The 116,719-nt window shown below is 42.7% G+C and overlaps 4 protein-coding genes across 9 annotated transcripts; 2 read left to right on the forward strand and 2 right to left on the reverse strand.

The window, feature by feature from the left end:
• Positions 1-2,249: 2,249 nt before the first annotated feature.
• C28H1orf131 (chromosome 28 C1orf131 homolog) lies at positions 2,250-35,056 on the reverse strand (the record flags this gene model as incomplete). The annotated part of the gene is made up of 7 exons (XM_002698783.6): positions 2,250-3,262; positions 4,460-4,512; positions 5,096-5,182; positions 5,313-5,408; positions 14,867-14,932; positions 29,960-30,303; positions 34,846-35,056. Coding segments are annotated over 7 exons (996 nt in total), but the record flags the coding sequence as incomplete, so codon positions are not given.
• Positions 35,057-35,058: 2 nt separating this feature from the next.
• Positions 35,059-75,730, forward strand: GNPAT (glyceronephosphate O-acyltransferase). Of its 3 annotated transcripts, none has more exon segments than NM_001103286.1 (16): positions 35,059-35,292; positions 46,813-46,995; positions 54,665-54,841; positions 57,010-57,139; positions 60,695-60,822; positions 61,135-61,210; positions 61,478-61,629; positions 61,748-61,878; positions 63,283-63,506; positions 66,724-66,966; positions 68,765-68,844; positions 69,718-69,858; positions 70,126-70,225; positions 70,309-70,402; positions 71,011-71,072; positions 75,435-75,728. In NM_001103286.1, coding segments are annotated over 16 exon segments (2,043 nt in total). In that variant the 5' UTR covers positions 35,059-35,214; the 3' UTR covers positions 75,479-75,728.
• Positions 75,731-92,812: 17,082 nt separating this feature from the next.
• EXOC8 (exocyst complex component 8) lies at positions 92,813-95,277 on the reverse strand. Its single transcript, NM_001098112.2, is given in 1 exon segment — positions 92,813-95,277. A coding segment is annotated over 1 exon segment (2,178 nt). The 5' UTR covers positions 95,135-95,277; the 3' UTR covers positions 92,813-92,956.
• Positions 95,278-95,367: 90 nt separating this feature from the next.
• Positions 95,368-107,042, forward strand: SPRTN (SprT-like N-terminal domain). Of its 4 annotated transcripts, none has more exons than XM_015460935.3 (6): positions 95,368-95,401; positions 95,555-95,949; positions 97,178-97,277; positions 101,281-101,409; positions 104,706-104,973; positions 106,125-107,042. In XM_015460935.3, the coding sequence occupies exons 2-6, from the start codon at positions 95,729-95,731 to the stop codon at positions 106,868-106,870; spliced, it is 1,464 nt and encodes a 487-aa protein (XP_015316421.1). In that variant the 5' UTR covers positions 95,368-95,401; positions 95,555-95,728; the 3' UTR covers positions 106,871-107,042. The 4 variants fall into 4 exon arrangements, with proteins under 4 accessions (XP_015316421.1, XP_059738541.1, XP_015316420.1 ...); NM_001098082.1 differs by having other exon boundaries at positions 95,386-95,484; positions 106,125-107,041; XM_059882558.1 differs by having other exon boundaries at positions 95,368-96,491.
• Positions 107,043-116,719: the final 9,677 nt, after the last annotated feature.

The following is a 116,719-nucleotide window of genomic DNA, read 5'->3' on the forward strand; positions in this document are numbered from 1 at the left end:
CATAGTTGAGATAAATTCATGAATGAAAAGTGGATCATGGGCTGCAAGTGGAAGCTAACTAAGATTTGGGGAAAATGTCCTAATTGACCTGGGAGGATGAAGGAGACTGACCAGCCCCTTCACCCACAGACTGAGCCTGGTGTCTGACTGAAAACTGTCTTTTCTCAAATTGTGCTTCCCAAGAACAGCTGTCTCCCATGCCCCCACAGCTGGCGACCTGGTGTCAGCCTTCTGTCACCTGCCGGACCACCGAGTGGTTTAGCCAGGTTTCAGGGCCAGTTGCGGACTCTGAGAGCAGAGGGCAGGACATCCCTTAGAGGGAACTCTTGGCATCAACACAAAGAGAAGGAAGCAGAATCTGGCCAAGGGAGACCCAGCAAAGGCCTCGGCCATTCAGCTCAGTTACCCAGAGCTGGGACGTCAGTCATCACTGCCTGGGACATTACAGGGGGCGGGCATCCCTGAGAAGAGCTCACTGCTGAAGCAGGTACCTCAGCGCTCTTGGCAGAGGGTCTGCAGGGACACGGCAGGGCCCACCAGTCCACGCCCTGTGCCACACACAGGTTTCCCCTCAAGTTTAGGGAGAGGCTCCTCCAGAGTCGTGGAGAGGGAAGCTGAGACGAGCCAGGCTGGCTGGTCCTGGAGCTGCACAGACCCTCACCGTTTGCCTGGACTCCGTCAACCCCCACCCCCACCCCAGCATCCCTGCTCCAGACTCCCATCCCCTGGGGGGCGGGGGCACGGAAGACCTGAGCTTCAGGTTGCCAAGGCCCTTCTCAGCCCAGGGTTCCCGCGCTTGTCGACTTACCACCAACACTGGGGACGTGGAGCACTGGAGACATCTGGGTAACCACCTGGGAACAGACTCCTTCCTGCCTGCCCCCTGGGTGACTGTAGCCCTGCCTCCACTTGCCGGTCAGGGTCAGTTACCTCTGCAAGCTGGTGCCCACTGTTGCCCGGGCAAGAGCCTTGGTTCAGTGAAACACAGCTGCGCTCTCTACTTCCTTCTTTGAACACAAGGCCAAGCGCTGTGGGGACGGGAATCAAGAATTCCCTAAGCAGGTGCCTGGGATTAAGGGCAGATGGTAGTGTTGTATGGCACCAGGACCGATCCACCCAGGTGTATCCATGATCAGGGAGATGCCCTGCGAAGGGGAGGGGCGCTGAGTATGCAAGACACAGCAAGGAAGCACTTAAGCCCCCCCCCGAGCGTGGGCTCCTCCCGTGGCAGCACTGCTCTCCACAGTCACTTCTCTCTGCTGCCAGCCTTGCTGGAGGAAGCCTCATGAACGGGGAATAAACAGCATGGTCTTACACGCGACCATCAGTGCTGGTCATGCAGGCTTGCTTGTCACCCTTACACCTGACTATTTCCAGAGCGCCCAGTGGTTACATGGCTCCTCTGTATTTACTCCATAAATTAAAAGGTGAAACAAGAAACAAGGAAAGCAATTTACACTAGGAGCTTGCATGCTTTTCCAGAATTGACTAGCCTGGGACTCTGGTCGAGAGTTGGGCCAAGTGCTCAGTTATCTGAGCCACAAAGGCTCATGGGAGGTGGGGTGAGGTGGGACTGCTGGGTTTCCTGGCTCCCTGTCAATAAGACAAGGAGTTAAACTGACCGGGTACCCACTCCAGTAGGTCATTTCCAGCTCCTCAGATTTTTCCTAGGGCTTTGTCACGTTTGGTGAACTTCCCTGGTAGCTCAGTCAGTAAAGCGTCCGCCTGCAATGAGGGAGACCCGGGTTCGATCCCTGGGTCGGGAAGATCCCCTGGAGAAGGAAATGGCAACCCAGTCCAGCACTCTTGCCTGGAAAATCCCATGGACGGAGGAGCCTGGTGGGCTACAGTCCATGGGGTCGCAAAGAGTCGGACACAACTGTTTCACACCTTCTTAAAAAAAAAAAGAAAAAAAAAACACTTAAAAACTGCCAAGGACTTCACTGGTGGTCCTAGTGGTAAGGAATCCACCTGCCAATGGTTCCATCCCTGGTCCGGGAAGACCCCACAGGCAGTAGAACAACTAAAGCTGCACTCCGTAACTGCTGAACCCATGCACCTAGAGCCCGTGCTCTGCGACAAGAAGCCAGCACAACCAGAAACCCTTGTGCCACAACCAGAGCAGCCCACATGCAACGATGCAGGGACAAAAGACTCAGCTCAGCCCAAAACGAGCTAATTAAAATAAGTCTGCCAAAATATAGACCCTAATGAATACTGCCTTTCAAAATAAACCAGGAAAAAAAAAAAAAACTTCCAGTGTTTTAATTTAATAAAACATTTCCAATTTTGCTTCAATTGAAAATATATTTTGAACAATGTAAATGCCTTCCAAGTCAACTTATGAGTCACTTAAGAGAGTCAACCAGTGGTGAAAAGTACCCCTCTGTTTTCCCCAAAACTTTATTATTTATTAGGTTTAGATCTGAATTTTTGGACAGTGGGGGGAAAAAAAACAGCCAAAAATGAAGACCTTTTTTTTAAGTGTCACAAGCTTTAGGAAGTTCCAATACTTTCAATAAGGGCAATACTATTTAAAAATATGTGTATGGCTGCCCCAAGGGATGACTTTGAAGGAGATAACATTTAACTTACTGGTTGTGTTTTTTAACAGTCATGTTCATTTTTATCAAAAAGTTGTGTTTTATTTATACAGCTTCTTATAAAGTAGATTTTATACACCTTAGGTAGGCTGAAAATGTGAATTGCTTTTCCCACAAAACAACTGACAAATTATCACATTCTTAATTCTTTCATGATTAAACATTTTTAGAAAATTATAAACCAATTTTAAGCTAATTATTAGCACCTACAAATCTGTAAAATTATGAAATATCTACAAGTAAACGCACAAGGCACCAGTGAAAGTGAAACTTGAGTGAACCTCGCTGGAGAATATTAAACATTCTTCTCAATAATTCGACTTCAGATTCATGTTGCAGTTGGCCCAATGTGGTTATCATAAAAAAACAGATACTTTAGTAGCTAGAAATTAATTATTTCTTTTCCTTAAGATAAAAAAGTCTGTGAAATACAAAATAAATAAGAATAATCTGGAAGTCTTGTAGGGTCCAGTTTCGGTCCATTTGGCACTTTCCCATTTCTCTATTTTATAAAATAACGTCATTTAGCCACTCTGGAAGAATTTATTTTCTTGATATCAACTTGGCTCAGAATCAATGTCCCATTTTTGAATTTTCCAACCTGTCCAATCCGTCCACTTGACAAAATACTTGGAGCAGACTTCTTCTTTTTTGATTTCCTACATTTAAAGTGAGAGAAAATTACTGTAATCAAGCTTTAAACAAATGATTCCAGCACCACAACCAGGCCACCTGGGTCTGTTCCTGTGAACTCTCAGCTCTTCCCAGGCACGGCCCCCGACCCAATGTAGTACCACCTCCTTCTTGCGGTCCCTGAACTGCCTCCTGCCTCAGGGCCTTTCCACTGGTTTCTTCTACCCTGAATAATCTGCTACCGGGTCTTTCCAGTTCGTCCTCTTTATTCAGTTCTCAAGACTCAGATGTGGCTTCCTTAGAACAACACACCAGCCCACCCTCAGTGACATTCCCTCATACTGTGCTAAACTTCAACCTCCTCACAAAGACTGCCAGCTTCCCTGGTGGCTCAGATGGTAAAGAATCTGCTTGCAACTGGGTTCGATCCCTGGTTGGGAAGATCCCCTGGAAGAGGGCATGGCAACCCATTCCAGTATTCTTGCCTGGAGAATCCCATGGACAGAAGAGTCTGGTGGACTACAGTCCGTGGGGTCTGCAAAGAATCGACACAGCTGAGAGACTAACACTTTCACGAAGCCTGCCCAGACTTGACAAGCCCTATGTATCTGTTTATAGGTTTTAATGTGTCTCCCGCCCTAAAATGTAAGCTCCTCCAGGGCAGGGACCCTCCATGTGCTCATGGCTGTACCCCTCACATCTATGTGCCCAGCACACAGAAGACAGACCACACAGCCAGAAACAACTGATCAGCTTCCAGCTGTAGACAAAAGTAGATTTTGAAACAGTAATTTCAGAAGAGAGAAAGAGGTACTTGAATGAAAGCTAGGAAATAAGCAGAATGGCAGAAAATCAAGGTTCTACTACTCAAACCCCAGTGCTCTCCCTTGTGTGGCTGTGGACAGGCAGGCAGCACAGACCCCGGCCAGCCATGCTGACCCAGCAGTACCTCTCTTAGGAGCGAACAGAGGTCTTCCCAGCTTTTCCATCAGTCACTGCACATGTCTGGTGCTTGAAAACAGGTTCCTTATTCAATTCTGAGGGAGTCACCTCATCTTGGACAATTCACTAAATCCTGTATTCCGCCCTCAAGGGCCTGATTTAGGATAAAAGTGCAGCGCTGCACCAGGCTAGAAACACCACATCCATTCAAGGTATCACCTTCAGAACTAACCAAAAGGTTTATCCAAATCATTCCACCCCAGTGCCTAATTATCACTTACCTGTCTTCCTGCCCTTTCCTCTTCTTTTTCTTGAAAATATCTGTGTCCTTGGCCTGATTTCAGAATCAAAGAAAAAATATGTATCCATAATGGATAATGGAGATTCAAAAAAAGGCAAGAGATTTGTCACCAAAAGCCACAGAGATACCATTTATTTTTAATATTTTTTCAGGTAGGCACATTAAACGTAACTGACTCAAAGTTTTATCCTAAAACCCTTTCAAGACTGTGAAAGGCCATTCAGAGAAAATGAACAGCAGAAAGGTCAAACCTTCCATTTTAAGCAAAAGGGAGGGAACATAACATCCACATACCCTTGTGGTTTGTCATAAGTCCGTGTGTTCTATACAACACAAAAGGCAAAAGAAACAACTTGATATAGCGCAAGGATCAAAGCAGCTCATAGTACCTGAACAGGAGTCGGCCATTTCAAAGCAAACCTTTCATGTAAATGAGTCAGATTACGTGGCTGGTATCACAAAATGCAGCTGACTCAAAGAAGTAGACAGAACAGTTATTTAACCCTAGGCTTGTTGTTGCCTAGACTGCTTTCCAAGCAGAGGGGTCCAGCATTGCGCTGCGGCAGACTGACACCATCTTTCCATTCTAGTTTAATAAAGAGGCTATGACACCTACCATTCTCTTTTCTTCTTCCTTTGCTGCCTTCTTTTCTTTGATGTGCTCCTGCAAAACCTTGTAATTCACATAACTATTTTTGGGAGGCTGAAACGAGAAAGTACACTTATCATTTTTTATCTTGCAAACACTTCCCAGCATCCCCCATCCTGCCTTGGTCAGGTGTTCCCCTCTGCCGTAACCCGGATGGGGGTGGAAGGCAGAGGCAGCCACTCACCCGAGCACCCAGCATAATGGCACGTTCCTGTTCCAGGACTCTCTCCTTTCCTTTTCCATAGCCTGTGATCCCAAACCGGTGCACTTCCAAGCGAGCCTGCAGACACAAAGCACAGTCAGACTCAAGTGCCTTCCAAAGACTCCACAAAGGGAACACAGCCGGAGAGGTACTGCCCATCAGACAGACGCGCTACACCCCCAGTGCTATTATGTGTGACCTGCAGTGGCTGGCTACACCGCGTAAGAGTTCTGTCATGGTGGCAGGTAAGCAGCTTTGGGGAGCTCTCATGAAGGTTCATGAATTCCCCACACCATTCTCCCACATTTAACGCACACAGCTGAAGCTGAGATTTCTCTGCATACAAATCAGTGATAAAATGAGGATGACCCACAGAGCTCTGTGGTGCTTTGAAGTGAAGTGAAGTGAAGTCGCTCAGTCGTGCCCAACTCTCTGTGACCCCATGGACAGTAGCCTGCACCAAGCTCCTCCGTCCATAGGATTTTCTAGGCAAGAGTACTGGAGTGGGTTGCTGTTTCCTTCTCCAGGGAATCTTCCCGACCCAGGGATCGAACCCAGGTCTCCCACATTTTAGACAGATGCTTTACCGTCTGAGCCACCAGGGAAGTCCTTGTGGTGTTTTAGATGTGCCCTAAAACAAGCTGTTACCCACAAAGGCAACAAAGCACCTCCCCAGACATATCTACTCACACCAAGAAACCCTTTATCACAGCAGCTTCAAACACAGGTCCATTTTCTTTAAAAACATTGTTGGAACTTCCCTGGTGCAGTGGTTAAAAAATCTGCCTTGCAATGCAGGGGATATGGGTCTGATCCCTAGTCAGGGAACTAAAATCCCACAGGCCAAGGAGCTATGAGCCTGAGCACGCCGTAGCCTGTGCACCACAACCAAAGATCCCACACAACACAATTAAGATTCAGTGCAGCCAAATAAATAAATACATTAAAAAAAACAACTTAAAAAAAATACATTATATATAAAAAACATATTGTAAAACAGAAAAAGACACCAATATCCACTCATGGCAGCTGAACTTCCTATCTTTTTTCTCACACATTTTTTTTTTTTAATTGGAGGCCAATTACTTTACAATATTGTAGTGGTTTTTGCCATACATTCACATGAATCAGCCATGGTTGTACATGTGTTCCCAATTCTGAACCTACCCCCCCCCACCCCATCCTATCCCTCAGGGTCATCCCAGTGCACAAGCCCTGTCTCATGCATTGAACCTGGACTGGTGATCTGTTTCAAATATGATAATATACATGTTTCAATGCTATTCTCTCAAATCATCCCACCCTCGTCTTCTCCCACAGAGTCCAAAAGTCTGTTCTTTATATCTGTGTCTCTTTTGCTGTCTCGCATATAGGGTCATCATTATCATCTATCTAAATTCCATATGTATGTGTTAATATACGGTATTGGTGTTTCTCTTTCTGGCTTACTTCACTCTGTACAATAGGCTCCAGTTTCATCCACCTCATTAGAACTGATTCAAATGTATTCTTTTTAATGGCTGAGTAATATTCCATCGTGTATAGGTACCACAGCTTTCTTATCCATTCATCTGCTGATGAACATCTAGGTTGCTTCCATGTCCTGGCTATTGTAAACAGTGCTGTGATGAACATTGGGGTACACATGTCTCTTTCGATTCTGGTTTCCTTGGTGTGTATGCCCAGCAGTGGGATTGCTGGGTCATATGGCAGTTCTATTTCCAGTTTTTTAAGGAATCTCCACACTGTTCTCCATAGTGGCTGTACTAGTTTGCATTCCCACCAACAGTGTAAGAGGCTTCCCTTTTCTCCACATCCTCTCCAGCATTTATTGTTTGTAGACTTTTGGATCACAGCCATTCTGACTGGCGTGAGATGGTACCTCATTGTGGTTTTGATTTGCATTTCTCTGATCATGAGTGATGTTGAGCATCTTTTCATGTGTTTGTTAGCTATCTGTATGTCTTCTTTGGCGAAATGTCTGTTTAGTTCTTTGGCGCATTTTTTGATTGGGTCATTTATTTTTCTGGTATTGAGCTGCATGAGCTGCTTGTTTATTTTTGAGATTAATTCATTGTCAGTTGCTTCATTTGCTATTATTTTCTCCCATTCTGAAGGCTGTCTTTTCACCTTGCTTATAGTTTCCTTCATTGTGCAACCTTTTAAGTATAATTAGGTCCCATTTGTTTATTTTTTTTATTTCCATACTCTGGGAGGTGGATCATAGAGGATCCTGCTGTGATTTACATCAGAGGGCATTTTGCCTATGTTTTCCTCTAGGAGTTTTATAGCTTCTGGTCTTACGTTTAGATCTTTAATCTATTTTGAGTTTATTTCTGTGTATGGTGTTAGAAAGTGTTCTAGTTTCATTCTTTTACAAGTCGTTGACCAGTTTTCCCAGCACCACTTGTTAAAGAGATTGTCTTTTCTCAATTGTGTATTCTTTCCTTCTTTGTCAAAGATAAGGTGTCCATAGGTGCATAGATTTATCTCTGGGCTTTCTATTTTGTTCCATTGATCTGTTTCTGTCTTTGTGCCAGTACCATACTGTCTTGATGACTGTGGCTTTGTAGTATAGCCTGAAGTCAGGCAGGTTGATTCTTCCAGTTCCATTCTTCTTTCTCAAGATTGCTTTGGCTATTCGAGGTTTTTTGTATTTCCATACAAATTGTGAAATTATTTGTTCTAGTTCTCTCTGAGAAATACCATGGGTAGCTTGATAGGAACTATACTGAATCTATAGATTGCTATGGGTAGTATACTCATTTTCACTATATTGATTCTTCCGATCCACAAACATGGTATATTTCTCCATCTATTTGTGTCCTCTTTGATTTCTTTCATCAGTGTTTTATAGTTTTCTATATATAGGTCTTCTGTTTCTTTAGGTAGATTTATTCCTAAGTATTTGATTCTTCTCTTTGCAATGGTGAATGAAATTGTTTCCTTAATTTCTCTGTTTTCTCATTGTTAGTAATATAGGAATGCAAGGGATTTCTGTGTGTTAATTTTATATCTTGCAACTTTACTATATTAGTTGATTAGCTCTAGTAATTTTCTGGTGGAGTCTTTAGGGTTTTCTATGTAGAGGATCACATCATCTGCAAACAGTGAGAGTTTTACTTCTTCTTTTCCAATCTGGATTCCTTTTCTTTCTTTTTCTTCTCTGATTGCTGTGGCTAAAACTTCCAAAACTATGTTGAATAGCAGCAGTGAGAGTGGGCACCCTTGTCTTGTTACTGACTTTAGGGGAAATGCTTTCAACTTTTCACCATTGAGGATAATGTTTGCTGTGGATTTATCAAATATGGCTTTTATTATGTTGAAGTATGTTCCTTCTATGCCTGCATTCTGGAGGGTTTTTATCATAAATGGATGTTGAATTTTGTCAAAGGCTTTCTCTCCCATCTATTGAGATAATCATATGGTTTTTATCTTTCAATTTGTTAATGTGGTGTATCACATTGATTAATTTGTGAATACTGAAGAATCCTTGCATCCCTGGGATAAGGCCCACTTGGTCATGATGTATGATCTTTTTAATATGTTGTTGGATTCTGTTTCCTAGAATTTTATTAAGGATTTTCGTATCTATGTTCATCAGTGACACTGGCCTGTAGTTTTCTCTTTTTTTGTGGCATCTTTGTCAGGTTTTGGTATTAGGGTGATGGTGGCCTCATAGAATGAGTTTGGAAGTTTACCTTCCTCTGCAATTTTCTGGAAGAGTTTGAGTAGGATAGGTGTTATCTCGTCTCTAAATTTTTGGTAGCATTCAGCTGTGAAGCCATCTGGACCTGGGCTTTTGTTTGCTGGAAGATTTCTGATTACAGTTTCAATTTCTGTGCTTGTAATGGGTCTGTTAAGATTTTCTATTTCTTCCTGGTTCAGTTTTGGAAAGCTGTACTTTTCTAAGAATTTGTCCATTTCTTCCACGTTGTCCATTTTATTGGCATATAATTGCTGATAGTAGTCTCTTATGATCCTTTGTATTTCTGTGTTGTCTGTTGTGATCTCTCCATTTTCATTTCTAATGTTATTGATTTTTCTCCCTTTGTTTCTTGATGAGTCTGGCTAATGGTCTGTCAATTTTATTTATCCTCTCAAAGAACAAGCGTTTGGCTTTGTTGCTTTTTGCTATGGTCTCTGTTGTTTCTTTTGCATTTATTTCTGCCCTAATTTTTAAGATTTCTTTCCTTCTACTAACCCTGGGGTTCTTCATTTCTTCCTTTTCTAGTTGCTTTAGGTGTAGAGTTAGGTTATTTTTTTTTTACTTTTTTCTTGTTTCTTGAGGTATGCCTGTATTGCTATGAACCTTCCCCTTAGCACTGCTTTTACAGTGTCCCACAGGTTTTGGGTTGTTGTGTTTTCATTTTCATTCGTTTCTATGCATATTTTGATTTCTTTTTTGATTTCTTCTGTGATTTGTTGGTTATTCAGAAGCGTGTTGTTCAGCCTCCATGTGTTGGAATTTTTAATAGTTTTTCTCCTGTAATTGAGATCTAATCTTACTGCATTGTGATCAGAAAAGATGCTTGGAATGATTTCATTTTTTTTAAATTTACCAAGGCTAGATTTATGGCCCAGGATGTGATCTATCATGGAGAAGGTGAAATTCATTGTTTTGGGTGAAAAGTCCTATAGATATCAGTTAGGTCTAACTCTATTGTATCATTTAAAGTTTGTATTTCCTTGCTAATTTTCTGTTTAGTTGATCTATCCATAGGTGTCAGTCAGTTCAGTTCAGTTCAGTTCAGTTGCTGAGTTGTGTCTGACTCTTTGCGACCCCATGAATCGCAGGACGCCAGGCCTCCCTGTCCGTCACCAACTCCTGGAGTTCACCCAGACTCACATCCATCGAGTCAGTGATGCCATCCAGCCATCTCATCCTCTGTCGTCCCCTTCTCCTCCTGCCCCCAATCCCTCCCAGCATCAGAGTCTTTTCCAATGAGTTAACTCTTTGCATGAGGTGGTCAAAGTACTGGAGGGTATTAAAGTCTCCCACTATTATTGTGTTACTGTTAATTTCCCCTTTCATACTTCTTAGCATTTCCCTTACATATTATTGTGCTCCTATGTTGGGTGCATATATGTTTATAACTGTTATATCTTCTTCTTGGATTGATCCTTTGATCATTATGTAGTGTCCTTCTTTGTCTCTTTTCACGGCCTATATTTCAAAGTCTATTTTATCTGATATGAGTATTGCTACTCCTGCTTTCTTTTGGTCTCCAAATTTGCATGAAATATCTTTTTCCAGCCCTTCACTTTTAGTCTGTACATGTCCCTTGTTTCGAGGTGGGTCTCTTGTAGACAACATATATAGGGGTCTTGCTTTTGTATCCATTCAGCCAGTCTTTGTCTTTTGGTTGGGGCATTCAACCCATTTACATTTAAGGTAATTATTGATAAATATGATCCCATTGCCATTTACTTTGTTGTTTGGGGTTTGAATTTATAAACCTTTTCTGTATTTCCTGTCTAGAGAAGATCTTTTGGCATTTGTTGAAGAGCTAATTTGGTGGTGCTGAATTCTCTCAGCTTTTGCTTGTCTGTAAAGCTTTTGATTTCTCCTTCATATGTGAATGAGATCCTTGCTAGGTACAGTAATCTGGGCTGTAGGTTTTTCTCTTTCATCATTTTAAGTACGTCCTGCCATTCCCTCCTGGCTTGAGGAGTTTCTATTGAATGACCAGCTGTTGTTATCCTTATAGGGATCCCCTTGTGAGTTATTTGTTGTTTTTCCCTTGCTGCTTTTAATATTTGTTGTGTTTGATCCTCGTTAATTTGATTAATATGTGTCTTGGGGTGTTTCGCCTTGGGTTTATCCTGTTTGGAACTCTCTGGGTTTCTTGAACTTGGGTGGCTATTTCCTTTCCCATTTTAGGGAAGTTTTTGACTATTATCTCCTCACGTATTTTCTCATGGCCTTTCTTTTTGTCTTCTTCTGGAACTCCTATGATTCAAATGTTGGGGCATTTAACATTGTCCAGAGGTCTCTGAGGTTGTCCTCATTTAATTCTTTTTTCTTTTTTCCTCTCTTTGTTTATTTCCACCATTCTATCTTCCACCTCACTTATCCTATCTTCTGCCTCAGTTATTCTACTGTTGGTTCCCTCCAGAGAGCTTTTGATCTGTTATTGCATTATTCATTATTGATTTGACTCTTTTTTATTTCTTCTAGGTCCTTGTTAAATGTTTCTTGCATCTTCTCAATCCTTGTCTCCAGACTATTTATCTGTAACTCCATTTTGTTTTCAAGATTTTGGATCATTTTTACTATCATTATTCTGAATTTTTTTTTCAGGTAGGCTCCCTATCTCTTCCTCCTCTTTTGTTTGGCTTGATGGGCTTTTATCATGTTCCTTTACCTGCTGAGTATTTCTCTGCCTTTTCATCTTGTTTAGGTTGCTGTGTTTGGGGTGGCCTTTCCGTATGCTTAAGTTTGTGGCTCCTCTTTATTGTGGAGGATCCTCCCTGTGGGTGGGGTTGGATGAGTCGCTTGTCAAGGTTTCCTGGTTAGGGAAGCTTGCATTGGTGTTCTGGTGGGTGGAGCTGGATCTCTTCTCTCTGGAGTGCAATGATGTAGTGAGTTTTGAGATGTCTATGGGTTTGGTGTGACTTTTGGCCACCTCTATTTTTGTGCTCAGGTTTATGTTCCTGGGTTGTTGGAGAATTAGCTTGGTAAGTCTTGTTCTGAAACTTGTTGGCTCTTGGGTGGAGCTTGGTTTCAGTGTAGGTATCAAGGCTTTTGGATGAGCTCTTGTCGATTAACGTTCCCTGGAGTCAGGAGTTTTCTGATGTTCTCAAGTTTTGTATTTAAGCCTCCTGCCTCTGGCTTTCAGTCTTATTCTTACAGTAGCCTCAAGACTTCTCCATCTATACAGTACTAATGATCAAAAATCTAGATTAATGGTGAAAAGATTCTCCACAGCGAGGGACACCCAGAGAGGTTCACAGAGTTACATGGAGAAGAGAAGAGGGAGGAGGGAGATAGAGGCGACCAGGAAGAGAAGAGGGGGAGTCAAAAGGAGAGAGACCAATCTAGCCTGTGATCAGTTCCCTAAGTGTTCTCCACAGCCTGGGACACCCAAAGAGATTCACAAGAGTTAAGCAGAGAAGAGAAGTGGGAGGGAGGAGATAGAGGTGACCTGGGGGAGAAAAAGGAGTCAAAAGGGGAGAGAGCACTCAAGCCACTAATCACACTCCTAAGTAAAAACGGGTACTGAAGATTGGATTCTTTAAAGTACAGAATTGATAACAAATACCAAAGAAGCAAAGATTAAAAATCTAGAGTAGAGGTTAGACTCTCAAAAATATATTAAAAAAACAAAACAAAGTCACAAAGGTTATAAAAAAATATATGAAATTTGCTTTAAAAATAGGGTCTTTTTTTGGCAAAGTAAGAGTAGGTTTTAAAAATGAAAATTAAACGAGTAATAAAGAACTTAAAATTTAAAAAAAAATTGTAAGTGATAATAGAAAAATATATATAGGAATTTCTCTGGAGCTGTTGAGGGCAATGTGGGGTCAGTTCTGTTCCAGCATATACTTCTTCTCAAGGTCTACAGGCCCCTTCCAATGTAGCCAATGCTGCTGCTGCTGCTGCTGCTAAGTTGCTTCAGTTGTGTCCAACTCTGTGCGACCCCATAGATGGCAGCCCACAAGGTTCCCCCATCCCTGGGATTCTCCAGGCAAGAACACTGGAGCGGGTTCCCATTTCCTTCTCCAATGCATGAAAGTGAAAACTGAAAGTGAAGTCGATCAGTCGTGTCGGACTCTTCGCGACCCCATGGACTGCAGCCTACCAGGCTCCTCCGTCCATGGGATTTTCCAGGCAAGAGTTACTGGAGTGGGGCGCCATCACCTTCTCCTGTAGCCAATGCTAACAGGGTTTTAATCTGTTGCACCTGTCACTTCCAAAGCGGTTCCCTCTTCTTCGTTTATTTTGGCTTCCTCTGTTTGCAAGTCTCTTCAGTATCTAACTTCCGCCTTGACACAAGGGGGCAAAGGTGGTCATTTATTTAGGCTCACTTGTTCAGTTGTGCTGCGGGGAGGGAGGAACACTGCAAACAAATATCACTGGCATATGTGGGGAGTGCTTGCAGTGTCTGGGCCACACTGGGTTTGCCCCTGCTCACGGCGTGTGTGCTTTCCTGGTCTACACTGCTCAGGCTCCAGGTTGTTCTGCTGGAGAACCATCTAAGGCAGGCCCTGGGATGTGTGCACTTCCCAGGTATAAGCCGATCAGGTTCATGTTCTCAGGTACTCCGCAAGGGCACAGACTTGGTTGGGCCTGCGTTTTGTGCCCTTCCAAGGTCCTAGGAGCTCAGGCGACAAGGTGCTTGGTGAGCGCATTCTCCCCAGGTAGGGGTGCATCTTATCACCTCCCTGGTCCCAGCCACTCAGGAGTGCCGTCTCAGGTGTGCCGTGTGTCTCCTCTGGGGAGCTAATCTCTGTCTGAGACCCTCCTGGTGGATGTCAACCATCTAGGATCCCAGGAAGACTTGGTTAGCAACTGGGAGCCTCCTTGCAGTTTGGTAGAGGATGCCGTCTCTTGGGGCTGAGTTTGCCCCTTTCTGGCTCTGGCTGTCGCCTGCCTGCCTTCCTGCCTCCTGCAGGGGATGGGCCAGTCCGCAGCCGGCTAGCTCTCCTCTGGTATTCATTCAGTCCTTTGTTCTGTGAGTGGGTCTGGCAGTGCCTTAGGTTAGAGCTTTTCGCAGGAAAGTTCTCTCTCTCTTTCCTCTTTTTTATTTTCCTCTTTCTCTCTCTGGCTATCCCACAGTTTGGGCTGCTGTCTTACATCAGCTCCCTCAGACTGCCCTCAGGGCATTCAGGCCCGGACCTTACCCTAAGCAATGCAGCCCGTGCCTCCCTGTTAGCCCCCGCTTGCTGGTGGCAGACAGGAGCGTCTGGGCTACCTCTCCACTGGGAATTGCAGTTAGGCGTGTAATCTGTGAGTTTTATTTATTTTTTCCTCCTGGTTATGTTGTCCTCTGAGATTCCAAAACTCCCCACAGACCTGCAGGTGAGAGGGTTTACTGGTGTTTGGAAACATCTTCTCTTACAACTCCCACCCTGGGACAGGTCTCCACCCCTAACTCTTTTGTCTCTTTTTATCTTTTATATTTTGTCCTACCTCCTTTCGAAGACAATGGGCTGCCTTTCTGGGTGCCTGGTGTCCTCCGCCAGCATTCAGAAGTTGTTTTGCAGTATTTGCTCAGCGTTCAAATGATCTTTCAATGAATTTGTGGGGGAGAAAGTGGTCTCCCCGTCCTATTCCTCTGCCATCTTAGGACCGCCCCCCTTCTCACACATTTTTAAAACCAAGTTACAACCACAGAACACAAACATCCCTGTTTTTCCTGCCACTATATCATGGACACTATAATCATAAAACCAGCGTGTTTTAAACAACTACACAATGTTCAACCCAGTAAATGCAGTGTGCCCTACGTCACCGTTCCCTAACCATTGGACAACATAGAAACATGCATTTTTGGTATTAAAAGCTTAAAAAATAATTTCAAAACACCTACCTTTTCTAAGTTAAATTCTTGTATATCCACATCTTTATCAAGATGGTTTTGGTCTTTAGTTTTGGTCTGAAAAGAAAAAAATAATTATTAAGGTCATCTGTTCTTTACAGTATCCATCCTCCAAGAGAGTAGTCATGTTTTTAAAAGCTGTGAATCTGGCCCAGATGCCTAGATAACAAACAATAACATATGCTTGTGGCACAAAAGCCTAATTAACAGCGAATGGAAGAAAAATGGAGAACATAAATTTAAGGTTTCAAAGTTTAAGAAAGGATTGATGAGAAACTAAGAAAAAAGAGACATGAGTAAGGGAGAGACCAATATCTGTATCTCATGCAGTGTATGTGGGAAGCTCTGCATAGTGAGGGGTTTAAAAAGGGATAACTGCCGAGCAGGAATTCTAGAGGGTAAAAAGTCATATTTAAATAATTCTCAGGACTCAGGACTTGGTGCTTTCATTGCTGTGGCCGGGGGTTCAATCTCTGGTTGAGGAAATAAGATCCCACAAGCCATGAGGGAAAGGGAGGAAGGGGGGTGGTGGGTTGGAAGGGAAGGAAAGGGAGGAAGGAAGGAAGGAAGGAAGGAAAAAAGGCATAAAGGAACAACTTTCTTTCAGGAACATCAGAAATCTAGAAATGATGGAGATGGGGATGCATAATTCCCAATAGAATATAATGATACTGCAAATGCCATCAAGATATGTGACTCTTTACATCAATATACCCCCTGGTTATGGTTACCAATCCATGGAATTAACCAGAAGTTTGAGACTTCAAGGAAACTCTCTTGTCAATCTGGCCAAGGACAGCGGTCACTATTCAACCCCAGGCCATCCTAGCCATGCAGCATCTTGAAAAGCAGTTCTGGCCTCTGGCTCCACAGGGCGGGGCCTGTGCAGAAGACAGCTGTCTTGTATGGACAGCAATGGACAGGGGAGTGGCTTGTTAAAACCCCTCTGCTGGTCACCTGCCTTAATGGAGTAGGCTCACTTTAGTTACTCTTCCCTTTTTCCTCTCTTTAACTGCACACCTTCCCAGCTTCTCGTAGCCCAGCTGTTCCACAGGCATGTAGTGTCAGCTCCTGCCCTGTGAGAGGTGGCTAAGGCTAGCTGGGATCACCAGCCCCAAACTGGGCCCTACTGGGCCTGCACAGGGCCCAAGGAAGGGCCTTTCGGGGTCAGGTGCAGAAAACTCAACCCTCAGATCAAGTTGAGCACCTCAATTTTGAACACACTGAAGCCTGTAACCCAGACACACCTGCACAGAACACGGATTACCTCACCTTTCCCCCTTCCTCCAATAACCTCTCGCCATGCCTAAGATCATCGTGCTTATCCCATCAAGACCCCAACCCCCTCACTTTTGAGAGGCAGACTGAGACTTGTCCTCCCATCTCCTCACTTGGCTGCCTGGTGAATAAATCGTACATCGCAGGATCTCAGTGTCTGGCTTGTTGCATGTTGGGCAAATGGACCTGGTTCGGTAACAGATCCTTCTTCGTAGTAAAAACAAACATCTGGGGAAAATTCTTGGCTAATTATTTCATGATGCTGAGTCTATTAGCATGACCCCACCACTACCTTAACTTTCGTTTCTATTTTTAGCTTTAAAACCACTTTAGCACATTAATCAGTGGTCTCCCCTGTTTTCTTTGCCCCTATCCTCACTGTGGTAGGAGGCCCTACTGTCTGCAAGCAACACTCAGTCCTCCTCTACCTCTAGGCTCACAGGAGAACTAGGCTTTGCTCCCTACCTGGAGTTAGGCATGCTGACTTGACTTGTTTTAGCCAAAGACATGAGAGCAGAAGGAACCATATCCCTTCCACAGAGAACCTTTAAGAGCCTTTATCGACTTACCTTCTTCAGCAAATGGTGGAGCCCCTCTCACCCTGGGTCCCTAGATTAGGATGGTGTGGACCACGGCGTTCTGCCCTGACAATCCTGATGAACACATGCTGCTACTGCTGCTGCTCAGTCACTTCAGTCGTGTCCAACTCTGTGCGACCCCACAGACAGCAGCCCACCAGGCTCCCCCGTCCCTGGGATTCTCCAAGCAAGAACACTGGAGTGGGTTGCCATTTCCTTCTCCAATGCATGAAAGTGAAAAAATAAAGTGAAGTCACTCAGTCGTGTCTGACTCCTAGTGACCCCATGAACTGCAGCCCACCAGGCCCCTCCGTCCATGGGATTTTCCAGGCAAGAGTACTGGAGTGGGTTGCCATTGCCTTCTCCAGATGAACACATGACGTGAGAATAAAATTAACTTCTGCCTTTAAACCACTGATGTGTAAGGGACTACTTGTTACAGAACCACCATCTCACCTATGCTCACTGATAAAGCTTCCCTGTCCCACACACAAGACAGAGAAACGTTTGGAGATTCTGAGAACTTGTATGTGAGGTTATGAAGAAGACAGCAAGCTATAAAAAGAAGCTGGGACTTCCCTGGCAGTGCAGTTGTTAAGACTTTGCCTTTCAATGCAGGGGCTGCAAGTATAATCCTTGTTCAGGGAACTAAGGAAACTAAGATCCCTTACCCTGGCCTCCAAAAACTCAAAACATAAAACAGAAGCAATATTGTAACAAATTCAATAAAAACTTTAAAACTGGTCCATGTTAAAAAAAAAAAAAAAAAAAGAGGAGGAGCAGTTTGGGAGGAATGCGTGGGGTGAGGGGGGAAGGCAAGCAGGTTACCAGGCTCAGTGATCTTTCTGATGGGCTGACCAAAAGTATTTTCTCCTGCACTGGTGAGATTTTTATCTATTAGTTACACTGTCCAATCTTTGTCCAATTAGAGAAGAGCTGGGTAAATAAACACTCTCTCTTTAATATGCCAGCATTTCTGGGAATATTGAGAATTTTCTTCACGTCTTCTTGAGTGTAAATTATTATTTCGGGGGGTGGGGGGCGGTCCCAAGATGGTGGAGGAATAGGACAGGGAGACCACTTTCTCCCCAACAAATTGATCAAAAGTTCATCTGAATGCTGAGCAACTTCCACAAAACAACTTCTGAATGCTGGCAGAGGACACCAGGCACCCAGAAAGGCAGCATCTCTTCGAAAGGAGGTAGAACAAAATATAAGAGAAAGAAAGAAAGACAAAAGAATTAGGGATGGAGACCTGTCCCTGGGGAGGAAGTTGTGAAGGAGGAGAAATTTCCAAACTGTAGGAAATCCTCTCACAGGTGGGTCTGTGGGGAGTTTTGGAAACTCAGAGGGCAACATAACTGGGAGAAAAAAAACCCCACAGAATATGCACCTAACTGCAACTGCCAGTGGGCAAGTAGCCCAGAGGCTCACATCCACCACCAGCGGCGGGGGCTGGACAGGGAGGTGCGGGCTACGTAATTGGTGCTTAGGGTAAGGACTGGGCTTGAATGGCCTGAGGACAATCTGAGGGAGCTAACGTGAGATAACTTCCCTGCAAAAGGCTATAACTTGCAGCCTGACAAAGGACACAACTCACACAACAAAGGATTGAGCAAATACCAAAGGAGAGCTGGCTGGCTTCGACCCGGCCCCTCCCCGCTGCCAGAGGCAGAGATGCAGGCGGGTGACAGCCAGAGCCGGAAGGCAAGGGGCTGCTCCATTCTCAGCCCCAGAGACCAGAATCTTCCACCAAACTGTGAGCAGGCTCCTAGTTGCTAACCACGTCTTCCTGGGATCCTGGATGGTTGACATCTGCCAGGAGGGTCGCAGCCTGAGATCTGCTCCCCAGAGGAGACACACAGCACACCCTGGAAACCAGTGGGTGGGACCGGGAAGGTGATTAAGATGCACGGCCCACCTGGGGCAGTGCGCTCGCCACGCACCCAGTTGCCTGAGCTGCTCGGACCTGGGAAGGGCACAAACACACATCCAACCGAGTGTGTGTTCCTGTGGAGTACCCGAGAACCTGAACCTGAGCAGCTCAGACCTGGGAAGTACATGAAACACAGGGCCCACTTTGGACAGTGCCCCTGCTGAGCAACCTGGAGCTGCAGCAGACCCACTGTGGTCCACACACTGCGAGCACTCCCCACACACGCCAGTGATATTTGTTTGCTGTGTTCCTCCCTCCCCACAACACAACTGAACAAGTGAGCCTAAATAAGTGACCACCTTCACCCCCTTGTGTCAGGGTGGAAATTAGATACTGAAGAGACTTCCAGAGGAAGCCAAAAGAAACAAAGAGGGAACCGCTCTGGAAGTGACACGTGCAACAAATGAAAACCCTGTAGTTAATTAACACTGACTATGCGTTGGAGGGGAGAAGGCAATGGCACCCCACTCCAGTACTCTTGCCTGGGAAATCCCATGGACGGAGGAGCCTGGTAGGCTGCAGTCCATGGGGCCGCTAAGAGTCAGACACGACTGAGCGACTTCACTTTCACTTTTCACTTTCATGCATTGGAGAAGGAAATGGCAACCCACTCCAGTGTTCTTGCCTGGAGAATCCCAGGGACGGGGGAGCCTGGTGGGCTGCCGTCTATGGGGTCACACAGAGTCAGGCACGACTGACATAGCAGCAGCAGCATGCATTGGAGGGGGCCTACAGACCTTAAGAACAAGTACAAGCTGGAACAAGGAACTATCTGAAATGGAACTGACCCCACACTGCCCACAACAGCTCCAGAGAAACTCACAGGTATACTTTTACTATTATCACTTTTTAATTTTTTTTTAAATTTAAGTCCTTTATTACAACTTTAATTTTCATTAGTATAACCTACTATTACCTTGCAAAAAAAGACCCTATTTTTAAAGCAAATTTCATATATATATTTTTATAATTTTTGTGATTGATTTTGTTTTGTATTTTTAATATTGTATTTTTGAGAGTCTAACCTCTACTCCAGATTTTTAATCTTTGCTTTTGGTATTTGTTATCAATTTTGTACCTAAATTTAAGAATCTAATGTTCAGTATTCACTTTCACTTAAGGGTGTGATTACTGGCTTGATTGCTCTCTCCCCTTTTGACTCCCCCTCTTCTCCTCCTGGTCACCTCTATCTCCCTCCTCCCTCTTCTCTTCTTCATGTAACTCTGTGAACCTCTCTGGGTGTCCCTCACTGTGAATTGTTTCACCATTAACCTAGATGTTTTATCATCTGTGCCATATGAATGGAGACATCTTGACGCTACTGTAAGAATAAGACTGAAAGCCAGAGGCAGGAGCTTATCTCCAAAACTTGAGAGCACCAGAGAACTGCTGATTCCAGGGAACATTAATAGACCAGAGCTCACCCAAAAGCCTCCATACCTACACTGAAACCAAGCTCCACCAAAGAGCAAACAAGTTTCAGAGCAAGACATTCCATGCAAATCTCCAGCAAAGCAGGAACACAGCCCTGAGCATTAAAAGATTGGTCAACCACCTGCAAAAGAATGAAACTAGAACACTTTCTAACACCATACACAGAAATAAACTCAAAATGGATTAAAGATCTAAATCTAAGACCTGAAACTATAAAACTCCTAGAGGAAAACACAGGCAAACACTCTCTGACATAAATCACAGCAAGATCCTCAATGACCCACCTCCCAGAGTAATGGAAATAAAAGCAAAAATAAACAAATGGGACCTAATTAAATTTAAAAGCTTTTGCACAATGAAGGAAACTATAAGCAAGGTGAAAAGACAGCCTTCAGAATGGGAGAAAATCACTGCAAATGAAGCAACTGACAAAGAATTAATCTCAAAAATATACAAGCAGCTCATGCAGCTCAATACCAGAAAAATAAATGACCCAATCAAAAAATGGGCCAAAGAACTAAACAGACATTTCTCCGAAGAAGACATACAGATGGCTAACAAACACATGAAAAGATGCTCAACATCACTCATGATCAGAGAAATGCAAATCAAAACCACAATGAGGTACCATCTCACGCCAGTCACAATGGCTGCCATCCAAAAGTCTACAAGCAATAAATGCTGGAGAGGGTGTGGAGAAAAGGGAACCCTCTTACACTGTTGGTAGGAATGCAAACTAGTACAGCCACTATGGAGAACAGTGTGGAGATTCCTTAAAACCTGGAAATAGAACTGCCAAATGACCCAGCAATCCCACTGCTGGGCATACACACTGAGGAAACCAGAATTGAAAGAGACACATGTACCCCAATGTTCATTGCAGCACTGTTTATAATAGCCAGGACACGGAAGGAACCTAGATGTCCATTGGCAGATGAGTGGATAAGAAAGTTGTGGTACATATACAGAAGGGAATATTACTCAGCTATTAAAAAAAGAACGCATTTGAATCAGTTCTAATGATGTGGATGAAACTGGAGCATATTATACAGAGTGAAGTAAGTCAGAAAGAGAAACGCCAATACTGTATATTAACGCAAATATATGGAATTTAGAAAGATGGTAACGACGACCCTATATGCGAGGCAGCAAAACAGACACAGATATAAAAAACAGACTTTGGGACTCTTGGGGAGAAGGCAAGGGTGCGATGATTTGAGAGAATAGCACTGAAACATGTATATTACCATACATGAAACAGATGACCAATCCACGTTGGATGCATGAAACAGGGCACTCAAAGCCGGTGCACTGGGACAACCCAGAGGGAGGCGGTGGGGAGGGAGGTGAGAACGGGTTCAGGATGGGGAACACGTGTACACCCACGGCTGATTCATGTCAATGTATGGCAAAAACCACAATATTGTAATCAGCCTCCAATTAAAATAAATTAATTCAAAAAATTATTATTTCAACTAGATTAGTTTCTTCCTAATACCTCTCTGACTGGATCCACTAAAGAGCAGGGGACTTGGTACAGCTGAAGGGTGATGCTCAAGGTAGCCCTGGAATACTGCAGGCTTCCCAGGTGGCTCAGCAGAAAGAGAATCATCCTGCAACACAGGAGACAGAGATGACTACGGTTTGATCCCTGGGTCAGGAAAATCCCCTAGAGGAGGGCATGGCAACCCAATCCAATATTCTTGCCTGGAGAATCCCATGAACAGAAGAGCTTGGCAGGCTATAGTCCACAAGGTTGCAAAGAGTCGGACATGACTGCAGCAACTGAGCATGCACACAGGCTAGCATACTAGAGACTATGAGGGCAGTAAGAAGCGGGGGCAATAACCGGACAGAATGTCTGTAGGGCTAATGACACTTCTGGCGCAGTGCACTCGTGTTCCTCAAGGGACAAACAGCCTAACTAACCTACACTCCTCTCACTAGTGTCGTAGTTAGGCAAACAGCTTTTAAGCCAGAAAGCCTAGGGTCAGAACTTGAGCACTTTTTTCATATCCACAACCCTTCATCTGGAATCCTAAGAAAACTCAGAAGGAAATATTGTGAATATACTGAATACTGTGTACATTTCCGTCCTTTATTTTGCCCATCTTTGCATGAAATGTTCCCTTTGTATCTCTAACTTTCTTGAAGAGATCTCTGTAATCTTTCACATTCAATGGTACACAATGGGATATTGTTTACTATTTCCAGTGGGATCTAAGACAGCAGCTCATAATTAAGCACAGTCACATTTCTGTAGCAACGCCTATAAATATTTATGTCAAATGGAACCAACAAAAGTAACTCTTAAGCCTCACATCAGTTCAGGTCAGTTTTGCTGCCAAATAAATCTGTACCAAACATACAAAAAAAAAAAAAACACCTAAACTTGTGCTTTCCAAAGCTCTAGGGTATTAGAGTTGTTTATATGGGATGGTGGGGTGACTGTTTATATGCAAGCAAATCATTAAATCTCTCTAGGCATCAATCCCCTCTGCAAAAGGAAAACAGGTCACATGAATTGTGAAGATTCAATGAAATACTGAACTAGTTAAGGAACATAAATAATCACTTTTAGTACACAGCAACCACTCAGGAAATGGGGCTTCCCTAGGGACTTAGATGGTAAAGAATCTCCTGCAATGTGGGAGACCTGGGTTCGATCCCTGGGTCATGAAGAGCCCCTGGAGAAGGGAATGACTACCCACTCCAGTATCTTGCCTGGAGAATCCCATGGACAGAGGAGCCTGGTGGGCTACAGTCATGGGACTGCAATGAGTTCGACATGACTGAGCAACAAATATACACAGTAAGCTTTCAGGAAATACTGGCAATCTTTACTCAGCAATGCATTACATGCTCAGAAGCAGTCTATGTGTACCACAGCCCATGCCATAGGATCCACGCGTTCCTTCTGATCTACGGTACACTGCTCTATTGTTTTTACTATGTCTTTCTTGTCTCTCTTCTACAGAGGCCACAGAGGAGGCTAAGGTTCATAAGATGGACCCGCGTTAAGGGTGGAGAAATAGGCTTATCAGATACAGCCCTGACAGCTGAATAATACTTGGATCATTTAAGCTACACCTGACTCTTTCTTAAGAGCATAGGAACTTTCTTCCTCACAGGCAGCCTTTCACTCATTAAAGAGTGGGCTCATCCACTCCACTCTCAAATCAGAAGTCTAGGCCACCCCATTTTGATCCTGGACCCTGCAGTAAACACCTCACCCAGTCCCCTCATGCCTCCGGCTACTGCTTTACCTATAATCCATTTACCATGCAGGGGACACAGCAATCTTTTAAAATATAAATCAGATCACTTCACGCCCCTGCTTAAATTCTTCCATGTGGTTCTCCATGCACTTTAAATCTGAAGGCCCCAAGCCTCTGGGGCCTGGTGTGTCTGGCCCCAGCCTGTTTCTCCACCAGCTCACACCTTCTCCCCACTGTCCTCCTCCTGCTAGTCTCCCAGCTCCTAGAACCTTACAGACCTCAATACAGCTCAGGACATCAGCAGAGCCATCTTCTGCCTACACTGCTCTCTTCTCTCCCATCCCTGGCACCCTTCAACACAGTGTCAGCCTAGAGTCACCTCCTCGGACACTTCCAACCACCTACTCCAATGGAGGTTCTGCCTGTTACTCTCAGGACCCTGCATCTTTCCTTCAGAGTATTTAAAACACTTTTAAAGTATATTATTAATTTATGCAGGGTTTGCCTGACTGCACTAACAAACAATATACTCCATGAAAGCCGAGGACTATTATCTTGTTTACTGTGGCATCTCCTGGGTCTGGCAAATAGTAGGTACCCAATTACTTACGGAATAAATGAATGAACAAATCAATGTAAAGGTGACCTCTGACCTACTATTTCTTATCAAATTACTTCTGTAATCAGAACTTTACAAATGGGACACGATCAGGAAGTTTACTTACAGGTCAGATATCTGGAATGGGTTAAATATACAAATGGTGGCTGCTGCTGCTGCTGCTGCTGCTAAGTTGCTTCAGTTGTGTCCAACTCTGTGCGACCCCATAGACGGCAGCCCACCAGGCTCCCCTGTCCCTGGGATTCTCCAGGCAAGAATACTGGAGTGGGTTGCCATTTCCTTCTCCAATGCATGAAAGTGAAAAGTGAAAGTGAAGTCGCTCAGTCGTGTCAGACTCTTCGAGACCCCATGGACTGCAGCCTACCAGGCTCCTCCACCCATGGGATTTTCCAGGCAAGAGTACTGGAGTGGGGTGCCATTGCCTTCTCTGACCAATGGTGGCCAAGTTCCCAGATGAGTCCATTAAAAGGGGTTCTGATCACCAACTCCAATGTAGGGAAGAAGGTTGCTTCACATGTGGGAGCCAGTGTACAATAAAGCGTGTACTGTAGATTAGAATACACACACAGAACACACGGCTGTGTGTTCACAGCTCAGTGCAATTCCGACACTACGTACCGGAGACAACACAGATTCCACAGGCAAAGGGCTCAGTCTGACAATACCATCCCCACTTCAGACCAGCTACAAGCCCAGATTGTTACATGTAGCACATCTGACCCACCACCTACAGACTGCAAGTTCTCCTGAGCCCCTTCTTGTGTTCAACTAATTTGCTCAAGTGGCTCATGGAACTCAAAAAACCCGTTTACTTCCTAGATCACCAGTTTATTCTAAAAGGTTGTAACTCGGGAACAGTCAGATGGAGGACATGCAGAGGGCAAGGCATGTGGGAAGCAGAGAGGACCCTGCACCCCCTCTCTGGGCCCCACTCTTGCAGAACCTCCACATGCTCACCAACCCAGAAGCTCTCCAAACCAAACCGCTCCTCTGTGGAGTTTCAAAGGTTTCCTCACACAGGCATAATTGAGTACATCTGCCCTTTCCAGCTGTGAAAAGAAGCGAAGCTGAAAGCAAAGGAGAAAGGAAAGATATAAGCATCTGAATGCAGAGTTCCAAAGAATAGCAAGGAGAGATAAGAAAGCCTTCCTCAGTGATCAATGAAAGAAATAGAGGAAAACAACAGAATGGGAAAGACTAAAGATCTCTTCAAGAAAATTAGAGATACCAAGGGAACATTTCATGCAAAGATGGGCTCAATAAAGGACAGAAATGGTATGGACCTAACAGAAGCAGAAGATATTAAGAAGAGGTGGCAAGAATACACAGAAGAACTGTACAAAAGAGAGCTTCACGACCCAGATAATCATGATGGTGTGATCACTTATCTAGAGCCAGACATCCCGGAATGTGAAGTCAAGTGGGCCTTAGAAAGCATCACTACGAACAAAGCTAGTGCAGGTGATGGAACTCCAGTTGAGCTCTTCCAAATCCTGAAAGATGATGCTGTGAAAGTACTGCACTCAATATGCCAGCAAATTTGGGAAACTCAGCAGTGGCCACAGGACTGGAAAAGGTCAGTTTTCATTCCAATCCCAAAGAAAGGCAATGCCAAAGAATGCTCAAACTACCACACAATTGCACTCATCTCACATGCTAGTAAAGTAATGTTCAAAATTCTCCAAGCCAGGCTTCAGCAATATGTGAACCATGAACTTTCAGATGTTCAAGTTGGTTTTAGAAAAGTCAGAGGAACCAGAGACCAAATTGCCAACATTTGCTGGATCATCAAAAAAGCAAGAGAGTTCCAGAAAAACATCTATTTCTGCTTTATTGACTATGCCAAAGCCTTTGACTGTGTGGATCACAATAAACTGTGGAAAATTCTGAAAGAGATGGGAATACCAGACCACCTGACCTGCCTCTTGAGAAATTTGTATGCAGGTTAGGAAGCAACAGTTAGAACTGGACATGGAACAACAGACTGGTTCCAAATAGGAAAAGGAGTACATCAAGGCTGTATATTGTCATCCTGCTTATTTAACTTATATGCAGAGTACATCATGAGAAATGCTGGGCTGGAAGAAGCATAAGCTGGAATCAAGACTGCCGGAAGAAGTATCAATCACCTCAGATATGCAGATGACACCATCCTTATGGCAGAAAGTGAAGAGGAACTAAAAAGCCTCTTGATGAAAGTGAAAGAGGAGAGTGAAAAAGTTGGCTTAAAGCTCAACATTCAGAAAACGAAGATCATGGCATCTGGTCCAAACACTTCATGGGAACAGTTCAGGAAACAGTGTCAGACTTGATTTTTTGGGGCTCCAAAATCACTGCAGATGGTGATTGCAGCCATGAAATTAAAAGATACTTACTTCTTGGAAGGAAAGTTATGACCAACCTAGATAGCATTTTAAAAACCAGAGACATTATTTTGCCAACAAAGGTCCGTTAGGTCAAGGCTATGGTTTTTCCAGTAGTCATGTATGGATGCGAGAGCTGGACTGTGAAGAAAGCTGAGCGCCGAAGAATTGATGCTTTTGAACTGTGGTGTTGGAGAAGACTTGAGAGTCCCTTGGACTGCAAGGAGATCCAACCAGTCTATCCTAAAGGAGATCAGTCCTGGGTGTTCATTGGAAGTACTGATGCTAAAGCTGAAACTCCAGTACTTTGGCCACCTCATGCAAAGAGTTGACTCAGTGAAAAGACCCTGATGCTGGGAGGGATTGGGGGCAGGAGGAGAAGGGGACGACAGAGGATGAGATGGCTGGATGGCATCACCGACTTGATGGACATGAGTTTGGGTAAACTCCGGGGGTTGGTGATGGACAGGGAACCTGGCGTGCTGTGATTCATGGGGTTGTAAAGAGTCAGACACGACTGAGCAACTGAACTGACTGACTGACTGCCCTCTCCAGAGGTCAGGAGATAGGACTGAACTATCCAGTCCTCTAATCACAAGGTTGGTTCTCCTGGCAACTAGTTCCCACTCAAGGATGCTTTCCAAGTCACTTCACTAACAGAAAAGACACCTTTATTTCTCTCATCTTTGAAGAAATTCTAAGAGTTTTAGGAGTTCCATGCTAGAAACAGGGGCTATGTTTAATGTAATATTTCTTATTATAAATCACCATATCACACCCAAGAATATCTGTTTCAATACACTGTGTAGTTGGATCATTTTTGATGGCACAACCTAAATTCTGGGGAAAGGGGGTCACTTACTTGCCAGTACCTCTTGTGTTCACAAGAGTACTTCAGACAACAGACGGCAACAGGAACTCACATGGAGAATCAAGTAGTGGGGGGGACCACATAAATGGAGAAATAAAAGGAAAACAGGAATAAAAAACAAACGGAATACTTCAAAGATGACCAGCTGTTCCTGTGACTGGTCAGTGGAAGCCACCATTATTTTATCATGTCTGTTTCCATGTCTGTTTGACTGTCTGATGGTGACTTGTAAGTTTTCAGAGAGCAGGAGCCACAACATGTACATTTTCCCATGTTCTGCAAACTCTTAGCATAGTATTATGTGTCCTAATTACTCCAAAGAACTGGCCTTTGCCTGGTGTGCCTTATACCCAGGATATGCCATAATGACTAGCACTATATTAATTTGCAGTTATTTATATATTGAATATCAACATTCTAAAGTCATTTTTATGGGCATATGTATTTTCATTGTGTTCACATACTGTCTCCTTAGCCAGACACATTTACATCTTCAGAAGATAAATTTTTAAAAGAAGAAAAGGGCAGAACACCAAGAAAAGCTAAAAAATTTCATCAAGATGAGGAAGTCCAAAATGTAAAACGAGGACTTCCCTGCTTGTTCAGTGGTTACGAATCCACCTGCCAATGCAGGGGACCCAGGTTCAGTCCCTGGTCCCGGAAGATCCCACACGTCGCAGGGCAACTAAGCCCGTGCACCACAACTACTGAAGCTCCCGTGCTCTGCAACAGGAGAATCCACGGCAACGAGAAGCCCACACACCGCAGCTGGAGAACAGCCCCACCCACCACTGTAGAGAAGAGCCCTCGCAGCAACTAAGACTCAGCACAGCCCAGAATAAACAAAGAAACGCAAAGGTCCACATCCAAAGGTAAAACGAGCTGAGGTTCCTGAGAAAAGCCAACTGCAGTGAAAAGGGGATTCTGCGGAGCAGAAAGAAAAAGGCCGCTGTACGTGTTCTATTATTAAGAGACAGGGAGATACAGACTCATTCAATGACAACTTTTTTTGTCCTAGAAAGGACAAAACAAAATTGTTTTGTTTTAAAATTAGAAAAAACATTTTGTTTTTTTTAAATTTTTAAATTTTGTTCTTAAATTAGAAAAAAAAAATTAGAAAAAACAAAATAAAACTCTATTCCAGAAGGATGAACAAGTCGATATAAGAGGAAACTAAAGACCGAGACATTCCAGGAAACGAGGGTATCTAGGTGCTTAGTGTCAGTTAAATTCCCCAAAGGCAGTACTGTATTTCACAGCACTGTTCTCCAACCTTCTTCATATCATGGCACACACAGAAAATACTAATATTTGTCTGGCCCACTGTAGTACCCTATGGTAAAGAATACCAGTCTTTGGAAGCTCCCTGGTTGGCCAGCTTGGGAGCTCTGGCTACAAGGGCCAAAAGAATCCATTTCTTATGTGCCTGTAAGAATTCCCATTGCCCCAGTACTTGGATACTATAAGAATTGGAAAGCTGACCTAGGATCAAAGGAGATATGGCTACATCCTAGCCTGTGTTCACACGTTCATCAAGAATATGCAAGCCTAGCTGTCTTTGCAGTGGATTGAATCATGGTCTTCAAACAGATATGACCATGCACTAATGCCAGGAATCTGTGAATGTGACCTTCTCTGGAAAAAGAACCTCTGTAGCGTTATCAAGTTAAGGATTTCATGATGAGATCCATCCCAGATTTAGGGTGGCCCTACATCCAATGATGTATTAAAAAGCAGAGACATCATTTTGCCTAACAAAGGTCTGTTTAGTCAAAGCTACGTTTTTTTCCAGCGGTCATGTATTGATGTGAGAGATGGACTGTAAAGAAGGCTGAGCACCGAAAAATTGATGCTTTCAAACTGTGGTGCTGGAGAAGACTCTGGAGAGTCCCTTGGACAGCAAAGAGATCAAACCAGTCAATCTTAAAGGAAATCAACCCTGAATATTCACTGGAAGGACTGACGCTGAAGCTGAAGCTCCAATACTTGGACCACCTGATGCGAAGAGCTGATTTTTCTTGGAAAAGACTCTAATGCTCAAAAAGACTGAAGGCAAAAGAAGGAGACAGCAGAGAATGAGATGTTTAGATAGCATCACCAACTCAATGGACATGACTCTGAGCCAACTCCAAGAGATAATGGATAACAGAGGAGCCTGTCATGCTGCAGTCCACTGCGTAAAGAGCTGAACACGACTTAGCGACTGAACAACAACACATCCAATGATGGGTGTCGTTCTAAAAGAAAGGCAAGAGATTTGGAACTCAGGCACCAGGAAGAAGGCCATGTACAGACAGAGTTCAGAGTTCTGTAACTGTCAGAAGATGGAAGAAGCGAGGAAGAACTCACCCTCTGAAGAAGGGAGTAGGGCCCAGCCAACACCATAATTTGGACTTTGGGCCTCCAGAACTGTGAGAGAATTAATTTCCCTACAAGAGCCCCAAGAAACTAAGATAATCCTCTTTTTCTTTTGCTGACAGACAAAAGTTTACAGGACATGCGGAAAGCAACAGAAATGTAAACATCTGGATTTCTGCAATGACCTTGACAAAAACTTGTGAAAAAGTTTGGATAAGCAACCACACCTCTCTCGTGGACTGAATTCTGGGCCAGAGGTACAAATGCAGCCTGAGACTGCTGCTCAGCAGAATCCCTCTGCTTCCCATCAGAATGGAAGTTCCTTGAGAGAAGGGCAGTTTTTGCCTGTTTTGTTCACTGCTACATCCCAGTGCCTAGAACTGTGGCAGGACAACATCAGGGTTTTCACCATATGAGCCAATTCATTACCTTTGTGTTCTCGTCTTGATCTGGCTTCTGTTTTCTTTTTTTACTTCGGCTGTGAAACTGTACCACTTCTACCAGCTCCCTGTCATTCCTTGGGGGAGAGCAGGCTGCTGCAGCTCCAGAGACTACAGGTCCTACAGGAGAACCTTTGGGGGTCACAGCAGGAGCGCCCTGCAGCTCTTCCTGGAGCTCCTGGAAGAAGCTGGCAGCATTCTTCCTCTGGCCTCTGACAAGAGATTCGGGTTGGGGAGCTGGCTCTGTTGCCAAGGATGCCAGGGTCCCCGTACCTCTCTTCTTCTCTCTCTTTTTTCTGACTCTTTTCTCTTCTGTTTCATCTTCTGTCTCTCCTGTTTGTTTGAACACAAAAAGGAAAAATAAATACTTTGTGCTTCAGCTGTCACCAATATCAAATCATATGAATGCACACGTCCATATGTCACAGTTTACAAACACCCAGAAATACACACAAAGAAGATATTTGTTTTTCTTCGGAGGGTCGTATTCAGTATCTGCACAATTCAGAGACTCCAAAGCACTTAGTCATCTTTTCCCAAGGTAATTACATTCATGTCTTTGACTCTTAGTACAATTACCTAGTCCTTACCTTGGTCCTGACTAAAAGTGTCATCATGACAACACCCCAGGAACTGGTAATCCTAGCTGGCTCACAGTCTGTACCAAAAATGTAAGTACATCCACCACTGCTTCTTTTTAACACTCTCTAGGGTTACAGGTGGGTACCACAGTCTTCCTATTTCCTTTCATGGTTATAAACTAAAATGAATCTAAGACAACTAGCTTAATTTGAAAGGCTTTGAAAGTGAAAAAGTGAAAGCCGCTCAGTTGCGTCCGACTCTTTGTGACACCATGGACTCCTCTGTCCGTGGAATTTTCAGGCAAGAACACTGGAGTGGGCAGTCATTTCCTTCTGTAGGGGATCTTCCTGACCCAGGGATCAAATCCGGGTCTCTTGCATTGCAGGCAGATTCTTTACCATCTGAGCCACCAGGGAAGCCCAAGATCAACCTAAGACAATTGGCTAAATTTGAATCCCTTTATTTGCAACTAATATACCTCCCCTTTATTTTAACTGTTTAAACTCTGACCAGTCACCTGAAGGTTCGGACAAGAACTCTAGGCCTCACTACTGACTGACAGTATGAATATCACAGGGCTCTCTAAATATTAGCTGAGTATTTATGCTTGTTTGTATTTTCTCAGATTCTTATTCAGTAAATGTGTATCAGACTTCTTTACCACTGGACCCGACCCCAGTAGTCAGTGGTAAAGAATGCACCTTGCAATGTAGGGGACACATACTTGATACCTGCTTCTGGAAGATTCCACATGCTGTGGGGCAACTAAGCCTGTGGGCCACAATGACTGAGCCCACGAACTGCGACTACTGACGCCTGTGCGTCTAGAGCCTGTGTTCTGCAACAAGAGAAGTCCCCACAAGGAGAAGCCAGAGCACCACCACTAGAGAAGAGCTCTTGCTCATGCTCACCGCAACTAGAGAAAAGCCCAGGTAGGTGCAGCATTGAAGACCCAGTGCAGCCAAAACTTAAATTTAAAATACAAACCTTTAATAAGAAAATATATGTATTTAGAGTCGATGAGAAAACCTTGGTCAAGATGTGGAGTAGAAGGATGTATGCTCATCTCCTCCTGCAAGAGTACCAAAATTGCAACTAGCTGTTGAACAATCATTGACAGGAAGATGCTGGAACTCACCAAAAAAAAAAGACACCCCATGTCCAAAGACAAAGAAGAAGCCATAGCCAGATGTAGGAGGGGTGCAAACACAATAAAACCAAAACCCATAGCCGGTGGGTGGGCGACCCACAGACTGCAGAACAATAAAACCAAAGAAGCTCTCACCCTGCCGTGAAGGTTCTGAACCCCACGTCAGGCTTCCCAGCCTGAGGATATAACACAAGAACTTGGAATCCCCAGGGAATCTGGCCTTGAGGGCCAGTGGGATTTGATTACAGGCCTTCCAAAGGACTGAAAGAAACAGAGACTCCAGTCTTTGGAGGTCACAAGCAAAATTTTGTACATACCAAGACCCAGAGGAGAGGAGCAATGACTTCAAAGGATACTGAACCTAAAGTACCTGCTAGTGTGGGAGGGCCTCCTCGGGAGGTGCGGGTTGGCAGGGGCTCACCACAGGGACAGGGGCACTGGAAAGTCTCCCTTAGAGTAAACCCTCCTGGAGTTTGCCATTAACCCTACAGTAGAGCCCTCAGACCCCAGGGCTGGGATGCCTCAGGCCAACTACCAAGGAGGCAGTGCAACCCCACCCATCAGCAGACAATTGGATCAAAGCTTTACTGAGCAAGGCCCTGCCCATCAGAGCCAGACCTAGTCCCTCCTATCAACAAAAGCTTGAGTAAGAGACAGTTGCTCAGTTGTGTTTGACTCTTTGCAACCCCATTTTGTCATAATAAAAATGACAAATAATATACAAGGGAACTGCCATCAGGCTATAAGCTGATTTCTCAACAGAAACTCTACAAGCCAGAAGGGAATGGCATGACATATTTAAAGTGATGAAAGAGAAGAACCTACAACCAAGAATACTCTATCCAGTAAGACTCTCCTTCAGATATGATGGAGAAATTAAAAGCTTTCCAGACAAGTAAAAGTTAAGAGAATTCAGCACTATGGAACCAGCTTTACAACAAATGCTAAATGAACTTTCGGCAGGAAACACAAGAAAAGGGAAAGACCTATACAATTAAGACAATGGTAATAATATAGGAGGATATTATTATATTATATACAGTAATAAAATAATATGATCATACATATAGGTCCTTCGATGTAAATGGATTAAATGCACCAACCAAAAGACACTGGGTGGGTGAAAAATGTGCATGTATGCACTTCCACTTATCACATCACTCTACTTGATCCCCCCTAAATTCTATGTAATTATTTTATATTGTTAATCATGTTCCCATTACGACTTGCAATTGTAATTATCTTTTACTTTTTGTCTGGCTATTGACTGTGAAAACTGATAAACATCTTTTACTCTGTAATTATGTAACTACTACTCACTTAACACTATTGTATCATGATTGGTCAACAGAAAAATAATAGAACTCTGTATCACCAAAACTAGGATCTAGTAGAAAAACCTGTAATCACTTTTAAAAATCCAGATGCATATCAGAATTATCTTGAATTTTTTTGAAAAATACAAATGCTCAGGTAGTTTTTTTCTTCAGAGCTCCAGATATGTTTCTAATGAGCACTCATGTTTAAAAACAATAAGACTATAGATGATCTTTTACTTTTCACCTAGTTTCACTTTTTCTATTTCATAGTCAGTGCTCCCGTTTCATTTAGTTTATGTTCTCCAATTTCTCCATTTCTTTCCTTCTAAAAAACTTTTGTATACATATGTATAATATATATATTTAAGAAAACTTGAGTTTTTGCCTAACTAAAAAAATTACATTTTGATTCCACTTGTTTGACTTAGTATAAACAGAATGCTAGATTTCTAATTAAAAAATAGATATGCACAAGCAACAAAGGTTTACTGTATAGCACATAGAACTATAGTCAATATCTTGTAATAACCTATGATGGAAAATAATTTCAAAAAATAATATGTGTATTTGTATAAATAACCTTGCTGTGCACCTGAAACATTGTAAGTCAACTATATTTCAATAAAATACACACATTAAATAAAGAGCCAACTAAACTTTGGCTTTAGGGATATAAAAACAAGTAGATACTGCCCATGTCTTCAGAGCTCCAAGTTCCAGCCTGTGTTAATACAAACTATATTTAGGATTCTGCAGATACAGTCTTCTCTAGGACTTCTCAAGGTCAGAGACTAAGTCTTCTCTGTCTTCCAACATTTCCAAAGGCCCAGAGATACTCTGTCCACAGTACAAGTCAATACAAGTGAGGGAGGTGGAGACAGACAGTGTGGGGCTTAGAACCCAATCTCTTCAAGTTACTAGCTGGGTGAACTTCCAAGTTTTTTAACTTCTAGTGCTTATTTCTACAATAATGCTATTTGTCTTGTAATAATAGTATCAATGACAATATCTATTTCATAGAATTGTTGTGATAATTAAATGAGTATATACATGTAAAGTATGGAGTATATGGTAAAACCGCAATGCTTTTTTAGCTATTATTTTTATTCCAAGCTATGTAATGAGCTTAGAATTTTGAGCAACTGGCTCCAAAATAAAACAGCAACATCACACTACAAATTGAAGAAATGTGTTTGACCTATACGGCACTAATGCCTAATGATTTCTGGTGCATGAAGGAGTGTCATCTTCCCTGGGGCAAATTCTTCAGAGTGTGTAGAATTGGCTCCTTGCTGAAGTGCCAGGAGTTTCCCAGCCTTTAATGGATAATTTTCCTTTTCCGCAATCAAGATGAAGGAAGGCGAGCATAAGTCAGCCAACTCAAGGCTGAAAGGTCGTGAAAAGCTTCATGTGAAACCGTTCTCTGAAGTCACTAAAAGACTGGGTCCCAAAGCGACAAGGTGCCACCAATGCCCGAGGGTCAGGCGGATCTGGGGGTGCGTGGGGGAAAGGGGCTTGCCAGAGGTCGGGAGTGAGAAAGGACGCTATTTCCAGAGCATGAGGTCCTGTGCACATCTCCTCGTTAAGTCTGAAAGCCTTAATGCTTTCGACAAGCAAGCCGGTTGGCCCCCACACTCAGGAACGAGTTGGGACATCTGATTCATAGAAAGACTCACAAACCCCGGTCGTAGGCGAGGGGAGGGTGCAGGACCCATTATCTGAACCAGGTTGTACGAGCCGAAGGGTGCTCCAGGAGCCTGAGGCCAGCCAGGTACGGGGTTCTCAAGTCGGCTCTCCACGTGGGCTCCGAGGCCCCGCACTCACCAAAGTCGTAGAGGTTCTGGAGCAAAGAGTCCAGAAGGGCCTGAGAACCGGGAGGCCCAGAGATCGCCAACCTGGGTCTCCTGAGCCATCGTGAGGCCAGCGGGCCGCAGCAAGACAGGGCAGATCTTGCGGACCTCCCGCCGCTCGGCGTCCGCTTCCGGTTTCCGACGGGCTGCGCGCGCCGCAAGTCCCTGCGCGGCTTCCGTCCTGGTTAAGATGGCGGCGCCCGGGGTCCTGTGGAGCGGCCGTAGAGGGTGCTGCCGCCCTAGGCGAGGTCGGGCCGCCCCGCGCGGAAGAACCGCCCACAGCAGCACCACCACCACTGCTTAGCAAAGAATCGCAGGCCACGCCCGGGACAACAGCCGCAGCATGGATCATTCCAGTTCATCCAACTCTTGTTTCTCCGTTGGCTCCACCAGTCCCGGGGCTGTCGTGCTTCTCTACTCGGTATGCGCCCAGGGGAGCGAGGCCGGGGCGGGGCTGCGAGAGGACCCGCTTCTCTTGGTCCCGGGTTCCTCCGGGCTGCGACCCGAGGTCCGAAGGAGTGGGTCCGAGATCCCCAGAGGAGAGACTAGGTGATTGATTTGGTTTCCAGGGCGACGGTGTATCTCGGTGTGTGTGAACGTCAGTATGCTTTTAGAAGTTTGTCTTGGTGATGGTTCCTGCCCGCTTGTTCCTTCCCTTTCACTCCACCGGGCATGGGGCCTTCAGGAAGCCTCTGACACAAAAACGAGGGAGTAGTTGGGAATCTCCCTCTCTAGCGAGGGCGTGTCGAACTACCTTTTGGTTGATTTCTCGAACCGGAGAATCCTGCGGGTCTGACCCAACCTGAGGTAGCCTGTGGTTCCCCATCCCGCTCTTTTGCAGGTGTGATATTCCTGGGAGAAAAAGTATTTGGCTTGTATGTGTGCATCGAGTTTCTAAGACTTCTAATCTAAGAAGATTTGGAGCTTCTGGAAATTTTTATTGTGTTTCTGTCTCTGTCCATCATTGTACTTTTCCCACAAGTGATTTTTAAAGACAGCTAATGGCACCCGACCTCCCTACAATTGGCCTTTTCACCGCCTAAACCCCTTCTCCTGATTTTAACTTTTTTGCCAACGGAATGTTGGTAACTCACTGTTTCATGAAGAAATTTTGAGGCAGAAATTTGTAGCTCTCAATATTGCACTACCCTGGGGCAATTGACTTTAAAAAAAATTAATTTTTATTTACCATAAGAAGAAATAAAAGTGCATATTTTAAAGTCATGTTATCTATGTTCTGGCTTAAATCTAAGGTTAATTTATGTAGGAACGTGGTAACAGGGAAAACGTGAAAGAGCAAAGTAAACAAGAAACTCAGTTTCAGAAAAGAATGTACATATGATAAAGAATCAACCTGCAATGCAGGTGACCCGGGTTGGATCCCTGGGTCTGGAAGATCCCCTAGGGACAGGATTGGCAACCCTCTGCAGTGTTCTTGCCTGGGAAATCACATGGACACAGGAGCCTGGCAGGCTAGTCTATGGGGTTGCACAGAATTGGACATGACTTAGTGACTGAACAACAACAACAACAAAACCCACCTCTACCTTCAAATTGGGAAATCAGTGGAACATGGGAAAACGTCTGTTCCCTTGCTGTGAAGAGCCTGGACTTATAATTGCTGCTAATTGTCCACTCTCCTAAGGTTTATCACTTGACCTCTCTCTTCATTGACCTCACTTCATAGTTCAGTGAAATATTTCAACCTTGGAATGTAGTGAAGAGGGTTACGGTGTAGCTCTGACTCCCTATAGGTAGCTTTTTCAGCCCTAAACTGGTTTATGAATTAACAGCAATTTTCCACATGTGTATTAAAGGAAGTAATTGAATTTTTATTTCCTCCGCTCACCAAAGGTAAGACTTTGGTCCACTTTTTCACGTGAAAAACTAAAGCAATTGCATGTACACTGTTACTACTTTTGAAGCTAGACAGCAACCCTCACTACTCTTAAGACTACAGTCTTTAGTTTCTTATTAACCTGAAGTTTTTCTTACTGGTTCAGACCGCCCTTATATATTTCGTTGCCAGGCTCTTAATTGTGCAACACGCTGATCTTAAGAGATGTTTTAGAAACCACTGATTGTAGCAGATGTTGCAGTAGTAGGTACCTACAGTGTTCTAGTCAGCATTGACAGGGTCCAAGATACGGAAGTTAAAGATCCACCTCTTGCCTTTAGGGACTTCACAGGAGATCATGAAAATAAATAATCATAATTAAGTGAGATAAGGGCTTCCCAGGTGGCGTTAGTAGTAAAGAACATGCCTACCAATGCAGGAGACATAGAGATGTGAGTTGAATCCCTGGGTTGGGAAGATACCCTGGAGGAGGGCATGGCAGCCCATTCCAATGTTCTTGCCTGCAGAACCCCATGGACTGGTGGGTTACAGTTCATCCATGGGGTCATGAAGAGTCAGACACAACTGAATCAACTTAGTACCTAGGCAAGTGAGATAAGCGCAGTGATTGAAGTATGCTGAGTATGCTGTGGGAGGATAAGGAGGAGCACCCAACCTGTCTGGGAACTTGGAGAAGGCTTCTAAGAAAATATGACACCTGAAATGAGATTTTAAAATATGAATGGTAGATGAGGAAGAGGAAGACTACCCTAGATGCCAGTGTAAGAAGACCACATCCTAGCATGTTTGGGGGAACCAAAATAGACAGGGTAGAATAAACGGAATATGAGAAGCACCGCGGGATCATGGAAAAAGCAAGAGTTCCAGAAAAACATCTATTTCTGCTTTATTGACTATGCCAAAACCTTTGACTGTGTGGATCACAATAAACTGTGGAAAATTCTGAAAGAGATGGGAATACCAGACCACCTGACCTGCCTCTTGAGAAATCTGTATGCAGGTCAGGAAGCAACAGTTAGAACTGGACATGGAACAACAGACTGGTTCCCAATAAGAAAAGGAGTACATCAAGGCTGTATATTGTCACCCTGTTTATTTAACTTATATGCAGAGTACATCATGAGAAATGCTGGACTGAAAGAAACACAAGCTGGAATCAAGATTGCCGGGAGAAATATCATTAACCTCAGATATGCAGATGACACCACCCTTATGGCAGAAAGTGAAGAGGAACTCAAAAGCCTCTTGATAACAGTGAAACAGGAGAGTGAAAAAGTTGGCTTAAAGCTCAACATTCAGAAAACGAAGATCATGGCATCCGGTCCCATCACTTCATGGGAAATAGATGGGGAAACAATGGAAACTGTGTCAGACTTTATTTTTGGGGGCTCCAAAATCACTGCAGATGGTGACTGCAGCCATGAAATTAAAAGACGCTTACTCCTTTGGAAGGAAAGTTATGACCAACCTAGATATCATATTCAAAAGCAGAGACATAACTTTGCCAACAAAGGTCCGTCTAGTCAAGGCTATGGTTTTTCCTGTGGTCATGTATGGATGTGAGAGTTGGACTGTGAAGAAGGCTGAGCACTGAAGAATTGATACTTTTGAACTGTGGTGTTGGAGAAGACTCTTGAGAGTCCCTTGGACTGCAAGGAGATCCAGCCAGTCCATTCTAAAGGAGATCAGCCCTGGGATTTCTTTGGAAGGAATGATGCTAAAGCTGAAACTCCAGTACTTTGGCCACCTCACGTGAAGAGTTGACTCATTGGAAAAGACCCTGATGCTGGGAGGGATTGGGGGCAGGAGGAGAAGGGGACAACAGAGGATGAGATGGCTGGATGGCATCACAGGCTTGATGGACGTGAGTCTGAGTGAACTCCGGGAGTTGGTGCTGGACAGGGAGGCCTGGCGTGCTGCGATTCATGGGGTTCTAAAGAGTCAGACATGACTGAGCGACTGAACTGAACTGAATTGAGAAGCACTGCTAAGCGATGGGCAGAGGATATTTCCTAAAGGAAGTTTATATGTTTAAATGTCCTTAAGGATAAATCTTAAACTTTATGAGGCAACCATTTTTTTATTTTTTTGGCTGCGCCATGTGGGACCTTGGTTTCCTGACTAGGGATTGAACCTGTTCCCCCTGTGCAGTTTTAACCCCCAGATCGCCAGGGAAGTCCCTACAGGGCATCATTTAAGGATGATCGGATTTGTATTTTTCAAAGTCCAAGAGAACTGCTGCTGCTGCTGCTGCTGCTGCTAAGTTGCATCAGTTGTGTCCGACTCTGTTCGACCCCATAGACAACAGCCCAACAGGCTCCTCTGTCCCTGGGATTCTCCAGGCAAGAATACTGGAGTGGGTTGCCATTTCCTTCTCCAATGCATGAAAGTGAAAAGTGAAAGTGAAGAAGACTACTAGGTTTCTCAAATGATTGTGTGGATGATCTCTTTTACTTAAGCAAAGACTGTAGAATTAGAATCTGGTTAGGGAAGGAATCTGATCTGGAAGCATGAAGATCAGTTAGGACTCTATTGCCACAGTTCAGGGAAGTGATTGATGAAAGCCTGAAGTCAGGCAGTGGCAGTGAGTCTGTGGAGAAGGGAGATGGGTGAGTTTGTCTGGTGCTCGGGATAGTTACATGTGGCGGCTAAGAGGCTGAAGCTGACTCCCGATTTCTGCGATAGGGCGCCTGGACAGATGATGCCACCTTTCACTGATAAGAAAGAGCAAGAGGAACAGGTTTAGTTGGGGTTATACAATAGTAATTTCAGTTTAGGATGTGGGGAGTTGGAGATGTAAGAGGCAACATTATGATTTTTAACTTGTGAATTATCTTGTTATGGACCTAATACATCACAAAGTATTGGGGAAACATCCAAATACAGTTAGAAATATGGTATTTCTAATGATATGATCTATAAATATATTTCATATGATATTTAAATATGATACCAGAGTGAAAGAGGATGATCTGGCCTTAATACATGGATATGACAGCCATCCGCAAGTAGGTTGTATCTGAAGCCATAGGTCTGCTTGGAATCTTCCAGTGATACCACAGATGAAAAGCAGACTGGGACTGGGTAATTACTGGGTGTACCCATAACCCAAGTTAGAACTTCCTATTAGAGTCTGAATGAAAAGTCTCGTCCTTTTACAGTGTCCTACAAGACTACACAGTCGGGCAACTGCTCTGTCTCTTATTTGACTCATCTTGCTCGCTGGTATTCAGCCACACTGGCCTTCTGTTTCTCAGAAGTAAGCATGCTCCCTCCTCAGAGTACTTAAAGTCCTCTCTGTACAACATGCTGTGTTTTCCCAGAACTTTGCATTGCTGGCCTTTTATTATTATTATTATTATTATTATTATTATTATTATTATTATTGAGATCCCAGCTCAAGCATCATCTCCTCAAAGAGACCTTACCCCCACCACACACTCAGTCTAAAGTAGCTCTCCAATCACTCTTGATTAGTTACTGTTTTATTTTCTTTATATTCTGTCTTCAGTGTTATGCTACAACAGTCTTATCCTGACTTTCAAAGCTCATTAACTTGTATGAAGTTTGCAACCCTATGGTTAAAACACTGCTATTATTAAAAATTAAAGATTATTATATAAATTTCCATTAAATAAATTCTGTTAAAAATAGTTAATACAACTCAGCACTTCCTCATTAGTTTACTAAATTTCACTGTTATGCTCTTGAAGTTATTTATGTCACACTGTAAGGTGGAAATCCTAAAGTACAGTGGCTCCTTCCATCTCCTCCTAACTCTGTGTTTAGTAAGGTTGTGTTGGTAGCTTGAGGCTTCCCCGGTGGCGCTAGTGGTAAAGGACCCGCCTGCCAATGCAGGAGAGGTAAGAGACAGAGGTTCGATTCCTGGGTCGGGAAGACCCCCTGGAGGAGGGCATGGCAACCCGCTCCAGTACTCTTGCCTGGAGAATCCCATGGACAGAGAATCCCATGACACATAAGTCCGTAGGGCCGCACAGAGTCAGATACGATGAAGCACCTTAGCACGCATACAGGCATTGGTAGCTTGAAACTTGCCACGGTGGGAGGGTATAGACCACAGACACTGGCACATGCTATAAAGCAAGGCTCTCCCGTAGATGCACCTTTACCAGCATGCTCCTGGTGGACTTCCTAGTGAACCTGTCTTGTTTCTTTGTTGTTTATCTCCTTAAGGGCAGGCACAGTCAGCCCCCTCAGGGCACATTTCCTGTCTGCCTTGTTCAGGCTGTATTCTTAGCCTGTAGAACAGTGCCGGGTATATTTGGGGCTCTCAGTCACTGTTGAGTGAATGGGCCCACCAGAGCAGTTGTAATGGAGATACAGGTAGAGGCTTGCTGTACAAAGTAAGATAGGGAAGACAGTAGCAGAAAAACACTTCACCTCAGTCTTCTGACTTGGACTCCTCATTGTATTTTGGTCCTGTGAGTATTTATTTTAGGATGGTAAATACTTGTCCAGCAAGACGTGGGGAAGGCCAGTTAAGGAGCAGTAACACTCAACCCTGGCTGCATGTTGGAAATATTTAAAGTACTTTCAAAAATACTTCTGATACACAGGTAGCACTCACAGACCAAAGTAATCAGGAATCTTTGGGAGGGCCTGGGTATCAGAATTTTTTTTAAGTCATGTCGTGTCGTGAAGTCTCTCAGTCGTGTCCGACTCTTTGCGACCCCATGGACTGTAGCCTACCAGGCTCCTCCCTCCATGGGATTCTCCAGGCAAGAGTACTGGAGTGGGTTGCCATTTCCTTTTTTAAGTTCCCTGAGTTAATTTTAATATGCAGCCTGTGTTAAAACCACTGTATTAGACATTGAGTTAGACCAGATTGGGAGAACTTTGAGCTTTAGACTAAATATTGGAGAGCTGTCATCAACAGGGCTCAAGAAGTGGCTTCATTTAGTAATTTGTTATCATTCTGCAAACAATGATTGGGTTCCTACTAGGGACACATGACAAGGAGCTTCCCTGGTGGCTCAGTGGTAAAGAACCTGCCTGCCAGTGCAGGAGACACAGGTTCGATCCCTGATCTGGGAAGATCGCACATGCCGTGGAACAGCTAAGCCAATGCTCCACAACTACTGGGCCTGTGCTTGAGAGCCTGGGAGCCACAACTACCAAATCCTGTGCACCCTGGAGCCCGTGCTCTACAACAGGAGAAGCCACATCTATGAGAAGCCTGGGCACTGCAACTAGAGAAAAGCCCTCACAGCAGTGAAGACCCAACACATCCAAAAAGAAAGAAAGAACAAATTTTTTTTAAAAGATACATGACAAGAAGTTCACATTCTTGTAGGGGAAACACCAAATACAAGTTTATTGAAGTTTTCTAGATGAAAATGTAATGAGGACTCCCTACAAACTCAAAGGAGAAGATGACCGTTTCAGTCCTAGGTTAAAGGAGAATCTAGAAATAGTACACAGAGGAGGTGTACAGAAACTATTGTTGAAGGCTGAGCACTGTCAAGGTGAACAGTGGGGGAGGGCCATCTGTAAGTGACCTGTCTCAACAACTGGTACCACCGTGCACCTGGTTACCAACAAAAGAAGCTGTGGCTCTCTGGGTCACACAGCTCATATCCCCGACATACACCACAATGCCAAGAATGTTAATAACAGGTGCCAAATGTTTGATAAGGAATGCTGCTCCTGGAGGTAACTTGAACAAAGCTGTAGGAGCCATGGGATGTCATAGCTTGTTTAGGTAACTAGGTCTTTATGTAGCCAGGTCAAGTGTTAAGAGGTGTGAGTTTGATCCTGCAGTTAACAGAACCATAGAAGGACCGTAGGTGAACATATCTTGGAAGTTTGCAGAGTACACATACCTGCTACTCTGCCTGGCGCATTCTTGTTCTGAGGACTCCCTTTCTCCCCACTCCCCCGTCCTCTCTCTCTGCACCCCCCAACCCTAAACACACCTCCCCAGCTCTTTCTGATCCTTTTCTCTTCCCACACTAAATGGGAAGTCTCTTAAGTCTCTTTTTGTCCCTGAAAATTATATCATTTATAATGGTAATTTGTGGCATTCTACCCAGTCTGAGCCTATATAACTTACACTGTTACTTTATTAATGAGAAATGTGAGATTTAAGGTTCTTCAGCAGGAGTCTGTGATATGTTACAATGACTGCAGTTTTACACCAGAATTCCAACAGTTACAATATTTTCCCCTCATATATTTTCTTTATATATGAACATAAAAATGCTCATGTTTGCATGTTTCACATGTTTTACATGCTACCCTTTCATACTTAAGCTCCCCATCAATGCTTTTTTGCTTCTGTTTATATTCTTGTTATGCCTAATGGTGGTCTCAGTTTAAAATTCTGGATTTTTTTTTTAATTACCTTCAGTTCAGTTCAGTTCAGTCACTCAGTCGTGTCCGACTCTTTGCGACCCCATGAATCGCAGCACACCAGGCCTCCCTGTCCATCACTAACTCCCGGAGTTCACTCAGACTCACGTCCATCGAGTCAGTGATGCCATCCAGCCATCTCATCCTCTGTCGTTCCCTTCTCCTCCTGCCCCAAATCCCTCCCAGCATCAGAGTCTTTTCCAATGAGTCAACTCTTCTCATGAGGTGGCCAAAGTACTGAAGTTTCAGCTTTAGCATCATTCCTTCCAAAGAAATCCCAGGGCTGATCTCCTTCAGAATGGACTGGTTGGATCTCCTTGCAGTCCAAGGGACTGTCAAGAATCTTCTCCGACACCACAGTTCAAAAGCATCAATTCTTCGGCGCTCAGCTTTCTTCACAGTCCAACTCTCACATCCATACATGACCACTGGAAAAACCATAGCCTTGACTAGACGGGCCTTTGTAATTCAGAATATATATATTCCAAACACAGCTAGATGTTGGAAATACAAAGATGCAAAATACTAAGATGCCCTCAAGGTACTTGCATTTTAGTAGGGAGGCAGATGTGCAAATGATCACATGTCATGTGATACATACCATAATAGTTGTATGTAGAAAGAAGTCCTAATGAGGAAGGCAGAGTGATTCCATCAGGGGATCTTGAGAGTTCACAGAAGAGTAATACCTGAGCAAGGATAGGAACAGAAGGGCATTCCAGGCCGATGGACACGTGCAGAGGCCCAGAGGCATGTCAGCAATGGACTGTGTTGGGGAAATCGAATCACTCACTGTTAAGTGGACCATGAGTGTGGTGAGAAGGAAAAGCCAGGTCTCAGAGGTTCTTGTATGACACCAGGAGTGGCTGAGGTCTTATTCTGAAGGAGATGGGGGGGGGGGGGGGGGGGGAGTCATATTTTAAACCAGAATTTGGCCAGAATTGTGTTTTAAAAAGGGCGTGGAGTGGGGCCTTCCCCATTGCTCCAGTGGCTGGGACTCAGTGTTCCCAACGCAGGCAGGCCTGGGTGCAATCCCTGGCCAGGAAACTGGATCCCACATGCTGCAACTAAGACCTGGCACGGCTAAATAGAAAATAAAAAAGGCATGTAGTGGCATGGAAGACTGATTCAAAGGGGCAAAACACAGGCAGGGAGACCAGTGAGGAAGCTGTTGTGATAAAGAGCATGGGCTATACATGAATGAGAAGACAGGATTGATTCTTAAAGGCCTTGTTAACAGGATGAAATGGATTGGATGTAAAGGGTGACGGAGGAGAGATCTAGAATGATCTAAACAGAGGAGTGAAGATGGCATGGAGGTTATTGATTGATATTTCATGAAAATGATCAGGTTGTAGGATTGTTCAGAGGAGAAGTGAATTCACTTTTGGAAAGGCCAAATTGAAGAAGAGAGAGGACAGTGCAGGGGATTCAGGAACAAATATTTGAAAGCAGTTGAGTAGGTGAGAGTGCTCAACGCTGTGTGGAGTGAGGAGAAGAGGGCTGGAGAGGTTAACACATATTAAAGGAAGTGGGAGGGAAAAAGACGTATTTGTAGTTTAGGGAGAAAATTTCCCCCAGGTTGAGAATCTCTGAATTAGAGAAATGAGATGAATTTTCTACTTGACAAGAATCGAGAATTAAAAACCAAAGTAGGAGCGTTTCGAATTGTTGTAGCTAAGGACAGGAGGGCATGCTTGAGAGTGGTGTCACACTGTGCGGAGGTTTAGGAGGAGGAAGACTGGAAAGAGGCCAGGTCTAGTCGTTAGATTGGAAAGAAATATTAGTGTTTGTTACACCTTTTATAGTAGCAAGGAATGAAAAATAGTGCAAACGTCCGGCATTTAAAGTTATATGGGAGAAACTTAAATTGACATGGAAGAGTGTTTTTAACATTAAGTTTTTAAAAATCAGGTGACAAAAATATGTGTGTGATTGAGGAAGAGACCAAGTCCACAGGCATAGAGACAAGCATTCGCTGAAATAGTATCTGGCTTATTGGGTGTCGATTTTAGTTTTCTTTGTGCTTTTTTGTATCCTGTGAATTTTTATAATGAACATGTATCACTTTGGTAATTAGAACAAAATATATTAAGAAATTAAGGAATATAAAGGTGATTATGCAGCCCCTAAAATATTTTAAAACAATATTTATTAATAATGTAAGGAAGTACTCAGAATACAGTTGATAAGGTAAACCATATTTGGTTTAAACCAAGATAAACCATATTTGGTATGGTCTGTGCTTTAAATTTAAAAATATGTACTTTTTTATCTATGAATGAAAAAAATAAGGAAACTAGTAGTAAAAGTTGAGAGTAGTTTGAGTAAAAGTTAAGAGTAGTGGGCGGTTTGTCTTTGCTTGTGTGTTTCTGTGTTTCCAAATTTTCCATAATTAACATGCTGAGTAGTGTAGGATAGTGGTTAGAAACAAGGTCTGTGCCTAGATAAGGCTCGAGCTTGAGTCCTGTCTCTGCCCTTGGAGAGCTGTGGAGCCCTGGCTAAGTGACTTCACTTCTCTGTGCCTCAGGCTCCCCGCTGTGGAACGGGGTAGTGCTGCTGACTCCCTTACAGGGTTGTTGTGAGGACTGCCCCTTCTTGGAGGTAAAGTTCTTAGAACACTGCCTGACACTTAAGAAGCAGTGATGCATGTTAGCTGTACTGACTGTTACTACTATTTTATCATCAGAAAAACAAACTTTTAAGAATTAACAATTTAGAAGTCATTTAACGATTTAGAAGCCTAATAACAAGCAGTTTCCGGGGTGGGTTGGCTAGAAGCTGATTTGCAGTGGTTGAAAGGAGATAAGAAACTAGTACAACAAAAGATGAACTGCCCCAGAGAGCTTATATGGGAGCACTTGTGTCTTGAGTTTGCGCCCTTGTACTCTTAATTTATTTGACACAATGGTAACTTTCTAATGTATGCTTTGATTTAATTTTTAAGACTAAGTGAAGGGACTTCCCCGGTAGTCCAGTGGCTAGGACTCTGCGCTCCCAATGCAGGGGGCCCAGGTTGGATCCCTGGTCAGGGAACTAGATTCCACATGCCACAACTGAGTTTGCATGCTGCAAGTAAAGCCTGGCACAGCCAAATTTTAAATGAAAAATTTTTTAAAACAACTAAAAGAGGCAGACAAAACAAGGGTGATGGATGAAACCTGTGAAATAGATCAGATTTGCTTTAGACCTTAGTGCCCCACTGTGACTGTACCTGTTAACTTTGGCATAGGGACACTGGCTGTATAAAGATAGCAATCAAAAATAAAATATTACAGTTTAATATCAATTCATTGATCCTAATAATAGCTACATTTTTTTTTTCTTACTATGTGAAAATCTAATCAGAACACCCTGTTCTTTTTTTTGCTTTTCTTTTTTAGGCAAAAATTTATTTAGACCCACTCATTTCATGTATGGAATTTTCTCAGATACATATGGTGGTGAGGGTGGTGGTGGTAACAGTTTAGTCACTAAATTGTTTCGAACTCTTTCAACTCCATGAACTGCAGCCAGGCTCCCCTGTCCATGGGATGTCCCAGGCAAGAATACTGGAGTGAGTTGCCATTTCCTTCTCCAGGGCATTCTGTTCTTACTCTATGTCAGAATAAAAATTTTGACAAAGATGAAACCTTACCAATGTAGTTCCTAACCTGTCTTAACTTATTTTACAGCATGTGCATGACTTTCTTTCCTTTGCCTTGTCTACAGAAAGAGCTCAAAAAGTGGGATGAGTTTGAAGATGTTTTAGAGGAGAGGAGGCATGTCAGTGACTTGAAGTTTGCAATGAAATGCTACACACCTCTTGTCTATAAGGGAATTACTCCTTGTAAGCCAAGTGATATTAAATGTAGTGTTCTCAATTCTGAAGAGATTCATTATGTCATTAAACAGGTAAGTGAGTCCATCTTCAGCCATAGCCAGATTCATTCATTGTGTACAAGTTTCTTTTTCTTCTTGATTCTGTGAATTTATTTTGCTATTTTTAATGTATCTTTTTGGATTTCACTATATTCAGCACATTCATCCAATATTTTTTTACCTATAATGCATGCTAGCCTCTTTGCTAGACATTGTGTCTAATAGTGAGCTAGTTGAGCAGAGTCCTTGACCTCCTGAGTGTTTAGTCTCATAGGAAATGATGACCGGTGTGCAGTCAGTTACAGTGAAATACATACACAAGACATGCCAGTGGGAGGCCAGTGTACAGGACGTTAATTAAGCGTGAGGGCAATTAATTTTGTGCAGGGAGTAAGAGAAGTTATTTTTTAAATGAAGCTCGAAAGATGTGTAGGGACTTGCCATGTGAAATGGATGAAGAAGAGTGTTCTAGCAGAACAAATAACTTCTTTCTTGCAGTTTTCAAACCTCGTGGCACATCAAAATTATTCAGGGAGCCTTGAAAAGTCCCTGTACCTACATCTCACATTTGGGTGAATGAAGTGAAGGGAAGGCAGAATCAAGGCTGATGGAGCCATTCATGAGTTAGGGGCTTAGAGGAGGGGTGAGAAGAGGGCTGGAGAGAGAGGCTGTGCTCCTGCTATGGACGCGTCACTTGAGCTGTCCAGGTCGATGTCCTAGCTGGCGCAATCGGAGCTTCACTGTGGCGGCCCTTCACGTGGTAGTGAGCTTCTACACCCTGATGTTCATGGAGAGATCCTGCTTCTTTGACATTTAAGTGGAGGTGAGTCAGGTTTATGGAAAATTCTTAATTTTTTTTTTTTTGGCTACACCACATGGCTTGCGAAATCTTAATTCTCTGACCAAGGTATTGAACCTGGGCCTATGGCAGTGAAACCACGGAGTCCTAACCACTGATCTGCCAGGGAATTCTTAGGAAAACTCTTTATTATCTTTATTTTTTGCTGTCTGTTTTCCTCTGATTTAGACTTAGGACCTATGCTGTTAATCGTATTGTTTTCATCTAGCGTGATCTGTCTTGGGGAAATTATTAATCTTCTCTCACTTCACGTAAGTGAAGTCAGGTTTCCTCATCTGTTAGAAGATAAAGACAGTTGTTCTCAATACTGACTGTTTGTGAGAATCACCTGGAGAACTTCTGCAGAAGTTAAACACAGTTTTCCACACGTATGTAAACTCTGTGAAGGCAAGAATTTTTTTGTCTCTTTCTCTTTTTTAAATTGCTATATGGTACCTAGCACATAGTGCACGTTCAATAAATACTTCTTGAGTTAATGGAAAAAAAATACTTTGATCCCATCCGTAGGGATTCTGGCCTAATTGGTCTAGGTTAGAACCCAGGCGTTCTTCTCTTTTCTTCGTCTCCTCCCTTTCTCCTAAATGGCACTTTTTAATTGCCCTATTCTCCTTGAACCTCCAAATCTATCTCCACATACTCGTGACAGATGACTTTTCTTCCTACTTCACAAAGAAAATTTAAGCCATTATGTGAGAACTCTTTGAACTTGGCTGTGATCAGGCTTCTAATTTACCTGCACCTAATATACATCATTTTCTTAAATGGAGCCCCTTCTGTTTGAGTTTAGTCCCTACCCTACTCCTTCACTCTGGATCCCTCCTCCTCCTCCTCCTCCTCCTCCTCCTCATCCTCAGGGACTTGGCTCTCTTGCCTGTCCAGTCAGATGTCTCAGCTTCTTCCTCTTTATCAGCTCTTTACCATCAGCGTTTAATATGCTCACTGCTCTTCCAGCTTAAATAGACCCCCTTTGACCACGTTCCTTTTCTCCTTAGTACCCCTCCCTTCCTTTCCCACTTCTCTCCCCTTTGAAGAAGTTGGCTGGTTTCTATGCCTCTTGCCCTACTTTCTCACCCTTCATGGAGTGGCTTCCAACCCCTTGTAGTAGTTCTTCCCAAGGCTGTGAATGACTTCCTTCCTTGTGACTAAAATCAACCTAGTTCAAATCCTGGCTAACTTTTGGCACATGCTTTCTCTTTCTTTCCATGACACCATACTCTTCCGCTTACCCACCGCATCTGTTTTATTATTCCTCAGTTGTCTTTACGGGCTTCTTTTTTTTTTAACCTATCTCTTTAAATACTGCTGTTCCTCAAGATTTTGTTTTCTCCCCTTCTTATTCTACTCACTCACTGGACAGTTTTATTTATTGCCAGAATTTTAAGTACCTTCCTTATACTAATGTCTCCATATTATAATATTCAGTTCAGTTCAGTTTAGTTGCTCAGTCGTGTCCGACTCTTTGCGACCCCATGGACTGCAGCATGCCAGGCTTCCCTGTCCATCACCAACTTCCGGAGCTTACTCAAACTCATGTCTGTTGCGTCAGTGATGCCATCCAGCCATATCATCCTCTGTCGTCCCCTTCTCCTCCTGCCTTCTATCTTTCCTAGCATCAGGGTCTTTTCCAGTGAGTCAGTTCTTCGCACCAGGTGGCCAAAGTATTGGAGCTTCAGCTTCAGCATCAATCGTTCCAATGAATATTCAGGACTGATTTCCTTTAGGACTGACTGGTTGGATCTCCTTGCAGTCCAAGGGGCAATCAAGAGTCTTCTCCAACACCACAGTTCAAAAGTATCAATTCTTCGGTACTCAGCTTTCTTTATAGTCCAACTCTCCCAGCCATACATGACTACTGGAAAAACCATAGCTTTGACTAAACAGACCTTTGTCACTGAAAGTAATGTCTCTGCTTTTTAATATGCTGTCTAAGTTGGTCATAGCTTTTCTTCCAAGAAGCAAGCGTCTTTTAATTTCATGGCTTCAGTCACCATCTGCAGTGATTTTGGAGCCCCCCAAAATAAAGTCTGTCACTGTTTCCATTGTTTCCCCATCTATTTGTCATGAAGTGATGGGACCTGATGCTATGATTTTAGTTTTCTGAATGTTGAGTTTTAAGCCTACTTTTTCACTCTCCTCTTTCACTTTCATCAAGAGCTCTTTAGTTTTTCTTTTCTTTCTGCCAAAAGGGTGGTGTCATCTGTGTATCTGAGGTTATTGATATTTTTCCCAGCAATCTTGATTATAATATTACTATATAAAAATAGTATATTATAAATAATATAGATAATTAGTATCTATTGCTTCAGCCCAGATCTCTCTGGAGTTTCATATGTGTATTTTTGTAGTTTATTGGATATCCTCTTGGAAGTTCCAAAAGCACCTCGTATTCAAGATGTATAAATCAAAGTCTTTGATCCACCTCACCCTCATGCCATGGATATGCTCCCACCCCATCCCCCACCCCAGATTACCCTGTCTCCAAGAATGCTCCCCACCATGTGTTAGTTGCGCAAACCAAAACTCTGGATGCCATCTTCCACTTCTTTCTTTCCTCTCATACGCTGTCAGTCACTGAGAGCTGCTGATGTGCTCTCCGAACAGTGAGGTGCTCTCCTAAAAATAGCACTTGTCTCTTTTCTTTCCATCTCTGCTGCCACTTCTCCACCTCAGGCTCCCTTTATCTCACAGAGTGCGGTAGCATGAAGTGATTATGTCTGCATTTAAGAGACCATTCAGGTTTGTGAGATGTAGAATAGACTGAAGAGGGGCCACACTGGGCACAAGCAGTTGGAAGACTAGCTTCTTTTAGGTTTCCAGGAAGAGGGCTCTGTCGGGATGGCATATCTGTTGGGCAAATAAGAAGCACAGCTGCACAGAATAAGAGACCAGGTCATTCTCTGCTCCTCTGGTTTCCTCCAGTGCCTTCAAGAAGTCATTCCTCCTGAACAACAAGCCTGTTAACTTGTGTTCTTCATCTATTCACATCCTTCCTGTCTCCAGGTGTCTTGTCTTGCCTGCTCCCAGCTTTCTTTGCTGGCTCAAACTGGCATGTACATTTCCTATCTGGAGGAAGGTCCCCTCCTGGCCTTGTATTCTTTCTTTTAAATCTCCATTTCTCTTTCCCTTCTTATCCTGACTCCTTAGAAGTATAGGCTGCCCTCTTCAGTTCAGTTCAGTCGCTCAGTTGTGTCTGACTCTTTGTGACCTCATGGACTGAGGCATGCCGGGCTTCCCTGTCCATCACCAACTCCTGGAGCTTACTCAAACTCATGTCCATCGGGTTGGTAATGCCATCTAACCATCTCATCCTCTGTTGTCCCCTTCTCTTCCTGCCATCAATTTTTCTCAGCATCAGGGTCTTTTCCAATGAGTTGGTTCTTTGCTTTAGGTGGCCAAAGTATTGGAGTTTCAGCTTCAGCATCAGTCCTTCCAATGAATATTCAGGATTGATTTCCTTTAGGACTGACTGGTTGGATCTCCTTGCAGTCCTTGCAAGGTTGGATCTCCTTGCAGGGACTCACAAGAGTCTTCTCCAACACCACAGTTCAAAAGCATCAATTCTTTGGTGCTCAGCTTTCTTTATAGTCCAACTCTCATATGCATACATGACTACTGGAAAAACCATAGCTTTGACTAAACAGACCTTTGTCACTGAAAGTAATGTCTCTGCTTTTTAATATGCTGTCTAGGTTGGTCATAACTTTTCTCCCAAGGAGCAAGCGTCTTTTAATTTCATGGCTGCAGTCACCATCTGCAGTGATTTTGGAGCCCCCCAAAATAAAGTCTGTCACTGTTTCCATTGTTTCCCCATCTATTTGCCATGAAGTGATGGGACCAGATGCCCTCCTCACATCCCAGTTTCAGAAGTTCATTTGCTGAAATTCATCCAGTAAAAGTTACTGTGAGTCTCCAAGTAACCCGATCCCAGGGACCCACTTAGTCCCCACTTGGTCAGTTATTGCTGTGTCCCTGTCGTTGGACACTCTTCTTCAGGCTGTCTTACCTGGACGTCTGTGACATCACACAAATGGTTCTCTTCTTACATCTTCCTTGTTAATCTATTTTATGTGTTTTTACATCTGCCAATGTTTCTCAGAATTGAATCTTAACAACCTCTTTCTCTTCCTGTCTATAGTCTCCCTGATCGATTTTATCCATTCTCATCATTTCAGTTTTCATCTATAGTCTGATGATATCCAAACGATATCTCTACCCTTGGCTATATTATTGGCATTCAGAATTTTATCTCCGACAGCCCTATTCCCTGCTGGATATCTAAGTTCTGTGTCTCACAAATACCTCAAAATCAGTATATCTACCTTTTTAACCCCTGCAGTGTCCCCGGTCTGCATCCTCTATTCAGAGGATGGCCCTACTACCCATTCTTTTGCCTAAAACTGAGCGTCACACTGCCCTTACCCTTCTCTTCAGCACCCATTATCACCTTTGGGGCTCTTCTGTCTCTGGTCTGAACTATCTTGATAGTTTTCCAAGTGTAGTCCCTTTCCTAGGCTCATTTCCTGAAATCCATTCCCACCAAATCCTTGAGTCCTCCTTTTTCCCTTTTTCTAATTCTGCCTTTCTGTCCTCTCGTCCTCATTAGCCTTTCCTAGGATTACGTGCTTAATTATGTCACCAGTAACTTTAATTCTCATGTACCCCAGTCTGCCTTCCAGACTGCCCAGGATCTGTGTCAGTGTAGCTCTCTCATGTCACCAGGTACCGGGCTGCTCCTGGGTGGATGGGCAGAGTCGTGCACATCAGTGATCTCCAGACTTGAGATCCCTTCTTACATCAGTCCCTTCCCGTCCCCTAAATCTGCCAAACCTTAAGCTCTTATTAGACTCTACCCTTCTTGCCATTAGCAAACAATCATATTTTTACTTTGGAATAATGAAAAAGATTAGAAATTATTTTCCTCAAATTCCTGTTCCTTATCTTGAGGTGTGTCTCTATCTGCACCCTCTCCATGTGTGCTTTAGTCTGGGCTCGGTGACAAGGCCTCTGTGTTCCGGGCCAAGATGAGCACACGTTAATCTCTTCTGAGACTTCTAGCAGAAGCCTCTCCCTGTCTCTATCTTCAGCCTTTCTTTCTCTGTTGATTCTTCCCTTAATCTGACAACAGGTCCAATGCCACCAAACTTTACACTTAAAAATAGTTAAAATGGTAAATTTCATGGTATTATATTTTATCATAGTTTTTTAAATGCAATGATGATATAAAGACAAGAAACAGGGCTAAGGCTTTTCCAAGTTTGGAAACATTTTTACTGTAACTGTTGTCCTCTCTATTCTCCTCATTCAGACTTCTCAGTTATTCACTCTGTGGCCACTGTCTTCACTTTCCCACCTCCTGTTCATTCAGTCTCCGGCCTGTTTATATTCAGTGTTGGTTGTGTTCTGATCATATCACTAAACCTTTCTTGCTTCATCACTTTTCTGAGTATAAGGATATAGTGTAAGGATAAGCTCTGAGTAAAACAAGGGAGTGCCAGTTAAGAGGAAGCAATTTATCTTGGTCCCACAGTCTTGGGCCTGTTGAACTGGCTCCTCAAAAACTCAGACACAGGGACTTGCTGGTGATCCAGTGCTTAAGACTTTGCCATCCAGTGCAGGGGCTACGATCCCTGGTTGAGGACTTAAGATCCCATATGCCTCACAGCCAAAAACCAGAACATAAAACAAAAGTAATATTGTAACAAATTGATGAAGACTTTAAAAATGGTACACATTTAAAAAAAATCTTAAAATGTTAGAGAAAAGCTGAGATATGGAGCTATGCTATGCTATGCTAAGTCACTTCAGTCGTGTCCGACTCTGTGTGACCCCATAGACGGCAGCCACCAGGCTCCCCCGTCCCTGGGATTCTCCAGGCAAGAACACTGGAGTGGGTTGCCATTTCCCTCTCCAGTGCATGAAAGTGAAAAGTGAAAGCGAAGTCGCTCAGTCATGTCCGACTCCCAGCGACCCCATGGACTGCAGCCTACCAGGCTCCTCCATCCATGGGATTTTCCAGGCAAAAGTACTGGAGTGGGATGCCATTGCCTTCTCCGAAGTAGAGGATAATTATACACTTGTGAAAGTACTAAATGCCACTGACTTATTTCCTTTGATATGGCAATTTGTGTGTTAAATTCACCTCAGTTTTTTCAAAAAGTGAAACTCCTTCATTGCATGTAACTGGGGAGATTGGGGCTCTAACATCCCATCCTTGTCTTTAAGAGCATTCTCTTTTAGTAAGAACAAATATAATTTATTACATAGATTTCAGTCTTTTTCAAAGTGCTTTTTTAGGGAGAAGTTAAAGGAACAGATTAGGCTTCTTTGAGGATAGAAGCTGTGACTTGTTCGTCTCCAGGCACTTGACAGTCCCAGCACACAGCCAGCATTTTGTTCTCTGTACAGAAAGATGTGGCATGCCATATGAATGAAGAGCATTCCATTGTGAGGTCATGAATTTCACTAGTTATCCTTTGATAGTTCAGAGATTTTTGTACCAGTGTCCTGCATATCTGATACAGTGAGTGGTTATTTCAATAGAATCTTATATTTTCACCTTGTATGTTGTTACCTTGTAATAGCACTAAGCAATTAGATGAAGAGATACAATAATCTACTGAAAGTAACTCTCAAAGTATATGCTCTCAGACACTAGATTTTGAGCAGCAACTTAGAGAATTTGGATATAAGCTTAAATCATATCCATTTAAATTAGGAAGAAAACATGCCATTTGTGAGTTATATAACATTAGTCCGTTTGGAACTGGTCCTGCTGATTTGAGCAAAAAGAATTTGGACTTTTTTTTTTCCTCCCCGGAAATTTATCCCTGCTTTCCCTTTTAGCTTTCCAAGGAATCCCTTCAACCTGTCGAGGTCCTCCGAGAGGAAGCCTGTGAGATCCTGGATGAAATGAGCCACAAGCTGCGTCTAGGAGCCATTCGGTTTTTTGCCTTTGCCCTGAGTAAAATATTTAAACAGATTTTCTCAAAAGTGCGTGTAAATGAAGAAGGGATTCAGAAAGTGAGTATTGCTTGTTAAAAAACAATCTCTTCTTCAACCCCTCACAGTTTCTTCAACTCAGAGGCGTCCCACTTTGCACTGGATGAGCAGCTCCTGGTTATCAAGTGGCATCCAGCCTGAGCAGAAAGCAGCTCTGCCTCTCTGATGGGTGTTTCTCCCTCTTCCCTTCAGACCTGCAGGCTTCAGACAAACCGACTTACTCACAGACTTGACAGACTAGGCTAACGTCAGATGTTCACTGAGTAGTAAGAGAGTTTCTGTGTATGTTTCTCCGAGGTTCTACAACATTTTCTTGTTACTCACACACCTTTCTGGCGTGTTTTTCCTGTAAACAAAGACATTCTCTTGTGGTATAATTATCAAAATAAGCAAATTAACATGGACACAACGCTGGTAATACAGATCTTTTTCATGTTTCACCAGCTGTCCCAGCTCTGTCACATACAGGCAAGGAAAGCCCTATGTCATATGTCACAGTCAGCTTCCATATCTCTTTGGAATTTTAATCTAGACCAATTCCTTAGTCTTTGTTTGTGTTTCATGAAACTACTTTTGAAGAAACAGACCAGGTGTTTCCCGCTGCCCCTTGATCTGGATTGGAGCTGCTTTCTCACGCAGGCTAAGGCCGCGTCCTCCGTGTGTCAGCCTGTGAGCACGTGGCCTCTGTGTGCTTGTTCCTGGTAATGTTCACGCTCATCAGTTGGTCACCTCGCTCTGCCATGTTTCTCCACTCAGTTACTCTCTGTCCCCTTGTAATGAATACACGTCTTGGGGAGTGCTTCAGGTTCCTGTTTTTCATCATACTTTCCTGTTAGTCTTTATACCCACTGATGATTTTTGCTTGAATCCAGTTATTACTCTTATGATTGCCAAATGCTGGTTTTTCTAATTGCATCACTCCTGTCATTTAATACTTTTTTTCTGGGAACAAGAGCTTTCTCTACGAAGATTATTTTATCTATTTATTTTTTAATACATTTTTTAATTTACTTGAAAGCTCTTACCTTCATTGGACTTCCTGCTCATGCCTTTTAATGCTGTGTTTTTATTCAGTCATCTACTTTGCTTCCAAGTATTTCTTCTTTTTCCTCCTGTGACTAATTTCTAAATTGCTGACTTACTATTTGGATCTCTGCGGGAGGGTGTTTGGTACAGTGCTGGGGCAGGGGATGTTGCTGGCTAGATCCTAACTGATAACAAACTACCTTACCTCAGTTGATTGTGTACTTAGATTTCAGAAGAACAGACTGTATGTTGACACATTGGGTATTTTTGAGGTTGCTAGCCTGAGAAATGTATTGGGAAGTTCATTTGCATTTGTCCCTGCTGCTGCTGCTGCTAAGTCACTTCAGTCGTGTCCGACTCTGTGCGACCCCATAGATGGCAGCCCATCAGGTTCCGCCGTCCCTGGGATTCTCCAGGCAAGAACACTGGAGTGGGTTGCCATTTCCTTCTCCAATGCATGAAAGTGAAAAGTGAAAGTGAAGTCACTCAGTCGTGTCTGACTCTTAGCGACCCCATGGACTGCAGCCTACCAGGCTCCTCCGTCCATGGGATTTCCCAGGCAAGAGTACTGGAGTGGGGTGCCCTACTACCGGGCATCCACTCTCCCCTGAGTCCAGTGTATAAATAGAAAAGTACCATTCCTTTTCTTGGTCCTAACAATGTGTAATTTTTTTTTTAAATCTCTGAGAGAGAATTTCTTGCTCTCTCTTCCTACAAACCACCAGTCAGTCTAGTACAACAACTAACTGTTGACTTCTTAACTCCATCTGACTTCAGATTTGTTCCCAGTTCCCCGTGAACATTAGTGGCATGACTATGTCACAACCAAGGAAGCTGAATAAGGCTTAGGCCTTATTTACAAATTTATGTGTGTAATATCAAACAATGCATGTAAAATGCTTAATTGCTGCTCAACTAATGTATGTTAGTGATCATCACCATTACTATTATTATGATCTGTAAATTTTAAATTTTTAATATTCTTGCATTATGTGAGATTATTTAGCTAGAACTCAGAAATAAGTTTTGTGTATGTGGTCAGAGAGGCAGAAAAACATTGTTAGTGTTCCCCCAGTAGCACATTCTTCCACTTTCTGATATAAGGTACAGTTTTAATAAGCGTGAAAGCTGAAAGTGTTCCAAGTGTAACCTTTGTCTTAAAGCTCCAGCGAGCCATCCAGGAGCATCCAGTTGTCCTGCTGCCCAGTCATCGGAGCTACATCGACTTTCTGATGTTGTCTTTCCTTTTGTACAACTATGACTTACCTGTGCCGGTCATAGCAGCAGGAATGGGTATGCTTCGGTCTTCTACTTTCTTTTTTTTTGTTCTTATAAAAATTAAAGTGTTCACTGGAACAATTTTAACAATTCCAAGGAAGTTGAAGAAAATGATGAAAATATAATAGCCTGTCCCTCCTTCCTTCTGGTTCCAGGTGTAATGGTTGGATTGAGTCCTCCGTGTTGTGCTCTACTGGCCTGGGCAGACATAAGCAAGCGTATGTGCACGTAGGGCTTTTGGTTTAGGTTGAAAAAGGAGAGTATACTACCCTACTGGTGGTTTTTTTTTTTTCCCCCCGATGGTGCATCGGTGACTATCTCTATAGGTCAATAAATAGATCTAAACTTTTTTTAAAAAGTAAAAAAATTTTTAAAAATCTGAAGGGACTTCCATGGCGATCTGTTGATTAAGACTTCACATTTCTAATGCAGGGATGCGGGTTCAGTCCCTGGTCAGGGAACTAAGATCCCACATGCTGTGCAGTACAGCCGTAAAATAAATATTTTAAATCTAAAAAAAAAAATAGGTCTAAACTCTTTTTACTATTTTTCAATTGTGTTAAAATGCATAAAGCATAAAATTTGCCATCTTCATCATTTTTCAGTGCACACTTCAGTGACATAAAGTTCACACTGTGGTACTACAGTCTATCCACTGAAGTCTTCTCATCTTGCAAAAATGAAATTCTGTCTTCATTTAACACTTAACCTCTCATTCTATTCTCCCTGCATCCCCTGGCAGCCACTATTCTGTCAATGCTTCCTATCTCTACAAATTTGACTATGCACTACCTTCTGCAAGTGGAATTACACAGGATTTGTCCTTCTCTTGCCAGCCTGTTTTACACAGCATAGTGTTCTCGAGGTTCATCCGTATTGTAGTATCCGTCAGAATTTTCTTTTTTTTTTAAGGCTAAATAATACCCAGTGTATTGTTATGCGGTTGCTAAGTCATGTCCGCCTCTTCGCAGCCCCAGGGCCTGCGGCATGCCAGGCTTCCCCGCCCTTCACTGTTTGTATAGACCGGATTTGGTTTACTCATTCATCTATCCCTGGAGACTTGGGATGACTTTGTGGCTGTTGTGAATGGTGCTGCAGTGAGTGTAGATGGATAAATACCTGTCTGAGGCTCTGCTTTCAGTTCTTCCAGATATGTACCCAGAAGTAGAATTGCTGGGTTAGATGGTAATTTTATTTTTAATTTTTTGAGGAACTGCCATTTTGTTTTCTGTAGTGGCTGCACCCCAGCAGTGCATGCAGGTTCACTTTCTCCACATCCAACCAACACTGATTATTTTCTGTTTTTTTAGATTTTTTTCTTTTGTTGTTAATAATAGTCTTCATAATGGGTTTGAAGTGATATCTCGTCATGAGTATTTGTATTTCCCTGGTGATTAGTTATGTTAAGCATCTTTTCATATGCTTGTTGGCCAGTTCTATATCCTCTTCAGAGGAGTATTTTAAGTCTTTTGGATTGTTTCTTTTCTTTGTTGATGAGTTGTAGGAATTTTTTATATATTCTGTATCAGATATGTGATTGTAAATATTTTATCCCTTTTCACTCTGTTGATTGTATCCTTTGATGAATGGAAGTTTTTCATTTTGATTTACAGTCAGTGGTCTGTATCCACAAGTTCTGTATCCATGGATTTAACCAGCCATAGATCAAAAATATTTGGAATAAAAACTCCAGAAAGTTCCAAAAAGCAATAATTGAACTTGCCATCCACAGGGAACTATTTGCATAGCATTTACAGTATACTTGCAACTATTTACAAGCAGTTGTATTAAGAATTATAAGTAATCTGGAGCTGATTTAAAGTGTACTAAGGTGTGCTAGGTTGTATGCAAATACTCTGCCCTTTTATATAAGGGATTTGAACATCCAAGTGTTTTGGTACCCACAAAGAGTCCCAGAACCAGTCCCCCACGGACTTCTCCCAACACAAGGACAACTGTAGTCCAGTTTGTCTGTTGTTTCTTTTATTTTCCGTGCTTTTGGTCTCATATCCAAGAAATCATTGTCAAATCCAATGTTATAAAGCTTTCTCCCTATATTTTCTTCTAAAAGTTCTATAGACTTAGGTTTTGTATTTAGGTCCTTGATGTGTTTTGGTTTAATCTTTGTATGTGGTGTGACTTTTCTGGTAAGATTCTAACTTCATGTCTAAGATTTTTATTGCTACATAATATTCAGCAGTGTGTATGTATCATAATGTAGTAGTTTTGCTGTAACAAACAACTCTTCAGTTTATTTTCATATTAGTGCTTTTATTTCTGTAGAATTGATTCCAAGAAGTAGGATTACCAAGGTGAAGAAATTGTTTTTTATCTCCCTTATAGGTAGCCAGGAAAGCTGGGATTCAACCATGTATGCGCGTGCTCAGTCATGTCTGACCCTTTGTGACCCCATGGACTGTAGCCCACCAGGCTTCTCTGTCTCTAGGGTTCTCCAGACAAATACTGGAGGGGTGATTTGCCATTTCCTTCTCCAGGGGATCTTCCCAACCCAGGGATCAAACCTGGGTCTCCTGCATTGCAGGCAGATTCTTTACCATCTGAGCCACCTGGATTTAATCAACACCTTTGTTAATAAACCCAGGTGGCACAGTGGTCAATAATCTGCCTGCCAAAGTAGGGGACTAAAGATTGAGTTTGATCCCTGGGCCGGGATGATCCCCTGGAAGAGGAAATGGCAACCCACTCCAGTATTCTTGCCTGGAAAATTCCGTGGACAGAGGAGCCTGGTGAGCTACAGTCCATGAGGTCGCAAAGAGTCAGACACAACTGAGCACTAACAGTAAAATTAAAACTGCCAGGAACCTAAGCACTTTAAAAGCATTTCCATCTATATAGACATGTGAAAAAGTTATTTGAAAATTAGGATAAAATGAAAAGAACTTTTTAAAAACTGATAGTGAACTCTTTCTTTTCATTGTTGAATTTTCTTTTCTAATCTGTGCTTCTAAAAGAATATCAATATTTTTACCTGATGGGTAAAAAGGAAAGGAGAGAGTGAGTGAGTTTGGCCTGCCTGTCCAGAGCATGAAGGATGTGTTGATCTGTCGTCAGGGCCAGGCTTCCCAGGTGGCTCAGTGGGTAAAGAATCTGCCTGCCAATGCAGGAGATGCCGGTTTGATCCCCTGGAGGAGGGCATGGCATCCCACTCCAATATTCTTTCCTGGAGAATCCCATGGATAGAGGAACCTGGCCAGCTACAGTCCATAGGGTCTTAAAGAGTTGGACACAAACAACTGAGCACTCACGTTCTGAGGTCAGCAGCAGTACTGACTAAAAAGGTTGGCATGGTGCCACAGTTGAGGCTGCTGCCCCTGTCTCTTGCTGGTCTGGTTGTAGAAGCAGAGGTGCATGGGAAGGAGGGTGCACAAGGTAACCCCCTTACCAGCACCTGCCCACCGAGGCCGTTCTTTCCCATAATCCCATTAGATGTTTCTTCTTAAGATGAGGAGTGTCTTACATACATAAAACCTGTCTTAATAGAATTTGACTTGAGGTATTTATAGGAAGTTGCACTCTGTGGATAAATATTAACCAGCCTTTCTTTGGTAGACTTCCTGGGAATGAAGATGGTTGGTGAGCTGCTGCGGATGTCGGGGGCTTTCTTCATGCGGCGCACCTTTGGTGGCAATAAGCTCTACTGGGCCGTGTTCTCCGAATATGTGAAAACCATGTTACGGGTAAATGCAGATAACTACCCAGTACTTTCAAGCTGTGCTTTCTTTTCACTGACGTTTGCTGTAAGGTCTTATTTAAATTCTTAACTTCCGAGTGGACCACTTAGCTGTTTCTTTCCCCTTGAGGAATGTGTGTAACCTCAGCAATCTGTTTACTCTGCGTGGCTCCCTTGTTTAAGTTTCACTGTGAGCAGTGTTTGCTCAGAGGGCTGGGGAGGGAACTTGGGAAAAGGAATCAAAAGAAGCATTTATCACTTTGAGAGTAGGCAACGGGTTTTGTGTTTTGTTTTGTTTGTTTGTGTTTTCTCTTTAAAGAATGGTTATGCTCCTGTTGAATTTTTCCTCGAAGGGACAAGAAGCCGCTCTGCCAAGACATTGACTCCAAAATTTGGTAGGTTCCTTACAGATTGAAGGAAAAATGCAAACCCAAAGACTTCAGGTGTGGTGTTATCCTAGCTGCTTAATAGAACATGACACTTTCTTTTTTTTTTTTCAAGATATTCTTTACCTTATAAGTACAAGTGTTTCTTTATAAGTGCAACTGTCTATATTGTATTTATGGGCTTGGTATATAATGTATACTCTTAGTATCTTTCCATGCCCTTGTTTGCTCTCCTTTTCAATATGTATGAAAAGCTCCTTCTCCCTGTGTTTACAGGTCTTCTAAATATTGTGATGGAACCATTTTTTAAAAGAGAAGTTTTTGATACCTACCTTGTTCCAATCAGCATCAGTTACGATAGGATATTGGAAGAAACTCTGTATGCATATGAGCTTCTAGGGGTTCCTAAGCCAAAAGAATCTACAACTGTACGTAAAGCTTGATAGCCAAGCTTGACTTTACTGGAATTTATAGAAAATGCTAGTTTATATGTCAACTAATTTCTGTATTTATTCCTATTTTTCCCCCCTGTTGTGACATTCATAGGGATTGTTGAAAGCCAGGAGAATCCTCTCTGAGAAGTTTGGAAACATTCATGTGTACTTTGGAGACCCTGTGTCGCTTCGATCTCTGGCCGCTGGGAGGATGGGGCGGAGCCCGTATAACTTGGTTCCCAGGTGCAAGGCCTGTGTTTTCCTAACTGACATAGAAACAAGGACAAAAATCTAAAAGTGTAAATTGTAATTCTCGAGTTGACCACTTGCAGAACTGAAACTCGCTTTTCTGAGATGATAAGAAGAGAAAGCTTCAATTAATGTGTTTTCCAGACAGCTGCATTGTGCATATTAAACGTGCCAAGCCAGACAGTGCTAAAACAAACACAAGACGCCATTGCCTGCTCTCAAAGTGACAGATGTTTCTTCTGATTCCCTCTCCCCAGGCTCCCTCCCCAGTAACCTACAAACTTAAAAGCACAAACGAGAAAAGTGTGTTAACAAGCACGTGTGTGGCAATTGTTGAGCACTTTTGGTAGGCCAGCCAGAGTATTTATTTTTGATCCTGGAAAGGACTGTTTAGTAATAGTGAATGCGAGTGAGTCCCTGTTCCCAAGAAGGTTATAGTTTTATGGGCAAGGAAACATGTTAGGTTCTCTCAGGATGCAGCTGCAAATGCACATTTGGGGGTTTTCTTAATGCAGAGAAGTACACCTGCGGGAGTAAAGGATACAGACCACCTGCTCAGCCAGGCCTCACGTGACTGCAGCATCGTTCATAATTTATCTGCAGTGCCAGTGGTCCCACAGCAGCTCCAGCTTCATTAGCTATCAGAAGCAGATAGTTAGATTTTTGTGGCCACAAGCTTCACTCTTTCAGTCTCAAATTGGCCAATTGTATCCATTACCAGGGAGTTCTCATTGGCTACAGCTTTCACATTATTTTGTGGGTTATTATGTGACTGCTGTCAGGTCATATGCATATCCACGGTCCAACCAGCTGAGTGGGTTCCTGATATTATGCAGTGCAGTGTTTAGTGATCCAGGCATGAGGAGTGTAAGGTGAGGACCCTGGCAACACCGGGCAGGTGCCCTGAAACTTCTCAGAAGGACGGTGTGGCAGTCAGGCCCACTGTACAGCCTAGCAATGCAGACATGAGCAGTTGTCAACAGAACATATACCTGTCATAACCTGATTGGTGTGTTCTACAAGAGACACGTTCAAAAGACTATGGATTTGAACGAGGCATAGTAGTTCAGTCCAGTGGAGGAGGCATCAGTTTTCACAAAAGAAGTGATCTGTCCCACTTACAGAGCAGCAGAAGTGTTGTTTTGCCTGAAATCAGGGATAATAGAACCCTGTTAACTTGAGTAATTTTAATCACCTGTCAAGAGCATGCTCTCAAGGTGAACAGACAGATCACACTTTAGTAAAGTGCAGGTATATTTTTTCAATGTGACCTGAGAGAATTCAGTTGGCATAAAGCATGAGAATCCTCTAAAGGGTCTGTCTTCTCCCGTTCCCTTCTCCTCTCACGTTGTCTCAGTAGCAGAACTGTGATTGCTTGTTCTGTATTCTTCCTTTTAGATATATTCCTCAGAAACAGTCAGAGGAGATGCACACCTTTGTGACTGAAGTTGCCTATAAAATGCAGCTTCTCCAAATTCAAAACCTGGTCCTGAGCCCGTGGCCGCTAATAGTTGCTGTCCTGCTTCAGAACCGGCCATCCATGGATTTTGATGCCCTGTTGGAAAAAACTTTATGGCTGAAAGGCTTAACCCAGGCCTTCGGGGGGTTTCTTACTTGGCCTGGTACGTATGTGGGACATATGTGGTGAGAATGCTTGCTTTTTTTATTTATTAAATTTGGAAAGCTAAACATGAAAAAAACCCATATCGGACTTTGAGCAAAGCATTGCTCAGAGAAAGAAAGCTTAGTCTGTTTTTATACTATAGGACATTGACCATAGCTTGTTGATTACTTGAGAATAATTGTCTATATGTCATGTCTCACTGTGAGACTCCAAGTAGATAGAGGACTAGAACACCCTCCTTTGTATCCAGTGGAGTGGGGAATAAATGATGACTCTTCGTACTCCACATATTCTTCCCGCTACACCGACCTCTTTTTACCACATATTTGCAACCCTTTGCCTTACTGGATTGTAAGGATTAAAGGGCTAGTCTTGCAGAACTGTATACAATTCTCTGATAATAACAGCTTTGAAAACCTCATTGGAGTTGTGAGTACTATGCTCAGAGTTTGGAATATATATGACAGTAGTTAGCTTAAGTTACTTTCAATCTCTTTGATTTAAAATTGTAGAGACTGCAATTGAAAATGCAATCTTTTGAGGGGGGCACACCCATAACATACAGGATCTTAGTTCCCCAACCGAGGATCAAACCTGCGCCCCTACATTGGAAACGTAGAGTTTTAACCACTGGACCTCTAGGGAAGTCCCAGAATGCAGTCTTTTTAAGACCATACAATTATATATAGTCAGATACTTACTGACTGTTCACTCATTAAACCTGGGGAGTACCAGGGGTACAAAGATGAACAAGATGTAAACCCTGTTCTGGATAGAAGGCAGGGTGGTTGGTGACGTGTAAACTAGTCATTCGTTGAAATAAAGACAGAGAGCTATGGACAGACTGCTGAGGTTACTGAGAATAGTGCGTGGGAAAGGGCCCACACTCAGCAAGGTGTGACTTGTAAACCAGCCTTGAAGGGCACTAGGAGCCCTTCAGGAAGACAGCTGGGGAGGAGCATGGCTAATGCAGGGAGTAGGAACACGCAGTGAGGGGGCGACAGCACTGGGCGTCTCTTGACCCGCTGGTGACGGGTGACGTTAGAGCACTGGCTTTGGGGAAGGAGTGATGGAGATGGACATGTGGACAAAGGCTGGATCCCAGAGGCCTGCTGTCTTGGAGTCTGGACTAGAGTTGGAGGTCACAGAATGCAGCTGTGGATTTAGGCAGGGAAGTATGGCGGATTGGCCTTAGGAAGTAGCCAGATTTCAGTTTAAAGATGGACCACGGTGGGGAGGGACTGGAGTCAGGGAGACAAGCAGGAAGACTGCCATTCAGAGATGAGCACTCAGGCAGCAGAGCCAGGCAGCCGCAGAGGGCAGCGTGGCTGACAGAGGCCTGGAGGCATTACTTACAGGAGTGCTGGTCAGCCGAGTGTTGATCACCAGTAGGGAAGTAAGGATGAATCATACATCTCTTCCCAGTATTGTAATGGTCTGATAGGAGGCACAGGACATGTTGATTGTAATATAAGGCATAAAGTTGTGAAAGAGGAATACCCAGAAACATATGAAAATGGAGGCACCTGTCTTTCTGAGGTGTTTTGCTTTTTCCAGAGGGGATAAATATGTGGCTAATCCATAGCTAAAAGTACCTGTGCAGCCACCATGACAGCTGTAGTTGTCATTAATACAAAGTGAGAGTCGGTTGGTAAGTTCCAGAAGTCAGGTACCAGAAATGATCAAACACAGTTTCTAATTTAGAACGTGGTGTGTATATTTGGTTCCTTTTTTGCTTTTTTACCCAGATTATTTCATATTCTTAAGCATTCTCATGTCTAGGCTATGATATGCATATTATTATATTATATATGTAAAATAAATCGTATTGTATTGTATATATAGTGTCACGCACTGTATCATTACCATGAACAACCTGAGACAAGGCAGATTAGTCCAGAGTGAATGTGATTGAATCTGGAAGGAAAAACTTCGCCTCCCACTTGTCCCTTCCATGAAGCATTCAGAACCTGTTGTCCCGCTTGAGCAGCGTGCCTCCTTTACACACCTGTCAGCCAGCTCTTCGGAGAAGGCAGTGGCACCCCACTCCAGTACTCTTGCCTGGAAACTCCCATGGACGGAGGAGCCTGGTGGGCTGCAGTCCATGGGGTCGCTAAGAGTCAGACATGACTGAGCAACTTCACTTTCACTTTTCACTTTCATGCATTGGAGAAGGAAATGGCAACCCACTCCAGTGTTCTTGCCTGGAGAATCCCAGGGACTGGGGAGCCTGGTGGGCTGCCGTCTATGGGGTGGCACAGAGTCGGACACGACTGAAGCGACTTAGCAGCAGCAGCAGCCAGCTCTTTGTCTCAGGGTAAGAATAAAATGAGTTCCCTTATCAAGAATATTGTTAAATACTCCCATCTCTTTTATCATGCTTATAATTCTAACTCCTCAGCTATCTCTTGGCCGGTGGAGTGTCGGGTGCTGACGTACCAGAAATTGTTATGAACCTACTTCTTCAGTTACCTTTGATACAGGAAAACCAGAAAAGTCTCCTTGGTGTCCCTTTGTACTCAGGGAGACGTGAAGCTTGGAGGGCGCCTGTTCGGGTTGCCCTTTGGTTTACCTCCAAAGTTGTAAAGTGATATTCTTGCCATCTTGGAATTTAGGTGTGTCGCATATCTTCTTTAAAAAAAAAAAATTTTAATTTATTTATTTTTGGCTGCATTGGGTCTTAGTTGAGGCTGCAGGCTTAACTGACGTGTAGTATGTGGAATTTTAGTTCCCTGACCAGGGTTGAACCCACGTTAGAAGGGTAGAACCACCCATTAGAAGGCATGTTCTTAATCACTGGACCCCCCTCCCCTCCCCAGGGAAGTCCCTAGCATGTATTCTTGTCTTAGTATTCTTAGATTCACATATGTGATTTTCTTGTCATGTAACTTGATATTACAAAAATGTGATTCCTGAGAAAGTGTTGGCTTTCAAAATGGGAGTTGATGTGCATTTCAGAATGGCTAACAGATTTGGGGTAGATGAAAAAGTATGTTATATGTCCTTAAAAAGAGTTGATTTATGATATACTGCTTTTAAAATATCCTTCCCATGTAGTATCATTACCTCATTTGGTGGGGCTAAAACCAGTACCTGTACTTAACAGTAAATGTGTCATTTCACTAGCGTTAATTCATACTAGGGGTAAGACCCCCAGCAGTGACCCAGCCCATTTCTTTGCCATTTCCCTGAATGAATTGTCCTTGCCTATTTAGATAATGAACCTGCTGAAGCAGTTATCCAGTCCAGCATTCTTCTGCATTCCAACATCGTCAGCCTCGTCAAAGACCGGGTGATTCTGAAAATGGAGTGCGGAGACTCGGAACTGGTGGATGGACTCATTTTCCAGCATATCACCCTCCTCATGTGCTTGGCATACAGGAACCAGCTGCTCAACGTTTTTGTCCGTCCGTCCTTAGTCGCTATGGCATTGCAGATGACACCTGGGTTCAGGAAAGGTAACTTTTGGTACCATGGTCTTGAATTCTGGAAGAGACCTGGCCATTCAGTCCCATGTAGGGAGCAACATTTGAAGCTTTAAATGCCGTGCCACGTGTGTGCAGCCCACACCCCAGCAAGGGAAGGGCCTGTACTAAGAATTAGTCAGGTTTTTCCTCCTAAATACATGACTAACTGCCTAAAACTCGGGAATTGCAAAGGACCTAAAAAAATGATCTAATCTAAACATCTCCTTTTATAAATGAGGAACACTAGGCTTAGAAATTTCTGACTACTTGAGGGTATGAGACGAGAGCACAGCTCTCCATTGCCTGGTCTGATGCGCTTTCTCTGATGTCACTTCCCTCAGCCGACAGAAGCAGACGGGGTGGGTGAACAGTCCCAGCGGTGTGTGAGTGCTCATATACAGGAGCGTGCTGGTCGCACCGAGGAGTATAACAACAAGTGGAGCCGTGTTTTTCACAGAAACCTGTAGTCAGGGCTGCACTGTAGAATTTTTGGAGGCTGAGTTCCTTCCCCGAAAGCCTCTGATTCAGTTGGTTGTCTTTGTGTTTGTCATCCAGAGCTCTGTAGATCATTTTAAGGAAAAGCCAGAGTGGAGGTGCACTGGGCTCAGCTGCAGACCTTTAGCCTTGGAAGGAAATGTCATTTTGTGAATGAGGAAACTGGGGCCCAGAGGGGTCAGACAGCTTAGCTCAGGACAAAGGAAACTCAGACCTTGATCCTAGTTCTTCCTGAGGCTTCTCACGTTGGGATTCATCCACAGCTGAGGGGCACATACGTAGTCTTCTGGAGTATTTCAGTGTGAACACTCTGAAATTGGAGGCGACCGTTTGTGTCCGCATGGAGGTATATTTTTATGATGAGAAAAGTCATGCCAGAAAGATGAATGTCTGTATCTGATGGGCCAGGAAGACCCACACATCTGAGGGGTAAGACAGTAGTTTCTAGTGTTGTGTGCCAGTGTGTTCTAGTGCCAAAGATGGGTAGAGACATCGGCAGATGTTAATGTGGAAGGAAGGGAGGAAGCCATTCCTTTCCTTCTCTGCTAGGAAACCATGCACAGGTGAAGTGAAGTGCCCTGGCTTTAAGGCCACTTGCTCATTTCCACACTGACTGATTAGAAGCCTGATTGTAATTCAGCTTCAACCATTGAAATCATACTAGACTGTAGTTTACTTGTGGGTAAAATTTAGATTGTTTATAGCTTCCTTCCCTGGTAGCTCAGCTGGTAAAGAATCCGCCTGCAATGCAGGAGACCCCGTTCTATTCCTGGGTCGGGAAAGTCCCCTGGAAAAGGGATAGGCTACCCACTCCGATATTCATGGGCTTCCCTGGTGACTCAGATGATAAAGAATCCGCCTGCAATGTGGGAGACCTGGGTTCAATCCCTGGGTGGGAAGATCCCCTAGAGGGAGAGCATGGCAACCCACTCCAGTGTTCTTGCCTGTAGAATCCCCATGGGCAGAGGAGCCTGGCAGGCTACAGTCCTTGGGGTCGCAAAGAGTTAGACACAACTGAGCAACTAAGCACACAGCATAGCTTCCTTGCCCCTGGAATATGAATAATATGCCTTTAAAATACTACATTTTGAGCTTCAAGAGGAACAGGACATATGTATACCTATGGCTGACTCATGGCAGAAACCAAAGCTATTGTAAAGCAATTATTCTTCAATTAAAAATAAATAAATTTAAAAAAATAAAATACTACATTTTGGAGTATCATGAACTGCTTGGTACTCCCTGCCTGTTTAAAAAGCTGAGTTGTAATTTTGTGTAATGAATTTATTTCCAGAGGATGTCTACAGTTGCTTTCGCTTCCTATGCAGTGTTTTTTCAGATGAGTTCATCTTTCTTCCAGGAAATGCACTAAAGGTAAATCCTTAACTGCAGAAAAGCTGTGTGTTTATGGTGTGAGTTCTGAAAATATTAGGCTTGGATTCACAGGTGTGTCTTCCCTTCCTTCAAGGCTACATGCAGCAGAGAAAGAGACGTGCAAAAGAGAAACATGGACACTTATAGTTCAACAAACTCCGTTTTAATTCTTCACATTTAATCAATAATTTGGGGATTATTTGGTGAGAGGAACCAAATTGTTGAACTGTTAGTGCAGCCACTGTAAAAATAACTAATAGCCAACTATTCTGTTAGAAAATTTACCAATCAGGACGCGTTTTCCAGCACAACTTACTGGAATGATTAGGGTCTTTTGCTTAGAGACAGTGGAGAACAGTGGTCCTGCCTGGTGGTGAGGACAGCTGGTGAAGGATCGGGCCCCCAGAGCTGGACCGCTGGCTTGCAGGCGTGGAAGCAGCACTGGCAAGTGGGTCTGGGGTCTGTCCGTTACGCTGAGGGACACAGGTTTTGTTCAGTAGGAAGTGAGGGCAGCCATTTTGAGCATAACATGATTCTCAGTGTTTTTCGGACTTGCCGCATGCACTTTTGTTTAAATGTGAGGAGAGTATGGCTGTATACAAAGTGAAAGAAGATCTGTTGCCCAGGTAATGGTTTCTGAGGCTTATCAGGTTTTCAGTGTTTACTGTATTTGAGGATCAATATTCTGAGCGTCGAAACAGTGCTGCTCTGGCTCCTAACAACCACAACCGTGGGTCTGGGAAGGGTTGCAGAATTAGCTAGTGTTTCTCTTGTTTCAAGGGTGCATGGCTGCATACACTGAGCCCAGCAGTGGATCATTGACCTAAATTATAAATTTGTGGATGAATTCTGTCTTTTCCCCTCCCCTTCCAGGACTTTGAAGAAGGCTGTTACTTGCTTTGTAAAAGTGAGGCCATACAAGTGATGACGAGGGACATCCTAGTTACAGAAAAAGGAAATTCTGTGTTAGAGTTTTTAATAGGACTTTTTAAACCTTTTGTGGAATCTTATCAGGTGTGTAAATCTTTGCAAGTTCTCCTTCATCCTCCCATAACAAATATAACTGAGACTGTCCTATCCTGTACTTATTTCCGGTCTGAAGAGCAAGTGTCTTCCCCAAGGGAATGGTAGAACTTTTTTTTTGCAAGGGGAGGGGTCTTTATTCTGCCATAGAGGGGCAGAATACAGTTAAGAGGGTAAGTGTAAAATTTTTACTGTTCTATTGTAGTTGGCTTCCCTTTTTCACTTTCTGTTCCTCTTATCCCCCCTCTTAAAAATCAGATAATTTGCAAATACCTCTTGAACGAAGAAGAAGACTACTTCACTGAGAAACAGTACTTCATAAGAGTTAGAAAATTCACAAGTCAGCTTCTCGATCAAGGTGAGTCACAACCCTGAAGGCGGTGCTTTCTGTCAGCTGAGAACAAACAGGAGGTCACTCACTCCCTCATCCCTGTGTTTTAGGGGCCTCACAGTGTTACGATGTATTATCCTCCGACGTACAGAAAAATGCCTTAGCAGCTTTTGTGAGGCTCGGTGTGGTGGAGAAGAAGAAGGTGTAAGTAACAGAGCATGATGCCCAGGGTGGGCTCGGGGCGGCGACAGCTCAAAGCAGTCGAACACCGAGTCCATAGAGAGAACTGTGGAGATGCATGTGGTCTAGGAAACATCACGTCATGCTTCACTTCTGCACATTCTGAGTAGTGAAGTCACTCTGCGTTCCCATGCAGATTTTATGTGGCTATGAATAAAAATTACACTGAAGCAAAGAAAAAATTTGCTTTAGGCCAGCATTTTGGCTTAGACCTAATTATTGAAATTTATAGGTTAATTCTGGAGTAGGAAATGGCAACCCACTCCTTTATTGCCTGAAATATTCCCTGGACAGAGGAGCCTGGTGGGCGCAGTCCATTGGGAGCAAAGAATTGGACATGACCGAGGGATTGAGTACACGTGCACACATATTGGTTAATTATAAGAAAATCCGAGTGGGGGGCATGTCGTGTGTGTGTGTATCCTTACATATATATTCATATACACACAACTTTCAGCTATTTAAAACTACCCTTGAGGAAGACTATTTAAACATTCTTACTATATAAAAAATGAATGTTGTCTTTTTGTCCTAATTTATGCAGTAAGAAAGCTTATTATTTTTTCTCCTAGAAATAATGATTATATATTTAACGTGAACGAACCTGCCACAACAAAGTTAGAGGAAATGCTTGGTAAGTACCATTTAATAAAATGTGATGGGTTTTCACATTGCATTTAGCAACATATAGTAAAACAGCAAAGTACGGTACTAAATAATTTATCAAAATGAACAGCAGTCAAGCTTTAATACACGCAAAGAACTATTTTTGTTTTGTTTTTTTTTTTATATTCATGGATAAGCTTTATTCCAATGTCTACATAAAAATGAGTTGATGTTAATTAGGAAAAAGTTTTTCCAAAGGGGTTAAAATTTATCAAACAACAGAATTTTGTCCTTCCCTTTAGGCAAAGAACTATTTCTATCATCTAGAGTTTTCTTAAGGAACTAAGAAGAAAACTAACAGAAAACACACCAGGCATAAAATAGACAGTCTTATACAGCATAAAAATGATCCGCTCCTAACATACTAACCAGGGTGCATGATCTAGTCCTGGTGACATCAGGAAGATGCCTCTCCTTCTAGTTTGGATTCATTAGCTCCCATTTCATTGCCAAGGACCTTAGTTTCTTGAATGGGGCCTGAAGCCAGGCCCTTAGCAATGAAAGCATGGAGTCCTAACCACTGGACTGCCTGCTTAGGACTAAAATAGTCTTCTATTTATAGTATGTCTGAAATTTCAGAATACATAACCTTGAAATTCGATTTTGAATTTTGTGGTGGTGGTGTTCAGTTCCTAAGTCGTGTCTGACTCTGCGACCCGTGGACTGCAGCATGCCAGGCTTCCCTGTCTTTCACCATCTCCCAGAGTTTGCTCAAACTCATGTCCATTAAGTTGGTGATGCCATCCAACCATCTCATCCTCTGTCGTCCCCTTCTCTTTCTGCCTTCAGTCTTTCTCAGCATCAGGGTCTTTTCCAGTGAGTCAACTTTACACATCAGGTGGCCAGAGTATTGGAGCTTTAGCTTCAGCATCAGTCCTTTCAATGAATATTTAGGGTTGATTTCCTTAGGATTCACTGGTTTGATCTCCTTACTGTCCAAGGGACTCTCAACAGTCTTTTCCAATACCACAATTCAAAAGCATCAGTTCTGCGGCGCTCAGCCTTCTTTATGGTCCAACTCTCACATCCATGGCTACTGGAAAAACTATAGCTTTGACTACGTGGATCTTTGTTAGCAAAGTGACATCTCTGCTTTTTAATATGTTGTCTAGATTTTTCATAGGTTTTCTTCCAAGAAGCAAGTGTCTTTTAAAATTTCATAGCTGCAGTCACCATCCACAGAGACCACTAAAATTAAGTGTGTCACTGTTTCCATTGTTTCCCCAGCTATTTGCTGTGAAGTGATGGGACCAGGTGCCATAATCTTAGCTTTCTGAATGTTGAGTTTTAAGCCAACTTTTTCACTCTCCTCTTTCACCTTCATCAAGAGGCTCTTTAGTTCCTCTTTGCTTTCTGCCATTAGGGTGGTATCATCTGCATATTTGAGGTTGTTGATATTTCTCCTGGCAATCTTGATTCCAGTGTTGCTTCAACTAGCCCAGCATTTCGCATGACCTACACTGTATATAAGTTAAATAAACAGGGTGACAATATACAGCCTTGACGTACTCCTTTTCCAGTTTTGAGCCTGTATGTTTATTCCATATCTGGTTCTGTTTCTTCTTGACCTGCATACAGGTTTCTCAGGAGGCAGGTAAGTTGGTCCAGTATTCCCATCTCTTTAAGAATTTTCCACAGTTGGTTATGATCCACAAAGTCAAAGGCTTTAGCATAGTCAGTGAAGCAGAAGTAGATGGTTCATGGAATTCTCTTGCTTTTTCTCTGAGACAGTGGATGTTGGCAATTTGATCTCTGGTTCCTCTGCCTTTTCTAAATCCAGTGTCTACATCTGGAAGTTCTCAGTTCACATACTGTTGAAGCCTAGCTTGAAGGATTTTGAGCATTACCTTGCCAACATGCGAAATGAACGCAATTGTATGGTAGTTTGAGCATTCTTTGGCATTGCCTTCCTTTGGGATTGGAATGAAAACTGACCTTTTCCAGTCCTGTGGCCACTGATGAGATTCCCAAATTTGCTGGCATATTGAGTGCAGCACTTTAACAGCATTATCTTTTAGGATTTGAAATACCTCAACTGGAATTCTGTCACCTCTACTAGCTTTGTTCATAGTAATGCTTCCTAAGGCCCACTTGACTTCACACCGTAGGATGTCTGACTCTAGGTGAGTGACCACACCATTGTGGTTATCTGGGTCATTAAGACCTTTTTTCATTCCAATCCCAAAGAAAGGCAATGCCAAAGAATGCTCAAACCACCACACAATTGCACTCATCTCACATGCTAGTAAAGTAATGCTCAAAATTCTCCAAGCCAGACTTCAGCAATATGTGAATCGTGAACTTCCAGATATTCAAGCTGGTTTTAGAAAAGGCAGAGGAACCAGAGATCAAATTGCCAACATCCACTCGATCATCGAAAAAGCAAGAGAAAACATCTATTTCTGCTTTGTTGACTATGCCAAAGCCTTTGACTGTGTGGATCACAATAAACTGTGGAAAATTCTTGAAGAGATGGGAATACCAGACCACCTGACCTGCCTCTTGAGAAACCTATATGCAGGTCAGGAAGCAACAGTTAGAACTGGACATGGAACAAAAGACTGGTTCCAAATAGGAAAAGGAGTATGTCAAGGCTGTATATTGTCACCCTGCTTATTTAACTTATATGCAGAGTACATCAAGAGAAACGCTGGGCTGGATGAAGCATAAGCTGGAATCAAGATTGCTGGGAGAAATATCAATAACATCAGATATGCAGATGATACCACCCTTATTGGCAGAAAGTGAAGAGAAACTAAAAAGCCTCTTGATGAAAGTGAAAGAGGATAGTGAAAAATTTGGCTTAAAGCTCAACATTTAGAAAACGAAGATCATGGCATCTGGCCCCATCACTTCATGGGAAATAGATGGGGAAACAGTGAAAACAGTGTCAGACTTTATTTTTGGGGGCTCCAAAATCACTGCAGATGGTGATTGCAGCCATGAAGTTAAAAGACGCTTACTCCTTGGAAGGAAAGTTATGACCAACCTAGATAGCATATTCAGAAGCAGAGACATTACTTTGCCAACAAAGGTCCATCTAGTCAAGGCTGTGGTTTTTCCAGTGGTCATGTATGATGTGAGAGTTGGACTGTGAAGAAAGCTGAGCGCCTAAGAATTGATGCTTTTTATTTATTTATTTATTTTATTTTTTAACTTTACAATATTGTATTGGTTTTGCCATATATCAACATGAATCCGCCACAGGTATACACATGTTCCCCATCCTGAACCCTCCTCCCTCCTCCCTCCCCGTACCATCCCTCTGGGTCGTCCCAGTGCACCAGCCCCAAGCATCCAGTATCGTGCATCGAACCTGGACTGGCGACTCGTTTCATCTATGATATTATACATGTTTCAGTGGACTCTGTGGGAGAGGGAGAGGGTGGGATGAATTGATGCTTTTGAACTGTGGTGTTGGAGAAGACTCTTCAGAGTCCCTTGGACTGTAAGGAGGTCCAACCAGTCCATCCTAACTGAGATCAGTCCTGGGTGTTCTTTGGAAGGACTGATGCTAAAGCTGAAACTCCAGTACTTTGGCCACCTCACGCGAAAAGTTGACTCATTGGAAAAGACTCTGATGCTGGGAGGGATTGGGGGCAGGAGGAGAAGGGGATGACAGAGGATGAGATGGCTGGATGGCGTCACCGACTTGATGGATGTGAGTTTGAGTGAACTCCGGGAGTTGGTGATGGACAGGGAGGCCTGGTGTGCTGCAATTCATGGGGTCGCAAAGAGTCGGACACGACTGAGCAACTGAACTGAACTGAAGACCTTTTTTGTACAGTTCTTCTGTGTGCTCTTGCCACCTCTTACTATCTTCTGCTCTGTTAGGTCCACACCACTCCTGTCCTTTGTTGTGTCTGTCTTTTGCATGATACATTCCCTTGGAGTCTCTAATTTTCTTGAGGAGATCTCTAGTCTTTCCCATTCGTTTGTTTTCTGCTATTTCTTTGCATTGTTCATTTAAGATGTGTTTTTTTAATCTCCCTGCTATTCTTCGGAATTTGGTGAGAGAGGCATAAAGCTAAAATAGACACCAAAACCTTTATTCTGAGGATGATGGAGTTGATTTCTTAATCTCAGAAGTCAATGGTGTGAGAGTGAACATACTGGAACATGCTCGCCTTGAAGTTCAGGAAACCTGGCTGCGGGCACCATGGCCATGCCCATCGCCTCTTTGAGACACTGCTGCTTCTATTAACGGTGCTGCTGTCTCCACTGATTGTTTTTCAGTCTGTAAAACTCTGCACAGATGTCGTGTGTTTTTCTTTCGCCAGTGCCCAAGTGTTGTATGATTTCATGAGCCATCTCTCTGTTTTTACCTTAGGTTGTAAAACACCAGTAGGAAAACCAGCAACTGCGAAGCTTTAATGATTGCCAAATGGTTACGGAAAAATTGGTCGTGTAATTTCTGTCATTCATGGACTCGTATTACAACAAAGAGGGAAGTAAAGGAAGCGACCCATCTTCTCATCCTTTATAAGGCTTCGAGAACAGTGGACTCAGTACAGAGGGAGAGCTATCAATTTAAGCAGTCAGTGAAATTTGCTCCACAATGGTTAAAAAGACGTTTGTGTCCAACCCTGTGTGTGTTTTAAAATAAAACAGGCTTTTGGAAACATGTTTGGAAATACAAAGCCTAGCTCCTATTTCACTAACACGTTCAACTTACTACATGTATTTAACTGTTATGTTGACTTCTGAATTAAAATGCAGCATCAACTTTATAAAGGCTCTGGCTATCAAAAGAGAACTACTAGAAAGGGCATGTCTTACGCTTCTCGTGACTTTCTTTAATTCAGGTTGCCTCAAACAAGTACACATTTGACAAAGATATATAATAAAGTAGCTAGCTTCCATTAAACTTTGCCACCCAAGGGCCTTAATCAGTAAAACTGAATTAGAGAAAGTACATGTGACAGAGAGAAGTTATGCGATGTATCATAAATAGGCTTAACATTTCAAAGGAAGAAAAGTTTGAAATAAGATGGGCAAATAGCAAACCTCTCACCGCTTCTGGAAGGGCATTTAAGCTGAGAATTTGGATGAGATCAGCCAGTCCTCGAAATGTGGGGCTCAGGTGACAGAGGAGGGGGCAAGGGGTGAGTGTGCAGAGAGAACTGTAATCAGAATGTCCTGGGGTTGGTTCTGAAGGACCTAGAAGACCAATGTAACTGAAACAAGAGCCATGGAAAATGAAATTAAAAAGAAACGCAGGTATATTCATCTGCTTGGGCTGCCATAATGAAATACCACAGAGTGGGCAGCTTAAACAGCAGAAATTTGGTTTTTTACAGCTCTGGAGGCTCAAAGTCCAAGACCAAGGTGCCAGCAAGGTAGGTTTCATTCTGAAGCCTCTTTCCTGGGCTTGTAGGAGGCCACCATCTTGCAATGTGCTCACCTTACTTCTCTATGCGTCTGAAGACAACAGTCTCTGGTATCTCTTCTTAGAAGGGCGTTACCCCATCAGACTAGGGCCCCACCCCATTTGCCCAATCTAGCCCTGATTACTGCCAACGGCTCCAGACATGTCACATTGGGAATTAGGGCATCAATATCTGAATTTCGAACTGTGGTGCTGGAGAAGACTGTTGAGAGTCCCTTGGACAGCAGGGAAATCAAACCAGTCAATCCTAAAGGAAATCAATCCTGAACATTCATTGGAGGGACTGATGCTAAAGCTCCAATACTTTGGCCACCTGGTATGAAGAGCCGACTTATTGGAAAAGATCCTGATACTAGGAAAGATTGAGGGCAAGAGGAGAAGGGGGCAACAGAGGACGAGATGGTTGGAAGGCATCACCAACTCAATGGACATGAGTTTAAGCAAGCTCTGGGAGATGGGAGAAGGGCAGAGAAGCCTGGTGTGCTGTAGTCCATGGGGTCGCAAAGAGTCAGACACAACTGAGCGACTGAACAACAATAACAGTCTGAATTTGGGGACCAGCATTCAGTCCATAGCAACAAGGCTCAATTTCTGCAGTGCCTTAGAGACTTCTTGTAAAACGTTTGAATAGGAATATAAGTCCCATGGGAAATGCTGAAACGTGGTTTCAGCATTTGCTTGTAGGACTGTCTGTATCCAAATCCCTGGAATGTGTGTTCGTTCCCCAGAGGCCCAGCTGTTTGTGCTGCACATCCGGATTGGAGAGTCACTCCCCTGGTCCGTGCACTGGGGGCAGAGGGGCCCTCTGTGGCTCTGCTTGTTGGGAAGCCAGAGAAGACTCACTAAGAGCTGAGGAGTCAGTTGAACAGTTCTTGGCTTGTATGGATCGTATGGCTTGCCAGCTAAATGGCACTGAGCTGCTGCCCTCCAGGTAGTCCAGAGCAGTGGGGAAGCTGGGGCCCTGGCCAGTCCTTGCTGAGTGGGTGTGCACCCAATCTGGTTACTTGTTTTCTCCTGCTATGTATGTGTTGAAGACTGAGTAAGATGACTTTTATTTACTTTTTGATGTGTTTGTAATGCATTTCCAGTTTGGGGACAAAGCTACTTGGGTGCAAATGGCTATAGACTTCTCTCCCGGCCAGTTCCGGCATCAGAGCCAGGCAGGTAAGCCCATAGTGGAGAGGCAGGAAATGGGCTGCAGCCCAAACAGTTGAGGTCTTGGTGTAGGGGCAGCTGTGGGGGGTGAGTGGGTAGGTGGGGCTTTTTCTCTCTCGGTCTTCTCGGACCCTCCCAAGTCAACCTGAAGTCTTAGTCAAAGGACAGCGTGCTTCCTATGCTGATGGGGCTTCAAGTGGGTATCCTGTACCCTGCCCCACACAAGCTCTTGCACACACCTGCAGTTACAAGCCACACTGCTGTCCCTAAACTGCCCCTGCCCCCCATCCCATCTATAAACTGTGGAGCTGCCCTTGCTTTGAAGTTAGTAAAAGAAGGACCCATAGCATCTGGTTTTCCAGGACAGTCTCCCATCCTAACACCACACAGTGTAGCAGCCAAGAATGCAGAGTCTGAAGCCCAACTGGCTGTGAAGTCCAGCAACCATACGTGAGCCCTGTGTCATTTGCTTAACATCTTAAAGCCTCAACTTCCTTATCCATAAAATGGGGATGATGAGAGTACCTCTTGAGTTGTAAGAAATAGTGTCAGTAAAATGTTAGATCCAGTCCTTGGCAGTGAGTATAACCTGTTGTTACTGTGACTAATGACTGGGACCCACCCTGCTTGGCTTCCAGAGTAAATGAGATCGGACGCTTCCAGAGTGCTCAGTATGGCCATAGGCGCTTGCATCCCTGACTGACAACCTTAGGAGCCAGCCTCAGTTGAGCTGTTTAGCCCAAGAGCGTTACATGTGCCTCACTGGGCTGTCTCTCGCAGACACCTGCCATCCTCCAAGGTCAGCTGGGCCATGGTGGAAGTCACAGCTTTCCAGATATCCCTTCTTCCTCTCACCAGTGGGATCAAATCCTTCAGTGTGGGGTAGAAAACAGATTTTGATGTGTTACTTGACTCCGTTCATATCTTTACTTTTTTGTTTTTCCTGATTAAAGTTATCAACTCTGACAGAAGTATGACTCCCCCTTCAGTAAGTTCAAACACATTTTTCTAGAGCCCACCCTGGACTGGTTGCTTTCTAGGCCTGCATGTAGCTGTCAACCAGGGGTTTCCCATCACTGGGAAACTGTTACCTTAACATTTCCCTTCACTTTTCTGCATTGGATTCCCCTCTCTCTTGGATCCCATATCTTTCCTTTTATCTGTTTAATTTTAGTGAAGTACATGTTCCAGGGGTATGAGGGGTTAATATTTTAGGTTTCACCTGCTTAAAAATCTTTCCACAGTCACAGTTGTCTGATGGCTTAGCTGGGTATAGAGTTCTAAGTTAGAGATAATTTTCCTTCAGAATTTTGAAAAGCGTTTCTCCTTTATCTTCTGTTTTCTAAAGTTGATTAGAACATTCTGATTCCTGAATATGAACATTTGCTTTGTCAGAAAATCTTTAGGATCTCCCTTCTGAAATTTCAAGTGATGTGCTTTGTTCTCAGTGAGTTTCTGTTTGTGGCTCAAGCAAATTTATTATCTTACTGTTTAGGTCAGAAGTCTGAAAGGGAATCTCAGTGGGCAGCCTTCCTTCTGAGGCTGTCATGGGTGTATGACATGGGTGTATTTCCTCGCCTTTTCCAGCTTCCAAAGACCACCATGTGCCTCAGCTCCTGGGTCCCCTCAAAGCCACGGTGTCCAGCTGAGTCTTCACACTGCCTCTTCCTGCTTCTCTCTTCTCTCTCTTTTCCACTTTTTTAAAAAAATGGTATAATTGAAATAGCATTATATTAGTTTCAGGTATAAATGTCGTAATTCAGTGTTTGTATACATTGCAAAATGATCCCCACAATAAGTCCAGTCATTATTTGTCACCAAATATGGTTACAGAATTCTTTTTTCCTGTCATGGAAACTTTTAAGACCTATTCTCAACAACTGTCAAGTATGCAATATTGTATTATTGTATTATTATTGTATATTGTATTATAATAATAATCAAGTACTATTAATTAGAGTCACCATCCTGTACGTCACATCCCCAGGACTTAACACATTCTGTAACTGGAAGCTTGTTCCTTTCGACCCGCCCCACCCCCGGACCTATTTCATCCACGTCCAGACCTGCTGCCTCAGGCAACCACCAATCTGTTCTCTACATCCAGGAACTCAATTTTTTTTTTTCCCTTTAGATTCCACGTGTAAGTGAGATTGTATGGTATTTATCTTTTCTTGTGTGACTTACTTCCCTTAACATAATGCCCTCAGGGTCCATCCAGACTGTCATAAATGGCAAGATTTCCTTCCTTTTTTATGACTGAGAAGTATTCTGCTGTATATAAATACCATAATTTCTCTATCCATTCATTTATTGATGGACATTTAGGTTGCTTTTATGTCTCAGCTATTAAGACTAGGGCTTCCCAGGTGGCGCTAGTGGTAAAGAACTTGCTGCCAATGCAGGAGACATGAGACCCTGGTTTGATCCCTGGGTTAGGAAGATCCCCTGGAGGGATATGATAACCCACTCCAGCATTCTTGCCTGGAGAATTCCATAGACAGAGGAGCCTGGCGGGCTATAGTCCATAGGGTGGCAAAGAGTCAAACACTGAAGCAACTTAGCCCACAGGAAGCATCCAGTAAAGATCAGATCATCGCTGGCTCTTACCTGTCCTCACACATGGGCATGCAGAGGCTGGGCCCCCTAGTCCCCAGCTTGTCCTGTGGGTAGTGGCCCTTGCGGCCACAGATCACTTCCCAGGGATGGGTGTCAGTCACCCTGGTGGTGGGATGCTCATGGGATCTCCACTGGCTCAGTCTGTCCTTAGCTTGAGAGGAGGAAATTACACTCTTTACATGTAAAATTCATGAGTTGAAATCGAAGGTTACCACTCTGCCTGAAAAACTGAAGCTTCCCATTGTGCAAGTTGTCAGGTGTGGCAGCCTCTGAACTAAAGAGCTTAAGGTTGGGGATGCAGGCAAGGCCTCAGTGGGCCGTCTCCCAGGGTGCACCCAAGGCCAGACGGGGCCAGCTCTGTGCCACGCGCCCTCAGAAGAGCCCTAATAGCTCATTTGATCCTCAGGACAACTGTGAGGTTGTTACCTTTAGGTTAATCCTTTTATCCACAAGAAATCGAGCTGCATGGACGTTCTATGACATGATTTAAATTATTTCCATTTACTGTTTCCATTTCATGAATGCTTTTGGTGAAACAACCACTGCCAACAGGACTATATAATGTTCAATCACAGGCCAGAGGCCAAAGGGATGGAGTTGCAGGAGCCCAGGCCATGGCCCAGAGCTGCTCAGGGCAGGACCTGGGGAAGCAAAAGTGCCGGTCCAAGGGGTGGGGGTGGTCACTTGAGCTGCCCCGGAACTCAGCTGAGGACAGAATCTTCCTGGAGTGGAGACAGGCTCCCACCTTGAGGCCACTACGTCTTCCTGCTGGGGTATCAGCTTTGCTGTCATCACTGAGCCCCACCACCTCCTTCCTCTCTCTCTGTCTCTAATTCTTTATTTAAAATCACCATTCAAATATGTGGATGAATATTTCTTTCTTGATGTTTCCACTTTTCTCTTTGTTTTTTCTTTTCCTTTTTCACAGTTCAATTAAGCTTCCTTTTCTTTGTCTTAGGGGAAATTATTAATAACAGTGGGATGGAAGGCAAAAAGAATTGCCAGCAAAATGTTTCCCTCTTAGGCTTTTAGACTTGTTTTCAAGAAACTGCTGCTGCTGCTGCTGCTAAGTCTCTTCAGTCGTGTCTGACTCTGTGCGACCCCATAGACAGCAGCCCACCAGGCTCCCCATCCCTGGGATTCTCTAGGCAAGAGCACTGGAGTGGGTTGCCATTTCCTTCTCCAGTGCACGAAAGTGAAAAGTGAAAGTGAAGTCACTCAGTCGTGTCCGACTCGCAGCGACCCCATGGACTTCAGCCCACCAGGCTCCTCCGTCCATGGGATTTTCCAGGCAAGAGTACTGGAGTGGGGTGCCATTGCCTTCTCCTTTTCAAGAAACTAGGGATAAAACTACCATATGATTCAGCAATTCCACTACTGGGCATTTATCCTGAGAAAATCGTAATTCAAGATGACACATGTCCATTGGAGCACGATTTACAATAGCCAGGATATGGAAGCAACCTAAATGGCCATTGACAGATGAATGGATAAAGATGTGGTACATATATACAATGGAACATTACTCAGCCATAAAAAGGAACAAAATTGTGTCATTTGTTGTTGTCGATCAGTTACTAAGTCGTGTCCAGCTGTTTGTGACTCCATGGATTGCAGCACACCAGGCTTCCCTGGCCTTCGCTATCTCCTGGAGTTTGCTCAAACCCATGTCCACTGAGTCGGTAATCCCATCCAACCATCTCATCCTCTGTCGTCCCCTTCTCCTCCTGCCCTCAGCCTTTCCCAGCATCAGGTCATTTGTAGTGAGGTGGATGAACCTAGAGTCTGTTTCACACAGAGTGAAGTCAAGTCATAAAGAGAAAAACAAATATCATATATAAGGAATATGTATATAGGAATACACATATATAAGGAATCTAGAAAAATGAGACTGATGAAGCTAGTGTAGGGAAGGCATAGAAACCAGATGTAGAGGATGGACTTGTGGATACAGCACGGAAGGAAAGGTTGGGATGAATTGAGAGAGTAGCCTGACATATATAAACTACCGTGTGTAAAATAGCTAGCTAGCGGGAAGCTGTTGTATAACACAGGAGGCTCAGCTTGGTATTGTGTGCCAACCTAGGGGAGTGGGGTGCGGGGTGGGGTGGGAGGGCATTTCAAGAGGGAGGGGACATATACATAAGTATATTATATATATATATAATATACTTATAGCTGATTCACATTGTTGTACAGCAGAAACTAACACAACATTATAAAGCAATTATCCTCCAATTTAAAAACAAATCCTATGATAAAACTCTAATGGAAAAGAATATTTTAAAAAGAATACATGTATATACATACATAAAAAAGACTGAGAAAAGGTTGCTGCTTGCAAAAAAAAATTTATTACTGTAAGACATTTTCTGCCGTTTGTATTTTTCCATTTTCTCTTCCACATTACCTGTGTAGCCTTGTAAACACATCATAATCCAAAACAGCTGAGATTTATAAATAAAACACAAATCAACATTAAAAAAATTAAATAAACCTGAGGCAGAAGATAGGCTTTGCGGGAAGAAGCAAGGCTCCAAGAAAGAAGTGAGAAGGAAAGACACCTCCCCCTGACCACCACCTCTTGTCTCCTCCACCTGGTCCCGGAGTTCTTCAGAAAGAAAGATGGCCTTGGGGCTGGTGGGGTGGGGAGGGGTTTGTTCTACAGGATTCAATCTACTGTTGAATCCAGAAATCAACAGTGGGGTGCTGGGTTATGGGGAGGGCAGCAAGCAGGGCAGGGTGAGGAGTGTTGGCACAGAGAACCCAGACCCTCGGGTTCACTGTAACAATAAAACCTGATATCCTTAATGTCCTCTGTGAGGTAAAAGATGATCTTCCCAACCCAGGGATTGAACCCAGGTCTTCCACATTGCAAGCAGATTCTTTACCATCTGAGCCATCAGGGAAATCCATATAAAGGGACAGTCAGACAAAAAGCAAGCTCAGGAAAAATAAACATGAAAACAGATTGGAAATCAAAAACTCAGCAGAAGTTTGGAAGATGAGACATTTCTCATAAATTAGGGCAAAAAGAAATACAAAGATGAAAATTGGAAAGTAATCTTTCCCTCTGAGGTTCTAATTATCCATATTCTAAATGTTGTTGATGCCCCCTTGTAAAAGTTCCTTAGTGCTGAATACCTTGTGTCTGAATTGAAGTGAAGTCGCTAAGTCGTGTCCGACTCTTTGCAACCCCGTGGACTGTAGCCTACCAGGCTTCTCCATCCATGGGATTTTCCAGGCAAGAGTACTCGAGTGGGTTGCCATTTCCTTCTCCAGGGGATCTTCCTGACCCAGGGATTGAACCCAGGTCTCCCACATTGTGGGTAGACGCTTTACTGTCTGAGCCACAATAACTTCTTCTAATCTGTCTTCCCTGGTGGCTCAGAGGGTAAAGCATCTGCCTTGAAGTGTAGGAGACCTGGGTTTGATCCCTGGGTCAGGAAGATCCCCTGGAGAAGGGAATGGAAACCCATTCCAGTATTCTTGCCTGGAGAATCCCATGGACAGAGGGGCCTGGTAGGCTTCAGTCCACAGGGTCGCAGAGTCGGACACGACTGAGCAACTTCACTTTCTTTCACTTTAACCTATCTTCCAGTTCAATAATGCTGCATCTGATTTTCTCTTAACTCAATCTATTGGTTATCAATTTCAGGTTTTGAGTTTTACAGCTCTAGGCTCTCCATTTCATTATTTTGTGTGTTGGCTTTTTCATTTCCGGTTCTGAGAAACTGAATTTTGTCACTTATTTCTGAGAACATATTAAAGTTGTGCCTGATAACTCTTTTATCTGGATCCTCTGTTAAGTCTGTTTCTATTGTCTATTGTTTCTCTTTCATTTTAATCAAACAATCTCTTTCATAGATCTCACTATTTTTATTTGAGGACTAAACACTGTATATAAAAAAGTTACAGACTATTTGAGAATTTTATATCCTCAGTGAAAGACTTGGCATTTGCTTCTGGATGTTCACTGGAGGAACTAGCAACCACAAATCCCCTTCATCTATGGTTTATGATGAGTCCATCCTCAGCTTCTGTCCCTTGACAGCCTCTCTTATTTCTGGTTTTTCTTTGACTTTCAGGGTTCCAATCCTAAAAGCCTACCTGTGATTGGTTCATGTTGATGTATGGCAGAAAACAACACAACAATTTAAGGCAATTATCCTTCAATTAAAAATTTTAAAAAGTTCATAAATCACATACATTTGTTTAATGGGTATATCTGCTTCAGAAAGTAGGCAAAGAAGTGTATTATTGCTAGGTTAAAGGGCTTGTGCATGCGTACTCAGTTGCTCAGTCGTGTCCGACTCTTTGTGACCCTAGGACTGTAGCCCACCAGGCCTCTCTGTCCGTGAGATTCTCCAGGCAAGAATACTGGAGTGGGTTTGCCCTCCTCTGGGGGATCTTCCCAATATAGGGATTGAACCCGTGTCTCCTGTGTTGCAGGCAAATTCCTCACCCACTGAGACACCTGGGAAGCCCTGGAATAATTCTGTAATTTCAAATTATCCAGTGAATCAGTTTATGGTAATTATTAATTCTGGCTTGGCTTATGTAACTTTGCTTCCTATGTTTAGCTGGTATAATAGTCTGAAATCAACTTATCAGGCAAAACTAATGAAGTGTGACATGAGAAACACAGCTCTTTTCCTGCAACTTTCCTACTTGGAGGTTTAGTCCCTAAGTCGTGTCCAGCTCTTTGAGACCCCATTGACTGTAGCCCTCCAGGCTCCTCTGTCCATGGGATTCTCCAGCCAAGAATACTAGAGTGGGTTGCCATTTCCTTCTCCAAGGGATTTTCCTGCCCAGGAATTGAACCCAGGTCTCCTGTATTGAGAAGAAGGTATTGTGGCTCAGACGGTAAAGGATCTACCAGCAATGCAGGAGACCTGGGTTCAATCCCTGGGTCAGGAAGATCCCCTGGAGAAGGAAATGGCAACCCACTCCAATACTCTTGCCTGGAAAATCCTATGGATGGAGGAGCCTGGTAGGCTACAGTCCATGGGGTCGCAAAGAGTCACACACGACTGAGCGACTTCACTTCTTCTTCCCCTATATTGCAGGCAGCTTCTTTACCAACTGAGCTACAAGGGAAGCTCTTTCCTACTTAAATGACACCTACCCAGTGGCTTAGGAGCTTCCCTCACCTCTGCAGGGAGCAGTCACAAGCATTTTAATCCTCAAGGCAGTTTCTGTGTGTCTGAGACTGTTTAATATCCCTCTTACTCAGAACTTGAGAGCTTGTTTGGAGGTTCTAGCAGGGGAGCACAGCTACTCGTATACCCTTAACTGAAGACCAGTCCTCCTCTAGGGATGACTGCCCCTACAACCTTTTTGGACTTCCTTGGTGGCTCAGATGGTAAAGCGTCTGCTTATAGTGCAGGAGACCTGGGTTCGATCCCTGGGTTGGGAAGATCCCCTGGAGAAGGGAATGGCAACCCACTCCAGTACTCTTGCCTGGAAAATCCCAAGGATGGAGGAGCCTTGTAGGCTACAGTCCATGGGGTCCCAAAGAGTTGGACACGACTGAGCGACTTCACTTTCTTTCACTCAGAACTTAACAATGTACATCTTGTGATTAGTGGAAATAGTCTTATTGTAACTATCTCATTAACTCAAACCTGCCAACTTAATTCTTTGAAGGAAGTTAAAAAAATATCCTCTGACATAACGGAGTACCTATAATTTTAACAGAGTACCCAAAATGTGTACAGATAAGCCTTTGGAAAAAGGGCAACCTATCCTGGTGAGATGTCAACATCAGACAGAATCCAATCACACAGCTCAATGACTTAGCGCAGGGGTCCCCAACCCCTGGGCCACAGAGCAGTACTGGTCCGGCCTCTTAGGAACTGGGCTGCATAGTAGGGGATGAGTGGCAGGTGAGCAACTGAAGCTTCTTCACCTGTCACTGTCGCTCCCCGTTACTCACATTACTGCCTGCATCCTGCCTCCTGTCAGATTCGCGGTGGCATTAGATTCTAATAGGAGCTCGGACCCTACTGTAAACTGCACATGAGAGGGATCTAGGTTGCATGTGTCTTACGAGAATCTAATGTCTGACGATCGGAGGTAGAGCTGAGGCAGTGATGCACTGATTCCGCATGATAGTGAGTTGTGTAATTATTTCGTTATATATCACAATGTAATAAATAAACTGCTTCATAAATGTAATGAGCTTGAATCATTCCCAAACCATCTCCGCTACCCCACTCCCCTACTCTAGTCCATGGAATTGTCTTCCATGAAGACAGTCCCTGGTGCCAAAAAAGTCAGGGCCCTCTGACTTAGAGCTTAGAGGAATGTCCTCCGAGTTCAAGTCCCACTTAGTTAGGGAATCCCTTGTAGAGTGGATTACTTGCCAATTATTTAACTTCAAAAAATTGAAATTCCTTCATAGACTGATGTGAAGAATAAATCATCTGTTAAGGGGGCTTACCACACAGCCTGGAACATAGTAATTGTTGATCAATGGTCCTCCGAAGGCAGGTTCACACATTGCTTATCATACTTGAATTTTTTTCACACAAATATTGTCATTCTTATTGATTCAGACACATGCCTCAAATAATTTTGTCTTCGAAAGTTTACTTAGAAATACAAATTTGAAATGATTCTGTTATAAGTAATGGTCTGGTTCATGACAGAATGAAAAAACTGGGCCCGGGACCTGGTCTTGAGCATGGCCCGCCACTCAGTGGCGGTATAATGATACCTATTTTCCAGGTTATTGTCAGGATCAAATGAGATCAAGCATGTAACAAAAGGTGGTGCAAACTAGAAACCTCATAAATTATAACTGTCATTAGTTATTAAAGAAATGCACTCAATAGCATTTATTTACTAAGCTTTTATCATTAATGTTATGCCCAACACTGCTCTAGGCAAGTTGATGGCAAAAAAATGAAATGCAAATATTCTGTGCTAAATGAAACATATCTGTTTCTCAATATATAATGTTTTTAACATGCATATATTTACATATCCTGTATACTGCTGACACAGTTGGAAATGGGGATGAGATTCAATGGGATCCTTTACTCCTTTTAAGAGCTCTGACCGTCCCAGCAGCTTAGGGAGGCTCATACTTGAAGTGACACACTTCACATGTCACTTCACTGTGTCACACTGTATGATTTTTCATTCTTATTGTTCAGGAATCAAAAGGAATGGGGATGTGTCTCATTATGTCACCATGATTATTATCATGCTGCACTCACCTCATGAATGACGTGAGCATTGGATATCAATGCAAAAATGCTAATGATATATTCACTAGAATCAGGCAGTATATTAAAAGAATTATGTGTTACAACAGGATAGAATTAATTCATAGAGTGAAGTATGATTCAGTGCTAGGAAATCTTTCCTAAAAACTTACCAAATTAATATGAAAAAGGAGAAAAAAACTCTAAATAGATGCTGAGATTCATTTGATAATTCAACATGCATTCTTGACATTAAAAAATTAAAATCTGCAACTCTTAGTTCACTGAAATACATGATCACTTCCTTAACATAATGACCAAATGCCAACATCATGCTTTGAGAACAACAGGAAAAAAAAACTTTCAGTAGATACGTATCTACTATAATTCCTAATTCCTTTATATTAACATCAAGCAAAAACTATGATTTAATATAGTTTTAGGTGTTCAATTTAATACAGGATATTAAGAGAACTACATAAGATGTATAAAAATTTAAGAGGCAAAATTATCTTTAGAATCACATCTTGGGTGATATGATTACACACTGGAAAACTCTAAAAAAGAAACCCCAGGAAACTAAAATCAGTACATTTCTTACAATCAGAAAACATAATGGATTCATTCACAAAAGTATTAACAGATGAAGTACCAAGGAATAAATTCACCAACAAATGTACAAGATCTACTTGAAGAAAATTTGAAAATGCTACTGAGATATAAAAGTACCCTTGCATAAATAAAATAGGAATAAAATAAATAAATAAAAAATAGAAAGATTCAAAATTATAAAGATGTCAGACTTCCCTAAATTACATTTGAGATTATTTCAATGAAAATGCCAACTGTTTGGCAGGATGATAAGGAATGTTATTAAATTACTTAAAATTGGATAATAAATATGTGAGAATACTTAGAAAAAAACTGAAACAGCAAAAGAATGAGACCAGTTAAATTCTTTTTTGTCAAATTATAAATCTACAATTAAGATTGTTAATAGCACAGAAATCAGTGCTATTAACTGACTTATTAAGTGAATTTACTGTATCAGTAAAACAGAATATAGAGCCTAAAAGTATACTCAGATCCACATCTAATAAATGTAATATGTTATTAAAATAGCATTTCAGGTAAGTGGGGGGAAAAGAAGGATGATTCAAAATTACTGCAACAATTTGCTAATTATTTGTGAGGAAATGGGATTGTTACATCATTCTTCACTCTAAAACATATGATAGATGGAGCAAAATTTCAAGTATTAAAATATAATTACTAAAAGAAAAGCATGAATGTTTTTGGAATCTGAAAGTGGGTAAGGCCTTTCAAAACCTAATAGAAACCTTACAAATCACACAGAAAAAAACTCAGATAAATGTGGCTTCATAAGAAATTAACATTTACTATACTCTGAAAATAAATACATGAATGAATACATAGATGAATAAATGACAAACTAGGGGGAAATCTGTAACACAGTATACATGAAAATTAATTTCTTCACTATACTATAAACTACAAAATCGTAATACAAAGATCATCAAAGAAAAGAATGGCAAAAGACATTTACAGAGCTTAAGAAAGAAAGATATACAAGGTTGCTGAAACTCACTCATAAAAATTACAAAGAAAACACAGTAAGATTTTTCACAGATTAGTAAAGAATAAATGTTATTACTAATCAGAATCATCTTATTAAACAGTGAACGACGAAAAGTAGTGAGTAAATAGTGACATTTGGGGAAGCAGGTGTTCTCCCACACTGCTGAGAAGGTACAATGGTGCGAGCTGCCTGACCAGCAATCTGACAAGTTTTACCTAAATTTAAAATGTATGGTTTGGCTGAGCAATTTCGATAAATCTTTCCTAAGACATAATCACACAAGTAAGCAAAGATACATGCCCAGGGAGCTTTTTCCAGGATTTCTGGTAATTCTGAAAATACCCTGAAGACAGCACAGTACTCAGAAAACGCACAAGCCTGACAGACCCACTCATGTGACAGAGTGCTGTTCAGTCGCAGAAAAGCCCAACCTGAAGAGCTGCACTGAGATCTGAGAAGCACTGAACTGGTAACACTCACGTGAGAGCAAGATAAGGTGCCGCATGCTCCAATTTCTGGGGAAAACATTAGGAGAAACTCTTACCCGGTGGCACCTCTGCTGAGGAGGGTCACTAGGGGTCCGGGGGTGATGATGTGGACTTCTTACTCCATACCTTCTGCAGGGATGTTAGTAGGGGTGAATTACAGACACAGCTTTCCTCACCTTGAATCTAGCCCGTCTGCAATGGCGGTGGCACATTACTTCACAGGACTGTCCGCTGCGTGTCTCTGTTCATGCTTGCATGCCCATCTTCCTTGCACACCTAAACCTTGTCCCTTCCAGGACCGACTCTAAAGCCAACGACTCCACGAGGCCTTTCCAGACTCCTCAGAATAACACTGCACTCTTCCTTCTTAGCACTCCCATGGCACTTAAACTACAACAGACAGGTTTTTCAGTCTTTTTTTTAACAGTTTGCAATTATTCAAATTAATTTTGCTTAATTTAGCTTGCAACAATTTTGCCTTTAATTTACTAATTTATTGTTTCAATGTTTTTATTCTCTATTTTCTTCAGTTTTTAAACACATTAAGAGAAAACACACTTAACTTTATCCTGTCCTCCCCACCCCATATTTTAGTCAATGTGAGGCACAGTATTTGATAAATACTTAATACTTAATAAATACTTGTTACTTGATAAATACTGTTAAGTGATAGTGATAGTTATGTGACTGTTATGTGATAGTTCCTGCAGTATCCACGTATTATTTTTTTTAAAAAGGAGATTTTTGTCATTTGTGACCCAAGTTCTTAGGTCATATAGCCCACATTATATTTTCTTCATTTAAAGATGTGCAGAAGCTACAAAACCCACTTTGAGTAAATTCATATTATGTATATCTGACTCCCATTCAGGGGAATCCTAAAAATGTGCGATTTGACAATTCACAGTTCTAATAGTAGCAGACCACTTACTTAAATTAGCTAATGGTTTTGTACCTATTATCTCCATATAGAAAAACAAAACATAAAAACCTAGGCATTTAAAACATTTTAGTAACATGAACATAAGAATATTAAATCATTAAAGAAAAGAAATGAATATATAACAATGTAACATCAATCAATTTTACCCAGTGTAAGAAAAAAATGTAAGCTTTATTTTGGTAAGACATTTCAGATTCCCTCAGATCACAGCATACCAATAAGCAAAACATACACATACTGATTTTATACTACATGTCAAGTCCTGAATTCCCAATCCCAGGAAAGCAAGCTGCAGAATACTAGTGCTGATAACAACTACAGGTAGTATTTGAAACAAAAATAAATGAGTTTTCAGCACTTAAGTGAAATGAGGCTTTAATCAAAAAGAGACTTAATTCCACAGGGCGTCTTTTTTCAACAGTAATTAATTCATTCAAGTCTGATTTCAAGCTCAAGTGACAGTGTTATGTTTGAAGCAATTGAGAAAAGGCAATCAACATGTAAGTGGTATAATACAGTATGTACTAGATTTGGGGGCAATCTCTAACTGCATTCAATTTTTAGACCTTGTTTTGGAGTCTAATTAAACAAGAACTAGAGCTCTGACCCCACTTGGAGGAATGCAGTGAAATTGCCTTGTCTTGGCACAAGGCACGTTACAACATCGACGCTCTTTAATCAATCAGCTAACTGATTCTCCAACAGCATACTTCCTCCAGCTACAACTTTGAGGAACACACAACTTTTACCAGAAGAACATTCTGTACTTCCAGTTTTAAAAAGCAGACAATTCTATGGAGGCAACCATTTGAATATCTGAGTATACACACTGAGGTTTCTGCAACTTCATGCCGTAAGAGAAGTTTTGATTTCAGAAGTATCATTTCATGAACCCAGCATCAAATATTTACACAATACATGTTTCATACAATATTATTTTAGAAACTTCAAGTGGCATAAAATTTTTATCAAATTCAAGTTTCCAGTGATTTTAAAAAAAACAAAAGGCAGGTTACAACTGTTTTTGATCAACTGAAATATCCAGTCATAGTTATTATCTAGAAAATGCTAATGTTATGTGAAAAAATTTAGTCAAAGAAATGATTTTCAACCTTTTAAATATGCACAGCTAAACAGAAAATAAGAGGTTTGTCTGGCATATGCGTAATTAACGTCAAGGAGCTTTACAACCCTCAGCTGCTATTAGAAACTATTTCAGGTTTTACATAATTTCCACAGTCTTAATACCACTATTTTCATTCAGATAAAAGAAATGACCTTTTGAAGTCACTGACATCAGAAATGACACTTATGGACAAGAATGATAACTAGAAGCTGAGGGAAAACAGGTCTTAGCAGTTTCTCTCCAAGTATGAGGAAGGCCATATAATCAATATACAATAGATACAATAGTTTAATGGGCACTTTTCTGTTTCCCTCTTAGCCACAAAAAAACAAATCTCTGCTCAAAGCAGTCACACTTGAGAATGCTATGGGGTCTGCATATGATTTTCCCTAATTTCCTAACCACTCAGACCCTGAAATCCAAGTAAGTATTTCAATGAAAACTTTTCTCTCATTTGCATGAAGTCTGAGTCACTTTATGTAACCCACACTAAAAGTGGGTTATCTTAACAATGTGTCTTGTTATCTTTATTATTCTTAACATGACAAGGAAAAAAGCTCCAGCTGAACTTCAGACAACTCAGAAATATGTACAAAAAAATTTTTAACACAGTTCTTTAGATTTTCAAGTAAATGCACCCAAATCAAGTGTTATCAAGCTGCTAACTAGCAGCTACAACTAATGAACCATTTAAATCAGGTTGTAAATGCTTGCTAAACTGTGTTTACAAAAGCTTCTTCTTGAGAACTATAAGGACTGGAGTATTAGACTCCACACACTAGCTACGTTCATGAAGGAATTCTGTTGACCAAAGTTTAACCTAAAGCCAATTTTCTCAACTCCTTCCTCTCCCCCAAATTGTTCAAACACATTTTATGGTCCAGAAGAATATGAAGCAGGGTGTTTTATATGGCACTGTATCCTTTCAGAAACCTAACATTTCAGTGAACTGGGAGACTTTCGCCACATACTCTGTGTATTTACAGGTACTGTTCTATCTGCGCGGCATAATCTATACTGTGAGCAAGTGTGTTGAGTCAAAGGATAAGCTGAAACGCTATACTGTGACAATATATTCACTAGAGGGTTAGCATAATTTAAAAGGAAGGCATATTAGTTATTTTAGTAATTCCACTGTTTTTGTTGTATGGGCTTAACATTTTTTTTTCTTTTCTTTTGATTTTGCATTTCTATCTGAGAGAGCATCTTTTATTTTTAAGATGTGTTTGAGAGTATAAAGAATATGCTAATACAACTTAATATAAATATAAATAATATATAAGCAATCTATACGGCTACACATAAACAGGTCCAGGTGTCAGACCACTGACGTTGTACTTTCGGGATTCACTCGAATCAGTCTGGAGGCATTTCTCAGGTCCTGGAGTTGCTTGGCAGGTTTCCCCACACCCTCCTCAAACCTTTTTTCCACCACGGGGAGGACTGTTTCATACAGAAAAGATGCATTCTGTCTGATAAAAGCCTTCTTCTCTGGATCTTGCTCACACCGAAGGCTGTAATCCACATGCTGAACAGCAACCAGAATGATCTCCACCAGGCTCTCCAAAAGCACCATGTGCAGCTCTGGGAAATACAGCTTCAGTGCCTCTTCTAAGAAGCCCATGGTCTGCTTGGTGAACGCAACCACCGTGTAACTCAGGTTCACCCAGCAGTCATCCCCCGTGTATTGCTCAAAGTTACTCACCCCGCAGCTCTTCATTTCCTCTTTGAGTTTCCCCAGGGCCTCCGGAGTCATCAAATTCATCCTCCTCCACATCTCCTCTGAGTTGCGATGCTTAGTGGCTTCGATGATGATTTCTTTGTAACTATGCAAGGCTCCTTGGATGTCTTTCACCAGAAGGGCGTGGACGATGAAGGTGAGGTCGAGTCCGATGTCGCCCAGCTGTTGACAATGCTCCTTCGCCACTCTGACGCACTCGGCTGCTGTGGAGAGGCTCTCCTTACTGTCGAACACCTGCTTGCTGAAAGCATCCACGAACATGCCCATGGCTGACCTCGCCCAGACGACAAAGGCAGAGTAGCAGCCACTGTCGGTGCCTGCAAAGTCGGTCTCAAATTCCCTGGCCGTCTCCAGAAGGCTGGTAAAGAAGACGTGGCACAGCTTATGAATGTAGAGTAAGGTGGCCCCTTCAATGCGAAGCTGGCGTATTGCAGTGTGTACAGCTGCCGCCCTGTTTCTCAAAAACAGCTCACAAGCCTTCGTGCACTGGCCAAGCCGGATTAGTTGAGAAACTGCCCTGCGGGTCGCCTTGGGACCACCTCTCAGGGACCGATCCGGGGAGAGTTCAAAAACTAGTACCTCGGTGAGCTGGCGGACACGCTCATCCACTCTCGCCCTTAGTTCTTTCACAGGAGGTGGGCTGGGCTTGTCTTCTAGGTAATGGTTCAATTTATCCAGGAGGTCAACGGCACCTTCAAAGTCCCTCTGGGCAATACAGACATCCAGGTCTTCAGGCAATTCTTGGATCCATTCCATTGAGAGGTCCACCTTCTCTTCTTCTATCTCGGGAACAGTTGGTTCGTCATCGTCTTCGTCCTCAAACGGGTTACTGGCCTTGGGGGTCACTTGGGGTGGCCCTCGGGGGGCCGCTGCCTCCTCCTGTTCCCTGCGTCTTTTTTCACTGAGGGCCCTCTTGGTTTCCTCCAGCACTTCCAGCCACTCCCGTTTGATTTTTGCATTTTCTGCCTGAAAAATACGGCTCTCGGGAAACATTAACAGCTTGAACATGTCCTTCATGGGTGGGTTGTCCTTGACATTGACCACAGCCAAACCATCCAGGGGATAAAGGGCGTTGTAGCGATACATTCCCCGCCGCTGTGGCAGCCAGGTGGCCACCAGCAAACAATCGTTCATGAGAAAGCCGTGCACCCGCTGCAGCTGGGCCATGTGGTCCGCCTCGTATTCCACCAGGTCACCATTGTACACTAGGTACTGTCCCGGCGTCTCCAGCAGGTGCCTGCAGCCTTCCACCTTCTCAAGCAGGGTGGTGAGGGTTCGCTGCTTTCCTTCCTCGCCTGGCCCAGAACCGTCCCGGGAGGCGCCCCCGGGGCTGGGGAAAAAGCCGGTCTGGCCCCGGAGCTGGTCACGGCCCCCCGCGCCACCTCCTCCTTCCTCCCCTCCAGAGGCGGCGGCGGCGCCCGCGGCAGCGGCAGCAGGCAGCAGGGTAAGCGGGATGCTCTCCAGGCTGCTCTTCTGCTCGGTCAGCAGGTGGCTGAGCTGATACATCTCGCTCTCCAGGTAGGAGATCTCACGGGCCGTCTCTATGAACTGCCGGTAGTTCTGGTAGACGTTGCGCTTCAGGTTCTGCGCCGTCTCCTCCGCCAGCGCCTGGATGCGCTGTCGGTGCTCCTGCAAGTCCCGGTCCCCGTCCGACTGCTGTGAGAGCTGCTTCACGTACAGCCGCGCCTCGAAGCCGCCCGACTCGAGCTGCCGCCTCAGACGGCTCGCCCCACTATCTGACATAGCCATCGCCATTGCCGCCCGGACTCACGCAGCCCGTGTCACTACCGCCGTGGCCGGTGCCGCCGCTGTGGAGGCCCACCCAAGCCGGGACAAACTCCAGGGCTAAGGAAGCAGGATGGAAGAGAGACGAATACGCCTGCGCCCGGTCTGAACTTCAGTCACTGCGCCTGCGCAAGGGGCCGAGTGCCGGCGATGCGCCTGCGCAGGAACTTCAGAGGCCTAGGACTCCTACGCTGGAGAAGCTACAGCGGAAGTGAGTGGAGCGCGGGGCAGAGCGATGTACGTACTACGAGGTGCTACGCATGGGCCGAGTGTGTCGTTGGTGTTTGACGTTATTCGTGAACCGTGAGGACGGTAACCAGGTATCTGAAACCTTCAACCCTAGTTTTGAGCCTACTAGGTGGTGTCATGCTGAGTTCTTTTTTTTTTAAGGCCCAGAATCTTGACTTCGGCGTTTGGAACAAGCTAAGCTCTCGTTCTCGAGCCCGTTTTCCCTGAGTCTCGCGAGATCGGCGAACTGACCAGACAGCCGGTATCTCCTAGGCGCGCGACTGGGCCCTCAGACCCCCCAGGACGTGGAGTTACCCCCTCTGTACCTCGGCAGCCATGGATGAGGACCTGGTTTTGGCACTACAGCTTCAGGAGGAGTGGAACTTGCAGGTCTCGGAGCGCGAACCGGCCCAGGAGCCCCTGTCTCTGGTGGACGCGTCTTGGGAGTTGGTGGACCCTACCCCTGACTTACAGGGCCTGTTTGTTCTGTTCAACGACCGTTTCTTCTGGGGCCAACTGGAGGCGGTCGAGGTGAAGTGGAGCGTGCGGATGACGCTGTGAGTCCCGAGCCCTGCTGGGGACGGGGCCGCCGGCGGCCCTTCTGTCTCCCCTCGCGGGCGGCGGCGTTAGCTCCGGCTCTGGATTTGGGGCAGGCGGCCCCACAGGGATTATCTTCCTTCCAGCCCCTTCCCTTCTCACCTTAAACGACTTTAAGAAAGCCCGTGGCCCATCCCGCGACAGTTTGACTTGTAAGGGGCGCAGTGAGAGAAAAGTGTGTTTCTTTGAATCTCACTTCACTAGAAAGGGCTTCCCTGGTGGCTCAGACGTTAAAGAATCCGCCTGAGACCTGGGAGACCTGTGTTTGATCCCTAGGTCGGGAAGATCCCGTGGAGGAGGGCATGGCAACCCATTCCAGTATTCTTGCCTGGAGAATCCCATGGACAGAGGAGCCTGGAGGGCTACATACAGTCCGTGGGGTCTCAGAGTCGGACACAGCTGAGCGACTAAGCACACAGCACAGTCCAAAGGCCCTTAACGGTTACTAAAAAGCGAGTTAACGCTTATCTGATTTGTCTTATGGGTGTGCTTTAGGACCCAGGTAAGAGAAACAGCCAGAATCTGCCCCAAGAGAGAGTGCCAGGGACACACTGTGTGGTGTACTTAGCAGTGAGCTCGGGAGTCAGAGTGGGGAAGGGGCTCATGTTCTCATATTTCTGGATCCAGGGGATCTAAAGGGATGCCTTTAAAAGGATCCCTTTCTGACACTCCAGGTTTGAGAAATTCTGATTTGAGATAATGTACCCGGTATATGAACGGAGTTAACAAGTAAGTCTAAGAAGTCGTTGTGTACCACTACTTGTTTTTGAATTGATATCAAAGCATCTAAAATAAGAGAGAAGATCTGATACAAAGTTGTGTGTTTAAAGTATCGATCTCTTTCATATAGGATTCCATTATAATTTTGGACATATGCTAATGGAGATCTGGCCTGCTATTACCACTATAACTGATTGAGCATAGCTTGTAGGGAGGAGACAGGGAGCAGCAAAATAGGATTATCTTCTTCAAGCTGTTATAGCCTGGTAAGGGTAAGGGAAGCCACTACTCGGATGAAATACAAGTATCTCCCAACAGAGTGGGTATACTCTCAAGAAAGCTATCCTTCATAGAGTTCTCTCAGTCTGAACTGTCCAAGAACAGTGAATAAGGATTTTGCGCTTTCGTTTCTATTTTCCTTTTGTGTATATTTGGTGATTAACAATTTTTGTGGTGGTTGTTTTCCAGGTGTGCTGGGATATGCAGCTATGAAGGGAGGGGTGGAATGTGTTCCATCCGTCTCAGTGAACCCCTTTTAAAGCTGAGACCAAGAAAAGATCTTGTGGAGGTATTCTTTGCATAAACCTGATTCTTAGCTCAGTAATTTAGAAACAGTTATTATTAGACTGCTGTAAATTAACCTGTACATGTGGGGGGAAAATCAGTTTTCCCTCACTGCAAACTTTTATTGTGGGGCAAATAATGATTACCTTATATTCTTACAGTGTTTCAAAGTTGGAGGCTTTCAGGTATGTTAGCTACTTTGATTTTTACAACAATCCTGTTTATGTTCAGTATGTGTTATCCTTATTTTTATAAATAAGGTTCAGATAGACAAAGTAGTTGGTTTAGAAGCAACCAGAAAGTTAAGATCCAGATCTTTTTATTGAGACACACAAATTTTGATTCTCTTCTGTTCAGCCACCATGGTGTCCTCCCATGACATATAGCTGAGCTGGCAGAACAAACCACTGTGAGGGCACACTTCATATCTAGAGATGGTGATCACTTCTAATAGCTGAATGAAGCAGTAGGAGCCCTCAGCTGTGTTTAGTTGAGTCCAGTAGTTGCCTGGAAATCCTCAAGATATATCTGGTGTGAGTTATCTTGCCTCAGTTGTATCACTTGAAATGTATGCACAAGAGAGCATAGGTGGTAGAGGTTGGATGGGAAATAAGTTAAAATATGCCTGGAAATATGTTGTGTAAGGATAACAAAAAGTAGTGGGTTTCACAACAATGTGAATGTACTTAGCACCACTGAACTGTACACTTAAAATAGTTAAGATGGTACATTTTTTGTTACTTTTTTGTAATCACAATTTTTTTTTAAATACTACTAAATGTTAAAGTTGTACAACAGAAATACTCAATAAAAAAAGAAACTAATAAAGGGTCAAAACCCAGATGAAATAGAAAGGTGGACATAAAAACAATATCAGCTATTATATTAAATGTAAATGGACTAAACATTCCAGTTAAAGACATGGAATGGCATATGACATTAACCAAGATGTGATTAAAACAAAGACACATATATGTTAAATATAAAAGGATGAGAAAAAGCATATCTTCCAAATATTAGACAACAGAAAATTGTTAACGGCTATCTAGTATTAATATAAAGATTTTAAGGGAAGAAGTTTTACTAGAAAAAAGGGAGACATTTTAAAATGATAAAATAACCTATTAAATACAGACACATAATGACCGTAAAAGTAATAGCATAGGTTTAAGCTTTAAACATGAAGCATCAATCAGCAGAAATGAATAAGAGAAATAAGCAATCTACAGTCATAGTTGTAGATAAAAACACAACTGAGTTAGTAATTCAGTGAAGAAGCAGGAAAAAAACAGTAAAGCATTTAAAAAAATTAAACAATATGATTAACCAAATCAACCTTACAAGGAGCGCTAATTGGAACAGCCCTGATTGAAAACTGAATTTGTTGCATAAACAATGTTGGCTTAAATAACACATGAATGATTTTTTTCTTAAGGTAATAGGCAAGAAGAAAATGGGAACTATGTGGTAATGCTTCAAGTGAGCATTTGCTGTTGGCAGAAAGTTATAATGTAAAGTCAGGAGTAAGATGGGTGGAGGAAGAATAGAGGGACTGGCCTGTATTTGAAGTAGCTTCCTAAATTATAATGAATAGAATTCAGAAAAGGAAAAAACTTTAACTGGTTAAGGAGGTAAAGAAAAGTTTTACAGATCTGGATTTCATTACTACTAACATCAGCATGCCTACCACTCACTGTGTTGAGTACCTACTGTGTGCCAGACTAATCTAGTTATTCTAGAATTTGCTTTTGATGTTTGTTGTTGTTCAGTTGCTAAGTCATGTCCAACTCTTTGTGACTGCAGCCCTCCAGGCTCCTCTGTCCATGGGATTTCCCAGGCAAGAACACGAGTGGGTTGTCATTTCCTTCTCCAGGAGGCGAGCCTAACAGGACAGAATTGAATTCTGACATGTAGACATGGTAGAGGAGACTACTTTTGGCAGAAGGAATGGGTATGCTGTGGACAAAAGTGAGGCCACTAGGCTTATGGCATATTTAGGTCTAGAAGTAGTTGTTTTTGACCATTTATATTACAGTGGTGGGAAATTGAGGTGTTTGGGGACAATGATGTATAGATAGAGCCTAAATGTGGGAAATGGTAGATAAATAAAAATGGAAATGTTCAGTAAAATGCCATGTACCATTTTCAAGACATGTTTGAATTGAACCAAAAATTAGGAACCTAAGTTGTTTCTCTTTAATGAGAATAGTTATTATTTTAGAATGTTGAAAAACATCTGAAATGTAGAATGACCTTTAAATTTGAGTCTCAATAGAGTGGCATTGTCTTGAAAAGATGAGAATTGGTAAATGTTTGATTCTTGCATTTCTTTATTCATATAATTCTATACAACTAAAATTCATTAATGCCAATCTAGTGTTTCTGATGAAAATTTTAAAAAAAATTATGGAGGATTATGAAAAAAGCTATGCTTTTGAGGACCTTTATGATTTTCACTTTTTTTAGAATAGATTATGAAATATCAGCTATAAATGCTTTTGTAAACTTTATACCTAAATTATTCCATCCTTGGTATGGAATGAGCAGTAAGTTTTATTGTTTGTTTTAAAATTTTACATGATTTAAAGTCCTCAAACTACAGAAGACTATACACAGAGAAATCTTGGTCTCCCCCATGCCTCTATTCTGACCTTTTCACCTATAAAGGATACTGTTGTTAGTTTTTTTCCTATCATTCTCTTTGGCCAGTATTTATATCCACTCTTATCTACTCCCCACCACATAGCATACTTCTTATATAAAATGCTGAGTACACTCTTCTGTACCTTGCCTTTTTCTGTTAAAACAATACATTCTATAGCCTCCTCCATATCATTTCATAGAGATACTTTTCATTCTTTTTTATGGCTACATAGAATTCCATTATGTGGCTGTACCATAGTTCTTTCAATGAGGCCCCTATTACTAAACATTGTTTTCACTCTTTCACTATTGTAAGCAGTGCCACAATGAAATACCTCATACACGTGGCCTTTCATTTTAGTCTAGGTGTTGCTGAGTCTAACAATAAATGTGTTTGTAAATATGTTAGATGTTACCAAATTTTCCACAAGGGTTGTACTATTTTGCATTCCTACCAGTGATCCCTGGTGGCTACTGAGCCAGATTCTGGCTAAATCTGGCTAAATCTACCAGATTCTGGTAAAGAATCTGCTTGTCAATGCAAAAAACTGGGGTTCAACTGGGGTTGGGAAGATCCCCTGGAGGAGGAAATGGCAAGCCACTCTAGTATTCTTGCCTGGGAAATCCTACAGACAGTGGAGCGTGGCGGGCTGTGGTCCATGGGGTTGCAAAGAGTGAGACATGACTTCCTGACTAAACAACAGCAACAACAATCAGTGATATATGGGAATGCTTATTTTCCCTTAGCTTTACTAATAGAGTCAAACTTTAGTTTTACCAGTCTCAATAAGCAAGAAGTTATATACTTATGTAATAACTCACATATCTGTTTTTACAAATGAAGTTGAGCATTTTTTCATATGTTTATAGATCATTTATATTTCATCTTCTGTGATCTGTCCATGACATTTGCCTATTTTAAAATCAGATTGTTGATCATTTTCCTGTTGATTTTTAGGAGTGCTTTATAATTTAGGAGTTAATAGCCTGTGAGATAGTTGCACATATATTTTCCTGAGTTTGTTTTTTTCACTTTACTGATAACATTTTTTTCCCCATACAGAATTTTAAAATTTTCATGTAGCTGAATTTATCAGTCTTTTCTACTAGATTTTGGTTAACAATTAAAAAGGCTTCCTTTGAACAGGAAATTAACCTGGGATCTACAGGACTTTGGATATTATATGCGAAGTTTTGGGAATGTATGCTTATATAATTTTTCTAGAAAGATGGTTCATGACTTCTGTCAGTATGTGAAAGGAGCCTGTGATCCAAAGAAGGTTAAGACTCCAGGTAGAGTCAGAAAATGCATTTTTATTTTCAGAAGCACCATAACAAATTAATGTGATTGTTTTTTGTTTCAGACCCTCTTGCATGAAATGATACATGCCTATTTATTTGTCACTAATAATGATAAAGATCGGGAAGGGCATGGTCCAGAGTTTTGTAAGCATATGCATCGCATCAATCGCCTGACAGGAGCCAATATAACGGTATATAAAGCCACACACATTTATCATATTTAGTAGTTATTTATTCAGTATTTCTTGGGATTTAATTAAAAATAGAGAACTGGGTAGAAACAAATACTGTGTTTGAGGATTTCCCAGGGCAAATGAGGGGCCCAGAGAAGCAGACCGGCTTATCTGGGACCCCATAGTAGAAGACAGCAGTTCTAGTGACATCCCTGAGATCTCGAACCTCTGGGAGCAGCTTGTGCAGAGTTATTGCAGGCCTGAGTACCTCTCTTCTGGACTATTACTAACATCTCCTAATTACATTTCCTCATTGTCTCTTCCTTCAATCTGTCCTATATTCTGCTGCTATTATATGTTACTCCCTTCATCAGAAGTCTGTGACTTGCATTTCTGCATAATGTGGGAGGTGGGAGAGCCTAGGGTCAGAAAGCAGGAAGAGCCAGGTTGCCTACTTCCCGATGCTGGCGCCACTGATGGTGGGACCTACTTAAACTCTTCCATGCTTTGGTTTACTCGCACTAAAAGGAGGATGATAACAATCCTTAGGCTACTGGATCCTTGTGAGGGCTAGAGAAAACGCAACCAAAAACATTTTAGTGCAGTTTGGGTACTAATTAAATATTAGTTGTCTTTGTTATTATACATTCATTTATCCAGTAACCTTACTGTTCCTTTTTTTTTTTACTTTCCACAACTCCGCTGCCTATGTTTCTAACGGAACTTTTCATCTCTGCCTTTCCTCATATAGTCTCTCCCTAAAATGTGCCTCTTCTATTTTCTGTCAAAATGATCTTCATCTTTACAGTGGGATATAACTTCTCCCTCCTTTTAACCTCCTCAGCAGATATGTAGCCTTTTACAATGTTACATTCTGCTTTCATACCCCAATAGGGTGGCTCTTACCTATCTATACACACCTGCGTGTCTTTATACACACCTGCACAAGATGTGTGACATAGTGCCTCTACAAGCACTTCAGTTCAGTTCAGTTGCTCAGTTGTGTCCGACTCTTTGCTACCCCGTGAATCACAGAACGCCAAGCCTCTTTGCTGCTGCTGCTGCTGCCGCTGCCGCCAAGTCGCTTCAGTCGTGTCCGACTCTGTGCGACCCCATAGACGGCAGCCCACCAGGCTCCCCCGTCCCTGGGATTCTCCAGGCAAGAACACTGGAGTGGGTTGCCATTTCCTTCTCCAATGCATGAAAGTGAAAAGTGAAAGGGAAGTCTCTCAGTCGTGTCCGACTCTTAGCGACCCCATGGTCTGCAGCCCACCAGGCTCCTCCATCCATGGGATTTTCCAGGCAAGAGTACTGGAGTGGCCCCGCCTCCCTGTCCATCACCAACTCCCGGGAGTTCACCCAAACTCATGTCCATTGAGTCGGTGATGCCATCCAGCCCTCTCATCCTCTGTTGTCCCCTTCTCCTCCTGGCCCGAATCCCTCCCAGCATCAGTCTTTTCCAATGAGTCAACTCTTTGCATGAGGTGGCCAAAGTATTGGAGTTTCAGCTTTAGCATCAGTCCTTCCAGTGAACACCCAGGACTGATCTCCTTTAGAATGGACTGGTTAGATCACTTAGCAAGTACTGAATTTAACTGAACCAAAACAAATATTAATTCCTACAGAGATTAAATGCCTTGGTGTGTTTAGTGTTTAGAAATTTCCTTATTTTAAAAAGCAGTAAAAGCCAGTGTGATGGAAAGGGAGAGTACTCACCCTCCATATATTATTTTCTAGCTGTCAGTTTAATTTTCTAGAGAGCTCACTTCATTACTGGACTAAGGTCCTTTAACATCAAATAAGTGGCTTGCTTTAACACAGTCACATAAAATCCAGATTAGCAAAGGAATTACGCAGTTGCTAGCATAAAAGACATTCACACTTTAAGCAAAATTCTAGTGTACTTCCTGTTGTTCAGTTGGAAGAGAATTCAGGAGGTTTTTATCAGGTAGACAGCTCTTGCTTTCCCAGGTTACATTCTGTTATAGCAGACTCCATGGGGCATCCACATTGAGGACAGTTTTTAGTTAACTACATTGTTAAAGTTACAGCCCCAGGCTATAGAAATTACAGAAGTTGGAATCAGAATAGATCCAATTCCCTGTCTTTTTTACCACTGAATTACTAGGCGAGGTGTTCTCAACATAAGAGAGAAGGCAGGGTCTTAAAAGCCTCCTTGTTCCCAAACCTCTGTCCTCACAGTCTCTTCTGCACTTACTATAATTTGCATTGCTTGCATGCTTGCCAAATAATAGAATTTGTTTGCTTATAGTAGAGAGATAGTGAATATAAAACTATCTGTAGAGTTACAAAAAGCTTAGTATTGTTTCCCACAAGGGGAATTTATTAAGAGCTTAAAAAAAACAAACCTCATATGCTGCTGTTGCTCCTTACCTTATATAACTAATAACGTTCCACTGAGAGGACAGGAGGAAAAGTTCCTCAGTCATTTGGAAGTATCATTTGTAAAATGGTGCCGTGCCAGCCTCAGTGCCACCATGTGGGAGGGCTCACCTTCCTTTCAGCCTGAACTCTTCTCTGTCTGTCTGCTGCTTAGGTTATAAGTAAAAGTTCATCTAGAGCGTGAAACAGAGGGATCCTGTTTAAGGACTGAAAAGCACATTTAAAGAGAATTTGTCTCAGTGAAGTTTCTCATTCACTCAATCACCACTTACTGAGCACCTTCCTTATGCCAAGCTGGTAATAACCACTACGGATACAAGGATGAGAACATTCAAACCCTGGAGAGCTTTTCACCTATAAACAGATACAGTGGTACCCCAGAAAGCTTGTTGTGAGGAAATGAGCAGAGCTGGGCGAAGGTGGAGAATGGATTTGGCAGAGGCAGCCTGAGACCAGGTGCTTGTGTGTGGGCCCAGAGTTGATAGGGAAGAGTCCTCCGGAATCCTTTGGTATGGTTATCTATAGGGGAAATTTCAACCTAAGCAGTGGGAACACTTACTGATTATGACATTCTATAAAATCTTTATCCTAGTTTTTCATCATTTAGAAAGTGGGTTTCTAAGACTTGTACCATGTATAGAAGCTTTTTGTTTTTTTAAATTTGTCTTCTAGTCTCACATTTTTCTATCTTTACATAGGTTATGTAGCACTAAATTATGGGAATCTGCTAATTCCCATTAAAATGAACTTTTGAAGAGAAGCTAAATATAGTTACTATCTTTCCCAAAACATAACTTCAGAAAACCCTTGAGAAGTTGGAAAGTTTAAAAAGTGGCTGCTTGTTTATTACATATATTTTCTTAAACTTGTTAACTCGCCTACTTAATGCTAAGAACTGTGTCTCGGCCCAGGTGTACCATACTTTCCATGACGAGGTAGACGAGTACCGTCGACACTGGTGGCGCTGCAACGGGCCGTGTCAGAACAGTAAGCCGTATTACGGCTATGTGAAGCGTGCCACCAACAGGGCACCCTCCGCCCATGACTACTGGTGGGCTGAACACCAGAAAACCTGTGGAGGCACTTACATCAAAATCAAGGAACCAGAGAACTACTCAAAAAAGGGCAAAGGAAAGACAAAACTGAGAAAGCAGCCAGTATCAGAAGCAGAGAATAAAGGTAAGTCTGCTTATAGTCTTCCTGCTTTTCCACTACCGTGGCTAGTTCTCTGAAGGACACTCAGAGAACTGGCATTAAGATAAAGCTTAAATTAATTTATTCAAAAGAGAAAAAGGCAAAACAAGAAACTTGGTTTCAACTGAAGCCCATTTTAATTTTTTTTTAATTATTTTTCTCTTATTAGACATAAAACCCTTTTTTGAAGACACAAACATTTTTTGAAGAAAAGAAAAAGATAAAGCTTAAAGAGTGTTTCTTGTGTAGATGTTTTCAAGTGTGGACTTAAAGTGGAAAAAAATCCCATTGTCCATAAAACAGTGGTAGAAAAATATATTTTGCTCTATATATTTGTGAGAAAAAGTGGGAATAGTTTCCACTGCTAAAATTTAAGGGTAAAGTCCCTTTCCCTCTCCTGACTCACTGGGTCATTAGGAAACAGAAGGCAAAAAAAAGATTGTCAAGGTAAAAACAGTAATTCAAATAACAATGCCCGGAATGTAAGTCCTAGCTACACCCCTTCCTATCAGTTGGAGTCCATCCAAGCAACTTCTGTTGATGTATGTATTTTCATTAGAAGAATGGGAAAAGGATATGGCTCGTATATGCTAACACTTCAAGATTTACCCCTTTGCTCTGCAGTTCATAGTTACTGCCCTTTGAAGGGGTAACCAGGTTACTAAAGTTAATGTTTCTTCCCTTGGGAAGTTGTTGATTGGATGTGATAAGGATTCATGGACATAAGCTTTCTCAAATCTGAAACGTTCACTAAGTTGAGAAACTATAGAAGAATTTATGTCGAAAGATTATATCCTGTTTTGTGAGCTGGGAAGATAATGCAGTAGCAGATTTTCCCCATCTGGGACATGGTTTTCTTGATAAAAGTTATTGTGCTATTGATATTTGCATGATAGAAATGCTTATCTAAGTATGAGATGGTGTTTTGTTTTGAAGAGAGGGTGTTTTGTCCTTTATGTGTTCTTGATATCAGAGCTGTCTGACTGCTGAAGGTTGTCCTCCTGTTAATAGAGAATTACAGTATAGTTCTAAGTTAGAACAAAACAGTATTTCTTCATTTGGAAAAACTATCCATTAGCTTAATACTTGTTATGGTATAAATTTTGAATCAAGGAAAAATCTTGCTTCTTTTGCAGACAAACCGAACAGAGGGGAGAAACAGCTGTTAATCCCCTTTACCGGGAAAGGTTATGTCCTAGGGGAAACCAGCAATTTTTCATCTGGGAAATGTATCACTTCACATGCTATTAATGAAAGCCAAGAGCCTTTAAGTCAAGACCATTCAGCAAATGCCCTGAGACCTCATTCTAAAACTGAGGTGAAATTTGAACAGAATGGTCCAAGTAAAAAGACTTCTGTAGCATCCCCTGTTCTCAGTACCAGTCATCAGAATGTCTTAAGCAACTACTTCTCTAAAGTGTCCGTTGCCAGCAGCAAGGCTTTCAGAAGTGTGAGTGGGTCTCCAGTGAAGAGCCTCACAGTGGGCGACAGCACTACAAAGTCGGTCTCTGCCGGTTCTCAAAGGAGGGTTACATCTTCTAGGACATCTCTAAGAAATTCCTTAAAAGCCATGGAATCGACATATGTCACTGTGCCCCAGGATGCAGGTGGGCCTGAAGGTAAACTCCCAAGTAAACGACCCAGGATAGAAGACAAGACTTTTTTTGACCTCTTTTTTATCAAGAAGGAGCAAGCGCAGAGTGGTGGTGGTGATGTGACGAGTAGTTCGCATCCTCCAGCTGCAGCGCAGAGTCCCAGCGGTGCATCCGGTCAGAGCAGGGTGGTGCACTGTCCCGTGTGTCAGGACGAGGTTTCGGAGACACAGATTAATGAGCACTTGGACTGGTGCCTTGAACGTGATAGCACCCAAGTCAAAAGCTGAAAAAAATCTCTGAAAAATGAACGGGCCTCCAATGTCCACCTTTATTGCCTCACTACTACACTCAGGAATTCCTGATTAATAAGATTTGCAGGCTATAATCTAGTTCATCAATATTAAATGTTCTACTTTATATAAACATATGAGATTGTAATTAAAAAGTATTTTGCCTAGAGGTGCTATACTCTTGTTTTATGTACACTGGAGCCCAGAATTTCTTCTGGATGCATTCATGTATAATTTTTAGATACTTCTTTCTGGCTTTTAAAAGTATTTAAATCTGTTAATCTTTTTATTTATTTTCCTTAAAACATTCAGTGAGGAATTCTGTCAGGTATTTGGTTAGATTGAGTATTTCATTATTAATATTAAAATTCATTCCCAGAACTGCCAGTATCCATAGTGTCAGACATATTGACCAAAATTACAAACTAGTTGTTTTAGGGTACTCAAGGTTTTTGGGTTTTTTTCTTCCAAATTTTAACATTTCCTGTATTATAAAGATTTTTATTTTTCTGTTTCACTAAAAGGTGGCAGATTTTATAGTAAATAGATATTTATAGTAAATATTATATAGATATGTATTCTATATATTGATACTTATAGTATCTACTTATAGATAAGTATAGTAAAATAAATTTCTTTTGGAATATCGCTAGTAACAAATAGCTACTGTAATTCTGTAGGCCAGAGCTTAGCTGTTTTCTCAAAATTTTAGATGCTAACATAACAAAGTTGCCTAGTTTATGTACAAGTGAAACATCATCTGGAAACAGGATTATGAACCTTAAGCCAAAGTTGAAACCATTTAGGAATACCATTTTGCCTATGCCAAGTATTTCTTTTAAAAAACATTCTTTTTTATGTTACAACAAAGGGACAAAGATAGTTTGATGAAATTTACTTTGTTGTCTCATGGCTATAACGCCAGCCTGTTGGCATATTTTCAAGGCCTTAGTTCATAAGTTTTTTCTTTTTCTTTGTTGCAACATGACTTTTACATACATAGGTGCAGCTGGGCTCCCCTCTATGTGATCACTAGAAGTTACCCTAGAAGGTGTCCTCATGGGCGTCTCTTGTAGTCAAAACCCACAGCCCCCAAGTAACCACTGTTTTCATCTGTCACCTCAAGTTAGTTTTTGAACTTCATGAAGTCGTATCTTTGTTGCTTTGGGTAGCAGAAGTTCCTTCTTTTCATTGCTCTGTACTGCTTGTATGAATATGCCAATTTATCATTCTAATATTACTGAACATTGGCATCATCTGTTCAGGGCTGGCCATTGGTGAACAGAGCTGCTAAGAACATTCTTATTCGTTTCTGTTGAGCATATCCCCAGACTGGAAATGCAGGGTCACCAGGTCACCAGCTTCTGTTTAGCTTCAGTAAATCCTGCCAGTTTACCTACCAGCAATGTATGAGACATTATTGTTCTGTCCTTTTCATTTTTAGCCTATCTCAGTGAGTGTTTATGAGTTTTGATTCTTCTGAAGCATGAAGTTAAACCATAGTATTTAATAAATATTTATAAATGACTTAAAATGTGTATTATGTTGAATATATACATTTATACTCATACAAGATCATTTAACAAATTATGTTTAGGGAACATTTTTTTGTGTGCCAAAACCATACAAAGCTCTGGTTCTATAAAGTATATGATAGCCCACCCATGGCCTCAAGGAGTAGTACAACCTATCAGGGAGTGAAACAAAAGCAGATTAATTTCGAAATAGTTAAGTGCTGTGGGAACTGGAAAGGACAATCAGCCCAGCCCAGGGCTTCAGGAGATGGAGGAGACAAACTCTACACCAAAGTTGGGTGTTCTAGGGCAAGTCAAGTTAGTCCAGAGCAGGATGGAGAGAAAGGGCCTTCCAGAGAGAAGGAACACTAAGGTCTGGCAGCAGCCCAGCACATTCTACTGGGAGAACTGAGCTCTTCCAGATGAACAGAGTAAAATGTGAAGGGTGAAATGGTAGGAGAAAGACTGCAGATAGGACAGATTCAAGTAAACCTTTGAGGCTGAAAAACCCATCTATTGCATTCTCCACTTAAATCGTTTGTATGGTCCCTGTTAATACACATCTGTTGATTCACGTTGGGGTGGGGCTGTGGGGATCGGGAAGGCTTATATACCAGCCAAGAACATCTGAGAAGTGTTTTGAGGGGTTCACGGTGGGGGTGGCAAGAGGGGGGAAGGGCAATGGCTGGGATGGAGAGAAGATGGCTTCCAGAAATATTTAGGTTGTAAAATAAGAATTGGTCAATAAGTTTTAAGGCATGATGGGAATATGTTAACTGGCAAGAAAGTTGAAGTTAATTTAAAATTTGGGAATTAAGACGTCAATATCTAAGAATTCTGATACTCCCAAATCTGCTGTTTTATATTAGGAAAAAAAAAAATCAGTTTTATGTTCTGTTGGTTTTTCACTTTTAAAAATCAGGGGTCAACTTTTAAATGTTATTGCCCTTCATTTGAAGAGATGGGGAAGGAGAGAAGGGAAGCACACTTTATCCCATGGTCCAAAAGCTCTGAGATTTTATTTCTTTCCAAAGTTTATGGGAGTTTTAAATAAGAACGTCACAGTGAAAGAGGCAGGAGCTGTAACTTTCCTCAGACTTAGTACCCAGCTGGGATCCTATACCTGGGATACCTGCAGGATCTCCTCACTGGGCTGCCTTGAAAAGAAGCTGAGCTCTTTGCAGTTAATCCTTATTGAGGGGTAGTGGGTTCCTGTTGTTTTGATTTTTCATCCTTGAGATTATTGATGCCTTTTTGGAAATTTGTTGTATTTGTTGTTGACTAGTAGCATATCACTAGCAATGAAATTAAAAGACGCTTACTCCTTAGAAGGAAAGTTATGACCAACCTAGATATTCAAAAGCAGAGACATTACTTTGCCAACAAAGGTCCGTCTAGTCAAGGCTATGGTTTTTCCTGTGGTCATGTATGGATGTGAGAGTTGGACTGTGAAGAAGGCTGAGCGCCGAAGAATTGATGCTTTTGAACTGTGGTGTTGGAGAAGACTCTTGAGAGTCCCTTGGACTGCAAGGAGATCCAACCAGTCCATTCTGAAAGAGATCAGCCCTGGGATTTCTTTGGAAGGAATGATGGTAAAGCTGAAACTCCAGTACTTTGGCCACCTCATGCAAAGAGTTGACTCATTGGAAAAGACTCTGATGCTGGAAGGGATTGAGGGCAGGAGGAGAAGGGGATGACAGAGGATGAGATGGCTGGATGGCATCACCAACTCAAAGTACATGGGTTTGGGTGGATTCCAGGAGTTGGTGATGGACAGGGAGGCCTCTTGTGCTGCAATTCATGGGGTCACAAAGAGTCCGACACGACTGAGCAACTGAACTGAACTGAAATGAGTAGCATATCCACCAGATGAAGTAAAACTCTATTAGACAATTATTATTACAGATTAAATTCTCTGAAAGTGAAGTCACTCAGTCGTGTCCAGACTCTTTGTGACTCCATGGACTATAACCTACCAGGCTCCTCTGTCCATGGGTTCTCCAGGCAAGAGTGCTGGAGTGGGTTGCCATTTCCTTCTCCAGGGGATTGTCCTGACGCAGGGAACGAACCCAGGTCTCCCGCATTGTAGGCAGGTGATTAGCTCTGGCTTTTTCTCTGGCTTTTTATTTCTAACATTCCACTGTCAGTTACATACACATCATCTCATATCTTTTGATATGAAAAGTTAAAAACTTGTTCTTTAGTGATTCAGTAATCATCTCATTATCAAACTTTACAATGCTGTAGACTGTAATACAGAAACAAGGTGAAGTTTGCTTTCTTCGGTTCTAGTGCTAAACCTACCAAAAGATTTACCCTCTTGCTTACTGAACACCAGATGGCGCTCTTGTGCTTAGTTGTTCACTGATGTCTGCCTCTGACCCCATGGCGGTAGCCCGCCAGGCTCCTCTGTCCATGGGGGTTCTCCAGGCAAGAATACTAGAGTGGGTTGCCATGCCCTCCTCCAGGGGATCTTCCCGACCCAGGGACTGAACCCAGGTCTCTCGCATTGCAGGCAGATTCTTTACCATCTGAACCACCTTAGTACATTAAATTTCTCTGAAAAACTGAAGGCAAAGCAAAGCCAAAGAGAGAAAGAGGAACTTCAGCAACAGGAATAATAATGACTAGTTCTGACACACAAAGGGAAAAGACAGGTTATAATCTCAAGTCCTGGGAGAGGGGACACAGCATGGTCAAGAGAATGTGCTTGTTCAAAGACTGATCTACAGGTCTACCTAAGGTAGATCTACTGATCTACCTTAATCTTCCTAAACTTGTTTATATTTCACCTTTTACTGAACACTAATGTACAGTCTTCTGCAAGACACCAGTACCCAATATGACAAAACACGGTAACCCCCAACAGGAAGTCTTCCAGACAAGGTGGGACCTATATTTTCTACTATTTTCAAAATCATAGTACTCTTCCTTTGAATGTCTAGTACTTATTATTCTGCTCTCTTATCATGATTAGTCTGAAAGCTTCCTAGGATGTAATGTCGTTTGCCCCTGTATCAGAGGTCCAGTAGAACAGAGAGGAGCCTGTTAAATTCTGTGTTAAGTGCATCAAATGGCTAGGCACTTCTCAACCTTCACTGTTACCTGCTTTTGCAAAAACATCTTAATACTGATTCTTCTCCATACTTCTCCAAAGAATCAAATGTGTGTATTTTCAAGACATATTCTTGAGACCCAAATCATTCCAGGTTATAAGCATTTCTTGCAAACTAAACATGAAAGAAAACGATTTCCTTTTTAACAAGATTCCTCATATGTATTTGTATACATTTAAAATAATTCAGTAAGATACATGCAGACACTTGTTCAGTTGCATTCTTAATATCAAGATATTCAAATACTTCCTCTATGGCTCATCTGGTAAAGAATCTGCCTGCAATGCGGAACACCTGGGTTGGGAAGATACCCCTGGAGAAGGGAAAGGCTACCCACTCCAGTATTCTGGCCTGGAGAATTCCATGGACTGTATAGTCCATGGGGTCGCAAAGAGTTGGACACAACTGAGTGACTTTCAGTTTCACAGGATCCCTGATGGTAGGATGGAGTCTAGCTTCTTATCATGTCTGTGAGTCACCCATGTTGTTATTTGTAAACTGTTCATTCTAGTTGCTATTTCATGTAAGCATACTGCAACACAGGGGCTTTCCAGGTGGCTCATTGGTCAAAAATCAGCCTGCCAAGCAGGAGATAGGGGTTTGATCACTGGGTTGGGAAGATCCCCTGGAGAAGGAAATGGAAACCTACTCCAGTATTCTGGCTTGAAGAACCCCATGGACAGGGGGACTGGTGGGTTAGTCCATGGGGTCACAAAACAGTTGGACATGACTTAGCGACTAAACAACACATATGCTCATCGTGTGTCCCCTTCTGCTTTCTAACCCGTTTTGACTATTTTATATTGCACTGTGGTCTGCTTTCCTACTTTTTTTTCCCCAATGACAGTGATTATATCTTCAGTTGATTTTATTTTTCCTGGGGTATCTTACAACTTAATCTTAATTTCAGATAATTCTGTCCTCTTCAGTTTCTTTGCTGGAGTTACATCAATTCTTGTTTCACAGCTTCCTGAGGGATTTTTTCTTTTGGTCCATTTTTGTTCTGAGATTTTGAATTTCAAATTTCAGGTTTTAATTTTTATTCCTGCAAAGTCCTGTTTTTAAAGATATTTCATTCACACTGCAGTTGCCTTATGGTTAAGTAAAGAATTTTCTTCAGCTATAATTCTCATGTTTTTTCCTTTTAGATAGTACTGTTTGTAGCTATTTTTCTTCCCCATTCTGCTCATTTTCAAAGGTATAATTTTCCTTGACTTGCAAAAACAGTTGGTTTAATATAGGCAAAGATGAGAGGCTTCTAAATCAAGAGTGTTTTCTTCTGCTGGAATAGTGAAAAACAGTGTTTCTCAGAGAGGACATATTTGTGAGATGGGAGGGATTTGCAATCTCATTTGATTCTATAATTTTATTTTTCTAAGACCCTTGCTTCCCTCCTTCTTCCATTTTACCTTCAACCCTCCAGGAGCCATCTCCCCGTCTCTGACATGGTGCCTTCCTCAAGCAGCCTCCTTCGCTCTCATGAACTTTAAGCCTCCCCCTGATGCCCCAGTGGCCAGCACTGGTGACGCAGTGGTGTGACGTATCAGCATTTCCAACGCTTGTGCTGGGCTCCCTGCTTCCCCCGGACACTGCCACCACTAGGCACCCACTGCCCTTCTCTTTAACGTACAGTTTCCACCTGACTCCTGGCCTACGCAGGAATTCTGGTGTTGGCTCTAGTTTCAGATGCTCATTTCTCTGCATATAAGTTGAACTTTTTTCTGTGTCTCACAGTTAAGCTATAGCTACAGGTTATGGGTGACTTTGTTGGGAAGATAATGAAAGAGATTCAGATTAGGCAGCAACTAAGATTCCTTGGAAAGCCAGAGGCTCAAGTACTTCCCCTTAAGTATGAACACACAAGCAAGAATGGTCAGACCTGGGAGGAAAACTTCTAACCTGACAAAAAATTAAAACAAAAATTTTAAAAATGTTAAATACTGTATCTACTAAATGGAACAGGTTTTCATATATTTTAAAAATTTCGAGGAAAAAAGAGTTCTTGAAAATTAAAAATGTGACAGCACATGTGAAACCCTTGGAGAACTGGCAATGAGGTATCTTCAAAGCAAAGGACAAAGGCACACAGTGGTAGCTGACAGTGGCAGGCTCACACGTGAGGTGGACTGTTTGGACAACCGTTCAGTTCAGTCGCTCAGTCATGTCCAACTCTTCACGACCCCATAAACTGCAGCACACCAGGCTTCCCTGTCCCTGTCTGGACAACAGGAGTTCAGAAAGAGCAGAGAAGATGGAGGGGAGAAATAATTTAAGAAAATGTCCCCAAATGTAGGGCATGAGTTTACAGTTCGCATGCCTCTCGTAGTGGCTGAGAACAGGCATGCTGTCACAGCCCTGGGGACACGAAACTATTCTGTGAGTGTCCACATAGGAAAAGCAGAAATAGGAATGGCTCAGATTTCTCAGCATCCACACTGCAACGTGGAACCTAGGCAATGCCTTCAAAATTCTGAAGGATAATTATTTCCGAGCTAGAATTCTAAACTCAGGCAAATTACCAATTAAATGTGAGAGTTAAAAAAAAGAAAATTTACCTCCCAGGTACTCTTTCACAGAAAGTACTGAAGGACATGCTACACCAGATTGAGGAAGTAAGCCAAGAGAGTAGAAGACGCAGGACCCAGGAAGCGAAGACCTACAGAAAGGAGCGACAGGACCTCCAAAACAACGTGGCAGGAGGTCAGGGGAGACAGCTGTGTTCCAGGCAGACAGCCCCACCACACGAGGCTCCTGCAGGTTGGAGGCCTTGGGGGTTTGAAACGGAAGATCATGCAAGACTTTAAGAAAAAAGTAAACTATAAAAGTCATCATGATTTATTCTACATCTCACCTTTGAATAGCACAAATACTTTTTTTCCTTTTGCTTTGGCTGTGTCACATGGCATGCGGGATCTAGTTCCTAAACCAGGAATGGAACTCTTTCCCCCTGCAGTGGAAGCACAGATTCTTAATCACTGGCCCACCAGGGAAGGATCACCAGGGATGTCCCAAATAGTCTTTGACTATTCATGTGATCTAAAGTTACAAGATAGTTATGTAAGGAGGTCAGGGAAGTATGGTAGAGGCAGAGGAGGGCTGGAGAGACACCTGTATTCTTACCTCCCACGTACGGAAGTTCAGAGATAATGAATAATCTAGAATGTGGCAATGCAACTGTATTATTTAGAACTAACTGGGCACAAATGGAGAAGGAAATGGCAACCCACTCCACTATTCTTGTCTGAAAAATCCCATGGACACAGGAGGCTGGCGGGCTACAGTCCATGTGGTCACAAGAGACAGACACCACTGAGTGACTAAGCACAGCAATTGGGCACATACCCAAAAAATCACTTAAAAGAGTTAAAATCTTTTCTCAGGGGAAGAACACAAGGGGCTGTTTTTCTTACCAAGCCTCACATAAAACAAGCTGACTTAACCTACAACTGCACTGTAACTTTGACTTAAAAAAAACTGTAATGCTATTCTATAGAAGACCATAGAAATAAGACAATTTTGGCAGAAAAAGGCCTATCTCAATAAATATAGACCTCATCCAGTAACTTCTTATCCAGTAACGTCTATAACACCTGTTCAGAGCTCAGAAATGATCCATTTGATAAGAAGCTGCCTGCAGCTGTTCAGGCCCTCTGTGTCTTATGACCTGGTTTATATTTAAGTGTTTTCTACTTGTAAAACTCTTCCCAGCTCATGAGGCCAGGCCCTTTATACATATCATTGGTCCAATGGTGTGTCCTTGAGCACTGCCATGTTCCAGGTGAAATTTACTTTCTGGTGATCATGAAAAAGCAAGAGAGTGGCGGAGAAACATCTATTTCTGCTTTATTGACTATGCCAAAGCCTTTGACTGTGTGGATCACAATAAACTGTGGGAAATTCTTCAATAGATGGGAATACCAGACCACCTGAGCTGCCTCTTGAGAAATCTGTATGCAGGTCAGGAAGCAACAGTTAGAACTGGACATGGAACAACAGACTGGTTCCAAATAGGAAAAGGAGTACGTCAAGGCTGTATATTGTCACCCTGCTTATTTAACTTATATGCAGAGTACCTCATGAGAAATGCTGGGCTGGAGGAAGCATAAGCTGGAATCAAGATTGCCTGGAGAAATATCAATAACCTCAGATATGCAGACACCACACTTATGGCAGAAAGTGAAAAACTAAAGAGCCTCTTGATGAAAGTGAAAGAGGAGAGTGAAAAAGTTGGCTTAAAGCTCAACATTCAGAAAACTATCATGGCATCTGGTCCCATTACTTCATGGGAAATAGATGGGGAAACAGTGGAAACAGTGGCTGATTTTGGGGGCTCCAAAATCACTGCAGATGGTGATTGCAGCCATGAAATTAAAAGACGCTTACTCCTTGGAAGGAAAGTTCTGACCAACCTAGATAGCATATTCAAAAGCAGAGACATTACTTTGTCAACAAAGGTCCAACTAGTCAAGGCTATGGTGTTTCCAGTAGTCATGTATGGATGTGACGGTTGGACGATAAAGAAAGCTGAGCTCCAAAGAATTGATGCTTTTGAACTGTGGTGTTGGAGAAGACTCTTGAGAGTCCCTTGGACTGCAAGGAGATCCAACCAGTCCATCCTAAAGGAAATCAGTCCTGGGTGTTCATTGTAAAGACTGATGTTGAAGCTGAAACTCCAATACTTTGGCCACCTGATGCGAAGAGCTGACTCATTTGAAAAGACCCTGATGTTGGTAAAGATTGAAGGCAGGAGGAGAAGAGGATGACAGAGGATGAGATGGTTAGATGGCATCACTGACTCAATGGACATGAGTCTAGGTTCTGGGAGTTGGTGATGGACAGGGAAGCCTGGAGTGCTGCAGTTCATGGAGTCACAGAGTCGGACATGACTGAGTGACTGAACTGAACTGATCATGAAAAGACTCTGCCTTAAAATCAACAGCAGAATCTGGGGAGTGCATTCTTGACAGTAAGAGGCCTAAGAGCCTATTCCTGAAGCAGTGGAGACTGAGTACTTCTAAAATCCCAGGTACAATTATTAAATATATGGCATAACTACATATAATTGCCATCCACAACCAAGATAGAGCTCACATTCTCAGACCCTCTGCATCTTGAGAATACTCTGTGTTTCACTTGGGTTGTGCACAACTAACTCTCTGTAAGACTGGAGCCACTGTGTTTATTTTCAGATGCAAAAGGCTCCGAAGGTCACACAA

This window comes from Bos taurus, chromosome 28 (assembly GCF_002263795.3).
Source record: "Bos taurus isolate L1 Dominette 01449 registration number 42190680 breed Hereford chromosome 28, ARS-UCD2.0, whole genome shotgun sequence".
Taxonomy (NCBI): domain Eukaryota; kingdom Metazoa; phylum Chordata; class Mammalia; order Artiodactyla; family Bovidae; genus Bos; species Bos taurus.

Bases quoted from the DNA above. Each gene is read 5' to 3' on its own strand.
- SPRTN (XM_015460934.3), top strand. From the start codon at position 95,729: ATGGATGAGGACCTGGTTTTGGCACTACAGCTTCAGGAGGAGTGGAAC. The intron at 95,950-97,177 runs GTGAGTCCCGAG...GTTGTTTTCCAG, and splicing joins TGGAGCGTGCGGATGACGCT to GTGTGCTGGGATATGCAGCT. The intron at 97,278-101,280 runs GTATTCTTTGCA...TTTTTGTTTCAG, and splicing joins CAAGAAAAGATCTTGTGGAG to ACCCTCTTGCATGAAATGAT.
- GNPAT (XM_024986720.2), top strand. From the start codon at position 35,215: ATGGATCATTCCAGTTCATCCAACTCTTGTTTCTCCGTTGGCTCCACC. The intron at 61,211-61,477 runs GTAGGTTCCTTA...CTGTGTTTACAG, and splicing joins GACATTGACTCCAAAATTTG to GTCTTCTAAATATTGTGATG. The intron at 61,879-63,282 runs GTGCAAGGCCTG...TCTTCCTTTTAG, and splicing joins CCGTATAACTTGGTTCCCAG to ATATATTCCTCAGAAACAGT.